The following is a 110,581-nucleotide window of genomic DNA, read 5'->3' as shown; positions in this document are numbered from 1 at the left end:
TTTGGTGGAGGAGGAATAATTATCTGGGGCTGTTTTTTATGGTTCGGGCCCCTTAGTTCCAGTGAAGGGAAATCTTAACGCTACAGCATACAATGACATTCTATATGATTCTGTGCTTCCAACTTTGTGGCATCAGTATGACAATGCCCCCATGCACAAAGCGAGGTCCATATAGAAATGGTTTTGTCGAGATTGGTGTGGAAGAACAGGGCCTGCACACAGACCTAACCTCAACCCCATCGAACACCTTTGTGATGAATTGGAAAGCCGACTGCGAGCCAGGCCTAATTGTCCAACATCCGTGCCCGACCTCACAAATGCTCGTAGTTGAATGGAAGCAAGTCCCTGCAGAAATGTTCCAATATCTAATGGAAAGCCTTCCCAGAATAGTGGAGTCTGTTATAGCAGCAAAGGGGGACCAACTCCATATTAATGCCCATGATTTTGGAATGAGCTGTTCGACCAGCAGGTATCCACATACTGTTGCTCATGTAGTGAATGTCTGTCTGGCAGGGTGGGCATGCCATGTGCACTAGTTTAGAACCATTCTATAACCTCCCAGGCACGAGCGTACCTGCGAACGTGGGCTTTGGACGGTCAGTAACAAGCTGTATCTTTGTTTGTTTGTTTTGTGGCTGGGGTCGGCATGGCGGATAGTTCAGATGGTAGCGTTAGGGCAACTGATATTGTTAATGATGATATAACCAATGATGATCAGCTATTTACACCTGTTGTAAATAGAAGGAACAGGAGTAAGATAAATTGCAATGAGGGTGATGGAGGGATGAATACTGCTGAGAGTGTTGAGAGTAGATCTGTAAAGCGCAGGATCACTAGACAAAGAGGTTGGAGTAGAAAGTTAGAAAGTTATGGTTCCCAGAACCAGCAAGTAAGTACTTCCATCCTTTGCATTTGACAAAAATAATTTGGGAATTTGGGTTATTAAGGATGCCCAACCGCTGGGTTCGGGGAACGTCCTGATCACTGCAAACAGTACAATTCAGTAGGAGAAAGTTTTGAAATTGAACACACTAAATGGGGGTCGGGTGGAATGTCACATTCCCAGTACTATGTCTAAAATGAGAGGAGTAATTGCTGGAATGCCAATGGAAATGGAAGAAGTTAAGGCTTCCCTGAAAGGAGGAAAAGTTATTGACGCGAAAAGGATGAAAAGCAAAAGAAGTGGCAGTCGAGTGGACACTACAACTGTACTGTTACAATTTGAAGGGAACCTGCAGAATAGGGTGCAGCTAGGATCCCTCAGTTATCCGGTTAGAGAGTATGTGCCGCCTCCACTTCTGTGCTTCAAGTGCCAACGGATGGAGCATGTTGCTAATGTGTGCAAAGGTAAAATGAGATGTGCAAAGTGTGGTAGGCATCACGTGTATGGAAAATGTGGGCCTGATGCTAAAGTTAAATGTTATAACTGTGAGGGAGGATGTGAAGTACAACAGAAAGCCATGGAAGCGCAGAGGTAAACAATTACAAACAATGTATCCTATGCTGAGACTATTGGAAAGTGAATAACAAACCTAGTGTTCAAAATACTCCAGATACAACATATTGGCAGATAGTGGCTGCTCAGAGGACGCCACTGGAACCTCAGCCCGATTGTTAATGTGATATGCGAGCATAAATGCTTGATTACAGAGAAAGATTATGGTAGTAGATTGTGTAGACTTCTTGGCCTTCATGTGTAGGGCAATCAATATGACTGCTCCAGGTAAGAACAGGACTGCACAAATAAAATAATTAGTGAAGGCAGCCAAAGATATTCTGGTTATGTAGTTATGTAGAACTGATACATTGGATGCTGAACGATCAGCATAATACATAGTATTATGGTGTTCCTTGTTGTTCAATGGAACGCTAGGAGTTTGATTGCCAATGGACAAGAATTTAAGAAGTGTGTACATGATTTAGATGTTTTACAGGATGTGGTGTGTATAAAATAAATATGGTTTAAACCTCAATTGGATTATATTATACCTGGGTTTATCTCTGTGAGAAGTGATAGAAATAGAGTTTTCAGTGGTGCATTTATCAAAGAAGATGTAGCACTTAGAGAGATTCATGGTTTCAAATAACATGAATGTGTGGCACTGGAGATTTGTAGAGAAGGGGGTAATATCACATTTGTTAATTACTATAATCCTTGTAAACCCGTCTCTGCATCTGAATCTAGTTGCAAAATCCAGTAAAGGTGATAAGGAGATACAGTATGGTGTGGAGATTTCAGTGTGCATAACAGCTTGTGGGGCAGCAATACCACAGATGCCAATGGTTTAGTGGCTGAAGACTTTATGGAGTGAAGGGGACAAGTTGGTATAAATGATGTTCGGGGGACATGGATAAATGTGACTAGAGGTACATTGTCATGCTTAGATCTTACATTGGGTCCTCCTCCATTGCTGGTACACAGTATGTGAGTGGGGTGTGAAGATAGAATCCACAATAGGTAGTGATCATTTTCCAGTCACATGCAACATAGATCTTGAAGTACAGTGCCAGTCAAAAGTTTGGACACACCTACTCGTTCAAGGGTTTTTCTTTATTTTTGCTATTTTCTACATTGTAGAATAATAGTGAAGACATCAAAACTATGAAATAACACATGGAATTATGTAGTAACCAAACATGTGTTAAACAAATCCAAATATGTTTTATATTTGAGATTCTTCAAAGTAGCCACCCTTTGCCTTGATGACAGCTTTGCACACTCTTGGCATTCTCTCAACCAGCTTCATGGGGTAGTCACCGGGAATGCATTTAAATTAAAACGTGTGCTTTGTTAAGTTAATTTGTGGAATTTCTTTCCTTCTTAATGCGTTTGAGCCAATCAGTTGTGTTGTGACAAGGTAGGGGTGGTATACAGAAGATAGCCCTATTTGGTAAAAGACCAAGTCCATAGTATGGCAAGAACAGCTCAAATAAGCAAAGGGAAACGACAATCTATCATTACTTTAAGACATGGAGGTCAGTCAATCCGGAAAACTTCAAGAACTTTGAAAGTTTCTTCACGTGCAGTCGCAAAAACCATCAAGCGCTATGATGAAATTGGCTCTCAGAAAGACCGCCACAGGAAAGGAAGACCCAGTTACTTCTGCTGTAGAGGATAAGTTCATGAGAGTTAACGGAACCTCAGATTGCAGCCCAAATAAATGCTTCAGAGTTCAAGTAAAAGACACATCTCAACATCAACTGTTCAGAGGAGACTACGTGAATCAGGCCTTCATGGTCGAATTGCTGCAAAGAAACCACTACTAAAGGACACCAATAAGAAGAAGAGACTTGTTTGGGCCAAGAAACCCGAGCAATGGACATTAGACCGGTGGAAATCTGTCCTTTGGTCTGATGAATCCAAATGGGAGATTTATGGTTCCAACCGGCATGTCTTTGTGAGACGCAGAGTAGGTGAACGGATGATCTCCGCATGTGTGGTTCCCACCGTGAAGCATGGAGGAGGAGGTGTTATGGTGTGAGGGTGCTTTGCTGGTGACACTGTCTGTGATGTATTTAGAATTCAAGGCACACTTAACCAGCATGGCTACCACAGCATTCTGCAGTGATACGCCAACCCATCTGGTTTGCGGTTAGTCAAATCAAACTTTATTTGTCACATGCGCCGAATACAACAAGTGTAGACTTTACAGTGAAATGGTTACTTACAAGCCCTTAACCAACAGTGCAGTTCAAGAAGAAGAAAATATTTAACAAGTAGACTAAAATAAAAAGTAATAATAAAAGTAACGCAATAAGAATAACAATAACGAGGCTACAGTATATACAGGGGGGCACCGATACCGAGTCAGTGTGCGGGGGTACAGGCTAGTTGAGGTAATCTGTACATGTAGGTGGGAGTGAAGTGACTATGTATAAGTAACAAACAACAAGCAAGTAGCAGCAGTGTAAATTGTCCGGTGGCGATTTTATGAATGTTTGGGGGTAGAAGCTTGGGGGGTGGAAGCTGTCGAAGAGCCTTTTGGTCCTAGACTTGGCGCTCCGGTACCGCTTGCTGTGCGGTAGTAGAGAAAAGAGTCTATAACTAGGGTGACTGGAGTCTCTGACAAAGGACTATCATTTGTTTATCTCTGACAAAGGACTATCGTTTGTTATCAATAGGACAATGACCCAAAACACACCTCCAGGCTTTGTAAAGGCTATTTGACCAAGGAGAGTGATGGAGTGATGCATCAGATGATCTGGCCTCCACAATCACCCGGCCTCAACCCAATTGAAATGGTGTGGGATGAGTTGGACCGCAGAGTGAAAGAAAAGCAGCCAACAAGTGCTCAGCACATGTGGGAACTCTTTCAAGACTGTTGGAAAAGCATTCCTTATGAAGCTGGTTGAGAGAATTCCAAAAGTGTGCAAAGCTGTCACCAATGCAAAGGGTAACTACTCTGAATAATCTAAAATATATTTTGATTTGTTTAACACTTTTTCTGGTTACTACATGATACCCAATGTGTTATTTCATAGTTTTGATGTCTTCACTATTATTCTGCAATGTAGAAAATAGTACAAATAAAGAAAAACCCTTGAATGAGTAGGTGTGTCCAAACCTAAATAAATAAATTGTATTGATTGATTGATTGATTGATATTGCACTTGCATCAAATCTCTGTAAATGAATGGAAAAGTTGATTGTAGGAAGATGATGTATTATCTGGAACATAGGCGTCTATTAAGTCCACACCAGAGTGGATTCAGAAAATGAAGAACTAGCCTTGATGCATTAGTTAAAGTTAGTCATGGAGGTGACCAAGGCTTTGGCAATGAAGGAAGTGATGTCAATAGTATATATATATATTTTTTATTATTATTTATCCCTTTTTCTCTCCAATTTCATGGTATCCAATTGGTAGTTACAGTCTTGTCTCATCGCTGCAACTCCCGTATGGACTCGGGAGAGGCAAAGGTCGCGAGCCATGCGTCCTCCGAAACACAACCCAACCAAGCTGCACTGCTTCTTGACAAAATGCCCACTTAACCCGGAAGCCAGCTACACCAATGCGTCTGAGGAAACACCTGGTGACCCTGTCAGCGTGCACTGCGCCCGGCCCGCCACAGGAGTCACTAGTGCACGATGGGACAAGGACATCCCTGCCGGCCAAACCCTCCCCTAACCCGGACGACGCTGGGCCAATGAGTCTCCCGGTCGCTGCCAGCTGCAACAGAGCCTGGACTCGAACACAGAATCTCTCGTGGCACAGTGCGATGCAGTGCCTTAGACCACTGCGCCATTCGGGAGGCCGTCAATAGTATATTTTGATATTGAAAAAGCATATGATACAAGGTGGCGGGAAGGTTTACTGATTAAATTGAATGGAATAGGCATTAGTGGGAGAATGATGTTTGATGATATCTTTGGGGTATTGGACAGGGTATAGGGGCGGCGTTATATGCAGATGATGGTGCCATTTGGAAAAGGGGAAGGAATATTCCTTATGTAAAAGGTGCTGTTGTAGCAGTAAAGGAATGGTCCTTATCATGGGGTTGTTGCCATGTTGCCGTATGTTGTTCACTAACAAAAAGATTTAAGGAAGATGTCAGTGTTCAATTATATGCAATACGAATGGAAAGGGTAACAGAATTTAAGTATTTGGGGCAATGGTTTTGATGAAAAGCTTACATGGAGACATCATATTACATATATTGAGACTAAATATAAGAAAGTCTTAAATATTGTGAGGACAATAGTTGGGCATGATTGGGGGGGCAGATAGGCAATACTTACTGAATATTTAGCGTACTTTGATGAGATCGTCCGAAGATTGAGTACTTTGTATATGGTTCTGCGGCTTTTACATCGCTGTTGCACCTTGATAGGATGCAAGCGAGGGCATTCAGGATGTGCGATGGTGCAATTAAAACTACACCGGTTGAGGCTTCACAAGTAGATACTGGGGAAATGCCACTATCCCTTAGAAGAGTTATGCCAGCCCTGGCATACTGGATTGAAGGGTAGTACGGTAGACCATCATATACTGAGAGTACTGGAAGAGTGCAGGGAATATGAATGATATCAAAAGAGGAGATTTGGCCCAGAGATTGGAAAAAGGGTTGATGAATATGGACTCAGAAATGTTGTTATAGGGCCATCTGTGGCAATAGGACATGTTCCACCATGTTGATCTGAGCCTGACAGAAGTAAATAAACAGTGGTGGGAAGAAGATAATGTAGGAACAATAGTGGGTATAATATAATAGTAATACGTTTTATTCTTGTCTTGCAGTGTATACAGATGGTTCAAAGGATCCCATGAATGGGAAGACAGGAGCAGGTGTATTTATTCCTGATTTCAATATTAATCTATGCAAGAGACTAACTAATGATTTATCTGTATATTCAACAGAAATGGTTGCGATAATTGTTGGATTCCAATGGATAGAGGAGGCACAACCAAGAAGACTAGTAATATGTTGGGACTCTGCATCAGTATAGTGTATCTTAAGATCTGGAACGTCAGAATGTGATGATTTATGGGTAGAAATAATGATGCTGTTGGGCTTACAAAGAAATGGTATTGAAATTCAGTTCTGTTGAATTCCGGCTCATACAGGAGTTAATGGAAATGATACAGTAGATATAATAGCAGAAAGAGCAGTGAGAAAGAATATTGTGGATATAAGGGTGTAGTTGGGTAGAGGGGAAAATAAAACATTCATTCTGGAAAATGGGTTAGATTGCTGGCAGAGACAATGGGATGAAAGTAGTAAGGGCAGACATTGTTATAATACAATGAAATCTGCACGGGAGATAGTGTCATATAATGGGAACAGAAGGGAGGAGGTTATGTTGTGTAGGATGAGATTAGGGTTTGCGGGATTGAATTAATCTTTGAAATTGATAGGGAAACATGGTCCTGGAATGTGTAATGGCTGTATGGTAGAGGAAATGGTTGATCATGTATTATTATTTTGTGAAATGTATGATGTAGAAAGGGAGAGGTTGTTTGATAGGGTCAGAGAGGTTGGACGGGAATGGGGAGTGGGTGGTATTTTGGGTGGGGGTAATGGGAGTAGTGAGGTTTGTTGGGACTTATTTTAATCTATTAGAAATTCTGGGTTAGTTAATTAAGAAAATATAGTGGTATAAATACAGTTGAAGTCGGAAGTTTACATACACCTTAGCCAGATACATTTAAACTCAGTTTTTCACAATTCCTGACATTTAATCCTAGTAAAAATTCCCTGTTTTAGGTCAGTTAGAATCACCACTTTATTTTAAGAACGTGAAATGTCAGAATAATAGTAGAGAGAATGATTTATTTCAGATTTTATTTCTTTCATCACATTCCCAGTGGGTCAGAAGTTCACATAAACTTAATTAGTATTGGGTAGCATTGCCTTTAAATTGTTTAACTTGGGTCAAACGTTTTGGGTAGCCTTCCACAAGCTTCCCACAATAAGTTGGGTGAATTTTGGCCCATTCCTCCTGACAGAGCTGGTGTAACTGAGTCAGGTTTGTAGGCCTCCTTGCTCGCACACGCTTTTTCAGTTCTGCCCACAAATTTTCCATAGGGTTGAGGTCAGAGCTTTCTGATGGCCACTCCAATAACTTGACTTTGTTGTCCTTAAGCCATTTGCCACAACTTTGGAAGAATGCTTGGGATCATTGTCCATTTGGAAGATCCATTTCCCACCAAGTTTTAACTTCTTGACTGATGTCTTAAGATGTTGCTTCAATATATCCACATCATTTTCCATCCTCATGATGCCATTTATTTGGGGAAGTGCACCAGTCCCTCCTGCAGTAAAGCACCCCCACAACATGATGCTGCCACCCCCATGCTTCACGGTTGGGACGGTGTTATTCGGCTTGCAAGCCTCCCCCTTTTCCCCCCCAACATAACGATGGTCATTATGGCCAAACAGTTCTATTTTTGTTTCATCAGACAAGAGGACATTTCTCCAAAAAGTACCATCTTTGTCCCCATGTGCAGTTGCAAACCGTAGTCTGGCTTTTTTATGGTGGTTTTGGAGCAGTGGCTTATTCCTTGCTGAGCGGCCTTTTAGGTTATGTTGATATAGGACTCGTTTTACTGTGGATGTAGATACTTTTGTACCTGTTTCCTCCAGCATCTTCACAAGGTCATTTGCTGTTGTTCTGGGATTGATTTGCACTTTTCGCACCAAGGTACGTTCATCTCTAGGAGACAGAACGCATCTCCTTCCTGAGCGGTATGACGGCTACGTGGTCCCATGGTGTTTATACTTGGGTACTATTGTTTGTACAGATGAACGTGGTACCTTCAGGCGTTTGGAAACTGCTCCCAAGGATGAACCAGACTTGTGGAGGTCTACACTTAGTTTTCTGAGGTCTTGGCGATTTCTTTTGATTTTCCCATGATGTCAAGCAAAGAGGCACTAGGTTTGAAGGTCGGCCTTGAAATACATCCACAGGTATCAAATGATGTCAATTGGCCGATTAGAAGCTTCTAAAGCCATGACATCCTTTTCTGGAATTGTCCAAGTTGTTTAAAAGCACAGTCACTTTAGTGTATGTAAACTTCTGACCCACTGGAATTGTGATACAGTGAATTATAAGTGAAATAATCTGTCTGTAAACAATTGTTGGAAAAAGGACTTGTGTCATGCACAAAGTAGATATCCTAACCGACTATAGTCCTATAAGTATAGTTTGTTAACAAGAAATTTGTGGAGTGGTTGAAAAACGAGTTTTAATGACTCCAACCTAAGTGTATGTAAACTACCGACTTCAACTGTAGGTCGTGACCGGCCTTACACTCCTGTACAATAGGTGGCAGTGTATGCACCTGTCAGTTGGTTGTGATTTGCCAATAAAACTTAAAGAAGAAGCTCCTGCACGGAGCCAGGGACAGCAAGTGTTCCCACTGCTGGTTGACGTGATGCTGTGTCGAAAGAACACGTGACTCACTAGGAGAAAAGGAATGAAAAGCTAAAAAGAAAAAGGCGAAAAATAGCTTTAACAACACTGCAAGAAGGTATGAGAAAACTACTTGTGGAAATGGGACAATTGTGTGTATATATATATATATTTAAATGACAGACATAGTATTAAGTATCCTGTTTTAAGGCGATTAAACTGTATTTGCTGACGTTGGATAATTTTCTCTGTCTGGACCAAAAACATTTAGCTAGGGGCATCATGCTAGGTGTGTGTTTGCTAGCTAACGTTAGCTTTCTTTCAGTAGTTGGATTGGCTAGCTAGCACTGTTTTCAAGGGGATTTATTGGTAACGTTGCATCCTTGTGCTGATGACGTGTCAAATCTAAGCCATTGAAAGTATAGCTAGCTAACGTTATCCATGAAACATTCATGTGTTGGTATTTATAAGCCGTTTTTTTTTCCTGTGGTGAGAGACTGACCTTTTTTTATTTTCGAAATTACAGTGTAAGATTTGCGGTGATTTTTTTTTTTTCTTCCAGCTCCAGCGGAGAGAAAGGGGATGGTGAATTCTGACCTGCAATGCTGTTGTGAGGTCAAACAGGCCTGCGGTAAAGGGTTCAGCAACTGGATATGAGAGCGATCTGTGAGTGTACCCCTAGTCTACATCCAGTCTTCGGTACTATTGACTGAAAATGCTGTTAAATGTAAAACCCATTTTTTTTTTTTTTTTTGCACCACTATGTGATACTTAAAAAATATATCACTGATTAGACATATCTGGAAAGGTAAAATCTATGTGGCAGAGCACTCACTTTCACCTGTTCAATCATATAACATCAGTGGCAATACGCCAGCGTTTCCCAAACTCGGCCCGACCCCGTTTATTTATTTTTTATTTTTTTGCTCTAGCACTACACAGTTGATTAAAATAATCAAGTTGATGAGCTCCCCAGACTGCTGGGCTGGGCAAAAACCAAAACATGCACCCCTTGGGGTCCCCAGGACAGTGTTTGAGAAACGATGCATTAAGCTAAGTCGCTCTAGCTAGCAGAGATCGTTACAGTGACCTCTTGCATGACCCCCGTCTTTGTTTGCACACTACAGTACTTGTAAACTACAAATGGGCAGGTATAGGACTTGTGAGCTGTTTAATTTGTTTACAGTAGTCTAATCCTAGATGCCTCTGACCTGTGTATACCTAAACAATTAGTTAATAAATCATATTGATGAGCTGGACTAGTACCCAGATGCTATATTGTGATGATGATTATATATATTTTTTTTAAGAACACCCCTGTGGAGAAGGCGTGATGAAGCTGAATGAACGTAGTGTGGCTCACTATGCCACCTGCGACTCGCCGCCAGACAAGACAGGCTTCCTCTTCAAGAAGGGGGAGCGAAACACAGCCTACCACCGGCGTTGGTTGATCCTGAAGGGCAACATGCTGTTCTACTTTGAGGAGCGTGAGAGGCGGGAACCCATCGGCGTCATCGTGTTGGAGGGCTGCACCGTAGAGCTCTGCGAGTCAGCTGAGGAGTTCGCCTTTGCCATCAAATTTGACTGCGCCAAGGCGCGTGTCTACAAGATGGCGGCGGAGAACCAGGCGGCCATGGAGTCGTGGGTTAAGGCTCTGTCGCGAGCCAGCTTCGACTACATGCGGCTAGTGGTGCGGGAGTTGGAGAGGCAGCTGGAGGAAATCCAGGAGGGGGCTGGTGGGCTGCAGGGCAGGCCCAAGTCCTCCAAGAAGGCTGGGGGGGTGGCACGCTCCAAATCAGGAGCATCATTCAGCGCTTCCCACGTGCCCTCTACCCAGGTTACAGGTGCAGCGCTCACACAGGGTTCGGCTCATGCCTGCAGCCGTCAGGAGGAGGTGCAGCTCCTGTCAGGCGCTTCTAAAGAGAACGGGGTGGCCTGGAGCAAGCCTTCTGCTCTGGTCAATGGGTTCGGTGAGGGCCCCCACTCTGGTGTGCCGTGGGAGGGAAATGGTAATGGAGGGGGCGATGGGGTCAGGCCTCCGCCCGTGCCTCCGCGCAGGAGGGGTGCATCTCTTGAGAGTCCTGTCTCCCCCGGGACAGGGTGCTTCTCCAAACTTCACGACTGGTACGGAAAAGAGGTGGCTGAACTGAGGGTGGAGTGGCTTCAGAGCCACTGAGGCGCCCCACCCTCACCTCACAGCCCAGCTGTTAGCCATTATTAGAAAGGGCACTTGTCACTTCGCAGGATTGTTTCACCCCAGAATACCTTGATTTTAATGCCAGAGAGCATGTCCTTAAAATTTCAAACCCTTGGGGCAGTCTGGGGAGCTGGTTGATTTTCTAAAAGCAGCACTTTCCTGGTATTTTTAGGTCTTGTGGGCCAGTGGGAATATGATGTGTTGTCCTATGACTGTCTGTCACTACATTTCTATGAGTCTATGGTACATTTTGGATTTTGTTTTTTAAAGGAAAAGCTTTTGTATTTACTGTCTTTTTGTTGTAGTTTTTTTTCCAATCAGAAACTACGATCACTTATCACTTTCTCTATCATTGTTGTGTTCTACCATTGTTCTATTCACAAAAGAAAGGATGACCCCTGATTGTTACTGAATTGAGTATATCTGACATAATAGATATCAGTACATATACATAGTTGTAAAAAAGCATTTCATTCCATTTCACCGGAGGTTTTGAAAGGGGGACCATTGAACAATGAACACCGGTGCATTCATTCTTTATACCACATTAATTTTGATCAAGCAATGGTTTACGTATTTAGAAAATGTTTCTCTCTTTTTAACCTGTGCCTTATGATTTTCCTCCCAAACCTGTCATTGACAGTCATCTAATAATAAGAGTAGGCCTACCCGATGCCTTTATCTGCCTTTCGTTTTTGCCAAACCACACCTTAGTGCAATTTCTGTTTGTTTGCGACAATGGCTCAATCCATTTGGCCAGATCTAACGCACAGTATTTTCATTAGTCACTTTTTTATATACATTTGATTACCAATAATGGAATAACCCAGAATTTCTTTTTAGGGGGGCCTTTTCTGTTTCCTGGTCATACCATACTAGACTGGTATCTTTAGACAAGTCTGTTACTTGTGCCAAAATAGGACAAGGAACGGGAAATCATGTTGTGGAAAGCCAATAAAGATCCTGAACAGGCTACAGGTGGTTGGTATAGATGTGATTGTGACTGGGTGAATGATGATCAGTTGTATGTTATTAATTACTATGTTTTTATGAAATCTATTTCTGACACTAGGAGGACATTTTGTACTGAGTTACAGTCCCCTTTTTTATTTTTATGACATTTGGAGTATGTCAAATTATTGGATGAGACATTGCACAGCATGACACCTCTATATCCAGTGTGCTAAAAATGGAACGATGACAACCCAATGCTTCCTTATACTTTTGTAATCTGTTTGTGGTCAACTTCATGGAAAGAATACCAAAATATTTTATTACACTACTGCCAGAAGAATGTCCTGTTTCCAAGTGGCTAGATGGGATTGTGTCTAGAGACAGTAATGCAATTACCTTCAGCTGCTCACCCCTGAATGAATGAATGAATGACTGAACTTATAATACTATAAGCATTACCTATAAGTAATTTAAACAAAACAATAAACAGCTGAAAGATTCTCTTGTTTTGTCCAAGTGTGTATCCTTGATTTCAATGTTCGAATGAATACATTCGTTCATGTTGGGCTGTTTTCCTCTCTTGAACTGAAACTTTTTTGATGCTAAACTAATGCCAGTTTCTGTGTTGGCATTGGCATATATGTGAATTTAATGTGAGCGAGGAAACTGAAATGGACGGCATTAAATCAACATCAGGCGACCAGTCCAGATGGGACAGTAGGGTTGTGTTTTCTCTCTAAATGAAAGCAAAATGTTTCACTTACCAGATGTCGCTCCAAACTAATTTCTACTGTGCTATATTGTAAAAATTCATAAAAACAAAAATGTGCTTTTTGGTCTTAATTTAAGGTTAGAGTTGGGCAAAAGTTTAGCAGATTGGTTCATTTTAGGGGTAGGTTTAAAGTCACATTTTAAGAAGGTAAATTGTAGAAATAGGGGGGTTTATGACTTTGTGGCTGTGGTAACTACTGAAGACCGATGTGTATGGAATGGGTAGTCTAGCCTAATTTCTAGTCCTTTTAATTTATCAATACATGTTTTATATTATAGAGATGATTAAAACACTATGACCAAATCTACATCGACAATTTATTATATGTTTGTATTTATTAGTGTTACAAGGACTTATTGTATGTTTTTGTTTCCAATCCTCCATTATTGTTCCACTCTCGAAAAAACAAAAGGTGTCCTACCTGAACGACTTCAAACCTGTCGCACTCACCTCGGTCATCATGAAAACCTTTGAGAGCCTGGTACTGTCCCCTCTCTAAACCATCACTGACGCCTCCCTTGACCCACTGCAGATCAGCTAACAGGTCTGTGGACGACGCTGTCAACATGGGCCTACACTACCTCAAACACCTCGATAACCCAAAGACATATGCAAGGATATTGTTATTGGACCCCAGCTCTGCGTTCAATACCATCATCCCAGAACTGCTACAAAACAAAACTCCCAGCTGAATGTGTCCAGCGCTATCTGTCAGTGGATCACTGACTTCCTGACAAACAGGACACAACACGTGAAGATGGGAAAACACCTTTCTGACTCTATCCTTCAGCACCGGAGAGCCGCAAGGATGCATGCTCTCACCTCTACTGCAATGACTGCACCTCCAACAACGCATCTGGCAAACTACTCAAGTTTGCAGATGACACCACTGTTCGGTCTCATCACCGACGGCGATAAGTCCATGTACCGTGGAGAGGTCAACTGGCTGGTGGCCTGGTGCAATAGCTTCATACGATATCATCCTGATCTCGCAAACTCGCATTCTCTTTCACTACACAGATGTATCAGGATGACCCGTGTAGCGAAATGGAATGTGAGTGTGCGAGATCAGGATGACCCGTGTAGCGAAATGGAATGTGAGTGTGTGAGATCAGGATGACCCGTGTAGCGAAATGGAATGTGAACGTGTGAGATCAGGATGACCCGTGTAGCGAAATGGAATGTGAGTGTGCGAGATCAGGATGACCCGTGTAGCGAAATGGAATGTGAACGTGAGAGATCAGGATGACCCGTGTAGCGAAATGGAATGTGAACGTGTGAGATCAGGATGACCCGTGTAGCGAAATGGAATGTGACTGTGCGAGATCAGGATGACCCGTGTAGCGAAATGGAATGTGAACGTGTGAGATCAGGATGACCCGTGTAGCGAAATGGAATGTGAGTGTGCGAGATCAGGATGACCCGTGTAGCGAAATGGAATGTGAACGTGTGAGATCAGGATGACCCGTGTAGCGAAACAATGTGAGTGTGTGAGATCAGGATGACTCGAGACTACTGGTGCAGTCGCAATAACTTGGAACTCAACAGACAAAACCGTGGAGATGGTAGACTTCAGAAAACGCCCCCACCGTCTCTCCCCCCTGAGGAAGGCCCCAAAAATGTTCTCCCAAGTCATAGACTGTTCTCTCTGCTACCGCACGGCTAGCGGTACCGGAGCGCCAAGTCTAGGTCCAAAAGGTTCCTTAACAGCTTCTACCCCCAAGCCATAAGACTGCTGAACAATTCATCAAATCGTCACCTGGACTATTTGCATTGACCCCCACCCCCTCTAGTCTCTTTACCCCTACTTACATGTACAAATTACCTTGACTAACCTGTACCTCCGCACATTGACTCGGTACCGGTACCCCCTGTATGAAGCTTCATTATTGTTATTTTATAGTGTTACATTTTTTTTATTTTTTTTTACATTAGATTATTTAGTGAATATTTTCTTAAAACTGCATTGTTGGTTAAGGGCTTGTAAGTAAGCATTTCACGTTAAGTCTATACCTGTTGTATTCGGCAAATAAAATTTGATTTGAAGATTGATGGCACGGCTGAATCATAAAAACTCCGGGGGACCATAATCTCCCACAACCTCAAGTGGGAGGACAACCAAGAAGGCAACATCACAGCGGTCACCAAGAAGGCAACATCACAGCGGTCACCAAGAAGGCAACATCACAGCGGTCACCAAGAAGGCACACACCAGCAGATCAAATCAAATCAAATGTATTTATATAGCCATTCTTACATCAGCTGATATCTCAAAGTGCTGTACAGAAACCCAGCCTAAAACCCCAAACAGCAAGTAATGCAAGTGTAGAAGCACGGTGGCTAGGAAAAACTCCCTAGAAAGGCCAAAACCTAGGAAGAAACCTAGAGGGGAACCAGGCTATGAGGGATGGCCAGTCCTCTTCTGGCTGTGCCGGGTGGAGATTATAACAGAACATGGCCAAGATGTTCAAATGTTCATAAATGACCAGCATGGTCAAATAATAATAATCACAGTAGTTGTCGAGGGTGCAACAAGTCAGCACCTCAAGAGTAAATGTCAGTTGGCTTTTCATAGCCAATCATTGAGAGTATCGCTACCGCTCCTGCTGTCTCTAGAGAGTTGAAAACAGCAGGTCTGGGACAGGTAGCACGTCCGGTGAACAGGTCAGGGTTCCATAGCCACAGGCAGAACAGTTTAAACTAGAGCAGCAGCACGGCCAGGTGGACTGGGGACAGCAAGGAGTCATCATGCCAGGTAGTCCTGAGGCATGGTCCTAGGGCTCAGGTCCTCCGAGAGAGAGAAAGAAAGAGAGAATTAGAGAGAGCATACTTAAATTCACACAGGACACCGGATAAGACAGGAGAAATACTCCAGATATAACAGACTGACCCTAGCCCCCCGACACATAAACTACTGCAGCATAAATACTGGAGGCTGAGACCGGAGGGGTCAGGAGACACTGTGGTCCCATCTGATGATACCCCCGGACAGGGCCAAACAGGCAGGATATAACCCCACCCACTTTGCCAAAGCACAGCCCCCACACCACTAGAGGGATATCAGATACATGTATTACCTACTTGTGACAGCTTAAAAAACTCAATGTCTCCCAGTCATTCCTGATCCGGTTTTACGTATCAATCGTTGAGTCCATCCTCACCTCCTCCATCACAGTCTGGTTTGGGTCTGGGTCTGCCCACTGCAAGGGCAAACTGCAATGCATTGTTCTGTCCGCAGAAGGTCATGCACCTAGCTCCAGAGCAAGAAAGTGTGCAGGAAAGAAGAAAAAAATGTACCTCTGGCAGGCGGTTCATGACCAAAACCACGCCACCTGAAAAGATCCTTTGGACTATGCACTCTATGCTGCACACTGCATCAAGCCTTCTCTGAACGGTAGCCTACACAAAAATTGCTGCGCTATACTGCATTTGCACTTTTGTTGATCGCTCTGCATTAAGATGAATTCATATTGATACTGCACATTTGTACATCCACTGTATATCAACTGTGTATACCCACAGTATATTTGTATATCTACTAATTCTCTTATAGCTCTATGCTCACTCTACCTAGTTGTATATAATAAAAAATTAAGTGAGAATAGGCATTGGTCTGAAGCCGAAAAAAGAAGGAAATTCACGAGCACCACAATATCTATTCCACCCATGCTCTACCAAGGTTTTCCAGCACACATCTTTGACCTACTACAGTAGCTATGTTGGTATTGTACTTCAAACTATGTGTAGGCAGGTTGATTAGGATTCAAACCTTCTCAAACAGCCTAGTTCATACTCTTAGAGGAGGTGCTTCCACAATGTGATTTGTACCGCATGCAAGGTAAAGTATTAGATTCTTCACATACCACAGTAAGACATTATCCCATTAAGCTACCTTTTAAAGCTTTTTTTTTTATTAAATGAAAGCGAGCTTTGCTTTTATACTTACTGTCACATCTGCTCCTGCTACGCCCTCTGGTGTTCATCCGGTGTCTTCTTAATCTGCAGTTACTCCCCCAGTACACCCTCTCCCTCTCTGTGTGACTGTGTGGCTGGAGACAGGTGTGCTGGAGTCAGAGCAAATTCCTTCCAGCTGCAACTCGTTCCATAATCAAGACCTCTAAAAACACTCAGTCCTGCCACTTCCACTCTGCCAGATCATAATCTCTGCTCAGTCAGTTATTAGGGGAACGGCACCTCCGTACCTTCAGGCTCTGATCAGGCCCTACACCCAAACAAGGGCACTGCGTTCATCCACCTCTGGCCTGCTCGCCTCCCTACCTCTGAGGAAGCACAGTTCCCGCTCAGCCCAGTCAAAACTGTTCGATGCTCTGGCACCACCATTGGTGGAACAAGCTCCCTCACGATGCCAGGACAGCGGAGTCAATCACCACCTTCCGGAGACACCTGAAACCCCACCTCTTTAAGGAATACCTGGGATAGGATAAAGTAATCCTTCTAACCCCCCCCCCTTTAAAAGGTTTAGATGCACTATTGTAAAGTGGTTGTTCTACTGGATATTATAGGTGAATGCACCAATTTGTAAGTCGCTCTGGATAAGAGCGTCTGCTAAATGACTTAAATGTAAATGTAAATTAGTCTAGACATTTATGATTACGCAAGCTCCTGTTACGCTGCCTCACACCGTTTATCCTCTCATTGCAGTTACCGCTCTGTCTCTGGCTCCTGTCTCCTGTTCCACATCTCACCCCCCAACTACCTTGCTCTGGATTTTACAGACAGATATGTCTGCTAGCTGTTAGCTTACCTGTGTAATATTGACAAAAGCTCAGAACCACTTGTGTTTCAAACATAGTCCTGTTTTATCAATTGCTGTACTGTTCATTACCTCTGTCAATAATGTGTAGCTTCAAGTTATATTTGTACTATTTTTTTCTTCTTCAATAAAGACAACGCAACAATACACATTTACAATAGGCCTATATCTAAAAATACATACAGCCAAATGTGGAATGCCTTGACACAGCCCCTAACCATGGTATATTGGCCATATACTACAAACCCCTGAGGTGCCTTATTGCTATTATAAACTGGTTACATAATTAGAAGAATAAAAATAAATGTTTTGTCATACCTGTGGTATACGGTCTGACATACCAGAGCTTTCAGCCAATCAGCATGCAGGGCTCGAACCACCCAGTTTATAATACAGCATAACACATGCTCTCCTTGTGAACTCTCACAATGTTGTGTGTTTTATTTATTGATAAAATCCCAGCTCATAATCCTACTGATCATTGCTCAAAGCAAATTGCCAAGAGAAAGTAAACAAAGACTGAAGCAATTATTTACTATATGATTACACAATGTAGCTGGCTAGATGACTACAGGAGCAAGAAATATGGATGAGCTGTTCTCAAACTCGCCAAGGCGAGGTATGACTGTGAATATACTGTATCATAGTCATCCACCTCAGTGGATCACTTGGGATACAGAAAGGGGGCAGCCCTGTAACCATATCAAACGTAACATATAATCATTTCAGTGTCCCGGATTTACATTTACTATGTTATGTCTAGTCTATGAGACCAGGCTGGCACTCAGCAAGTCACTTAAGCAAGCAATGATTTGGATGTTGGTTGTTTTAACCTGGTGCAGCGTGTGGAGCCCCGAATACGTTTTACTTGTGGATGACAATTTCAGATTTTCTGTGAGCACACTGAAAGTAATTTGACACTGTGTTGATCAGTCAGCACACATTTGGATTATAAATGTCAAGACAGCAGGAGTTTATGACAAGTGTTTGAAACAGCAATGCTGTCAGTCTGGTAAGCATGGGAAAGGGGATACCTACTCAGTTGCACAACTGAATGCATTCAACTGAAACGTGTCTTGAAAATTTTGAAAATGTGGATTTTCCAGACGTTAAAATAAGGTTAATTTTTGGTTCTGAATAAAAGTTGAAAATGCGTTATTTATAGACGTCTATGTTTGAGAAAATTGTACTTGTTTTCAGGCAGAATTAAGTGACGTTTTATGTATTGTTGAAAGCGCGTCTTGGGCAGAAAATGCCGCCCTCGTCAATCTTCTGCATAGGCGGCCTTTCTAATGAGCGGGCCGACCCTGTACCTCGTCTTAATGTTACTGTAGCTTGCTCTGTGCAATGCAAATGAACGTGATTAGCGTGTCACTTTCCCAAAGTTTGGTGGTTTTAAACTTAACGTTAACTAGTTAAATGTTGTGTAAGAAAGTATGAAATATTGTGGTGCATGAACTGGCCATACATGTTGGCTAACGTTACAGACTTACGTTGGCTGAGGTTACTTAGCTCGCTAAAGTTAGTTAGCTATCATAGCAGCCAAGGACGTTCGCTAGTTTATTTGTGCATATTTGTTTTTATGCACCGATTACACGTTAACACATGATGACTTCAGCCTTATGTGAAAACCTTACCCAGGTAGCACAAACATCTGGCCCACACCTGGCCTGATTCCGGCCCACACCTGGCCTGATTCCGGCAGATCTAAAACTGCTGGCCCAGGTCTGGCAGCCGGATCCGACCTGAGTCCGAAATTAATGAGTGTAACCGATAGAACTAACAACCAGGTTTAGCGGTATGATGAAATAGTATGAATTTACTTCTAAATGAAAACATGTCATTTTGACCAGTAAATGTGCTTGTTTTCTTTGGCAACCGTGGTATAAGCGGGATAAAGTCCTCCGCTCCGTACATTATCTGGAACGAATAAACTCGGGCAGTACCATTAGACCCAGATAATGTACAAAGGTCAGTGTATATCCCTGACATGTATGTGCGTATGTGTGTATGTAGATGTATCTATGTCTCGCTGGGTCTATCTGCCCTTTCCTTGCTGTGTTTGGTCCTCTCCTTTCTGCCTCAGTCTGTCTGGTGCATGCTGCAGCCACCTTATGACGAACTTCTCCGTCTCTCCATCTGTGCCCTTGGATGCAAAATTGTTTCTCCTGACAGCACCTTTGAATAACAGAAAAAAAAACTAAAGTAATAGTTACAACAATTAGTTACAAATATTTTGACACCACACAAAAATCCTGAGAATCACAATCCAGACCTCAAATGGTACGCACATCAACACAAAGCTATAACCAAAGAGGTTTTCAATTTCAACACGGAGTCAAACAGATCGAGATACATGTGTGTCTGTTGTAGCGCCACTGTGTGGTCAATCCAAATGTGCTTGCATATGTCCAATCTTGACAGGGTTTGGAACTTAAGTACCAAGTTTGGTTACAATACAAATATCCTTGTCTGATTTATATGCATTTATGTACCAGACTACGCCCACATTAATGTTTATTGGTCAGTTGTTTGACATACTAGTCTGGAAAATATTGTTGAAAGACATTGGTCCATAGAAGCCATTATCAAGTGTCATCCAGATCGGCCCTGTGGTTCTGGAGATGTCATTTAAGTGTTTTCAAAAATTCAAAATGGCGGAAAATCCATCATGGAAAACCTTGTGGGTCCTTGAGGCAAATTTGTTCCCTGTGACAAGAGGGAACTATGCACAGAATTTCAGGACTCTAGGCTAGGGATGGGCAACTGGCAGCCCCCAAAGGCCTCAGATCAATTTCCATTGGAAAATAACTATTTTCTGTGATCTACTGTCAGGCTATGTCCTAATAGTATTCTAATTCCTAATTCTATGGTCAGGCCACTGTCTGTCTCTCACACCAGTCTCTCTTATCTTGTGTTCTGTGCCCAGTATTCAAAAGCTGCCTTTCCAGAGCACAAGCTGATGCCGTAACTAGTAAGTTGGTTGTCTCCTCTTTCTTCAGTCTCGTGCTGCGCTGCATTCTGTTGTTATGTGAACGATTGGCTGAGCCTTGGATACAGCAGCCAGTATTGCTCCAAATGCGCATCACTCGTTCGCTTACAGCCAGTAGTGATCCAACGCCCCCCTCCCTCCCAAACTTTTCTAATCGGATCTACACGAATCACGTAGGTTACCTATTTTGGATTCAAAACGGCGAATTTTGCCAAAAGGTGAATAGTTTGCATCCCGAAATCATACACTTCAACAGTGTTTACCAATCCTGGTCCTGGGACCTCAATGGTTACAAATTGTAACTATGCAATAGACTAGAATCATGATTTAACTAGTTAAAAGTTGATTTGTAATTCATATATATACAGATTTTTTTTCCTTTTAACAGTACACTACACTTCATGTAAATACTCTAAAACCAGTTCATCTCAATATCTAATTTCCTTAATCTGCATAATGTGTAGAATTTCATCAAATTAGAGACTTAATTTCAACCAGTAGAGAATGTGAAACGCCTTTCTGAACGACGTTCATTTTCTAAGTGTAATCAATAGATAATACATGCATTATTAATATTATATTATAAATACAAGTTAAATATGTACTGCAATGCACATCTGGTGTGCATTATAAAAACAGAGGAAGAAAGCGGATGTGGCGAGAGAGGTGTAAAAGACAGAAAGGGAAAAAGGTAAGAACAGAGGAGCATGGAAGACAGCATATGATTAATGAATCACAGTGCTAGAATTAATATACTCTCAGTTCATCACAATTACATAAGTGTCCCTAGTGGCGTCTCCTAACCAGCCTTGGGCTCCCAGTCTGCCCGAAGGTTATCTTATGAGCCGGTGAGGTGGCGATGACGGGACTGGGAGTTGGCATCCTCTATCACATCAAAACATGCCTGCAGATGAGAGACAGATGGAGAGAGAGAGCATGCTTAAGCCTTGTTTTTAAAAAATATTTTATTCTAACACTGTCAGTCATCATAATCATCAGGAGGAGAAATGCAAAACTGACCTTGGATCATTAACTCTGGGACTACTACATCTCTATCTAAAGCATCTCTTTAATAATATTTCCTGTTGACCCGACCAAGTGACCTCTGCTCATGCTGTGCCCTCTATGTAGCCAGTTCAGATGCAGGAGGGGTTCACCGACACAGCTGATATAACCTAGAGGATTTAGGGGGAAGAGGGATGAAGTGAAGGAGAGAGACTAATATTGAGAATATAAGGTAGTTTAAGAGACAGTGTTCAACAGGAATCTGTGTGTGTAGTCTCACCTGGTGTCCACACTAAGTGGCTGAATAGTACTTTATACTGAAAACATGCACAGACACACAAGGACAAACAATACAGCGTAGTAATAGAAATAATGAAGTCTCTTACTATTCTCCATGGTTGGTCCTCTGCCTATTTGAAGGTGGAAGGAGCCACAGTTATACACCTGAGCCTGCTTACTGCACAACACATTAATCAGATTGATACATGAGTGTATAATAGGGTGTCTAATTGTAAAAAAAAAAATTCAGTATGGGTGACTTAAAATAGCCTGTTTTGTTTTTGTACAGACATCACCCTGACCTAAACAGCACACTCACCTGAAAAGTAGAAATCAAAGGGAGAGAAACTGGGAATTGAATAACTGCAGTTGACACAGCTAAGTAAATGGAACAACACTCTTAAGGATCCACCCCTTTTTTTAAATTTTCGCCTAAAATGACATACACAAATCTAACTGCCTGTAGCTCAGGCCCTGAAGCAAGGATATGCATATCTGAAAGTAAACATTTTGAAGTTTGTGGAAATTTGAAAGGAATGTAGGCTAATATAACACATTAGATCTGGTAAAAGATAATACAAAGAAAAAAACAACCGTTTTTGTGTATTTCTTTGTACCAGCGTCTTTGAAATGCAAGAGAAAGGGCATAACGAATTGTTCGAGCCCAGGCGCAATTTAGACGTTGGCCACTAGATGGCAGCACTGTATGTGCAAAGTTTTAGAGTGATCCAGTGAAATCCTGCATGTCTGTTTAAAATGTTGTATCAAGACTGCCCAAATATGCCTAATTGGTTAATTCATGCATTTTCAAGTTCATAATTGTGCACTCTCCTCAAACAATAGCATGGTATTATTTCACTGTAATAGCTTCTGTAAATTGGACAGTGCAGTTAAATTAACAAGAATGTAAGCTTTCTGCCCAAATCAGATATGTCTATGTCCTGGGATTTTTTTTTGTTTCTTACAACCTCATGCTAATCACATTAGCCTACGTTAGCTCAACCGCCACGCGGACGGGACACCGATCCTGAACAAGTTTTTTTAAAAGAGCCTGTAGTTGTGCATAGTGTTGTCTATGGTGTTGCCTGGGAACAGCACCCTCTTCGAAGAAGTACGAGGTGAAGATCTCCCACACACAGATTGCCTCTCTTGCTGCGTTGTTGGACTAGCAAACAATCTGCAACACACACGATACAATACAATTTTAATAGCCTAAACCCGGTTGCTAAACTGAAAATGGTCGTTGGCGCCTTTGGAACATTAGACTAACCCCACAGTTACTCACGGTTTCATAGAAACCCCCTTGAAACCAATAGTTCCAAGGACGTTGCCCTGCATGTATCCGAAAACCAAACCATCCTCCCCAGCTCCCGATCCGTCAAACCCAAACTATCTCCTAAAGCAACTGGAACCTTCGTCAACCCACCCAAGCAGAAAGCAAATTGAGACGACTCGATTGCTAAGTTAACTATACATTTTCTTTATTTAAGGTAAAGTAGGGCGCAGTTAAAACCAATTCAGGAAAAAACTATTTTTAGTACACAAAATGTTTTCCCAGTTCACAAGAGTATCTCTCCCCTTTTTTTCTCTCCTAAGCAACAACAGAAAAAACCTGTGAAGCCCTCTGCACACCACCCATAGTCCAATTTGACTGGCCCAAACAGGCACACACCCTTCAAGTGAACACAAACACCAACATATTTAAAGTAACAGTACATAATCATTTAACAAACATAGGCCCAACAATGCTGTAGTAAAATGTAGACCTTATGAAAATAAAACAAATCTGATTCAAATGTATACAAGGTATACAAAATATCCATATTATTATTACTTAAACCATAGTTCTAAATACATGTTTTAACAAGGTATTACACACTCCCCCACCAAAAAAATAGGCATGTCCTCATGACAAGTAAACCAGAGTAAAGAACATAGTATGTACAAACACAGGAAACGTGTTAACCCTTCTGTTCTGTTTCTTAGAATAACTCAAAGGGCATAAGGGTTAGGCCTGCACATAATACTATCCAATCCACTTGTATATAGAGGTGATATATCTCACTATAGGAACAGACACCACACTAGGAATTCCAGGTGTATCACAGGTCAGTAGCGTAGGAGCTTTCTTAGGTCTTAGAGATCATCTTATCTCTGCTTCTGCTTTCTTCATTTCTTCTGAGTTGTCTTCAACTGAATTGGATTTCTTAACCTCATTTGTTTCATCCTCATTTGTTCTATATGTTTCCTCAGTTTCAGTTGTTTCTGTTGCTTCTTAAGCTTTATTTGTTTCTTCAGTGGACTCCCGTTTCTTTTTCTTCTCCTGATCTCGCCTCAGGTTCTCCAGTCATCATATTCCATGTAATGTCCAAGTCCAAACTGTAAGTTTCATTCATTTTTTTATCTTCTTTTCTTGACAGTTTGTGTCAAGTCGATCATACCACACTCCAATGTCTTCATTCTCTGATTCGACATCTTCAAGATCTTCAGATTTCTCCGGATTATTCACTTCTCCACTTGAAGTGCTGCTTTCAGGATTGTTCGAATTCACGTCGGTCTGCCTCTTTTTTACGTCTTTCTTCTAAAGGTACTTCAACTCAGTGTTGGCTCAACATCAGCCACTGGTTCTAAGCATACTTGCTATCCTAGGGGTAACAGGTGATTCTGATGAAGGATTTTGATGGGTCCATCTCCGTTCTCTGGTTTCAACCGGAACACAGGAAAATTTTGCATTTGACTTTCAACAACATAAGCCCAGCGATCCGCTAGCTTGTGCTTTCCTTTCAGTCCTAGATTCCGTACCAGGACTCTGTCTCCAGGCATAAGATGGTAATAGTGAATATTCTGATCATATCTTTGTTTGTTCCCTTTGTTCTGTTTGTCAGATGTGGTCTCTGCGAGTTTGTATGCAGCTTGCAACTCTTTCGTCATGTCTGACACGTAGTTCAGGTAAGTCTTCTCTGATGCTCCATCACTTGAGACTCTGAAGAACAAGTCTATAGGTAATCTTCCTTCGCGGCCAAACATGAGAAAGTACAGAAGGTATCCAGTTGATTCATTCAGAGTACAATTGTACGAATGTACAAGATGTCCAATATGCTGACTCAATTTGCTCTCACTTTGGATCCAGTGTTCCAAGCATGTTCAACAACATTCTGTCAAATCTCTCAGGTTGTGGATCTCCCTGAGTATCGTACGGCCTTTGGAGATTATAACAGTACATAGCCAAGATGTTCAAATGTTCATAGATGACCAGCAGGGTCAAATAATAATAATCACAGTGGTTGTAGAGGGTGCAACAGGTCAGCACCTCAGAAGTAAATGTCAGTTGGCTTTTCATAGCCGATCATTCAGAGTTAAAGACAGCAGGTGCGGTAGAGAGAGAGAGTCGAAAACAGCAGGTCCGGGACAAGGTAGCACGTCCGGTGAATAGGCCAGGGTTTCAAAGCCGCAGGCAGAACAGTTGAAACTGGAGCAGCAGCACGACCAGGTGGACTGCGGACAGCAAGGAGTCATCAGGCCAGGTAGTCCTGAGGCATGGTCCTAGGGCTCAGGTCCTCTGAGAGAAGAGAGAAAGAATTAGAGGGAGCATACTTAAATTCACACAGGACACCGGATAAGACAGGAGAAATACTCCAGATATAACAGACTGACCCTAGCCTCCCCGACACAAACTATTGCAGCATAAATACTGGAGGCTGAGACAGGAGGGGTCGGGAGACACTGTGGCCCCGTCCGACGTTACCCCCGGGCAGGGCCAACCAGGCAGGGTACAACCCCACCTACTTTGCCAAAGCGTAGCCCCCACACCACTAGAGGGATATCTTCAACCATCAACTTACTACCCTGAGACAAGGCCGAGTATAGCCCACGAAGATCTCCCCCACGGCCCAAACCCGAGGGGGGCGCCAACCCGGACAGGAAGATCACGTCAGCGACTCAACCCACTCAAGTGATGTACTCCTCCAAGGGACGGCATGGAAGAGCACCAGAAAGCCAGTGACTCAGCCTCCGTCATAGGGTTAGAGGCAGAGAATCCCAGCGGAGAGAGGGGAACCGGCCAAGCAGAGACCACATGCTTAGTGAGACTATCATTTGTTTTTCAACACCTTGTCACGATCGCCATATAAATAATTGGACCAAGGCGCAGCGTGAGTATAGTTCCACATTTTAATAATAGTGAAACTTCTCAAAACAACAAAGATATAACGATGTGAAATATGTAGCGCACCTAAGCACACATACAAAACAAAACAATATCCCCCAAAGCAGGTGGGAAAAAGAACACACGAAGTATGATCCCCAATTAGAGGCAACGATTATCAGCTGCCTCCAATTGGGAACCATACACATACACCAACATAGAAATATACTATCTAGAAACCCCCCTAGTCACGCTCTGACCTATTACACCAGGGCGTGACAGTACCCCCCCCCCCCAAAGGTGCGGACTCCGACTGCGAAACCTGAAACTAGATGGGGAGGGTTAGGGTGGGCAACTAGCGTCGGTGGCAGCTCCGGTGTGGGACGTAGCACCCGCTCAGTCCGCGGATCTGGCCATGGAGCCGGGCTGAACGCCGTGCCAGGACTGGGCACCGGCGCAGAGGAAGGCTCCGGCCATGGAGCGGGACTGGACGCCATGCCTGGACTGGGCACCGGCGCAGAGGAAGGCTCCGGCCATGGAGCGGGACTGGACGCCATGCCTGGACTGAGCACCGGCGCAGAGGAAGGCTCCGGCCATGGAGCGGGACTGAATGCCGTGCCTGGACTGAGCACCGGCGCAGAGGAGCGCTCCGGCCATGGAGCGGGACTGGACGCCGTGCCTGGACTGAGCACCGGCGCAGAGGAAGGCTCCGGCCATGGAGCGGGACTGGACACCGTGCCTGGACTGGGCATCGGCGCAGTGGAAGGCTGCAGCCATGGCACCGGCGCAGGAAGCTCCGGGCCATGGACCGTCACTGAAAGCTCCAGGCCGTGGACCATCACTGGAGACTCCAGACCGTGGACCGTCACTGGAGGCTCTGGACCTTGGACCGTCACTGGAGGCTGTGAACTGTGAACCGTCGCTGGAAGCTCTGGACTGTGAACCATCGCTGGAGGTTCCGGACTGTACACACGCACTGGTGGACGAGTGCGGGGAGCCGGCACAGGACGTACCGGGCTGGGAAGATGCACTGAAAGCCTGGTGCGTGGAGCCGGCACAGGTTGCACCGGACTGATGACACGCTCCTCAGGGCGAGTGCGGGGAGCCGGCACAGGACGTACCGGGCTGGGAAGGCGCACTAGAGGCCTGGTGCGTGGAGCCGGCACAGGTTTCACCGGACTGATGACACGCTCCTCAGGCCGAGTGCGGGGAGCCGGCACATGACGTACCGGGCTGGGAAGGCGCACTAGAGGCCTGGTGCGTGGTGCCGGCACAGGTTGAACCAGACATAACACGCTCTTAAGGGCGCCTGTCTTTAGATTGAGGCACAGCACCACAACTGCAGCTATGGCAGTGGCAAATGACGTCATTAATGTACTTGATAAAAAGCAACATTGTGCTGCTCTGTTTGTGGATTTATCAAAGGTCTTTGATTCAGTTGACCATGAATTGTTGCTAGCTAGACTCAGAAACATTGAGCTCAGTGAAAGGGCAGTAAATTGGTTTAGGAACTATCTTTCTGACAGAACACAATGTGTATGGGCCGGTTTTATGACACCTCACGCCAATCGTAAATCTTATGCAGCAGAGAAACCCTCTCCTGCTCTTCATCAACCGTATCAAAAAGGAATTAAAAGGAATGCCTTTGTCTAGAGAGACTGTTGCCCGCCCAAAAACTGTAACGTCCAAAATGTGACGATTAGAACAATATATATTTTATAATAGTATTTTTTTATATATTTTTTTAAATTAGTTTTTTATTATTATTATTTTTATCCCCAATTTCATGGTATCCATTTGGTAGTTAAAGTCTTGTCTCATCACTGCAACTCCCGTACAGACTCGGGAGAGGCGAAGGTAGAGCCGTGCGTCCTCTGAAACACAACCCAACCAAGCCGCACTGCTTCTTGACACAATGCCCATTTAACCCTGAAGCCAGCCGCACCAATGTGTCGGAGGAAACACCGTACACCTGGCGATCGTGTCAGCGTGCACTGCACCCAGCCCGCCACAGGAGTCTCTAGTGCACAATGGGACAAGGACATCCCTTCCGGCCAAACCCTCCCCTAACCTGGACAACGCTGGGCCAATTGTGCGCCACCCCATGGGTCTCCCGGTCACGGCCTGGTGCGTGGTGCCGGCACAGCAGAGCCTGGACTCGAACCCAGAATCTCTACTGGCACAGCTAGTACTGCAATGCAGTGCCTAAGACCACTGTGCCACTCGAGAGGGAACAATATTTCTGTCACGACTTCCGCCGAAGTCGGTCCCTCTCCTTGTTTGGGCGGCGTTCGGCGGTCGAAGTCACCGGCCTTCTAGCCATCGCCGATCCACTTTTCATTTTCCATTTGTTTTGTCTTTGTCTTACACACCTGGTTTCAATTCCCCAATTACTTGTTCATTATTTAACCCTCTGTTCCCCCATGTTTGTTTGTGAGTAATTGTTTGTATGTAATACGGTCCGTTATGTGGGCTCGCTTTATTGTATTGTATTTGTCTATTTTGAGTAAATTACGTTTATTTATTCATATCTGCTGTTCTGCACCTGACTCCTCTACACAAGCTACACACAGACCACATTACAATTTCTTAGATAGGAATGTTAGGAATGTTCAGTGGGGATCTAAAGAGTAATCATGTTATATTGTTTTTCATTTTGTGAAGTCATTAAAAACTGTATAACGAAAATACTGTAACTTGAAGAGCTTTCACACTGTGTATGTCAGGTTGACATCCTTTACGTTGTGTAGGAAATATGAAGAACGATGAAACTAGTTTTGTTAAGATAGGAATGTGATTTCAGTTTTCGAACGAGATCATAGTTTTCATGGCCTTTGCACATTAACTAAGCCACGTCCCGAATGAGGTCAGAAGAGTGTGTCAGTGTGACTGAGCCTCAATTTTTGAGCAGAGTGCTTAAAAGGACTCGCTAAGACTCAACATACCAGACCAGCAGACGTGAAGTGTAAGTTAAACGTTACAAATAGTTGAAACTCCCAGACAAAAAGACGTTTGACCGTGGTCCACATGTTGAAATGGTTAGAAACTCTGAAACTCTCAACACGAGGTGAAGAAGATAAAGACTAGACCTTAACATTACCAGTCTGCAGCTGGGCATGTGTAAAGTGAGTTTGGAATTTTGACTATCTACCCGAGGAATCCAATCTCAGACAAACATCTGAGTATCTGCTCTGAAAACGCTCCACTACAAGACCAAGACTACTAAGAAGAAGGACATTGTGACCTCTGGTGGACAACCAGAGCCTTACACCAATCGAGCCCTTCCCATAGAAGGACTGATTGGTTTCAACAGAGAGACGATGAACAAAGACATATACACATAAATACATTACATTTCTTACCCAAACGGGTGGTGGTTCATGAGCAAAGTATTATTATTACTTTGAGGGTAGTTTACAAATGTACGATAAGTTTAACTCTCTTTGTCTCTCCCTCTCCCTCTATCTATCTACCCCTCCCTCACCATATGTGTAATAAGCCGTCATATCTTGTCAGTCCACTAGGGACTTTTGTCTCATGTAAGTGTGTATGTGTACTCTGTTATTATTTAGTTAGTTAGAAAAAAAACATTTTTAATCAATTTGTGTAGTACTGAATAATCCGAAAAGGCTTGGGCTCTTTTACGGATTCAAGAAGTCTGTGACGTTCAGAATGAGACTGATATTAGGTAATGATTAATAAGTGGCTGTTATCGATATACAACATACATATATATATATATATATATATATATATATATATATATACTACTGTTCAAAAGTTTGGGGTCACTTAGAAATGTCCTTGTTTTTGAAAGAAAACATTTTTTGGTCTATTAAAATAACATCAAATTGATCAGAAATACAGTGTACACATTGTTAATGTTGTAAATGACTATTGTAGCTGGAAACGGCAGATTTTTTATGGAATATCTACATAGGCGTACAGAGGCCCATTATCAGCAACCATAACTCCTGTGTTCCAATGGCACGTTGTGTTAGCTAATCCTAGTTTATCATTTTAAAAGACTAATTGATCATTAAATAACCCTTTTCTATTTATTTTATCACATCTGAAAACTGTTGTTCTGATTAAAGATACAATAAAACTGGCCTTCTTTAGAATAGTTGAGTATCTGGAGCATCAGCATTTGTGGGTTCGATTACAGGCTCAAAATGGCCAGAAACAAAGCACTTTCTTCTGAAACTCGTCAGTCTATTCTTGTTCTGAGAAATGAAGGATATTCAATGCGAGAAATTGCCAAGAAACTGAAGATCTCGTACAACGCTGCGTACTACCTTCACAGAACAGCGCGAACTGTCTCAAACCAGAATAGAAAAACGAGTGGAAGGCCCCGGGGCACAACTGAGCAAGAGGACAAGTACATTAGATTGTCTAGTTTGAGAAACAGACGCCTCACAAGTCCTCAACTGGCAGCTTCATTAAATAGTACCCACAAAACACCAGTCTCAACGTCAACAGTGAAGAGGCGACTCCGGGATGTGGGCCTTCTAGGCCAAACTTTTGAACGGTAATGTATATCTTCTAGAGTTGAATTCGGGAGATGGTAACTCTATAAACAACTTCTTCCGTGGTGACCCACATTCGTAATGAATTAATTGTTACATGATTAATTTAATCTGGTAACAATTAAACATAGTTTGATGATTCGATAAATAACAATCATCACATTAAGGAAAGTCACGTCACGACAACCTTATATAGCTATTTCTTTTCTTATGGCACTTCATGAACTTACGTATCTAAGTATACCATAATTCATCTTGCACTTGGCAAATTATGATGTTAATAAAAACACTATGAAATTCAACTTTGTTGACATTTTCTTTGATACTTAACATTTTGAAATGAAGGATGAGGAGGCATGTCTAAGGGTTTCAAATGTGTTTTCAGTTTGATTCTGGGTTTGGTTTTCAAGGGCACAAATGAAGAAAACGGTGTCGCACTTCATAAACAGTTTTCTTCCCTCTTGGTCTGTTAGAGACATTTTGCTGTTGAAGAAAATGTATTTTAAATAGATTGAAGAAGGCATAACAACACGTCACCCCGCTCCTCCGCTCTCTCCACTGGCTTCCAGTTGAAGCTCGCATCCGCTACAAGTCCATGGTGCTTGCCTACGGAGCTGTGAGGGGAACGGCACCTCCGTACCTTCAGGCTCTGATCAGGCCCTACACCCAAACAAGGGCACTGCGTTCATCCACCTCTGGCCTGCTCGCCTCCCTACCTGAGGAAGCACAGTTCCCGCTCAGCCCAGTCAAAACTGTTCGCTGCTCTAGCACCCCAATGGTGGAACAAGCTCCCTCACGACGCCAGGACAGCGGAGTCAATCATCACCTTCCGGAGACACCTGAAACCCCACCTCTTTAAGGAATACCTGGGATAGGAAAAAGTAATCCTTCTACCCCCCCCTTAAAAGATTTAGATGCACTATTGTAAAGTGGTTGTTCCACTGGATATCATAAGGTGAATGCACCAATTTGTAAGTCGCTCTGGATAAGAGCGTCTGCTAAATGACTTAAATGTAAATGTAACACCTATTGTATGCCTGTAATTATCAGGAACAGGCAAAGTTACAGTACATTTCTAATGAAGGAACATTAAAATGACTCAGATTAAATAGGAAACTATATATACACACAGTACCTCATGTGGATGAAATTATAGTGTATAAAGTTACATTTCATATGTATGAACATTCTCACTGGTCACTTGGCATCCTCATGGATGATCTCACCCTGCATGTTACAAGTGCTGCACTGATTCTAAGGACAGTCCATTTTTGGCATCAGGTTGACGGGAACAGTCTGGGAGAGGATTTTGAACACCTTGAGTCGTCTGATAACTCTCTCATCATTAGCTATCCTTCCCGTGCTTGTGACATCCTCATCAGACAGCTGGTCTCCTTTTGAGTGAAGGCTGGTATGGCAAGGTTTACCTTCCTCTCATACAGGAGATCCCAGATGGTCTGCCATAACTTATTCGCCAGGCCTAAGGTATTCCAGGAAGCCAGAGATTTGGGTGATGAACTTGTCACTGCATCTGCCTCCATATGCAGGAGAAATGAACATAACGAGTCCACATGGAGCAATGACAACCAAATACTTGAGAGTATTGCTGGAATAAAAGTGTCTGTATGACTCCCCTCTGGAATCGAGATTATGTGCTTTCTGAAGAGTGGTTTCAGAGCAGTTGATGTTGCAAGTGGTGTTGGGGAACTTCACTTTGAAGCACTGAGGCATTGTGTTCTGGATTGTCAACCTCAGCAGGCATGGAATGTAGATCTTCATGTGGTCCTCCATTGTCTCAATCCAGAAGGAAATTTTCTGCTCACTACTCCCTGGGACACAGCAAATCGTTCAGCAAGATCACCCTGGAGTAGATTCGGCTTCAGCTTCATCAAGGTTATCAGTATTTCATCAGTGATATGCATTTTGAAGAGAGCCGTGTAGAACTTCTGCAGAAAAGCTACATGGTCAAAGAAAACACTAAGAGGAAGGCCAGTATACAACATTGAGCTAGTGTCATTCTTCAGGATGATGTGGGTCAATGGCTCTGCACCACCACATTGGGTTTGTTTGTGGCAGATGGGCTTGTTGACTGGTTCTCTTGACACATAGCTGTCATCAGTCAGTGCTGGAATCTCCCATTGAGTATCAGCATCTTTATGCTGCGGTGGTATTAGCACACTCAGATCAGACCCTGGCCGGGGACTTTAATGCAGGCAAACTTAAATCCGTTTTACCTCATTTCTACCAACATGTTACATGTGCACCCAAAGTAAAAAAAACTCAAGACCATCTTTACTCCACACACAGAGATGCATACAAAACTCTCCCCCGCCCTCCATTTGGCAAATCTGACCATAATTCTATCCACCTGATTCCTGCTTACAGGCAAAAATGAAAGCAGGAAGTACCAGTGACTCGCTCAATATGGAAGTGGTCAGATGACGCGGATGCTACGCTACAGGACTGTTTTGCTAGCACAGACTGGAATATGTTCCGGGATTCATCCAATGGCATTGAGGAGTATATCACCTCAGTCATCGGCTTCATCAATAAGTGCATCGACGATGTCATCCCCACAGTGACCGTACGTACATATCCCAACCAGAAGCCATGGATTACAGGCAACATCCGCATCGAGCTAAAGGCTAGAGCTTCCGCTTTCAAGGAGCGGGACACTAATACGGACGCTTATAAGAAATCCCGCTATGCCCTCAGACAAAACATCAAACAAGCAAAGCGTCAATACAGAATTAAGATTGAATCCTACTACACCGGCTTTGACGCTCGTCAGATGTGGCAGGGCTTGAAAACTATTACGGACTGCAAAGGGAAACACAGACGCGAGCTGCCCAGTGACGCGAGCCTACCAGACGAGCTAAATGCCTTTTATATTCGCTTCGAGGCAAGCAACACTGAAGCATGCATGAGAGCACCAGCTGTTCTGGATGACTGTGTGATAACGCTCTCGGTAGTCGATGTGAGCAAGACCTTTAAACAGGTCAACATTCACAAAGCCGCGGGGCTTGAGGGATTACCAGGGTGTGTACTCAAAACATTAGTTTATTAGTTTTTTTAATGTACATATTCTTATTCATTCCTTACACTTGTGTGTATAAGGTAATTGTTGTGAAATTGTTAGGTTAGATTACTCGTTGGATATTACGGCATTGTCGGAACTAGAAGCACAAGCATTTCGCTACACTCGCATTAACATCTGCTAACCATGTGTATGTGACAAATAAAATTTGATTTGATGTGTCTTCACTGACATTTTCAACCTCTCCCTGTCCAAATCTATAATACCTACATGTTTCAAGCAGACCACCATGTGTCCAAGGAAGCGAATGTAACCTGCCTAAATGATTACCTCCCCGTAGCACTCACGTCGGTAGCCATGAAGTGCTTTGAAAAGCTGGTCATGACTCACATCAACAGCATCCTCCCAGATACCCTAGACCCACTCCAATTTGCATACCGCCCCCAACAGATCTACAGATGACGCAATCTCAAACGCACTCCACACTGCCCTTTCCCACCTGGACAAAAGGAACACCTATGTGAGAATGCTGTTCATTGACTACTGCTCAGCGTTCAACACCCTAGTGACCCTGAAGCTCATCACTAAGCTAAGGACCCTGCGACTAAACACCTCCTTCTGCAACTGGATCCTGGACTTCCTGATGGGCCGCCCCTAGATGTTAAGGGTTGGCAACAACACGTCCGCCACGCTGATCCTCAACACTGGGGTCCCTCAGGGTTGTGTACTTAGTCCCCTCCTGTACTCCCTGTTCACCCACGACTGTGTGGCCAAGCACGACTCCAACTCCATCATTAAGTTTGCTGATGACACAACAGCCTAAAGGGAGGAGGTCAGAGACCTGGCAGTGTGGTGCCAGGACAACATCCTCTCCCTCAATGTGAGCAAGACAAAGGAGCTGATCGTGGACTAAGGAAAAGGCGGGCCGAACAGGCCCCCATTAACATTGACGGGGCTGTAATGGAGAGGGTCGAGAGTTTCAAGTTCCTTGGTGTCCACATCACCAACGAACTATCATGGTCCAAGCACACCAAGACAGTCGTTAAGAGGGCACGACAACACCTTTTCCCCTTCAGAAGACTAAAAAGATTTGGCATGGTCCCCAGACCCACAAAAAGTTCTACAGCGGTACCGGTACCCCCTGTATATAGACTCGTTATTTTTATTTTATTGTGTTACTTTCATTATTTTATACTTTAGTTGAACTGCACTGTTGGTTAAGGGCTTGTAAGTAAGCATTTCATGGTAAGGTCTACACTTGTTGTACAAATAAAGTTTGATTTGATTTTGAGCAGCATAGCCCAACCACTTCTCAGGAAAAGGATGCTCTTCAGTCAGCCTCTTGTCCACGAAGTGTTGTGGCATCCCCTTACCGAACATAAAATGGCCGTTTTGCATGAATCCATCTTTGAAAATTTGTAAGAAGCGATAATGACTCAGTAGTAAAATCGAATTCATTTATAGCATAGATTCTCTACGTACCTCTCCATCGAATAGCCTAATGGGCCAAATTTTAGCTTGCAAATGATCTAGCAAATTCGAGATGAAATTAGGACATTAATTCCGAATAAAAACTTAATACGGCCCTACCTCTGAAAAAGTTAATTGGTACAGATATGCTGAAGTGGACTCGGCCCGAGTACCATTAGCCGGAACCCAGAGTAATATGATTCTGCCGGACTCGGGAAGAGCTTAGCCCGTATGAAGCCCCCAGAGTCCGAGTCGATGCCAAGTCCCCCGAGTCTCAAACGGAATAGGCCCGAACCCACCGTGTTGACTGGGTACTTGGCAAAATATAGCTAGCAAGCTTTCATCGCTTGTTGGTTAGCTACCTAGCCAATGTTAGCTCTCATCTGACTGGTATAATGTTACGTTAGCTAGCTAGCTAATCAAAACAAAACCACATTCATTGGCTAGCTACAGTACCTTGCCTGTTTGTTAGCTAGCTAGCTTTCAGCTGACTGGTGTTAGCTAGCTACAGAGGCTAGCTGCTGAACTATGTACAAGCATGCTAACGTTAGCTAGGTAACATTAGCTACCTAGCTAATCAAAATATCAGTTTGCATTTATTGATTAACCTCAGCTTGAATACCACCAAATAGCTAGCTATATACAATAGTCTAGGTTTGTTCGCATTGACTTCTTACAACTGGCAGCATGGTGCAGCTGTGCTGTTGCCAAGCAACCAACCCTGTGTTAGAACTATTGAGTTTCAGCGAAAAAAGATGTAAACATTGTCAGAATTGTTACAAAAGGTAGCACGTGAGAGCGATAAATTATATATTTAATAAAAACTGTTGCACCTGTAAATTTAGTCAATCTGGCATTTTTTAAAAATCCAATGATCACTTTATGGACGCTATAGTCTCGTTTTAATCTGAAGTCTAGAATTTGAGCTAGGTAGGTGCAAGAAATCCTAAAACTCAATTGCTAATGACACTGTTAAGAATTCCGGTATGTGAATCTTAGTAACGGACTAACGAGGAGAGGTGGGGAGTGTGTTGACTACCTCCCATCAAGTTGCTTGCGATTTATTTTTATCCAGATTGGTGTGATATTGGTTTAGATATGATGATAGGGAGATTTTAATTGAACACTGAGCTTCAACCAATATCTATGTACACTTTGTTTAAATTCTGCTGTCTGTATTCTGTCTTTAAATGTTGTCTATCACTAGCAGCACCGTATCACCAAGTAACTGGTTGACGAATAAAGGTGATTCTGATTTTTTTAACACTAGTCTTAATTAACACTGTAGTCTAAATACGAATTCAAATAACTGCGTATCATACAGCAATGAATAATTTTTGTAACTTTATTCATGTACATCTCACTTGTTTTGTTTCTCCAATATATCAATACGAAATAAACTCAGCGTTTTATCAGCTCCTTTAATAATAAAAGTTATATTAAATGCATAGGCTATCGTTTATTTGATGTGCAACATCAACATGCAACTCGACCGCGGCAATTTTGACAGCGGAAATGATGAGGACAAAACTTTTTCCGCGTAGTTTCATCTGTGTGAAGCCAGCAAAGCCAACCAACAGCAGCTGGCAACAAACATGCTGCGATTTCTGCAAGATCCTTTCAAAATATAAGTCCCGCGAATAAAAGGCATACAATAAAACAAAGGCCTTAGTATTGGAGTATTTTCTGTTAGATTCTCATTTAACATTATATATACACAAACATTATTTTTAAACTTTCATTCAATACCAACAATTGGTAATCGTTTTGGAGGATGTGCAGGTTTAGCTTGTTCTGCAGGATTTAATAAAACATTTTTTGACTTCTGTAGGAATAAATTCTAAATCAAATCAAAGTTTATTGGTCACATACCCAGATTTGCAGTTGTTATCACAGGTGCAGTGAAATGCTTGTGTTTCTAGCTCCAACAGTGCAGTAATACCTAGCAATACAAAACAATACTACACAAATAATGCAAAAGTAAAAATAAAGAAATTAAGAAATATCAGAACGAGCAATGTCAGAGTCCGGAATATATATATAATGGTGTGTATAGACAGTATGGATACTATATGAATAGAAAAGTAGTTATATAGGATGAGCCATGAATATTATTGAACTCAGATGTCTGTGCCATAAGTCGATGATAGAGGTTTTGTTTAGAAGTTATATGATACCCTACTGTCAAACCTATGCCATGCTATGAGTTTTCTGCAGGACCGCGTGCCCATGGTCCCCAACCTCCAGGGGGCCCCCAATGATTTTGTCCTAACGTTTGAGTCACTCAGAAAGTATATGAACATGGCCTTGGCAAAATGTCTAGAATTTCAGAAAATTTGCTTTAAAACTGCAAATTCTTTCACAGATTATCCGGCCCTGAATTGTTCCATGGGCTTGACACAGACATCATTTTGATTCTCTTTGAGGTTAGATATTGATTATGCAATAGTAAAATAAGTATTTTACTTAGGCTACATAACATTGTCAGTCATCATTTCCTGCAATAAAATAAAATTGTATTGGTCACATACACATATTTTGCTGATGTTATTACGGGTGTTGCGGAATGATTGTGTTCCTAGCTCCAACAGTGCAGTAGTACCTAACAATTCATAATACTTTCCGAAATGTGTCGTTAAGTCATCGTTAAGACCTCTGACTCCATCATTAATTTGATTTCACTGCCGTCATGTTCGTGCTTTTTTCTTTCCTTTAGTTACGTACTTTTATTGTGAAGGTTTTTCTAAAACGTCACCCGGAACTGACGACCTCGATCTCGCCAATGTTGCTGGCTTCACACCAGTCAGTTTCGTTCCTGAAAACACATTCAACATGCGAGAGAAAGCAACGGGCTTTGGGGCTTGCAGGTACATTCTAAGTATATATGTATTATTATTATGTACCGAATTTTGTTTTAGTTATTATAAATGTTTCACAACGCATATGGGTTATGCTACGTCCACGTTTTTGGTATTTCGTCGTGCTATGGGTGTCCATCCAAGATAACATAGAACGTGAGTATAGCCTATTGTCAAGAGCCTTGTGTCAAATTTGGTCTTGTTTCCGAAGTGCTCAAAACAGAGCGCCAATCGTTGGAATAAGTGTCGTTAAAAATCAGCTAGCTTGCTTGTAGTTAATTGTCCACACATAGTAGCTAATTTCGGTAAAGTTTTATCATGAACTCCAACTGTGTTTAGCAAGCCACTGTAGAAATGTGTACATTTCTGGATTAAATTTAAAGGGCCGTCCACTCCATCCCCGACGTGACTAAATTACTGGTTTGCCACTTCTTTGGTTAGTTTCTTGCAAAACATTTGATAACTAGCAAAGTTCTTCTCAGAAAGACAACCACGTCAGACCACAAACGGGATTTAGTTAAAATTGCCAAACTTTCTGAATGGGGATGTATTACTGTTTTTACTGTCACACACCTGTGACCTGTTCAGAAAGTTAACGTTGTGTAACGTTAATATAGTGTTATGTAGAACTAACATGCCTCTCTGACATGTTGAAATAAGAAATAATGTATATCTGAAACGTGTGCCTACTGAATGACCTTGGGCTGCGTTCAGAAACATAGTCAATCTTTCAGTATATGGAATTGGTGTTGTTTTGAACACCTGGTTGGCATTAGTGAGTGAACATTGCAGATAGACATTGAGTTATAAAGCCGGTATGATTATTTCTTGTCAGACATGCATGTGTTCTAGTACATGTCTGTATGCTGTACAAAATGTTGCCTTCCTGAATGTGGGTCCCTTCTAGCTTTTTGCAACATTATGCAACTCTACTGAAGATAACCGAGCAGTAGTCAGCACAAAGTAGCCTATACTTGTCCTTTGGTTTCTCAGAGGGTGGTGGTTTCACAATTTCTTAAAATATGTCACTTGCTGCTTGGGGGGCACACACAAAGATCAGAGACTTGGAATCCATACTGAATATCCCTTGGACCGGCTTGGACTGGCTATCAGCGTCCTTCCAAGAATTATTGGCGAGCTTCTGCTGGATTTGCCCTTCACTGGAAGTAGCCTACTCCGTAGTCTCTGCAAACCGCTTTGTGACTGCACTGCATTTATTTATGCAAGTGTCAGTGATGTTTACTAAGGTGAATGCTTGGTGCGGTGTAAACCCAGCCTTAGCCTGAACCCCAAAATGTTACGCTTTGGATTAGGGCAATTCCATGGTAACTGAGTGATGCTGAGATTTGTCACTTTAAAATGTCAAACAAAAATCTATAATTGCAAAGTTTAACAAACCATACATCTCTATGCACAAGGTCTACGTTTTAACAATTTCCAGTGAAATTGTTTACAGAAACACATTTACTTGAAGAACAGTGAAGATATAAAGTTTGGTAACAGAATGATGGCACAAACAGCACAAAAAATATTTGGTCTTAAGATTGGTTGAAGGAAGTCCAATGCCTGACAAATTCATTCAAATTAGTTTTGCATAAGACAAATGTTTCTGACGATTCCGACAACAAATGTGTGAAACTCAGAGCGATGTTCTGTTTGAATTCCAGGCTATACCAAATAGGAGCAAATAAGCCTAGAAAGTTGAAGAGCGGTGTGCACGGTTTTAGGAGAACGTGACATCAATACGTAGGCCTACCTTTTGCAAAATGTTTAATTATGTCACCATCATTTACAGTATGTCCATATTGGTGGAGTTTGGTACCAGCTCACAAAAACTTGTTTGGGAATATTTTTGTTCTTACCTATGCTGGTTCCCAAAACTACTTGGCTTATAGGCTAATAGTTCTCTGCTATAGCCTATGTTTGAAATGTGTACACAAGCTCAATCGGCAGAATAAATGGCGTTCTGATGAGCTCTGTTGTGTGTGTGACTCGCATGGAAACATCAGTCGTACACATGATTACAGGATGCAGAAGAGAGGAACAATTGGGGAAGCTGGTGCTGTTGCACAATCCCTTTGTTATAGACTTAAATCAAAACAATAATTATCTCAGCGAAGCTATAGGCCTAAGAGGTGTGTCAGAGCGTGCTCGTCTGCCTGAACCCAGCTTTTATACACAAAACAAATCCTACGTTTTTCTCTTCAAAGTAGAGTGATGAAAGGACTTCTTTAAAGTCTCTTGAAGGGCAAAATGAACTGCATCACTATGCTCACTTCTCTGTTCTAAACCTGCCACGTGTGCAGGTTTGTATGTGTTCTAGTTGCATGTTGTTAGGCTTTGATGTTTCTTGCATGCCTACATGTATGCTTGTCTATTCCTGGTGCTTTTCACATCTCAAGCCCTTTGCCGACTCTGAAACTATAAAACCATTAGCACACATGGATCAGCTTCTGCCATGCATGAATACATGTCCTTTTAAAGAGATGTTATCACCAACTATGCTTTCCGGTCCGTTAAGCGTTAACAAGAATTCCATAGATTTCAGTGGTGCACGAGCTCTGACCCTCATCGGCCCTACAGTAATGTAAGTGTAGATCAGTGTTTCTCAGCCTAGAGGCATTGCTGCCTAGGATGTTGCTGACCACGGTGACCGGCCCCTCTTATTATGGCCTAAGCTAGTTTTAATGTAAGGCTGTCCTACCTCAATGGAATGCTTATGTTGCGCCCTGGTACTTGAAGGTCATGAAACAAATAGAGAGAGAGAGAGAGAGGCTGAACCCCACACCCTCACAGTAAGTTTGGACCCCTCCCACAGGGGAACAGTGTGTTATGATCTGAGTTGGTGATATGCAAGCCCTCTCTCCAGCCCTGTGTGTTTGAGATGAGTGCTGCTCACTGACAGATGGCTAGGGAGGGTTACTATGTGGTGTCTTTAGGCCTCACTGGCAGACAGCTAGGGAGGGTTGCTATGTGGTGTCTTTAGGCCTCACTGGCAGACGGCTAGGGAGGGTTGCTATGTGGTGTCTTTAGGCCTCACTGGCAGACAGCTAGGGAGGGTTGCTATGTGGTGTCTTTAGGCCTCACTGGCAGACGGCTAGGGAGGGTTGCTTTGTGGTGTCTTTAGGCCTCACTGGCAGACAGCTAGGGAGGGTTGCTATGTGGTGTCTTTAGGCCTTACTAACAGACGGCTAGACAGCAGTAAAATGACAATAGCCAGACAGGGGGTACCGGTACAGAGTTAATGTGCATGGGGGACCCGGTTAGTTGAGGTAATATGTACATGTAGGTAGAGTTATTAAAGGGTCTATGCATGGATGATAACAACAGAGAGTAGCAGCGGTGTAAGGGGTGGGACAATGCAAATAGTCTGGGTAGCCATTTGATTAGATGTTCAGGAGTCTTATGGTTTGGGGGTAGAAGCTGTTTAGAAGCCTCTTGGACCGAGACATGGCGCTCCAGTACTGCTTGCCATGCGGTTGTAGAGAGAACCGTCTATGACTTGGGTGGCTGAAGTCTTTGACAATTTTTTTGTGCATTCCTCTGACACCGCCTGCTATAGAGGTCCTGGATGGCAGGAAGCTTGGCCCCAGTGATTTACTGGGCCATTCGCACTACCTTCTGTACTGCCTTGTGTTCGGAGGCCGAGCAGTTGCCATACCAGGCAGTGATGCAACCAGTCAGGATGATCTCCATGGTGCAGCTGTAGAACCTTTTGAGGATCTGAGGACCCATGCCAAATCCTTTTAGTCTCCTGAGGGGGAACATGTTTTGTGTTGCCCTCTTCACAACTGTCTTGGTGTGTTTGGACCATGTTAGTTTGTTGGTGACGTGGACACCAAGGAACTTGAAGCTCTCGACCTTCTCCACTGCAGCCCCGTCGATGAGAGTGGGGGCGTGCTCAGTCCTCCTTTTCCTGTAGTCCACAATCATCCTCTTTGTCTTGATCATGTTGAGGTGGAGATTGTTGTCCTGGCACCACACCGCCAGGTCTCTGACCTCCTCCCTATAGGCTGTCTCGTTGTTGTCGGTGATCAGGCCTACCACTGTTGTCATCAGCAAACCTAATGATGGTGTTGGAGTCGTGCCTGGCCGTGCAGTCATGAGTGAACGGAGTACAGGAGGGGACTGAGCACGCACCCCTGAGGGGCCACTGTGTTGAGGATCAGCGTGGCGGATGTATTGTTACCTACCCTTACCACCTGGGGGTGCCCTGTCAGGAAGTCCAGGATCCAGTTGCAGACGGAGGTGTTTAGTCCCAGGGTCCTTAGCTAATTGATGAGCTTTGAGGGCACTGTGGTGTTGAACCCTGTGCTATTCATTGACGACAGCTTTCTCACATAGGTGTTCCTTTTGTCCAGGTGGGAAAGGGCAGTGTGGAGTGCAATAAAGATTTCATCTTCTGTGGATCTGTTGAGGCGGTATGCAAATTGGAGTGGGTCTAGTGTTTCTGGGATAATGGTGTTGACGTGAGCCATGACCAGCCTTTCAAAGCACTTCATGGCTACAGACGTGAGTGCTACGGGTCGGTAGTCATTTAGGCAGGTTACCTTAGTGTGCTTGGGCACGGGCACTATGGTGATCTGCTTAAAACATGTTGGTATTACAGACTCGGACAGGGAGAGGTTGAAAATGTCAGTGAAGACACTTGCCAGTTGGTCAGCGCGTGCTCGGAGTACACGTCCTGATAATCCGTCTGGCCCTGCGGCCTTGTGAATGTTGACCTATTTAAAGGTCTTACTCGCATCTGCTGCGTAGAGCGTGATCACACAGTCTTCCGGAACAGCTGGTGCTCTCATGCATGTTTCAGTGTTTTCCTCGAAGCGAGCATAGAAATAGTTTAGCTCATCTGGTAGGCTTGTGTCACTGGGCAGCTCTCGGCTGTGCTTCCCTTTGTAGTCTGTAATGGTTTGCAAGCCCTGCCACATCCGCAAAGCATCATAGCGTGTAGTACGATTCGATCTTAGTCCTGTATTGACGCTTTGCATGTTTGATGGTTCGTCGGAGGGAATAGCGCGATTTCTGTCCGGGTTAGAATCCCGCTCCTTGAAAGCGGCAGCTCTAGCCTTTAGCTCAGTGCTGATGTTGCCTGTAATCCATGGCTTCTGGTTGGGGTATGTACGTACGATCACTGTGGGGATGACGTCATCGATGCACTTATTGATGAAGCCAATGACTGATGTGGTGTCCTCCTCAATGCCATCGGAAGAGTCCCGGAACATATTCCAGCCTGTGCTAGCAAAACAGTCCTGTAGCTTAGCTTCTGATTCATCTGACCACCTTTTTATTGATATAGTCACTGGTGCTTCCTGCTTTAATTTTTGCTTGTAAGCAGGAATCGGGAGCATAGAATTATGGTCAGAATTGCCAAATGGAGGGAGAGCTTTGTATGCATCTCTGTGTGTGGAGTGAAGGTGGTCCAGAGCTTTTTCCCCTCTGGTTGCACATTTAACATGCTGATAGAAATTTGGTCAAATGGATTTAAGTTTCCCTGCATTAAAGTCCCTGCCCACAAGGAGCGCCACCTCTGGGTGAGCGTTTTCTTGTTGGCTTATGGGGGAATACAGCTCATTTAATGCTGGCTTAGTGCCAACTTCTGACTGTGGTGTGGTATGTAAACAGCTACGAAAAATGCAGATGAAAACTCTCTCGGTAGATAGTGTGGTCTACAGCTTATCATGAGATACTCTACCTCAGGCGAGCAATAGCTCGAGACTTCCTTAGATATCGTGCACCAGCTGTTATTTACAAAAAGAAACAGTACGCCGCCCCTTTTCTTACCAGACGCCGCTGTTCTATCCTGACGGTGCAGCGTATAACCAGCTAGCTGTATGTTGATAGTGTTGTCGTTCAGCCACGACTCCGTGAAGCATAAGATATTACTGTTTTGAATGTCCCATTGGTAGTTAAATCTTCCGCGTAGGTCATCTATTTTATGTACTACTGTACACATGCATGGCAGGAGAGAAGACTATGATTTGTGTGTGCGTGTGTACTATGTAGGAACCCATGTGTTGAGGTGGGGGGGGTCTTTGTGTCTCTATGGAAACAGTAATGAGAGACTTGTTAGTTTTTGCAAGTGGATATTGATTGTAGGCCTATAAGTAGGTAGTGTAGCCTACATGCAGTGCTGTCGTGGTTCACTTGAGTGTTGGGGCTCTCTACTCATTGTGAATGATCTTGGAGGTTCATGCTTTGAAAATATGAGAAACTTCAATTGATAAAAGACACAATCCTTGAAAGATTTTCTGTATGTGTGGTGGGGGGGTATCAAGACAAGTCAGCAGCCTACAGTAGGACAGGAAGAGGAGTGGAGAAGCGGAAGTAGGAACCCTCAAACATAGCTCAGACAGTGAGGAGGAGTGAGAGCAGGCATGTGCACAGACAGGGCTCTACCTGCCCCGTTACCCTTCCAGTCTCCAACAGACAGGGCTCTACCTGCCCCGTTACCCTTCCAGTCTCCAACAGACAGGGCTCTACCTGCCCCGTTACCCTTCCAGTCTCCAACAGACAGGGCTCTACCTGCCCCGTTACCCTTCCAGTCTCCAACAGACAGGGCTCTACCTGCCCCGTTACCCTTCCAGTCTCCAACAGACAGGGCTCTACCTGCCCCGTTACCCTTCCAGTCTCCAACAGACAGGGCTCTACCTGCCCCGTTACCCTTCCAGTCTCCAACAGACAGGGCTCTACCTGCCCCGTTACCCTTCCAGTCTCCAACAGACAGGGCTCTACCTGCCCCGTTACCCTTCCAGTCTCCAACAGACAGGGCTCTACCTGCCCCGTTACCCTTCCAGTCTCCAACAGACAGGGCTCTACCTGCCCCGTTACCCTTCCAGTCTCCAACAGACAGGGCTCTACCTGCCCCGTTACCCTTCCAGTCTCCAACAGACAGGGCTCTACCTGCCCCGTTACCCTTCCAGTCTCCAACAGACAGGGCTCTACCTGCCCCGTTACCCTTCCAGTCTCCAACAGACAGGGCTCTACCTGCCCCGTTACCCTTCCAGTCTCCAACAGACAGGGCTCTACCTGCCCCGTTACCCTTCCAGTCTCCAACAGACAGGGCTCTACCTGCCCCGTTACCCTTCCAGTCTCCAACAGACAGGGCTCTACCTGCCCCGTTACCCTTCCAGTCTCCAACAGACAGGGCTCTACCTGCCCCGTTACCCTTCCAGTCTCCAACAGACAGGGCTCTACCTGCCCCGTTACCCTTCCAGTCTCCAACAGACAGGGCTCTACCTGCCCCGTTACCCTTCCAGTCTCCAACAGACAGGGCTCTACCTGCCCCGTTACCCTTTCAGTCTCTAAAGTGCCCTTTTCAGTGGCGGTATAATTTCCCCGAAAATGATATTTTTAAAATACATTCTTCACATTGTTGTTCAACTCACTGCCCTCAAATCGTCCTCAAATTATCATCTGTGCTTCAGAACCAAACAGTTGTGCGTCTTGATTGTTGACCAATGACCAGTCCTCAGCATTGGTGCACAAAGGCGGGCGCGCATATCCAGATTAATGACCAGAAATAACTTGTTTCATTTCCTCCCGTTTTGCCTGCCAAAAACAGAGTTGGTCTACGTTTATCACCCATTTAAAATACAGTTTAGCAGTCTACTACTGACTCATCTTAGCCAGAACAGCCTACTACTGACTCATCTTAGCCAGAACAGTCTACTACTGACTCATCTTAGCCAGAACAGTCTACTACTGACTCATCTTAGCCAGAACAATAGGCTACCTGGCGATTTGATTGATAATTTTTACATTTCAGATAGGCCTAGCTTGGGTTGCTACTGGTTATAAATAAGCAGCCGGAACATCGCACCGCCTTCAATATTATGGGATGATATTTGTGAGGAAGAACTACCCGGCTGGCAATGAGCACTTTGCAGGCAGGCTGCCTTCCAAAGACATGTCCTCTACAAGTTGGCCGTATGATTTTTCTTGCTCTGGACTCCAGATAAATGATATGATATACAGTGCCTTCAGAAAGTATTCACACCCCTTGACTTTTTCCACATTTGCTTATGTTACAGCCTAAATTTAAAATGGATTAAATTAAGATGTTTTATTTTTTTTTAATCACTGGCTTACACACACTACCCCATAATGTCAAAGTGGAATTATGTTTTTAGACATTTTTACAAATTAATAAAAAAATGAAAAACTGAAATGTCTTCAGTAAGTATTCAACCCATTTGTTATGGCAAGCCTTAATAAGTTCAGGAGTACACATTTGGTTAAACAAGTCCCATAAGTTGCATGGAATCACTATGTTCAATAATAATGTTTACCATGATTTTATAGATGGGTGAGGTTATTTTTTTTAAATACATTTTTAATTCAGGCTGTAACGCAACAAAAAGTGAAATAAGTCAAAGGGGTATGAATACTTTCTGAAGGCACTGTATCCCAAGTTGATATTGGCTGCTAACATGAATGACTTTCAGCTCTAAATGCAGGTGTAAAACACAGTTTATTTCTGTAGCCTAGATTGCATTTTGTAAATGCATTACTGTTTATGGTGGTAATAACAGGCTACATTTGCACAGGGATTGTGCGCGCGTGTTATCAAGCTTTGTATTATTCCTTTTTGGGGGTCGTGGGTCAATAAGTTTGAAAACCACTGGGATACATGATGGTGACAACAAATGGAGTTGGGTATGGTCATGGTAGGCTACAGTATTTCTGACCATCTTCTATTTTGACTGGAATTGGGTTGGTCATTGGTAATAAGTGCAGAATTTATTCCAGTTCAAAATAGTTTAGCAAAATACTTTACTTATCAGATTACTGCTTCCCCCTCTTCTTGTAAGAATTGCTCAGCTAGTGGTTCCTTGGACCAGTAGCCTAACAGATGGATGCGGAACCCCTGGTTTGACGTATGCTGACTACTCTGTTTGAGTTCTGATAAGAGTTGGCTCTTGGCCTGTTTCTTGGCATATGACCGTGTAGCTTACTTGGTGAGTGACTGATTTAATTTGCGTGAGGAGTGGAGTAACTTGTTTGTCAGGCAGGACTGAGTCCACTCCAATGACCTCCATCCCTGCATGCCCCAGGGCTGAGTCCACTCCAATGGCCTCCAACCATCCATGCCCCAGGGCTGAGTCCACTCCAATGGCCTCCAACCATCCATGCCCCAGGGCTGAGTCCACTCCAATGGCCTCCAACCATCCATGCCCCAGGGCTGAGTCCACTCCAATGGCCTCCAACCATCCATGCCCCAGGGCTGAGTCCACTCCAATGGCCTCCAACCATCCATGCCCCAGGGCTGAGTCCACTCCAATGGCCTCCAACCATCCATGCCCCAGGGCGTGTCTTTGATGAGGTGTGGGAGGTGTCCTCTTTCATTCTCCACTCGGCTTGATTATTAAAAGATAATCACTGGTTTTGCTTAAAAAAATATATATCATTGAATGCATTATGAAATAATTACATTCAAATTATTTTGATAGATTTTATGGCAATTTCAAAGGCCAAAATAGTGAACATTCAATTGCCAAAACAATATTCCATTGTCTCTGTCAGGTCCACATTGGGTAGACATCACTAGGACATTTCTATGAATAGTACAATATTTCAGTTGTGTATATTACTTTTTATTTGATGACTTTGTCTTTCATTCCTTCAAAGTCATCATCTCATCTCTGCTCAGGCGGTAGTAGTCAGCCAGACAACGTTATCTCTGTTCTCCCCATACTGTACTGTCTTTAGTCATCCTATTTAGCTAGCCTGCCTAAGTATGCTGCAGAGCTGTCTGACAATCATTTGACCTGTTTTTTTCAAAGTAGATAAGGTATACTTTCATGAACTGTCTCTATCCCCCTCTCTCGTGGTTGTGTACTTCTCTCATGCGGTTCGCGGGCTGCGTGCATTCTATGTGCATCTACATAGCAGGTGTGAAAGTGCATCCATCTCTGTCCGAGCCGGAAAGAACAGGCGCAATAGATTATGGTCGTTGTAGTTATCACGTTTCCGCGCTGAACTAGGTTGAACAACTCCCTTCAGCCCAGCGTCCCACATACTTCTTGGCTTGATTTTTCTCATGAATGATTTGATTTCTCTCTAGAGAAATGGCGCGTTAGGTTTTCATGATGAATAAAGGGGTGCTTGAGGTGAAGAATTTAACCGGAAAGTACCTGCTTAGGCCAGATGGTTCAGTAGTAGGGAGGGGCTAAATCTACTGTCTTCACTAGTTCAGATTTTGCCACTTCCTCCAACCAAAGTAAACAAAGCAGCTAGCTAGCGCACAAGATTTTCTTCTGCATTCCCGGATTAAAACTTTAACGGTATTTGTTAGCATAGCATTAGGCTACTAGATATGCTTGTCCTAGCTGAAGCATGCCAAATTTGCTTTTGGACTGCAGAACAGCTTATTTCCTTTCTTTTTATTGCATATTTTTTTATTAGTGTGCTTGCTGAAAGCAAAAACACTTGTTATTCGCCACACCTTTTGTTATTGGCCTATCGCTTTCGCCTTAAACGCCATAACAGTAAAAGCTACCAACACCAAAACAACTTTTACAACCATAAATACTTCAGGACAAGCAAGCGCACACACTTTCTTTAGGAAATGTTATTGTTTCTGTACTGTAAACTATTAATTCCTGTCAGTTCCCGTCTCTCACCCCTCACTGTCTGACACAGGGAAAATCCTTACTTGTTCCCTGCATTTGGCTTGGCCTTCGCTACTTCATTCTCTATTTTGTAAATCTGGGAAATTGTGGAGTTGTTTCAGTGCGTCATAAGAATAGCTACATTGTGTTGTGTGGAGCTTGCATTGTTGTGAGTAAGCATGTTGAAGGACTGGGGACAAAGGTTAGGAATTATGGCCCTCTTCTGCCAAAGTGGAATCCACTACTTTGGTAAAGTACCCATAAGCTACTAGAGAGGTAGAGAAAAGGTCCAGTTGCCGTTGAGATATAGGTTCATCCCACTAGAAGCCTATACTTTACAACCACTTTTTCATAATATATTTATTATTGCTTTACGCACATGGACAAAGAGTTGACACAGAAAACAGAACACAGCCTACACATCCCGGCCTACACCGATATGCTCTCGTTGCTGTGTAACGGCCAGCTGACAGACCCGTCTCGTTGCTGTGTAACGGCCAGCTGACAGACCCGTCTCGTTGCTGTGTAACGGCCAGCTGACAGACCCGTCTCGTTGCTGTGTAACGGCCAGCTGACAGACCCGTCTCGTTGCTGTGTAACGGCCAGCTGACAGACCCGTCTCGTTGCTGTGTAACGGCCAGCTGACAGACCCGTCTCGTTGCTGTGTAACGGCCAGCTGACAGACCCGTCTCGTTGCTGTGTAACGGCCAGCTGACAGACCCGTCTCGTTGCTGTGTAACGGCCAGCTGACAGACCCGTCTCGTTGCTGTGTAACGGCCAGCTGACAGACCCGTCTCGTTGCTGTGTAACGGCCAGCTGACAGACCCGTCTCGTTGCTGTGTAACGGCCAGCTGACAGACCCGTCTCGTTGCTGTGTAACGGCCAGCTGACAGACCCGTCTCGTTGCTGTGTAACGGCCAGCTGACAGACCCGTCTCGTTGCTGTGTAACGGCCAGCTGACAGACCCGTCTCGTTGCTGTGTAACGGCCAGCTGACAGACCCGTCTCGTTGCCGTGTAACGGCCAGCTGACAGACCCGTCTCGTTGCCGTGTAACGGCCAGCTGACAGACCCGTCTCGTTGCCGTGTAACGGCCAGCTGACAGACCCGTCTCGTTGCCGTGTAACGGCCAGCTGACAGACCCGTCTCGTTGCCGTGTAACGGCCAGCTGACAGACCCGTCTCGTTACTGTGTAACGGCCAGCTGACAGACCCACTTTGTGTTTCAGCTTCCTCTCTGGCTCAGGGTAGTGAACTGAATGAGAGCTGGCTCCCACAGTTTCCAGGCCAGGGTACTGTAGGGTACGGTTTGTGTTGGAGACGGTTGCCAGGGCAGGGCAGGGTTTCCTGTTCCTGAGATTGCTGCCTTAGTGCCACTGGTCACTAGAGCTTTCTTTTGTCTCAGTGAGTCTGCCACCTGGGTTCTCTCCCTTCCTCCGAGAGCCAGGCCAAAGCACATGAGGCTTTTACATGTCCACTTCTCTTGGTTCCCTGCTTGTCAGTGTTTTGTACTTCCTTAGAAACACCTTGCATTCAAACACCAACCCTGTGCAATACGGAGAATCAACAACACCATTTGGGATTGGATCAAAGTTATTGTGTGGTAATAGGGGATGGCTACTCTGACAGTTGTTCATGTAGGCTAATAGTACAGGGGTTGTGGTAGATGTCTTTCTCTTGCGTAAAACAGCCTTAATAAAACAGTCAGGATTCTCTCTGTGTCATGCTAAGTTCAAGGTGAGTGTTTGTCATCTGACCGGGATGAGCTCTTCACTGGGTCTACTGCAGCAGGCTTGAGGAGGGAGGGATCTTCTGTCTACTCCATGGCCTAAAGTAACCACCGTTCCCAACGGGGGTCTCAAGGAACACTGTTTAGTGTGTGAGCACAGATACCAACCTATGAGATATAATTATGTCCACCCTGTTTAGAGGGCTTCCACTAGGACGGGGTGAGGGTTGTGTTGCTGCTCTGCCTCCAGTAGGCCAGGACAGTGTCACTGGAGGGTTAGGACAGTGTCACTGGAGGGTTAGGACAGTGTCACTCGGCAGACGGCTGAGCCCAAAGGGAATGCAGGGGGACAGACAGCCTTGGGCGAGGCAGGCACACAGTGAAGGAGAGGAAGTGTGTCTTGCAGTGCTGGAGGCTGCTGAGTCATGGCTGGGCTGGCTACACTGATAGAAACAGCCATCTGGGGGCCAGCAGCAGGGGTGGGAGTACCAGCAGGAGCATGCGTACAGGGGCTTTGGGGGCGGAGAAGAATGCTAGTGGGACATTGATGGTTGGTGATGCAATATTTCTGGATGCTGTCAACGGCTCTGACACACATTGTGACGTCTCTTTCAACCGTGTGAAAAACACATCACGTATGGTGGAGGTTTTGAGTTTCATCAGCCTTGGTCTTCTATCTCGAGGGAGGGAGAGGCCATAGAGAACAGCCTAGTGTGTTTATTGACACCATTAGGCCTTATCATGAGACCCTCCTCTTGAAGAAGGAGAAGTCCCCAGTTGTAGCATCCATTTGAGAAATGCTGAAGCCAACTTCCTCAATCTGCCCTTCATTCACTCTCACATTACTATATTGGCTCCATTCATGTGGCCTTTTCCCTGTGTAAAGTGTATAAAACTGATCTGGGTTTAATCTAATCAGGTTTTCTTGCTCTCCTCTACCCCCACCATGCTGCTCCCTGCCTCAGCGCTCACTAACAGAGGGGGAGCATCAGAGATGTGGCGTCCCAGTAACAAGGATTACTGTTTCTAACCCTCAGCAGGCAGTGGAACAGGGAACAAGGCAGATCTCAGATTTGGTTCTGTAATACTACACATTATTCAAAAACCAACAAAACTCAGTGCTGGAATTATGTATTTTCATGGTGTATTAAACAATAATTTCCACATTGCTGCAAAGTTGGATAAATTGTATGTAGAGTAGGGTTTACTGTTAAGGAAGTATTTCACTGTTCGTCTACACCTGTTTTACAAAGCATGTGACAAATAAATTTGATTATTCATAAGACAAATAAAATTTATCAGAGTTGGGCCTATTTGCGTCATCAAATCACATGTTATTTGTCACATGCTTCGTAAACAATAGATTAAGACTAACAGTGAAATGCTTACTTATGGGCCTTTGCCAACAATGCAGAGAGACAATATATAGAACTAATAGAAAATAGAAACATAATAAATACATAATGAGTAACGATAACGGGGCTGTATACACTGGGTAGCTGTATGGAGTCGATGTGCAGGGGTACGAGGTAGTTGAGGTAGATGTGTACATATAGCTAGGAGTAAAGTGTCAAGGCTACTGTATCATCCAGGGCTGAGCCTTTTTTAGTCATTTGTGTAGTTGAGGCATGACGTTCTTGTCAATGTAGGCTACCTTTCCCTTATTAGTGTGCTAGCTCAAACAAGAAAACTCAATCTTACATGTACTCTTATTATTATTTGCTTTCTTCCATAAGCTCCAGTGCTTCAACCGATTTGTAAAACCATTATTTCTTTAAATAAATATGTTAACTTAAAAAGTGAAACTGCCACGTCTGTTTGGGATATTACACCAACAAAGGAGTTACTGCAAACAACCACCACTGTTTCCCCCTCAGACATCAATACACGTGCGATAGAACAGTAGAATAGGTACAGAATATTTCTTTAACAAGCTGCTCCACTCCATTTAGTCAACAAAACAAAAACACTAAGGCGCTGGGGCGAACAGTTTCTATTATAGCCATATTTGCATTAAATCCAATGCATTTCGATGGCCATAGTGATAAATAGACTTACTTTGCTACAACCATAAATACTTCAAGACAAGCAAGTAAACACATTTTCTTCAGGAAATATACTTTTATAGTTTGACTGAGGCTACTATAATCATTTGTTTTCTCCAGTAACTTTTTCTCTTTGGTTGATATTCAGATTGCTCTGAATCTTCTTCATGAAGGCCAAACACACACTACAGCCTATCTCCCAATAAATCATATGACATCATTATTAAGTGCAGCAGTTAGTTAACCTGTAATCAAATTAGATTTATGGTAGATAAATCTCCTTCTCCGCGTGTCGTGCATGGTACTTTTCCCCTACTTGGTCTTTGGTGTCTGTTAAAGTAGAAGGTTTTAAATTGAATTAAATAGACCTTTGGTCTGTATGAATTGTTATATCTCAAATGTAAGTGAATGTATTAAAATGGCCCCTTTTAATATATATATCTCTCTCTCTCTCCCCCACCAACACATCTCATCTGTAGTGATTCTCAGCTGTTCTGGTTACTGCAATGAATGGTAACACTATCCATCAGGCGACGACCACAGCTTCGGTTGCAGCACCTCGTGGCTGGAGGGAGTTCTGCGAGTTGCATGCCATTGCCACGGCCCGAGAACTAGCCAACCACTACCGGAACTTTTCAAGGGAGTGGCCAGTGCACGATGTCGTCCCACCGGACAACTTCTCCAAGCAGTTCAGTGAGCTGTTCCAGCAGCACTTCCACTGTGAGGTGGCCGAAGAACTCCCTGCATCGACCCCTCCCCCCATGATGGGCCGGCTCCGCATCACCACCTCCTCCGGGGCACTGGACTACAGGGAGGCGGGCCGGCCTGGCGTGCTGGCCCCAAAGGCGGAGCCCGTGCCGGTGAGCCGGGAGCAGGGGAACCCCGTCTGGTGCTCGGCTGCCAACCCGGTGCTACGAGCTCGAGCTCCCATTCGGAGCCGCAGCCAGGAGGAGGTGTCTGTGTCGGAGGGGCGGCCTGTGTCTGAACGGTACACCCCCACCTCGCCTTCCTTCTCCACTGCTGCTGAAGTTACACACTTCTCCGTCAGCCAGATCAGGAAAAGCGTGTGCCGTCTCTTTAAGAAGCGCCCGCCGCCCCTTCAGGTCCTGCAGCCCAGCAGGCCGGTGGACAGGGGAATGGGTGGGGCGCTGGAGGAAGTGACGGCCTTATCGTCGTCAGCGCTGACTGGGAACCCCTCCCACGAGACCACGCCCTCTGCCTCCCCCACGTCGACGGCGGCCCACTTCCTAGAGCGGCTGAATAGCAGGTTTGGCCGTAGGCAGAGTGGGAAGCGCAGGCCGCAGGTTGCAAGCAGCTGCAAGGAGGGCCAGCTGAAGTACCTGGTGGTTGACGACACTATCTCGGACACACAGCATCGCTGGCAGCGCTGCCGCCTGCTTGTGAGGAAGATCAGAGAGGGCCTGGCAGGAGAGAGGTTCCAGCTGGAGCTCTATGACCCCCCTAAGGTAAACTAAAGCCACCTGATTCCAGCTGCTGGACTGGGCTCTCCCCTACCACTAAATTCATCTGATTCTTTCTGTTGGGCTTTTATCTTATCAAACTGGGCTTCACCTACTGTAGGCAATTGCTGCTTTAGGAGTGCTGATCATTTAGCAGTGACGTTTCTGACCAGGGTTTGGTTGTCCCTGGTAGGTCCCCTACCCATGTCCTGTATGTACCAATTTCAAAGGACTTCTATTATTCCTATCAGACGATTGTCTTGTTTGGTGACGATTGTCTTGTTTTGTGAGAGGTGCGTGAGAAATGAACATAGTTTAGGCTGCTCCACCTACACTGGCTGTCAAATGCAAATGATCTAAAGCTTGACATGAAAGTTTCAGTTCAGCTGACCTCCCACACTGTTTCCTGTCTCTGCTGCAGTTTACTTCTCTGGGCAGTAACCATGTTGGGCTGTTGTTTTGAGTGTTAACATTAGTAACTTCACAAGGTTTGTAGAGAAGCCTGATAGGCTCTTAATGTAGCCTATATCAAGCCTCTGTACTGTCAGAAATATAATCTGCATGCTACGGAGCAGAAGTGTTACTGCGTCTGTTTTGAGCTGTACTCGACTGAACGGAAGGAGAGAACCATAGCTGGCCGGGCCAACACACAACCCCAGAGAGAGCCGTGAGTGGGCAGGGTGCTGGATTCACACACCCAGTTTTACGTAGCCTGGGGGTAGTAGCCAGCTGCACATAGTAGGCTGCCCGTGTCAGATTGTCAAAGCTGGAAAACCAAGCAACCTTTTTAGAGAACATTAAAACCAGACATTTGTGAACCAGTTGTGGATGTAGGCCCAACAGTTTTTGGTTAAGCACAAGGCTTTGAAAAGGCTGTACTAATAATGTATATTTAGAAGGCAGCTCTGCCAGCATCTGGTGTTTTCGCACAACCAAGTGCACATTTGTTGCTAAAGACTGTTTGATTGAGAGATGTAATGCTGCAGCTCCATTAAGTCTTCCACTCGTGTGTGTGTGTGTGTGTGTGTGTGTGTGTGTGTGTGTATAGAGGCCTTGCACTATTTCTGTGGAATCTTGGCAATGCTCAAAGCCAGAGAATATCTGTAGACCACAGCACACAAACATTGACATTCCCTCATACTGTAGAGGCCCCCACCTCATATATATATATATATATATATATATATATATATATATATATATATATATATATATATATATATATATATATATATATATATATATATATATATATATATATATATTTATTTATATTTATTTATATTTATTTATTTATTTTAAAGGATCACTTTACAACAACAAAACACGTTTAGTATTTTATATATATATGCACATTAAAGGATCACTTTACAACAACAAAACACGTTTAGTATTTTGTCCATTAGTCAACTGTTGATATGGTCCCAAAAATTGGCCATGTCAGCAGTGAAGTTTTCAAGATATCAAATTATATAAGACGCATCATCACACCACTCACCATACGTTCTTACCTGGTCATTCATATGTATTTCTCTCTCTTGTGCTCCCTCTCTCGAATAGATAATAAACAGAATTTCTGATTTGTTATTTAACTTAATAGTAAACATAGCACTCACAAAGTTTAAAAATAATACAGACATTTCAAATGTTATATTAATGCTATGTACAGTGTTGTAACAATGTGCAAATAGTTGAAGTACAAAATGGAAATTGGACAGATGCATATATACTGAACAAAAATATAAACACAACATGTGAAGTGTTGGTCCCATGTATCATAAGCTGAAATAAATGGTCCCAGAAATGTTTAATATGCACAAAAAGCTTCTTTCTCTCAAATGTTGTGCACAAATTTGTTTACATCCCTGTTAGTGAGCATTTATCCTTTTCCAAGATAATTCACCCATCCGCAAATCACAGCATGATCATTACACAGGTGCGATTTGTGGTGGGGGGCCTGAGGAATATTTATGTCTGTAATAAAGCCTTTGACTGATTTCATTCTATGAACTGTAACTCAGAAAAAGATTAGAAATTGTTACATGTTGCTTTTATATTTTTTGTTCAGTATAGTTTATATTTTCAATGGTGTTTGTGCTTCACTGGTTGCCGTTTTCAGTGTAATCTGAGGGAAATAGGTGTCTTTAATATGGTCATACATTTGGCAGGAGGTTAGGAAGTGCAGCTCAGTTTCCACCTCATTTTGTGGGCACATAGCCAGTCTTCTCTTGAGAGCCAGGTCTGCCTACGGAGGCTATGCTCACTGAGTCTGTACATTTTCAAACATTTCCTTAATTTTGAATCAGGGAAGGACATTCTACAAGCACTTACACAAATGACAGAAATTGATGATAAAAAGATTGTGTGGGCTGTTTTGTTAGTCTTTCACTGCGGCTTTTTCTGCTGCATATGTGTCATGGCTTTACACCCCCTGCTATATTGTGGGTGAAGAGTTACCTGTTTAACAGAACACTGAGGGTGTTCTTTAATAGAAGCATCTCCATCATAATCCAGGTAGAATCAGGAATTCCTCGGGGCAGCTGTCTAGTCCTTACTTTTTTCAATCTTTACTAAGGACATGCCACTGGCTTTGAGTAAATGACTCAACACTATACACGTCAAAACTTAACAAAGAGCTGCAGTTAGTTTCAGAGTGGGTGGCAAGGAATCATTTAGTCCTAAATATTTCAAAAACGAAGAGCATTGTATTTGGGACAAATAATTTACTAAACCCTAAACCTCAACTAAATATTGTAATAAATAATGTTGGAATTGAGCAAGTTGAGGTGACTAAACTGCTTGGAGTAACCCTGGATTATAAACTGTCATGGTCAAAATATATTGATACAACAGTAGCTAAGATGGGGAGAAGTCTGTCCATAATAAAGCGTTGCTTTACCTTAACACTATCAACAAGGCAGGTCCTACAGGCCCTAGTTTTGTCGCACCTAGACTACTGTTCAGTAGTGTGGTTAGGTGCTGCAAAAAGGGACTTTGGAAAATTGCAATTGGCTCAGAACAAGGCAGCACGGCTGGCCCTCGGATGTACAGAGAGTTAACATTAATAATATGTCAATCTCCTGGCTCAAAGTGGAGGAGAGATTGAGTTAGTCACTACTTGTATTTGTGAGAGGTATTGACATGTTGAAGGCACCGAGCTGTCTGTTTGAACTACTGGCACACAGCTCGGGCACCCATGCATACCCTACAAGACATGCCACCAGAGGTCTCTTCACAATCCCCAAGTCCAGAACAGACTATGTGAGACGCACAGTACTACATAGAGCCATGACTACATGGCACTTTATTCCACATCAAGTAACTGATGCAAGCAGTAGAATCAGATTTTTAAAAACGATATAAATACACTTTACACAGACACATGCATACACATGATTACATACGCACTAGACACACACACACACACACACACACACACACACACAGATTTGGTATTGTAGATATGTGGTAGTGGTGGAGTAGGGGCCTGAGGGCACACAGTGTGTTGTGAAATCTCTGAATGTTTTGTAATGGTTTTAAAATTGTATAACTGCCTTAATTTTGCTGGACCATAGGAAGAGGCGGCAACTAATGGGGATCCATAATAAATACAAATACGGTGTTCAGGCATTCTCCCACTGTGTACTCTCTGTTTAGGGCCAAATATCATTTCAGTTTGCTCTGTTTTTTGGTTAGTTCTTTCCAATGTGTCAAGTAATTATCTTTTTGTTTTCTTATGATTTGGTTCCGTCTAATTGTGTTGATGTCCTGGGGCTCTGTGGGGTCTTATTGTGTTTGTGAACAGAGCCACAGCACCAGTTCCATCTCTCTGTAGGTGAGGGCTTTTGTTATGGAAGGTTTGGAAATCGCTTCCTTTTAGGTGGTTGTAGAATTTAACGGCTGTTTTCTGGATTTTGATCATTAGCGGGTATCGTCCTAATTCTGCTTTACATGCAGTATTATAATTTTTTGTACGTTGTACACAAAGGATATTTTTGTAGAATTCTGCATACAGTCTCTCAATTTGTTTGTCCCATTTTTTTTGTGAATTATTGGTTGGTTAATGGACCCCAGACCTCACAACTGTAGAGGGCAATGGGTTCTGCAGGGCCGGTGCCAGAATGAATCAGATGAATGGGTGTTTGATTTCTGTAGGCAGGCCTGTTTTTTTTCACTGGACCTCCTGTGTGCGCACGCTTGCGCATTCACAAATTTTGTTAATGGGTGTTCGTAACGAAGACCATAGGCAGCTCGTGAGTTTCAAGTTTGGGGAAACTTACAATTTATCCTAACATTTCAACCGATCTGGATGCCAGTTATGATTATTTCCAAATGTGGATTTTCATGGAACGATTTCATTTAAATAATAACACTTTCCTGTGGTTAGTCATAAAAATCGGAATTAAAGTGGTAAAAATCTAAGTTAAAATTCCACTAATGCAATAGCACCAGCCTTTTCCATATGGACGCAGTGATACACCATGATCCGTTGTCGGCTAAAGAAATCAGCGCATGGAAGTCAGAAATAGCTTAAAGGCCAGTGCAGTAGTAGACCTATAACTTCCATCGTCAACTAGGCCTAAAGTCGACATAAAAACAGTAGAAAATATCCTGATGAAAGATCCAGAATTTTCAATCGCATTAATCTCTGCCTGCTTTTCTATCTGTGTTGACTTGAGCTATCGTTAGTGAAGTGCAACATTGTATCAACTCAGCAGGTTGGCATCTCAGGCGTGTCAAGTAATTATCTTTTGGTTTTCTTATGATTTGGTGTCATCTAATTGTGTTGCTGTCCCCCTCCCTCAACGTTATCATGGCAGAGAAACCACACACATACTCATTGCTCACATGGAGCATTCCAAACAAAAGACAATGGAAAAAATGGATAACTCCTTAATGATGGTTATGAAATAAATCAAAATTGATTCTCACAATTGTAGCAGGTTGTGAACTCTGCAAAGAACATTTCCACTATGAGAACGATAAAGGATGGGGATTAACAATACATCTACTAGGCCTACTGGTTACGTATGTAATTGGGAATTGATCAAATAAACAATCAAAGGGCAAAGAATTCACACAATCAAACAATTTAATGTACAAGAATTGGCGGGAGACAGTGGGGCACATCCCGGAGAGCTGATGGCATACATTCTGGAGAGAGATGCCGTTATCTTCGCCACACATCTCTTTCCTTGTCTCAACATTTTAAAATTAGACTCAAGACACATCTTCACACATTTTGATATGCTTTTCATTGACAACCGCTACTCAATCAGCTATGCCTATTGCCACGTGTGCTGCCCAAATTGCCTACTTCCTAAATAGGTGTAGGCCTATGCACTAGTTAAGCTCTCTGGTAAAGTATTTGTATTTTATTTAGACAGGAGTAATTATATAATATTGGCAAAACTTCTATTTACTTTAGGGGAAGCCAGCATCCAAACAGTGCACTGTGCAACCTCCAACTTTCCTTTCTAATTCGCAACTGGCTGAAACCAAAGATCTGTATCTAACGATGAGATGCTCATGTCTCTGCCCTAACAATGTGAGTCATTGTCCCAAAGGCTAAAATGCAGGCGACAAGCTTAGGTCTGCATATTATGCCCATAAAAACACATTGTCTTATTTTGGACAGATTTTGGCGAGAGTGAGCTCTCTTGCTTCGCCTCTTCTGCTGAAACTAGCAAGTGAAACCGCGCTGCTCTGTCGTAGACCATGTATCTGATGCTGTCTGTCCAGAAAAAGTATGAAATGCCATAAAATACATGGTCTACACATATGGAGACAGATGGGTGCTGTTACTCTCACTCTTGGTCAAATAAATTATCAATATTTCTATATTTTATTTGGATATTAGCCAAATCCTAAATGGGATGTCGAATTGTATGTTCTTTTTGATGGCGTAGAAGGCCATTGTTGTCTCTCAGATCGTTCACAGCTTTGTGGAAGTTACCTGTGGCGCTGATGTTTAGGCTGAGGTTTAGTTTTTTTGTGTGCTCTAGGGCAACAGTGTCTAGATTTGATTTTGTGGTCTTGGCAACTGGACCTTTTTTGGAACACCATTATTTTTGTCTTACTGAGAGTTACTGTCAGGGCTCAGGTCTGACAGAATCTGTACAGAAGATCTAGGTGCTGCTGTAGATCCTCCTTGGTTGGTATTTGGTATTTTATTAGGATCCCCATTAGCTGTTCCAAAAAACAGTAGCTACTCTTCCTGGGGTCCACACAAAACATGAAACATGTCTATTAATGTTCTGTATTATGTCAAGAACTGCTTAAGGACAGAAATACATGAAAAAAGGCACACAGCCTACATATCAAAACAGAAGCACCAGATAGACATTTGACTTCAGATTCTTGTAGGGTGTGGCCGGGTGCTGCAGACTGTTCTAGTGCCCGTGCCAATTCATTAATGTTTATGTTGAAGAGGGTGGGCCTCAAGCTACATCCCTGTCTCACCCCACGGCTCCGAGGAAAGAAATCTGTTTTTTTCGAGTTTCTGTACACAGATTTTAGAATGTTTTCCCCTGAACACTGCTTTCCATCAATTTATATAGCAGACCCTCATGCATGAGAAGACTTGGCTTTGTTTTTGTTTCAATTAGGCTGTGCAGGGTGAATATCTGTTCTGTCAAAAGGTAATTTGGTAAAAAGCCCATTTGAAATTTGCTCATGACATCGTTTTTACTGAGGAAGTGTAGGATTCTGCTGTTAATGGTAATGCCAAAGGTTGCTGTTGACGCATGTCCCACAGTAGTTATTGGGGTCAAATTTGTCTATACTTTTGTGGATTGGGGGGTCAGTCCTTTGTTCCAAATATTGGGGAAGATGCCAGAGCAGTTAAAGAGTTGTTAAGAATGGGCAATTGTAATTTGTGGTCCGTATATTTTCAAATTTAATTTAGGATACTATCAACACCACAGGCCTTTTTGCGATTCGAGGGTGTGTATTTTGTCCTGTATTTCATTCAATGTAATTGGAGAATCCAGTGGGTTCTGGTAGTCTTTAATAGTTGATGCTAAGATTTGTTTTTGCTGTTGATTCTTTGTTATAGAGCCAAAAAGATTGCAGAAGTGGTTTATCCATACATCTCCATTTTGGATAGATAACTCTGTTTAGTGTGTTATAATTTCCCAGAAGTGGTTCGATTCTATGGATTCTTCAATTACACTGAGCTGGTTTCTGACGTGCTGTTCCTTATTTTTCCTTCGTGTATTTTGGTACTGTTTTAGTGTTTCACCATAGTGAAGGTACAGACTCAGGTTTTCTTTGTCTCTGTGTTCTTGGTTGATTAGATTTCTCAATTTCTTTCTTAGGTTTTTGCATTCATCAAACCATTTATCATTGTACATTTTTTTAGGTTGTCTGCTTGACTTTTTATTTTTTTTGATAGGGAAGCTGAAAGGTCATATTTAGGCTTTCTACTGCCAGGTTTTCATTATTGCAGTGAAACATTTTATCTAGGTCTTAAAGGGATTCAATTTGTTGTTGCCCAATAGTTTTTTTTGGTAGGTTTCTACTAGGCTAGGGCGGTACACCGTATACCTGGGTATTTGGAAAAAGCCACGGGATGGTTTTTCAATAATGTCAATACCGTTGAAACTTTTTAAGTTTTTTAAAAATACATTTTAATGTTTCTAGCTACTTTTTTATTAAATACCTTCAGTCAACTTGAGCAATACGTTAGGAGATAAAGTACATTGCGTTCTTCATTTTACATGTCACATTATTATGAAGCTTACGGTAGTCCCTAGTCACGTGTTTGTTTACAAGCACACAACGACGAGAGACCGGAGCCTTGAGTCACTATGATTTAATTACAGTATGGAATTCACAACCAAATGTTTGCCAGCTAAATATCTTATGACTATGAAGTTAACTGTCTAAAATGTGCTAAATGCTCTGCAGTTGCGTATTTGTTTTGCTAATTTAGTAGCTAGTTAGCTATTTAGCTATTGTAAGTGGTTAGCTTCTTCCAAAATGAAGCATTCGCTTGGTAACAGCAGAGAATCCCCTCCTGGATCAAGAGCCTTGCAGGCTAATATTTGTTTTGTGCGTGCAGCAAACTGGCAGTACCGTTTTTGAGTAACTTGTGTAGTTTAGGGGGGGTGGGATTGTTCTAAGGTCGTCATACCAAGGCTAATTTTGCTAATTGATTTTGAATTTTAATACTCATTGAAGTATCAAAATTATAATATTTGATAAATACATTTTTGGCCTTACTGCTGTTAGCCCATACAAACGCATTGAATAACAGATTCACTACACAGAACAACAGATTGTCCCACAAAAAAAACTAAGGAAGTTTGTTCTGAGGTGTATATCTGAGCGATATAAGAAAGACCATGAAACATATATATTTTTTGACATATATTTAACCCCTTATTTTTGGCATTAAAGTCTCCATATACAGTACATTCGGAAATGTTTGTTACATTACAACATTATTCTAAAATGTATAACATTTTCCTCATCAATCTACGCACAATACCCCATAATGACAAAGCAAAAACTGATTTTTAGAGAATTTATAAAACAATAAATTGAAATATCACATTTGCGTAAGTATTCAGACTCTTTATTCAGTACTTTGTTGAAGCACCTTTGGCAGTGATTACAGCCTCGAGTCTTCTTGGGTATGACACTACAAGCTTGGCACACCTGTATTTGGGGAGTTTCTCCCATTCTTCTCTGCAGATCCTCTCAAGATCTGTCAGGTTGGATGGGGAGCGTTGCTGCACAGCTATTTTCTGTTCTCCAGAGATGTTCAAGTCTGGGCTCTGGCTGGGCCACTCTAGGACATTCAGAGACTTGTCCCGAAGCCAATTCTGCGTTGTCTTGGCTGTGTGCTTAGGGTCGTTGTCCTGTTGAAAGGTGAACCTTCGCCCCAGTCTGAGGTCCTGAGTGCTCTGTAGCAGGTTTTCATCAAGGATCTCTCTGTACTTTGCTCCGTTCATTTTTCCCTCGATCCTGACTAGTCTCCCAGTCCCTGCCGCTGAAAAACATCCTCACAGCATGATGCTGCCATCACCGTAGGGATGGTGCCAGGTTTCCTCCAGACGTGACGCTTGGCATTCAGGCCAAAGAGGTCGATCTTGGTTTCATCAGACCAGAGAATCTTGTTTCTCATGGTCTGAGAGTCTTTAGGTGCCTGCAAACTTCAAGCGGGCTGTTGTGCCTTTTACTGAGGAGTGGCTTCCGTCTGGCCACTCTACCATAAAGGCCTGATTGGTGGAGTGCTGCCGAGATGGTTGTCCTTCTGGAAGGTTCTCCCATCTCCACAGAGGAGCTCTGTAAGCGTGACCATCGGGTTCTTGGTCACTTCCCTGACCAAGGCCCTTCTCCCACGCCCTTCTCCCACTGCTCAGTTTGCCCTGGTGTCCAGCTCTAGAAAGAGTCTTGGTGGTTCCAAACTTCTTCTATTGAAGAATGATGGCGGCCACTGTGTTCTTGGGGACCTTCAATCCTGTAGAAACTTTTTGCACCCTTCCCCAGATCTGTGCCTTGACACAATCCTGTCTCTGAGCTCTACGGACATTTCCTTCTACATCGTGGCTTGGGTTTTTACTCTGGCAACTGTGGGACCTTTTTTATATAGACAGGTGTGTCCTTTCAAAACATGTCCAATCAATTGAATTTACCACAGGTAGACTCCAAGTTTAGAAACATCTCAAGGATGATCAGTGGAAACAGAATGCACCTGAGCTCAATTTCAAGTCTCATAGCAAAGGGTTTGAATACTTATGTAAATAAGGTATTTTTTAATTTGATTATTTTTACATTTGCAAACATTTCTAAAAACCTATTTTTTTGCTTTTCATTATGGGGTATTGTGTGTAGATTGATGAGGGGGGGGGAAAAAACTTTAATCAATTTTAAACTAAGGCTGTAATGTAACAAAATGTGCAAAAAGTAAATGGGTCTGAATACTTTCTGTCTACAACATATTTAATAGATGTGTTACAGCACCATATTTAATAGATGCACTACAGCACCATATTTAATAGATGTATTACAGCACCATATTTAATAGATGTGTTACAGCACCGTATTTAATAGATGTGTTACAGCACCGTATTTAATAGATGTGTTACAGCACCGTATTTAATAGATGTGTTACAGCACCGTATTTAATAGATGTGTTACAGCACCGTATTTAATAGATGTGTTACAGCACCATATTTAATAGATGTGTTACAGCACCATATTTAATAGATGTAGTACAGCACCATATTTAATAGATGTACTACAGCACCATATTTAATAGATGCACTACAGCACCATATTTAATAGATGCACTACAGCACCATATTTAATAGATGTACTACAGCACCATATTTAATAGATGTACTACAGCACCATATTTAATAGATGTACTACAGCACCATATTTAATAGATGTAGTACAGCACCATATTTAATAGATGTAGTACAGCACCATATTTTATAGATGTACTGCAGCACCATGTATTGGTCTGAATTCATGTTTTGGAAAAGATATGAAAGATAAACTGAAGGCTATAGTTGGATTTTGCTGAGGTCACTGTGGTTGTGTGTCTGTGATGCCCATGCACTGCCTGCGTACAGCATAGCAGCACCCCTGCAAATATAGTAACATTTAATTGAGGGCTATGTGTATCTGAACTACAATGGCAACGCCAGTCGGGTCATTTTGCAGAAAGAGGAAGCTGCGTGTTAGCTGATTAATTTCTTTGCATGAGAAGCTCCATATCAGGGGAGTCCTAACTTTCTTTAAAGATGACGTTTGTGTAGCCGATAAACTGGTCAGATAATCTGCTGTCAGATAATCTGCTGTCAGATTTCACAGAAATACATGTATTCATTTTTTTTTAATGTAGGGTTAGCCTAGTTAAAGAGACGTACTGTTTGGCTCTTTCTAAAAGTAGAAACACGAAGCAACTTTTTTAAAGAACAGAGCAGAATATGGATCATTTTAACACAAGGCTCTGGTGGTGTTCTTTTTAGGAGATAGACCCCTTTTTTTGGATACAGCTGAGGTTCTGCCTAGGTTGCCAATGGATTAGAACACAAGGCTCTCATCCAGGACTAGATGTTTCCTGTTACCTTGCCCATGCTTTGTATTGCATTCTTGAGTAAACGGGCCCTTGTTTTTTTTTGTTGCACGGCCTCAAAGTCTGCTGTTTGATGTGTGATGGTGCCAGTGTTTGTGACTTTACAACTTAATCTTCACCACATGGTTTCACTGTGTGTGTGCATGACTGTTCACTGATGGCAATGTTCCTGTTTGGATCTATGCACGTGTTTGTGCGTGTATCGCATCAAGAGATGAGTAACCAAAAGTGAGAGATAGTTGCTTTCACTTTAATTGCTTATCTTGATTTATATATCTTTTTTAAATAAAGTTGCAATATGTTACTTTTTGGGCGACCTGACCAAATTCACATTGAAATGTGAGCTATAGATCTGTCATTCTCATTGAAAGCAAGTCTAAGAAGTGGTATATGTTCTATGTGCTCTATTTCTATGCTTCCCTGTCTGTTACATTCGGTTTTGTGCACCAGCTTCAAACAGCTGAAAATACAATATTTTTGGTTTTGGAAAATACATATCTCAGTGGTTTAGATGGTACAATCATTCTCTACACTATAGTTGCTTGTTTTGTCACACAAATAGAAATTAGGCAAACTATTAGAATTTTAGCATCAAGGAAATGGCGAAGTGATTTCTGCATTGTGCATCTTTAAATATATTTTCCAGGAAACACTGGGGATGTTTTTTCAGTATGCTTTATCCAGATCAAAAGGATCTGTTCCCCATTCTGTTTAAAAAATAATCTGAAAGGCAATATTGCCTAATTTTGCTCCACAGTATTGCAGTGATAAAGATAAATTCAGGTTTAGCCTTAGTTTACTTATTGTTTGTATTTAAATCTATTATCTCTCTCTTGTTAACCCATGACAGAATGGAATTAAAATGGAATGGAAAATACTTTTTACTGTACCAAACCTCATGGCTCATCTGTGTGTTGTCACGGAGTATATTTCAAACTTACAAAGCAACATGCAGTGTTCATTTCAGTCACCCTGTGCACCACAAGTAAGCATCTGAACATGTGGCCTGAACCAGCAAAACCAGTAACTCAATTAGCACTCTCCAGTTACAGGAAACCTGATGAGTGATGAAAAAACTTGCTTTAGTACTCCCTTGTTCTTGTTAATCAACGTTAAAGCTACTCAACGTTGTACTGTCTTCGCTTTGGTTGGGCTATTGCTATGCAACCAGTGTACCTGTTGTTTAGGCCTCGTCACAACACTGGCATGGAACTAGGAATGTGTATGACCTCAAAAAAAAGTTGCCTGAAATTGTGGGATTCGTTCCACTATTAGGCTACCTATTTAAAAAAAAAAATATTGAATTCTGCTTTTTAATAGATAATTAGATAGGAACAGCCCAATACTATCATATTTCTAAGGCCTTATTTTCCTTATGCTTTTATAAGATAAGCTATTCTCATTTTAAAGGCCTAGACTACTTGGTGAAAGAATACCATTCGTGAAGAGAACGCATTTTTTTACTGGAACATAGAAATCAGAACACCTGCCTCTACCGCAACACAGATGAATGGAAACCAATTTCTGGAGGCAAACTGGCATCTGTTTGGTACAGTTTTCACACTACATAATCATCCACCTCAGATTACTAGACATTAGTTTCAGTTTTCGTCACCCTTGTCTCAATATCAAGCTGTGTTTCTGCTACCAGGTTGTGTTTCTCATAAACCCCAAGCAATGTCAAACCTTGAAATGGTGGAATTATGTAAACTACACTAATGTAAACTTAAATGTAGCTGCTATTTCCCAATGGCAGAAACTCATATAATAGTAACTAAATCAGCTCTAACGTCAGAAACAATCTCACAACCCCCCGTGGCCAGCGGCACACAGTGAGGAAATAAAAATCCATGCTCACCCCTTCATATACTCATAAAAAAATGTACTTGTGGGTTAGTAGTGTAGAGTTAGCTGGCAATTGCATTTTTATTAATCATGGCGGCCAAGCTTTGTGTTATAGCAGGGTGTGGAAACACTTGCTCTGCACATGTGAGTATGCCTCTATGGCCACGCAAATGAAACACTTCGCAAGAAATGGGATACATTTGTGAAAAGGAGGTGGGTGAATTGGGCATCTACTCATCAATCTGTGGGGCCCATTTCATACTTGAGAGCTTCCATGGTATCAACAATGGAAGGAGGGCTTCAGCAAAACTTTGCTTTTCAAAGTGGATGCTGTCCATACCAACAACGTGGCTTATGAAGTACACTGTCAGCCAATTGTTGCTGACAGGTGTATAAAATGGAGCACACAGCCATGCAATCTCCATAGACAAACATTGGGAGTAGAATGGCCTTGCTGAAGAGCTCAGCAACTTTCAACGTGGCACCGTCATAGGATGCCACCTTTCCAATAAATCAGTTCGTCAAATTTCTGCCATGCTAGAGCTGCCCCGGTCAACTGTAAGTGCTGTTATTGTGAAGTGGAAACATCTAGGAGCAACAACGGGAGCTGTGAAGTGGTAGGCCACACAAGTTCACACAACGGGACCGCTGACTCCTCGGTTGCAACACTCACTACCGAGTTCCAAACTGCCTCTGGAAGCAACGTCAGCACAAGAACTGTTAGTCGGGAGCTTCATGAAATGGGTTTCCATAGCCGAGCAGCCTCACACGAGCCTAAAATCACCATGCGCAATGCCAAGCGTCGGCTAGAGTGGTGTAAAGCTTGCCGCCATTGGATTCTGGAGCAGTGGAAACGCGGTCTCTTGAGTGATGCATCACGCTTTGACATCTGGCAGTCCGACGGACAAATCTGGGTTTGGCAGATGCCAGGAGAACGCTACCTACCCGAATGCATAGTGCCAACTGTAAAGTTTGGTGGAGGAGGAATAATGGTCTGGGGCTGTTTATCATGGTTCGGGCTAGGCCCCTTTGTTCCAGTGAAGGGGAATCTTAACGTTACAGCATACAATTACATTCCTAACGATTCTGTGCTTCCAACTTTGTGGAAACAGTTTGGGGAAGGCCCTTTCCTGTGTCAGCATGAGGATTCCCCCGTGCATGAAGCGAAGTCCATACAGAAATGGTTTGTTGATCTGTGTGGAAGAACTTGACTGGCCTGCACAGAGCCCTGACCTCAACCCCATCAAGCACCTTTGGAATGAATTGGAATGCCGACTGAGAGCCAGGCCTTATTGCCCAACATCAGTGCCCGACCTCACTAATGCTTTTGTGGCTGAATGGAAGCAAGTCCCCACAGCAATGTTCCAACATCTAGTGGAAAGCCTTCCCAGAAGAGGCTGTTATAGCAGCAAAGGGGGGACGAACTACATGATTTTGGAATGAGATGTTTGACGAGTAGGTGTCCGCAGACAGGCAGGCATATGAGTGTATTATCTCCTGAGGAACACATGTCCTAAATGTAGCCTAATTAATTGTCAAAGCATTGTTTTGGAGTTGACTCTGCTGTGTGTTTGTGTAGGCTGGTGTGTCAGCAAGCCAGAGAGCAACAGTTAACACACTGGCAGTGACTGTGTGCAAAGGGGCAATGTGTGGTTAACTTCATCGGGGTAGGAGGCAGTATTTTGACGTCCGGATGAAAAGCGTGCCCGTAGTAAACTGCCTGCTACTCAGGCCCAGAAGGTAGGATATGCATATTATTAGTAGATTTGGATAGAAAACACTCTGAAGTTTCTAAAACTGTTTGAATGATGTCTGTGAGTATAACAGAACTCATATGGCAGGCAAAAACCTGAGAAAAAAATCCAACCAGGAAGTGGGAAATCTGAGGTTTGAAGTTTTTCAAGTGATTGCCTATCCAGTATACAGTGTCTGTGGGGTCATTTTGCACTTCCTAAGGCTTCCACTAGATGTCAACAGTCTTTAGAACGTTGTTTCATGCTTCTACTGTGAATGGGGAGAGAATAAGAGCCATTAGAATCAGATGACTGAGAAAATGACATGAGCTCAGACAGGCGTGCGCCCGTGAGAGTTAGGTGTGTTCCTTTTCATTTCTGAAGACAATGGAATTGTCCGGTTGGAATATTATCGAAGATTTATGATAAAAACATCCTAAAGATTGCTATACATCGTTTAGAATGTTTCTACGAACTGTAATATAACTTTTTTGACTTTTTGTCTGAACTTACTGTGCGAGCACAGTACATTTGGGATGCTGGACTGAACGCGCAAACAAAAAGGAGGTATTTCGACATAAATGTGGACTTTATCGAAACAAAACAAACATTTATTGTGGAACTGGTATTCCTGGGAGTGCATTACGATGAAGATCATCAAAGGTAAGTGAATATTTATAATGTTATTTGTGACATCCGTTCACTCCAAAATGGTGGGTATCTGTATGGCTTCTTTTGGTGTCTGAGCGCTGTACTCAGATTATTTCAAAGTTTGCTTTCGCCGTAAAACTTTTTTGAAATCTGACACAGCGGTTGCATTAAGGAGAAGTGTATCTATAATTCTTTGAATAACAGTTGTATATTTTATCAACGTTTATGATGAGTATTTCTGTAAATTGATGTGCTCATTCACCGGAAGTTTTGGGAGGCAAAACATTTCTGAACATTACACACCAATGTAAAATGGGGTTTTTAGATATAAATATGAACCTTATCGAGAAAAACATGCATGTATTGTGTAACATGAAGTCCTATGAGTGCCATCTGATGAAGATCATCAAAGGTTAGTGATTAATTTTAGCTGTATTTCTGTTTTTTGTGACGTCTCTCCTTGCTTGGAAAATGGCTGTGTGGTTTTTCTTGTCTAGGCGCTGTCCTAACATAATCTAATGTTATGCTTTCGCCGTAAAGCCTTTTTGAAATCGGACACTGTGGTTGGATTAACCAGAAGTGTATCTTTAAAATGGGATATAATAGTTGTATGTTTGAGAAATTTGAATTGAGATTTTTGTTGTTTGAATTTGCCGCCCTGCTATTTCACTGGCTGTTAGCGAGTGTGTCTCGATGCTAGCGTCCCACATACCCCAGAGAGGTTAATGTTGCTTCTTGATGTGCTAAATGAGATGGATTCCTTTCTGCCATTTTTAAAACATTTGTAATGGAGCTTCTTAGTTTAGGATGTGTCCGAAATGCTATGGGCCCTGGTCAATAGTAGTGCTCTATATAGGGAATAGGTGCATTTGGGATGCAGACTTTGTAGATGGGCAAGTATTATCCAATAGAAGTAGGTCTTAATGTAACCTGCAATGCTTCTGTCAGAATTCTATCACAGTAAAATGACCATGATCACACATCCAGTCCCTTCAAATTGGCCAAACCTATTTGGGACACTACCTTTGAAAATGCATGTTTTGAGTCATGAGAACTTGTTGACTTTTTAGGTGAACACGTGTGCCATCTGGTGCATGACGTAGCCGATTTGTTTTTGTTTAGTTTGCAGAATGAGGAATTAGCATGCTTGACTCAGTTGTTAATAATACAAAGTATTTTAGGTGCAGGGTTCAAAAGGCATACTGAAAAAGGAAAACCCACACTCACTGTAGCCTAATAATATTTGCTGCTGCTAAAAGACATTAAAATGCAGAGGTCAATCCAGCAGTCAATGCTTACAAAGGCTGTTTCCACAACACGTCCATTTGATAAAAAAATATACATTAAAATGTAAAGACTGTTACAGTAAGTGCAACTTTTCCTTTTGTTTAGTTTGTCTCAGGCTAAACCATTTCCTAACACGGCCAAATTAGTCCATTCTCCTAACACTGACCTCGGGACCAAGAACCCAGAATCAAGTAGGAAACATCCAGATGCTGAGAGGAGCTCCCAGTTTTCAGTTCAGAACTTAGCCCAAAATAGTTTTTTTGTTGTTGTTGTTTAGACTACCTTTTTATTTTATTTTTGTTCTGTACCCCATCCCGTCTCTTACAGTACGTACACTTAAAATGGTTGAATAGAAGAAAGGGGAGAAAAAAAAGTGTTCGTCAAGGTGACACAGAAAATCTAGAAGAGTTGATAGGAAGTCAAGTGGTTACCGTAGTCATGCAGAGTAGTGCTTGTTTGTTTTAAACCTTTCACTGGCTTTGATGCCCTGTGTGTGTGTGTGTGTGTGTGTGTGTGCGTGCGTGCGTGCGTGCGTGCGCCTCTGTTGCGGGCAACAATGCTTATCTCTCTGTGATGGACCTGTAACCACAGTGTTAGTGCACCTGACCTTGCTCAGTTGCCTGTGGAAAGCCCCTGAGGGGAGCTACGTCTGTCATCTAGCTTACCTCTCTCTCTCTGGAACATCTCTTTCCTCTTCACTCTCTCTGGTAATTTTCTCTTTTTGTCACCTTTCCCCTCTCTCATTTCTCCCTTTGCCTGTCTATTCTTCCCCCTCCCCTGCTCCTCTCTCTTTCTCTAATTGTCCCTTTTGCTCTGGCCCCCCTAACACCGTCTTCAGTGGACCCGTGTGAATGTCTGTTCTGCCTGAATGGCTTTTCACAGAGCCAAGGCCAGTGTACACGGACAGAGTGAGAGACGGGCGGGCAGGCAGAGTGGCATGCAGGCAGACGGAGGGGCGGGCGAGCAGGCAGACGGAGTAACGGGCGGGTTGGCGGAGAGACGGGTGGGCAGGCAGTGGCAGACAGGCAGACGGAGCGGCGCCTCTGAATACTTTCCGAATGCACTGTATGCATGTAAGTAAGTACATGCAAGTACACAAGCAAATCATTGGAGCTAAGGAGGTCTGGTGAAAGTGGGAGACTGAGTGAGTGAGCCATTTGCTCTTCCCTGTCTTTGTCCACTGCTGAGTGAGCAGGCAGACGCGGGCAGGCAGACGCGGGCTGGCTGACAGGCAGGCGTGGGCTGGCAGGCACATGCAGGCAGGCAGACACTCGTTCTGTGCTGCATCTCCCAGCCTGTTGGGTCAGAGGACAAAGCTGCAGAGCTGGCTCTTTTCTGGGGCCAGCAGTGGACGAAGACAGGGGAGAGCAAATGTCTCCCACTTTCACCAGACCTCCTTAGCTCCAATGGTTTACTTCTGTAGTTGCATGTGCATGCCATACAGTGCGTTCGGAAAATATTCTGACTCCTTGAAAACAGAAATCACATTTACATACAGTATCTCACAAAAGTGAGTACACCCCTCACATTTTTGTAAATATTTGAGTATATCTTTTCATGTGACAACACTGAAGAAATGACACTTTGCTACAATGTAAAGTAGTGAGTGTACAGCTTGTATAACAGTGTAAATTTGCTGTCCCCTCAAAATAACACAACACACAGCCATTAATGTCTAAACCGCTGGCAACAAAAGTGAGTACACCCCTAAGTGAAAATGTCCAAATTGGGCCCAATTAGCCATTTTCCCTCCCCGGTGTCATGTGACTCGTTAGTGTTACAAGGTCTCAGGTGTGAATGGGGAGCAGGTGTGTTAAATTTGGTGTCATCGCTCTCACACTCCCTCATACTGACTGGTCACTGGAAGTTCAACATGGCACCTCATGGCAAAGAACTCTCTGAGGATCTGAAAAAAATAATTGTTGCTCTACATAAAGATGGCCTGGGCTATAAGAAGATTGCCAAGAACCTGAAACTGAGCTGCAGCACGGTGGCCAAGACCATACAGCGGTTTAACAGGACAGGTTCCACTCAGAACAGGCCTCGCCATGGTCGACCAAAGAAGTTGAGTGCACGTGCTCAACGTCATATCCAGAGGTTGTCTTTGGGAAATAGACGTATGAGTGCTGCCAGCATTGCTGCAGAGGTTGAAGGGGTGGGGGGTCAGCCTGTCAGTGCTCAGACCATACTCCGCACACTGCATCAAATTGGTCTGCATGGCTGTCGTCCCAGAAGGAAGCCTCTTCTAAAGATGATGCACAAGAAAGGCCGCAAACAGTTTGCTGAAGACAAGCAGACTAAGGACATGGATTCCTGGAACCATGTCCTGTGGTCTGATGAGACCAAGATAAACTTATTTGGTTCAGATGGTGTCATGCGTGTGTGGCGGCAACCAGGTGAGGAGTACAAAGACAAGTGTTTCTTGCCTACAGTCAAGCATGGTGGTGGGAGTGTCATGGTCTGGGGCTGCATGAGTGCTGCTGGCACTGGGGAGCTACAGTTCATTGAGGGAACCATGAATGCCAACATGTACTGTGACATACTGAAGCAGAGCATGATCCCCTCCCTTCGGAGACTGGGCCGCAGGGCAGTATTCCAACATGATAACGACCCCAAACACACCTCCAAGACGACCACTGCCTTGCTAAAGAAGCTGAGGGTAAAGGTGATGGACTGGCCAAGCATGTCTCCAGACCTAAACCCTATTGAGCATCTGTGGGGCATCCTCAAACGGAAGGTGGAGGAAGGAGTGCAAGGTCTCTAACATCCACCAGCTCCGTGATGTCGTCATGGAGGAGTGGAAGAGGACTCCAGTGGCAACCTGTGAAGCTCTGGTGAACTCCATGCCCAAGAGGGTTAAGGCAGTGCTGGAAAATGATGATGGCCACACAAAATATTGACACTTTGGGCCCAATTTGGATATTTTCACTTAGGGGTGTACTCACTTTTGTTGCCAGCGGTTTAGACATTAATGGCTGTGTGTTGTGTTATTTTGAGGGGACAGCAAATTTACACTGTTATACAAGCTGTACACTCACTACTTTACATTGTAGCAAAGTGTCATTTCTTCAGTGTTGTCACATGAAAAGATATACTCAAATATTTACAAAAATGTGAGGGGTGTACTCACTTTTGTGAGATACTGTAAGTATTCAGACCCTTTACTCAGTACTTTGTTGAAGCACCTTTGGCAGCGATTACAGCCTTGAGTTGTCTTGGGTATGATGCTACAAGCTTGGCACACCTGTATTTGGGGACTTTATCCCATTCTTCTCTGCAGATCCTCTCAAGCTCTGTCAGGTTGGATGGGGAGTGTTTTTCAGGTATCTCCAGAGATGTTCAATTGGGTTCAATTCCGGGCTCTGGCTGGGCCACTCAAGGACATTCAGAGACTTGTCCCGATGCCACTCCTGTGTTGTCTTGGCTGTGTGCTTAGAGTCGTTGTCCTGTTTGAAGGGGAACCTTCACCCCAGGCTGAGGTCCTGAGCGCTCTGGAGCAGGTTTTCATCAAGGATCTTCCCCAGTCCCTGCCACTGGAAAAACATCCCCACAGCATGATGCTGCCACCACCATGCTTCACCGTAGTGATGGTGCCAGGTTTCCTCCAGACGTGAAGCTTGACATTCAGGCCAAAGAGTTTTGGTTTCAGCAGACCAGACCGGAGAATCTTGTTTCTCATGGTCTGAGAGACCTTTAGGTGCCTTTTGGCAAACTCTAAGCGGGCTGTGCCTTTTCCTGAGGATCGGCTTCCATCTAGCCACTCTACCATAAAGGCCTGATTTGGTGGAGTGCTGCAGAGATGGTTGCCCATCTCCACAGAGGAACTGGAGCTCTGTCAGAGTGACCACCGGGTTCTTGGTCACCTCTCTAACCAAGGCTCTTCTCCCCCAATTGCTCAGTTTGGCCTGGTGGCCAGCTCTAGGAAAGAGTCTTGGTGGTTCCAAACTTATTCCATTTAAGAATGGAGGTTCTTGGGGACCTTCAATGCTGCAGACATGTTTTGGTAACCTTCCCCCGATCTGTGCCTCAACATAATCCTGTCTCAGAGCTCAACGGATTAGTCCTTTAACCTCATGGCTTGCTTTTTGCTCTGAAATGCACTGTCAACTGTGGAACCTTATATAGACAGGTGTGTGCCTTTCCAAATCATGTCCAATCAATTGAATTTACCACAGGTGGACTCCCATCAAGTTGTAGAAACATCTCAAGGATGATCAATGGAAACAGGATGCACCTGAGCTCAATTTCGAGTCTCATAGCAAAGGGTCTGATTATTTATGTAATTGAGGTATTTCTGTTTTTGGCTAACATTTCTAAAAACGGTTTTATTGTGTAGATTGATGAGAACAAATTGTATTTAATACATTTTAGAATAAGGCTGTAACGTAACAAAATGTGGAAAAAGTGAAGGGGTCTGAATACTTTCCGAATGCACTGTATGGGACACACACACACACACAGACAGATTTTATGGGGAGGGGGTTTGGGTGAAGCTCCATGTCTGGCCTAAAACAAGCTCTCACCCTAGCACCAGTCTCTAAGGAGGACCACAAGACCCAAGGCTCAATGTTAGACAGTAACAGGAAACACTATTCTGTTTCTCTTTCTCACCTCTATACATTTCTCAGTAGCAGGGGCTCTCGAGTGTTTCGGTGAAACTGCGGTTGTATTTCCAAGAGCAGGGCCAAAGGTCAGACTGACTGACGTTGTCATTTTCCTGATGTTACACCTTCAGTGGAATGACTTACAGACCTGTCATATTTTTAGCTGCATAGGCTATCTATTATTACCATTTTTAAATTGCAAGATAATTGACACAAGTCCGAATAGAAAAATGGTCTTGTTTGTATTGCCTATGCAGCCTGTTAGTATCTCTTTCCTATTGGCTGCTCTGTTTCCTAGAAACTTGTCATTTCTCAGTTTAATCATAGTGCTGCTGTCCCCACATCCTTGATGATTTCATATCTAGCTAGATCTGGTTCATATGGCGTTATCACCGTACTAGCCGCTGCTCTCCTCAGAGACTGCTCACAACCGAGAACAGCACGCTCTCTTTCCTGTGACACTTCTGAGGATTTCAGTTCCACTGCAGGGTTGTTTGATAAACCTGCTTCACCATAAAGATGCCGAGTCGGGCTGGGTGTAAAGTCAAAAGGCAACCACCAAGGCTGATTAGCGTGTAGTCTAGGCCAGGGATCATCAACTAGATTCAGAAGTGGCTTTTTTTCTTGAGCGGATGGTCAGGGGGCCGGAACATAATTACAAATCATTTGTAGGTTGCAAATTGAATGCAAGAACCACAAACAGATATATTTGACTCAAGCATAATAATTTCAAAATGTTTATACAACCACGTGTCTCTGTTATGCGTGGGAATACTTGAACAGGTTTCCAAAATTGAAATCACTTGCTGCTGATTTCCTGGTGATTTTACAGTCTTATGTTCAACAATGAAAATTCAACCCACATTTTTTCTCTTTTTTTTTCTCAGAAAAGTTGGGTGGGGGGGATAAAACCAGCTGTTGGCCACCAGTTGGGGAACCCTGGCCTAGGCCTATCCTCCTATAGTACAGAATGTCATGTGTGGATGTGGAACAGGGACTATTATAAACTATCATTCTGAATCGCCTTATGAGTTTGTCAACCAAATTAAATCTCATCCCAATAGCTGTAGCGTATGAAAATCCTCCTGTATTGAGTACTGTGTAATGTTTGTGTATTTGTACTGATGGGGAGGTGGAGGGTAACATTTGGGAAGTCTCTGGAGAGGGTCCTGATGATGATGATGACCCCAGGGTCATCGTAATGTTGGTGCAAAGCATGCTGGGGGTCCTGCCCAGGGTGGACAGTGTCAGCTGTGAGTATTTGCTTTGCCACACATCTGTGGGTTATATTGTCAATTTTCTCCAACCATATTATCAAATGTTGTGTGTGTGACTGAAGCTGAAACACGATTGTGAATGACTAAGATTGAAAGTGACCAGTGAGAAGTGAAATGGAATCGGAGGGCTTCACAAGCAGACCTCTGTAAATTCCCCCTGTAGTGCACTCAGCGTCATATTGAGCTTTAAAGGGGCCATCTGCAAACAACAGCAAAGCGGTAACCCAGCCACTGTTCTGGTAAACAGCTGATCTCTGACGTGAGATGAGATGTTGCTGAATGAGTAGCATGAGACTTTTTGCTTCACGTCAAACTGTTGTGTTGCATCTTTCTATTTGCTTTTCCCTTGTGGCTCAGGGCACACCTTATTAAGTACACTAAAATGCTCTAAACAAGCTCGAAAAGGGACAAACAATTTGGATGCGTTGTGTATACAGTCAAGGAGATGGCGTCAGGCGTTTCGAAGCAGGCGGCTAACCAAATATGGCATTTGTCCAACATTTAGTTTTCACAGACTTCCAGTGGCGTCACCCTACCAAAGCGTTCCTGCCACTAACTCTCAAGCTACATCTGACTGATGTATTATCTAATGCTGTGTCCTGTTTCTTTTAAAGGTTGAAGAGCTCTGGAGTTTCTTTATGCTAGACCCTCGCTACCTTTATTTGCCAATCTGTTCCACTTGTTTGACAGTGTCAGTTTTAGTTGACATAGCCTAGCTATGGAGTGTCCACTGAACCGCCGGTACATTTGTTTGTCAGTACACAGGCTCGGATCTGGGGTGTATCATATTTGTGTAAGCCTAATTTATGATAGCTGTGGTGTGTGTGTGTGTGTGTGACTGCGTGCGTACTCGCCCGCCCGCCCAGTGGAGTGCTGTCTCTGTGTAGTGAGTTAGTGCAGTGCCAGTGGGTGGTGCAGCAAACTGGAAAGAGACCTGGTATTAATCTAAACAGAGGGAGCGGGAGATTCCTTCCTTCCATAACCACGTTTCTATCCACAGGCTTTATGTGAGTAAAGTCATGCAGTCGACAGGTCATTCTTTATGTGAGTAAAGTCATGCAGTCGACAGGTCATTCTTTATGTGAGTAAAGTCATGCAGTCGACAGGTCATTCTTTATGTGAGTAAAGTCATGCAGTCTACAGGTCATTCTTTATGTGAGTAAAGTCATGCAGTCTACAGGTCATTCTTTATGTGAGTAAAGTCATGCAGTCGACAGGTCATTCTTTATGTGAGTAAAGTCATGCAGTCGACAGGTCATTCTTTATGTGAGTAAAGTCATGCAGTCTACAGGTCATTCTTTATGTGAGTAAAGTCATGCAGTCGACAGGTCATTCTTTATGTGAGTAAAGTCATGCAGTAGACAGGTCATTCTTTATGTGAGTAAAGTCATGCAGTCTACAGGTCATTCTTTATGTGAGTAAAGTCATGCAGTAGACAGGTCATTCTTTATGTGAGTAAAGTCATGCAGTCGACAGGTCATTCTTTATGTGAGTAAAGTCATGCAGTAGACAGGTCATTCTTTATGTGAGTAAAGTCATGCAGTAGACAGGTCATTCTTTATGTGAGTAAAGTCATGCAGTAGACAGGTCATTCTTTATGTGAGTAAAGTCATGCAGTAGACAGGTCATTCTTTATGTGAGTAAAGTCATGCAGTCTACAGGTCATTCTTTATGTGAGTAAAGTCATGCAGTCGACAGGTCATTCTTTATGCGAGTAAAGTCATGCAGTCGACAGGTCATTCTTTATGTGAGTAAAGTCATGCAGTCTACAGGTCATTCTTTATGTGAGTAAAGTCATGCAGTAGACAGGTCATTCTTTATGTGAGTAAAGTCATGCAGTCGACAGGTCATTCTTTATGTGAGTAAAGTCATGCAGTCTACAGGTCATTCTTTATGTGAGTAAAGTCATGCAGTCGACAGGTCATTCTTTATGTGAGTAAAGTCATGCAGTCGACAGGTCATTCTTTATGTGAGTAAAGTCATGCAGTCGACAGGTCATTCTTTATGTGAGTAAAGTCATGCAGTAGACAGGTCATTCTTTATGTGAGTAAAGTCATGCAGTAGACAGGTCATTCTTTATGTGAGTAAAGTCATGCAGTAGACAGGTCATTCTTTATGTGAGTAAAGTCATGCAGTCGACAGGTCATTCTTTATGTGAGTAAAGTCATGCAGTCGACAGGTCATTCTTTATGTGAGTAAAGTCATGCAGTCTACAGGTCATTCTTTATGTGAGTAAAGTCATGCAGTCTACAGGTCATTCTTTATGTGAGTAAAGTCATGCAGTCGACAGGTCATTCTTTATGTGAGTAAAGTCATGCAGTCTACAGGTCATTCTTTATGTGAGTAAAGTCATGCAGTCGACAGGTCATTCTTTATGTGAGTAAAGTCATGCAGTCTACAGGTCATTCTTTATGCGAGTAAAGTCATGCAGTCTACAGGTCATTCTTTATGTGAGTAAAGTCATGCAGTCGACAGGTCATTCTTTATGTGAGTAAAGTCATGCAGTCTACAGGTCATTCTTTATGTGAGTAAAGTCATGCAGTCGACAGGTCATTCTTTATGTGAGTAAAGTCATGCAGTCGACAGGTCATTCTTTATGTGAGTAAAGTCATGCAGTCGACAGGTCATTCTTTATGTGAGTAAAGTCATGCAGTCTACAGGTCATTCTTTATGTGAGTAAAGTCATGCAGTCGACAGGTCATTCTTTATGTGAGTAAAGTCATGCAGTCTACAGGTCATTCTTTATGTGAGTAAAGTCATGCAGTCTACAGGTCATTCTTTATGTGAGTAAAGTCATGCAGTCTACAGGTCATTCTTTATGTGAGTAAAGTCATGCAGTCGACAGGTCATTCTTTATGTGAGTAAAGTCATGCAGTCGACAGGTCATTCTTTATGTGAGTAAAGTCATGCAGTCGACAGGTCATTCTTTATGTGAGTAAAGTCATGCAGTAGACAGGTCATTCTTTATGTGAGTAAAGTCATGCAGTAGACAGGTCATTCTTTATGTGAGTAAAGTCATGCAGTAGACAGGTCATTCTTTATGTGAGTAAAGTCATGCAGTCGACAGGTCATTCTTTATGTGAGTAAAGTCATGCAGTCGACAGGTCATTCTTTATGTGAGTAAAGTCATGCAGTAGACAGGTCATTCTTTATGTGAGTAAAGTCATGCAGTCTACAGGTCATTCTTTATGTGAGTAAAGTCATGCAGTCGACAGGTCATTCTTTATGTGAGTAAAGTCATGCAGTAGACAGGTCATTCTTTATGTGAGTAAAGTCATGCAGTAGACAGGTCATTCTTTATGTGAGTAAAGTCATGCAGTCTACAGGTCATTCGGAAAGTATTCACACCCCTTGACTTTTCCCACATTTTGTTACGTTACAGCCTTATTCTAAATTGATTAAATCATTTTTTCCCTCATCAATCTACACACAATACCCCATAATGACAAAGCAAAAACAGTTTTTTTATTTAAAAAAAAAATGTAAATCACATTTACATAATTATTCAGACTCTTTACTCAGTACTTTGTTGAAGCACCTTTGGCAGTGATTACAGCCTCGAGTCTTCTTGGGTATGACGCTACAAGCTTGGCACACCTGTATTTGGGGAGTTTCTCCCATTCTTCTCTGCAGATCCTCTCAAGCTCTGTCAGGTTGGATGGGGAGCGTCGCTGCACAACTATTTTCAGGTCTCTCCAGAGATGTTTGATCAGGTTCAGGTCCGGGCTCTGGCTGGGTGGTGAAGTGCACGATATGAGCTTGATGCTCCTTTCCAATAAATATCCAGGGTCTTATTCTGGTGACATGTTTATCAATGATTGACTGCAGTTACAAGTAAAAATATTCTCGCTGTTATCCATATTAATCTCAAGCCTACCCACAGTGTATCTGCCAACTGTTGGCTGGAACGCATGTGCCAAGACCAGAGGAGGCACATTTGCTTTGCTTTTTAATGCAGCAGTTAGTTTTGTCACAATCGGTAGAGTCAGAAATGCGATGGAAACACGTTTTTATTCGCTACATGAAAACGAAAACGCACTGATTTTTTTTATTTTTTATCTGCAACAAGTCAGTTTGGTGAAAACACCACTGGTGGGAAAATGCACATTTTCTTTATGAAGATTTTAGGATATTTGCATGAAAATCTGTCACCAATTGGATGGAAATCTAGCTACTGAGTCAAATACTCATCTCTCCCTAAAGTTGTTGGGATGAACAATGGCTCCATGTGATTCATTCATACTAAGACGCATGAGGACAGGAAACGAGGGGGAAAGGAATCTCCTTTTGATGTGCCCAACCTGTCTGGGAGAAGCATGGGTTGTGTTCCTAATGGCACACTATTCCCTAAGTAGTGCACTCCTTTTCAGCAGGGCCCATAGGCCTCTGGTCTAAAGTAGTGCACTAAATAGGTAATTGGGTGTAATTTAGGACGCACCCATGGGCATTTCATCCGCTCACACACTGTGTCACAGGGTCACACTCATCCGCCTCAGCCCTCTGGAATCCACCCGTTTTTTCTCTCCCCCGCTCTCTTTTGTCCCCCGCTGTCCTTTCTCCCCCATCTTATACTGTCTCGCTCATTTCCTTTCCGTCAGCCAGCATGTGGAACAGCTCACACATGACACACAACAGCAGAGCTATCATCAGCATACGACAAGCACTTTCCTTCTGCCCATTTTCTCCTGAAAGAACAGTGAGGAGATTAATTTTCAAAGGTGACCTTTGCCCTGTCATCCCATGGGGCTGTTGATGACTGGCCTCCCCTCCTCCCTCTGAGCTGGGCTGGAGACTGTGAGTGTGTTCCCTGAGGAGCAGTCTTCCTCTCTTGGTCTCTCCATTCTGAACTGGGCCTGGAGGGAAGGAGCCTTGGCGCTCAGCCCAGAGAGTTCCACTGAGGGATACTCCAGGGGAAGAGCCAAGTTGGATTTTCAACAGCAAAGACTCGTACACACAGGAACACGTACTTAAGACACTCTGACACTGAGAAAGACCCACACACACACACACACAGCCTGCATGTCCCAGTGGTTGTGCATTTCCCACTCGTTCCTCCACCATCTGGATCCCCTCTCCATCTAGTTGTGGAGTTCTTGTCGGAGAGCGCTGTAGAGCGAAAGGAAAACAACATCAAAACTGCAATAGATCAAATGAATGCAACCTGATATGTCTACTCCCCCAAAAAAACAACACAAACTAACCCTCCTCACCACAAACACTCAGTCAAATGTTCAAGTAAAGCAGAAGCAAACTCTATCTTGAAATGTCTCTTAATGTGCCACAAACACACTAGTATGACGTGGTTTTTTGAAGGGAGTTGCGTCGAAGTGGATGTGGTGAGTTACCGGAACAGTGGTGTTTGAGGTGGTGTGTTACTGGAATGAGGTGGTGTGTTACTGGAACAGAGTGGTGTTTGAGGGGTCTAGGACACGACATGCTGTAACAATGTCTGCTTGATCTCTGACCCTGTCTCTCTCTGTGTGTGTCCTCCAGGGCTCCAGTCCTAAACTCACAGCACGTTGCTCAGACATCCTGGAGATCCGCCGCTGCAACTGTCTGGAGATGCCTGACAACACAAACACGTTTGTTCTAAAGGTGAGGAAGAGGAGAGACTCTCACCTGTTGTTGGAGATCTAGCTTCATGCCTCATTTCTTGTCCTTTTCTCAACATCGCCTATTCTCTCTCACACACACACACACACACACACACACACACACACACACACACACACACACACACACACACACACACACACACACACACACACACACAGCCGAGCCAGTCTGTTCTCTGTCCAAAAGCACTCCTGTGGATTTATAGTGAGCATTGAGCTTCCACATGAATTGCGCACACACACACACACACACACACGTAGTAATATGGCGCCGACAGATATGGCAGCTCTGCTTCTAGCTCCTAAGCAACTTTGCAGTATTTTTCTAACATTATTAGGCCTGAATTTTTTTTGGTGTGTTATTACATACAGCCGGAAATAAGAGCGGCGGTAACTCACCAGCGTTACGACCAGGAATACGATTTTACCAAATTGGATCCTTTGTTCATACCCCCAGGGCAATTTAACTTATTCCAGAGGCTGCTCCAAAACACCACCGACGGAGAAGAGGTATTCAGAGTGGACTTCTAGTTCGACTCAGGAGGCATGCACACCATCCACCGCTTTAGAGTATATTACTCGCTAATGTTCAGTCTCTGGATAATAAAGTAGACAAGCTCAGGGCAAGGATCTCCTTCCAGAGAGACATCAGGGATTGTAACATACTCTGTTTCACGGAAACAAGTCCCTCTAGAGATGATATACTGTCCCCGTCCATACAGCCAGCTGGGTTCTCAGTACATCGCGCAGACAGGAATTATGAACTCTCCGAAGAGAGAAAGGCGGGGGTGTAGGTTTCATGATGTTTCTATGTTATGATAATCACAAGTCCTTTTGTTCACCTGACCTAGAATACCTCACAATCAAATGCCGACCGTATTACCTCACAAGAGAATTCTCTTCAGTTATCGTCACAGCCGTGTATATTCCCCCTAAAGCCGATACCACGACAGCCCTCAGAATTACACTGAACTTTATACAAACTGGTAACCACATATTCTGAGGCCGCATTTATTGTAGCTGTGGATTTGAACAAAGCAAATATGAGGAAACCGCTACCAAAGTTCGACCAACCCATTGACTGTAGCACTCGCTCTGGAAAAACATTGGACCACTGCTACTCAACTTTTCGAAAATGCCTACAAGGCCCTCCCCCGCCCTCCCTTCGGCAAATCTGAGCACAATTCTATTTTGTTCCTCCCTTCCCATAGGCAGAAACTCTAACAGGAAGTACCCGTGCTAAGGTCTATTCAATGCTGGTCTGACCAATCGGAATCCATGCTTCAAGATTGTTTTGATCATGCGGCCTGGGATATGTTTCGGGTAGCCTCTGAGAATAAAATAAATACACGGATATGGTGACTGAGTTCATCAGGAACTCTATAGGCGATGTTGTACTCACTGTCTATTAAAACCTACCCAAATCAGAAACTGTGGATAGATGGCAGAGTTCGCGCAAAACTGAAAGTGTGAACCACCGCATTTAACCGTGGCAAGGTGACTGAGAATCTGGCCGAATTCAAACAGTGTAGTTATTCCCTCCATAAGGCAATCAAACAAGCAAAACATCAGTACAGAGACATGGTGGAGTTGCAATTCAACGGCTCAGACACGAGACGTATAGTGAGGGGAAAAAAGTATTTGATCCCCTGCTGATTTTGTTCGTTTGCCCACTGACAAAGAAATGATCAGTCTATAATTTTAATGGTAGGTTTATTTGAACAGTGAGAGACAGAATAACAACAGAAACGCATGTCAAAAATTTTATAAATTGATTTGCATTTTAATGAGGGAAGTAAGTATTTGACCCCCTCTCAATCAGAAAGATTTCTGGCTCCCAGGTGTCTTTTATACAGGTAATGAGCTGAGATTAGGAGCACACTCTTAATGGCAGTGCTCCTAATCTCAGTTTGTTACCTGTATAAAAGACACATGTCCACAGAAGCAATCAATCAATCAGATTCCAAACTCTCCACCATTGCCAAGACCAAAGAGCTCTCTAAGGATGTCAGGGACAAGATTGTAGACCTACACAAGGCTGGAATGGGCTACAAGACCATCGCCAAGCAGCTTGGTGAGAAGGTGACAACAGTTGGTGCGATTATTCGCAAATGGAAGAAACACAAAAGAACTGTCAATCTCCCTCGGCCTGGGGCTCCATGCCACCTCGTGGAGTTGGAATGATCATGAGAACGGTGAGGAATCAGCCCAGAACTACACGGGAGGATCTTGTCAATGATCTCAAGGCAGCTGGGACCATAGTCACCAAGAAAACAATTGGTAACACACTACGCCGTGAAGGACTGAAATCCTGCAGCGCCCGCAAGGTCCCCCTGCTCAAGAAAGCACATATACATGCCCGTCTGAAGTTTGCCCATGAACATCTGAATGATTCAGAGGACAACTGAGTGAAAGTGTTGTGGTCAGATGGGACCAAAATGGAGCTCTTTGGCATCAACTCAACTCGCCGTGTTTGGAGGAGGAGGAATGCTGCCTATGACCCCAAGAACACCATCCCCACTGTCAAACATGGAGGTGGAAACATTATGCTTTGGGGGTGTTTTTTTGCTAAGGGGACAGGACAACTTCACCGCATCAAAGGGACGATGGACGGGACCATGTACCGTCAAATCTTGGGTGAGAACCTCCTACCCACAGCCAGGGCATTGAAAATGGGTCGTGGATGGGTATTCCAGCATGACAATGACCCAAAACACACGGCCAAGGCAACAAAGGAGTGGCTCAAGAAGAAGCACATTAAGGTCCTGGAGTGGCCTAGCCAGTCTCCAGACCTTAATCCCATAGAAAATCTGTGGAGGGAGCTGAAGGTTCGAGTTGCCAAACGTCAGCCTCAAAACCTTAATGACTTGGAGAAGATCTGCAAAGAGGAGTGGGACAAAATCCCTCCTGAGATGTGTGCAAACCTGGTGGCCAACTACAAGAAACGTCTGACCTCTGTGATTGCCAAAAAGGGTTTTGCCACCAAGTACTAAGTCATGTTTTGCAGAGGGGTCAAATACTTATTTCCTTCATTAAAATGCAAATCAATTTATAACATTTTTGACATGCGGTTTTCTGGATTTTTTTGTTGTTATTCTGTCTCTCACTGTTCAAATAAACCTACCATTAAAATTATAGACTGATCATTTCTTTGTCAGTGGGCAAATGTACAAAATCAGCAGGGGATCAAATACTCTTTTCCTTCACTGTATATGGCAGGGTCTACAGACACGGACTACAAAGGGAAAAGCAGCCACGTCGCGGACACCGACGTCTTGCTTCCGGACAAGCTAAACACCTTCTCCCGCTTTGAGGATAACACAGTGCCACCGAAGCTGTCTGCTACCAAGGACTGTGGGCTCTCGTTCTCCATGGCCGTGAGTAAGACATTTTAAGCGTGTTAACCCTCGCAAGGCTGCCGGCCCAGGCGGCAATTCCTTGCCGCGCCCTCAGACCAGCTGGCTGGAGTGCTTACGGACATATTCAATCTCTCCCTATCCCAGTCTGCTGTCCCAACTTGCTTCAAGATGTCCACCATTGTTCCTGTACTCAAGAAAGCAAAGGTAACTGAACTAAATGACTATCGCCTCGTAGCACTCACTATTGTCATCATGAAGTTCTTTGAGAGGCTAGTTAAGGATCATATCACCTCTACCTTACCTGATCCTAGACCCACTCAAATTTGCTTACGGCCGCAATAGATCCACAGACGATGCTGTTGCACTGCACACTGCCCACTGCCCTATCCCATCTGGACAAGAGGAATACCTATGTAAGAATGCTGTTCATTGACTATAGCTCAGCATTCAACACCATAGTACCCTCCAAGCTCATCATTAACCTCGGGGCCCTGGGTCTGAACCCCGCCCTGTGCAACTGGGTCCTGGACTTCCTGACGGGCCGCCCCCAGGTGGTGAAGGTAGGAAACACCTTGACTTCGCTGATCCTCAACACAGGGGCCCCACAAGAGTGCGTGCTCAGCCCCCTCCTGTACTCCCTCGCCTCCAACTCAATTGTCAAGTTTGTAGACGACACAACAGTAGTAGGCCTGATAACCAACAATGACAAGACAACCTACAGGGAGGAGGTGAAGGCCCTTGGAGAGTGGTGCCAGGAAAATAACCTCTCACTCAAAATCAACAAAACAAAGGAGCTGATCGTGGACTTCAGGAAACAGCAGAGGGAGCACGCCCCTATCCACATCGACGGGACTGCAGAGTAGAAGGTGAAACGCTTCAAGTTCCTCGGCGTACACATCACTGATGATCTGAAATGGTCCACCCACACACAGTGTGGTGAAGAAGGCGCAACAGCGCCTCTTCAACCTCAGGAGGCTGAAGAAATTTGGCTTGGCCCCTAAAACCCTCACAAACTTTTACAGATGCACAATTGAGAGCATCCTGTCAGGCTGTATCACCACCTGGTACGGCAACTGTACGGCAACTGCACCGCCTGCAACCACAGGGCTTTCCAGAGGATGGTGTGGTCTGCCCAACGCATCACTGGTGGCAAACTACCTGCCCTCCAGGACACCTACAGGACATGATGCAACCCTGCACCTTAGAGGCTGCTGCCCTATATACATAGACTTGGAATCACTGGCCACTTTAATGTTTACATACTGCTTTACTCATCTCATATGTATATACTGTATTCTATTCTACTGTATTTTAGTCAATACCACTGACATTGCTTAATCTAATATTTATATATTTCTTAATTCCATTATTTTACTTTTAGACGTGTGTGTATTGTGAATTGTTAGATACTACTGCACTGTTGGAGCTAGAAACACAAGCATTTCGCTACACCCGCAATAACATTTTCTAAATATGTATATGTGACCGATAAAATTTGATTTGATTTGACACACACACACCCTCTGCCAAACTTGCCTTAGTTTCTTCCTATTCCAGTTCTTGTGTCTGTGCCGCGTCTGCGTGTGTGTGTTGTGTGTGCGTGCATGCGTCACGTCTGTGCGTGCGTCACGTCTGTGCGTGCGTCACGTCTGTGCGTGCGTGCGTCACGTCTGTGCGTGCGTGCGTCACGTCTGTGCGTGCGTGTGTCACGTCTGTGCGTGCGTCACGTGCGTGCGTCACGTCTGTGCGTGCGTCACGTGCGTGCGTCACGTCTGCGTGCGTCACGTCTGTGCGTGCGTCACGTCTGTGCGTGCGTCACGTCTGTGCGTGCGTGCGTCACGTCTGTGCGTGCGTGCGTCACGTCTGTGCGTGCGTGCGTCACGTCTGTGCGTGCGTCACGTCTGCGCGTGCGTGCGAGCGTCACGTCTGCGTGCGTCACGTCTGCGCGTGCGTGCGAGCGTCACGTCTGCGTGCGTGCGTCACGTCTGTCACGTGTGTGTGTGTCTCACGTGTGCACGCGTGTCACGTGTGCACGAGCACGCATCAAGTGTGTGCATCATGTGCGTGCGCCACGTCTTTGCGTGCGTCACGTCTGTGCGTCACGTCTGTGCGTGCGTGTGTGTGTCACGTCTGTGCGTGCGTGTGTCACGTCTGTGTGGGGGGTGTGTGTCATGTGCGTGCGTTTGTGTGACATGTCTGTGTGCGCATGTCACGTCTTTCTGTGTGTCTGTGTGTGTGCATCTCCTTAACCAGCAGTCTTGTCTCCTCCCCAGGTTAATCACTATCCAGGTAGTCTCATATTTGAGACCGACAATGACCAACAGGTCAGCTCCTGGACAACAGAAATTAAAGAATGGATAAACAACAGGTGAGAGACGTGCCACATCAAACCTAAATGTTACCACTATTTATCATGCTACTCTTCTCCCTGTCTACTGTCAGCCTTTTTCTTCATCTAGCTTTGTGTTGTGTGTGTGTGCGTGCGTGGCTGCGGAGCTGTGTCAGGTGCAGCCCTGTGAAAGAGGAAGCGTGGGGGAGGTGTGAGTCTCAGTGGGGGAATTTTCAGGACCTTTCTGCAGATGTCTGGATTCTCCATCTCACTTCCCGTTCTGAGGCCAACACGGTTTCAGCTCTGCAGCACCCATGTCCCAAGGGTTCTCTCTCGAGCACACACACACATACACACACATTTTAGTCTCATGCATTTCTCTCCTGCAGTACTGACATCTAGTAGTTAGCATACTGCTATTAGGATTCCACATTTGTCTTCAAAATGGATATCCCGTATTAAATGACTGAAGTGTGCAGGGAATGATGAGCTATTGGAGACCCATGGCTTGATTATATGATTGTGCATATTCATAAGTTTGTGCATGTGTGCAGCTATTTTTCATGTGTGTTTGAGATACAGTGCCTTCGGAAAGTATTCAGACCCCTTGACTTTTTCCAGTCTTTGATTAAATCGTTTTTTCCCCCTCATCAATCTACACACAATACCCCACAATGACAAAGTTAAAACATTTTTTTTTTTAATGTTTGATAATTAATACAAAATAAATACTTTTACGTAAGTATTCAGACCCTTTACTCATTACTTTGTTGAATCACCTTTGGCAGCGATTACAGCCTGGAGTCTTCTACAGTATGACGCTACAAGCTTGGCACACCTGTATTTGAGGAGTTTCTCCCATTCTTCTCTGCAGATCCTCTCAAGCTCTGTCAGGTTGGATGAAGAGCGTTGCTGCACAGCTATTTTCAGGTCTCTCCAGAGATGTATAAGTCTGGGCACTGGCTGGGCCACTCAAGGACATTCAGAGACTTGTCCCGAAGCCCCTCCTGCATTGTCTTGGCTGTGTGCTTAGGGTCATTGTCCTGTTGGAAGGTGAACCTTCACCCCAGTCTGAGGTCCTGAGGGCTCTGGAGCAGGTTTTCATCAAGGATCTCTCTGTACTTTGCTCTTTTCAACTTTGCCTCGATCCTGACTAGTCTCCCAGTCCCTGCCGCTGAAAAACATCCCCACACCATGATGCTGACACAACCATGCTTCACCGTAGGGATGGTGCCAGGTTTCCTCCAGACGTTCAATCTTGGTTCCATCAGACCAGAGAATCTCGTTTCTCATGGTCTGAGAGTTCTTTATGTGCCTTTTGGCAAACTCCAAGCGGGCTGTTATGTGACTTTTACTGAGGAGTGGCTTCCGTCTGGCCACTCTACCATAAAGGCCTGATTTGGTGGAGTGCTGCAGAGATGGTTGTCCTGGAAGGTTCTCCCATCTCCACAGAGGAACTCTGGAGCTCTGTCAGAGTTCTAGGTCACCTTCCTGACCATGGCCCTTCTCCCTCGATTTCTCAGCTTGGCCAGGCTGCCAGCTCTAGGAAGAGTCTTGGTGGTTCCAAACTTCTTCCATTTAAGAATGATGGAGGCCACTGTGTTCTTGGGGACTTTCAATGCTGCAGAAATGTTTTGGTACCCTTCCCCAGATCTGTGCCTTGACACAATCCTGTCTCTGAGCTCTATGGAAAATTCCTTCGACCTCATGGCTTGGTTTTTGCTCTGAAATGCAGTCAACTGTGGGACCTTGTATAGACAGGTGTTTGTGCCTTTCCAAATCATGTCCAATCAATTTAATTTACCGCAGGTGGACAATCAAGCTGTAGAAACATCTCAAGGATGATCAATGGAAACAGGATGCACCTGAGCTCAATTACGAGTCTCATAGCAAAGGGTCTGAATACTTTGTAAATATTTGTTTTTGGTTTTTAATAAATTTGCAAAGTATTAAAAAATATTATGGTGTATTGTGTGTAGATTGATGAGGAAACGGTTTTACTTTATCCATTTTAGAATAAGGCTGTAACGTAACAACATGTGGAAAACGTCAAGGGGTCTGAATACTTTCCAAATGCAATGTATAAAGAATCATAGAAAGTCTAAACCCCCTTGGATTTCTTCACATTTTGTTTCATAAGGGGATAAAAATGGATTTCATTTTTTTTTTTGGTCAACAATCTACACAAAATACTCTGTCAAAGTGGGCAAAAAATTCTAACATCTTCTAAAGATTATTGAAAAATTATACCTGAGATAAGTATTCACCCCGCTGAGTCAATGCACGTTAGAAAGTCCTTTGGCAGTGACTATAGCTGTGAATCTTCTTTGGTAATTCTCATAAGATCTTTGCACACCTGTATTGTGCAATATTTGCCTATTTTATTTTCAATATACTTCTAGCTCTGTCAAGGTGTTGGGGATCATGGCTAGATAGCGATTTTCAGGTATTGTATTAGATTCTCAAGCAGATTTAAGTCAAAACTGTAACTTGGTTGCTCAGGAACATTCACTGTCTCCTTGGTAAGCAACTTCTGTGTATATTTGTCTTTGTCTTTTAGGTTAGTCCTGCTGAAAGGTGAATTCCTCTCCGTGTCTGGTGTAAAGCAGGTTCTCCTTTAGGATTTTGCCTTTGCTGTATTTTTTTCCAGTATTGCTTTGTTGCATACAAGATGCATGTTTTTGAATAGTTTTTATTCTGTATATTTGTATTATTTTCACTCTGTCATTTAGGTCATTATTGTGGAGTCACAACAATGTTGTTGCTCCATCCTCAGTTTCCCCCCAACACAGCCATTTGAGCTGTTTTAAAATCACCAATGGCCTCATGGTAACATCCCTGAGCAGTTTCCTTCCTGTCCTGCAGCTCAGTTCAGATGGACGACTGCATCTTTGATGTGTCTGGGTGGTTTAATACATCATCCACTGCATCATTATTAAGTTGACCATGCTTAAAGACATATTCAATGTCTGATTTGTTATTGTTACCCATCTACCAATCACTGCCCTTCTTTTTGAGGCCTTCGAAAGCTCCCTGGTGTTTGTAGTTGAATCTGTGCTTGAAATTCAGTGCTTGACTAATGGGACCTTACAGATGTTATATGTATGGGGGACAGAGGAAGGTGTAAAATTCAGTAGTTGACTAATGGGACCTTACAGATGTTATATGTATGGGGGACAGAGGAAGGGGTAAAATTCAGTTCTTGACTAATGGGACCTTACAGATGTTATACGTATGGGGACAGAGGAAGGGGTAAAATTCAGTTCTTGACTAATGGGACCTTACAGATGTTATATGTATAGGCTACACTGAACAAAAATATAAATGCAACATGTCGCATGTTTCATAAGCTGAAATAAAAGATCCCAGAAAAGCTTATTTCTTTCAAATTTTGTGCACAAATTTGTTTACATCCCTGTTAGTGAGCATTTCTCCTTTTTCAAGTTAATCCATCCACCTGAAAGGTGTGCCATATCAAGAAGTTGATTAAACAGCATGATCATTACACAGGTGCACCTTGTGCTGGGGGACAATAAAGGGCCACTCTAAAATGTGCAGTTTTGTCACAACAGATGTCTCAAGTTTTGACTGCAGGAATGTGAAGCAGAGCTGTTGGCAGAGAATTTGTTTATTTCTCTACAATAAGCCTTCTCCAACGTTGTTTTAAAGAATTTGGCAGTATGTCCAACAGGCCTCGCAACCGCAGACCACGTGTAACCACACCAGCCCACGACCACCACATCCGGCTGCTTCATCTGCAGGATTGTCTGAGACCAGCCACCCGGACTGTGGGTTTGCACAACTGAAGAATTTCTGCACAAACTGTCAAAACCCATCTCAGGGATGCTCGTTGTCCTCACCAGGGTCTTGACCTGACTGCAGATAGGCGTCGTAACTGACTTAAGTGGGCAAATGCTCAACTTCGATGGCATCTGACACGCTGGAGAAATGTGCTCTTCGGACGAATCCCGGTTTCAACTGTACCGGGCAGGTGGCAGACAGCGTGTATAGCGTCATTTTGGGCAAGCGGTTTACTAATGTCAACGTTGTGAACAAAATACCCCATGGTGGGGTTATGGTATGGGAAGGCATATGCTACTGACAACGAACACAATTGAACTTTATCAATGGCAATTTGAAAACTGAGATACCGTGACAAGATCCTTTTGACAGATTTTCCTTTTTAAATTGTTGCATGTTGCGTTTTTATATTTTTGTTCGGGGTTTGTGTGTGTATATACACCAGGCAGGATGGGGTAATGGACTCATGCTGCTTATGCCAAATCCTGACTGCCATCAGCATGACGCAACAGGATCCAGGATTCATCGGACCAGGCGATGTTTTTCCACTCCTCAGTTGTCAAGTGCTGGTGATCGCGTCCCCACTGGAGCAGCGGCATCTTGATTTTTTCAGATAGGAGTGGAACCCGGTTTGGTCGTCTGTGCATTCTGAGATGCAGTTCTGCACATCGCTGTTATGTCTGTCTGTGGCCCGCCTGTTAACTAGCATGATGCTTGCCATTCTCTTTAGGCCTCTCATCAACGAGCTGTTTTCACCCACTGTACTGCTGCTGACTGGATGCTGTTTGTTTGTCGCACCGTTCTCGGTAAACCCTAGACACTGTCGTGCGTGAAAATCCCAGGAGGATGGTCGTTTCTGAGATACTAGAACCGGCGCGCCTGGCACCAACGATCATACCACGCTCAGAGTCACTGAGGTGGCTCGTTTTGTCCATTCTAACGTTGAATGGAACAGTAACTGGATGCCAGTTTACTTGCATTTTTGTGAATGGGTGGTGTACCTAATAAACTGGCCACTGAGAGGACTGAATATGTATGAGAAGTAAAAACTCCGTCTCTCTTTCTGTCTGTGTCTCTTTCTGTCTCTCACCCGCTAACTCGCACTCACAGAGAGAGGAGAAGGCTCGTCTTCCTGTTATTCAGAGTTCTCAGAACTGTAGTCAGCATTTAAGCAGGATTTGATCTGTCTTCCTTCTCAACCTGGCTACCAAAGTGTGTGTGTGTGTGTGCATGCATGCGTGTGTGGTGTTGCTTGGGGTGCGGGATTCATGTACAATAACATGTGGCGTTCTCAAGACTTAACAAGACGCTTCCTGACCGAGCCCCGATGCTTTTGTGTGCCTCCATCCTGCTGCTTCCTGTAGACTCGATGGCCCCCAGCCCTCCCTCTTCCTTTCGTTCTCTTACTTTCTCCCCTAGTGTGAACAACCCTCCAAAGCTCCCCTCTGTGGTTCACACAATTTAAATAATAATCAATTTGTGTATTATTGTAATATTATACTAGTGTGATCTAAATTATTTATTTGTTTTATTTGACTTCCTTGTGAATAATGCTGAATTGTTAAAAGAGCAGTCACACAGAGGCTGGAGTTGACAAATCAAGTCAGTCGATGGCAGTGTCATTCCCAGGAGGCTAACGTTTCAGCCCACTGTGAATTGGCTGCTGCTAACTAAAGGCATTGTTTGTCAACAGGTCTGGAAGCGGGGATTTGGAACGCCTAACCTACCCTATGGACAATGCTGCGACGGCCAACCGGAGAGGGAGCTCCGAGTCAGGGAGTCAGGGTGGGTGTCAGGGACAGGAAAGGGCGGACCTTCTTTCCCATGCGTGTCGTTTCACAACAAGGAAGTGTGTGAATATCTCAGGATTCTATTGTAACTTGATGTTTGAAATGATGCAGTAGTAGTCGTTTAGAATCAGAGCATGGTGCTTGTACCAGTTTGAGGAGTTGGGTGTGTGTGTGTGTGTGTGTGTGATTCCTGCATGGGCTGCATGTATGTCTAATGAACATAGCGGTAATGAGCTAATTGTGGATCAAAATGTTTGCTAAATGATGTTATTACATTCTATTCTTACGCCTTGCTTGTCGTGCCCCCACTAGGCTCTGCGACCTTTGCCCTCTCGGAGCAGGTGTACCATAAGACGGACCACTTCCTGTGTTTGTACCCCTGGTTCCACGGCCCCATCTCGCGGGTCAAGGCGGCCCACCTGGTCCAGAACTCGGGCCTGGAGGGCCACGGAGTCTTCCTGGTGAGGCAGAGTGAGACCCGCCGCGGAGACTATGTCCTCACCTTCAACTACCAGGGCAAGGCCAAGGTGATGCAGACACACACACACACACGATCTAGAAGAATACCTTTTTCGTTTTTGATTTGATCTCCTCTATAAAGATGTCTGAATAGAAGCACCATCATCTTGGTCCCATGTAGTGATCCTTGTAAAACTGAAAGAAGACTTATTCTCTTGCTCTCTCCCTCTGCAGCACCTGCGTCTGTCTCTAACAGAGTGTGGTCAGTGTAGGGTGCAGCATCTGCGCTTCCCCTCCGTCATGGACATGCTCAGTCACTTCCGCCTCTACCCCATACCTCTGGAGTGTGTCGCCGCCTGCGACGTCACCCTCACCAGCTTTGTGGTGGCCAATTCTACCGCACAAGGTGAGTCTAAGTTACTGACCTCCACCACACACAGACACACACACACACACACACGCACGTGTGTGTATATATATTTATGTATTTTTGACAGGAGGTGTAGGCTTTTTTGTTTGTTGCCCAATTTAGATGCACTATACAGTTGAAGTCGGAAGTTTACATACACTTAGGTTGGAGTCATTAAAACTCGTTTTTCAACCACTCCACAAATTTCTTGTGAAAAAACTATACTTATAGGATTATAGACGGTTAGGACATCTACTTTGTGCATGACAAGTCATTTTTCCAACAATTGTTTACAGACAGATTATTTCACTTATAATTCACTATCACAATTCCAGTGGGTCAGAAGTTTACATACACTAAGTTGACTGTGCTTTTAAACAGCTTGGGAAATTCCAGAAAATTATGTCATGGCTTTAGAAGCTTCTGATAGGCTAATTTACATCAATTGGAGATGTACCTGTGGATGTATTTCAAGGCCTACCTTCAAACTCAGTGCCTCTTTGCTTGACATCATGGGAAAATCAAAAGAAATCAGCCAAAAAAAATGTAGACCTCCACAAGTCTGGTTCATCCTTGGGAGCAATTTCCAAACGCCTGGAGGTACCACGTTCATCTGTACAAACAATAGTACGCAAGTGTCTTGACGTTGGCCTGTGGGTAAGGTTTATGACCCCCCCATAAATACCTTTCTCCCTTCCCCTTTCTTACTGACCCTACTGAAGGACTGCTGTCCTGTTAAATATAGAGAGTCTGGGAACATCAAACAAATGGGGAAAGGAACCATATTTTGGTAATAAAACCAGTTGGAAATATGCTTTGGAACGTAATGAGTATGGATGTCAGTTCAGTTGTCATCTGAGACATTATGACTGATGACAGGACGACATAAACTGTACCTGGGAAAGTATCCACCCTCTAGTTATCAGAGTCACATGGAATTGTTATGCAATTGAAATGTTTGATATTGAAATTGTTTGTTAGGAGATTAAATGTCATTTTAGCTTCCAAATGAGAGATTTGGGTTTGAATAAGGAAAGTGCCCTGCTTGATCAGTGGCCCACCCCTGTGAAGAGGGGTTATAAACGATGAAACACATCCTTCCCCCCTCTCCACTATATAAGCCTTTGACGAAAAGATAACCACGTTGTTCCAGTACGTGAGGTCTGCAGCCTCTACGTTAGAAGGACACACATGTCAAGTACAGAACTAAGCCAACCTCGGCGTGAGCTTTGGTGGCGAATGGTATGAACTTTGAGCTTATTCACTACAGAAGTGATACTTCCTAGCCGTTGAGTTAGCAGCGGCCGCTGTAGACGTGGGCTATGAAAGGACGGACGACGGATCCAGTCTAACAGACGGACGAAGATACCACCACGTATCCAATTTACCACCAGAGACATTCTTCCGAGGACAGGAAGATCTGTTGGCCAGCATCTACGACCAATCTACCGAAGCGCAGCTCAGAGTAAATATTTATTGCATTTTCCTTTTCCAAATGGGCGGTAATTTAGAATGCATAAGATAATGTATTTACGATAGCATAGCTGCTGTTTCTTTGTTCCTAAATCTTCCCGCTCTTTCATTCAAGCCCAACCCCCTTTCCTTTGTGTAACCAGCCATGATACAGGTTCCGTCCACCAGGACGTTTTCTGTATGACATCATATGTATTCGGTGTATTTGTAATTCTGTGTGATAAGTTTAGGTATTTAGTAAATAAATAATTAAACCCAATTTTGTATTGCTGATTCAACTTGTTAGCCAGGGTTCGTGAAGATAGCCAAGAATTTACAACTTTCATTATGAGACTGAAAATAAGAAGGGTTAATATTGACTGCTATCGATGTAAAATATTACTAAGTATTTTAAGAGTTTATTCGGAAGATAACGGCTCTATAAACGTTCTTCCGTGGTGCCCCGACTTTCTAGTTAATTACATTTACATGATTAGCTTAATCAGGTAATATTAATTACAGAGAAAGAATTTTATAGGTTAGCATGTCATATCACTTAATCCGGCATAGCCAAAGACACGACACAAGTATAAACACCATGGGACCACGCAGCTGTCATACCGCTCAGGAAGGAGATGCGTTCTGTCTCCTAGAGATGAACGTACTTTGGTGCGAAAAGTGCAAATCAATCCCAGAACAACAGCAAAGGACCTTGTGAAGATGCTGGAGAAATCCGGTACAAAAGTATCGATATCCACAGTAAAACGAGTCCTATATCGACATAACCTGAAAGGCCGCTCAGCAAGGAAGAAACCACTGCTCCAAAACCGCCATAAAAAAGCCAGACTACGGTTTGCAACTGCACATAGGGACAAAGATAGTACTTTTTGGAGAAATGTCCTCTGATGAAACAAAAATAGAACTATTTGGCCATAATGTCCATCATTATGTTTGGAGGAAAAGGGGGGAGGCTCGCAAGCCGAAGAGCACCATCCCAACCGTGCAGCACGGGGGTTGCAGCATCATGTTGTGGGGGTGCTTTGCTGCAGGAGGGACTGGTGCACTTCACAAAATAAATGGCATCATGAGGTAGGAAAATGATATGGATATATTGAAGCAACATCTCAAGACATCAATCAGTCAGGAAGTTAAAGCTTGGTCGTAAATGGGTCTTCCAAATGGACAATGACCCCAAGCATACTTCCAAAGTTGTGGCAAAATGGCTTAAGGACAACAAAGTCAATGTATTGGTGGCCATCACAAAGCCCTGACCTGAATCCTACAGAAAATGTGTGGGCAGAACTGAAAAAGTGTGTGCGAGCGAGGAGGCCAACAAACCTGACTCAGTTACACCAGCTCTGTCAGGAGGAATGGGCCAAAATTCACCCAACTTATTGTGGAAGGCTACCCGAAACGTTTGACCCAAGTTACACTCAATTAGTATTTGGTAGAATTGTTTATGTAAACTTCTGACCCACTGGGAATGTGATGAAAGAAATAAAAGCTAAAATAAATCATTCTCTCTACTATTATTCTGACATTTTACATTCTTAAAATAAAGTGGTGATCCTAACTGACCTGACAGGGAATTTTTACTAGGATTAAATGTCAGGAATTGTGAAAACTGAGTTTTATTGTATTTGCCTAAGGTGTATGTAAACTTCCGACTTCAACTGTATGTGTGTGTATATAAACTCAGCAAAAAAGAAACGTCCTCTCACTGTCAACTGCGTTTATTTTCAGCAAACTTAACGTGTGAATATTTGTATGAACATAAGATTCAACAATTGAGACATAAACTGAACAAGTTCCACAGAAATGTGACTAACAGAAATAGAATGTGTCCCTGAACAAAGGAGGGGGTCAGAATCAAAAGTAACAGTCAGTATCTGGTGTGGCCACTATTCCACAAATTCACCTGCAAGTTCTCTGACATTTCTGGGGGGAATGGCCCTAGCCCTCACCCTCCGATCCAACAGGTCCCAGATGTGTTCAATGGGGTTGAGATCCAGGCTCTTCTCTGGCCATGGCAGAACACTGACATTCCTGTCTTGCAGGAAATCACGCACAGAACGAGCAGTATGGCTGGTGGTATTGTCATGCTGGAAGGTCATATCAGGATGAGCCTGCAGGAAGTGTACCACATGAGGGAGGAGGATGTCTTCCCTGTAACGCACAGCATTGAGATTGCCTGCAATGACAACAAGCTCAGTCCGATGACGCTGTGACACACCGCCCCAGACCATGACTCCACCTCCAAATCGATCCCGCTCCAGAGTACAGGCCTCGGTGTAACGCTCATTCCTTCGACAATAAACGCGAATCCGACCATCACCCCTGGTGAGACAAAGCCGCGATTCGTCAGTGAAGAGCACTTTTTTGCCAGTCCTGTCTGGTCCAGCGACGGTGGGTTTATGCCCATAGGCGACGTTGTTGCCGGTGATGTCTGGTGAGGACCTGCCTTACAACAGGCCTACAAGCCCTCAGTCCAGCCTCTCTCAGCCTATTGCAGACAGTCTGAGCACTGATGGAGGGATTGTGCGTTCCTGGTGTAACTCGGGCAGTTGTTGCCATCGGGAAACAGTGTTTAAACCCTTTACAATGAAGATCTGTGGATTTTTACGAATTATCTTTGAAAGACAGGATCCTGAAAAAGGGACGTTTATTTTTTTGCTGTTTGTGTGTGTGTGTGTGTGTGTGTACACACACACAGTGCATTCGGAAAGTATTCAGACCCCTTGATTTTTTACACATTGTTACGTTACAGCCTTATTTTAAAATGGATTACATTTTTTCAGCAATCTACACACAATAACCCATTTTACAAATTTCTTAAAAATAAACAACTGAAATGTTAGTTGCATAAGTATTCAGACCCTTTACTCACTACTTTGTTGAAGCACCTTTGGCAGCGATTACAGCCTCGAGTCTTCTTGGGTATGACACTACAAGTTAATAAAGGTGAAGTGAAATAAAATAAAATGTAAAAAAGTTTGGCACACCTGTATTTCGGGAGTTGCTCCCATTCTTCTCTGTAGATCCTCTCAAGCTCTGTCAGTTTGGATGGGGAGCATCACTGCACAGCTATTTTCAGGTTTCTCCAGAGATTGATCAGGTTCAAGTCTGGGCTCTGGCTGGGCCACTCAAGGACATTCAGTGATTTGTTCTGAAGCCACCCCTGCATTGTCTTGGCTGTGTGCTTAGGGTCGTTGTCCTGTTGGAAAGTGAACCTTCGCCCCAGTCTGAGCGCTCTGGAGCAGGTTTTCATCAAGGATCTTCCCCAGTCCCTGCCACTGAAAAACATCCCCACACCATCATGCTCCACCGTAGGGATAGTGCCAGGTTTCCTCTGGTTGGCATTCAGACCAAAGAGTTCAATCTTGGTTTCATCAGACCAGAGAATCTTGTTTCTCATGGTCTGAGAGTCCTTTAGGTGCCTTATTAGGTGCTGTTATTTGCCTTTTTACTGAGGAGTGGCTTCCGTCTGGCCACTACCATAAAGGCCTGATTGGTGGAGTGCTGCAGACATGGTTGTCCGTCTGGTAGGTTCTTCCATCTCCACAGAGGAACTCTGGAGCTCTGTCAGAGTGACCATCGGGTTCTTGGTCACCTCCCTGACCATGGCCCTTCTCCCCTGATTGCTCAGTTTGGCCGGGCGGCCAGCTCTAGCAAGAGTCTTGGTGGTTCCAAACGTCTTCCATTTAAGAATGATGGAGGCCACTGTGTTCTTGGGGACCTTCAATGCTGCAGAATTTTTTTGGTACCCTTCCCCAGATCTGTGCCTCGACACAATCCTGTCTCGGATCTCAACGGACAAGTCCTTCGACCTCATGGCTTGCTTTTTGCTCAGAAATGCACTGTCAACTGTGGGACCTTTTCTAGACAGGTGTGTGCCTTACCAAATCATGTCCAATCAATTTAATTTACCACAGGTGGACTCCAATCAAGTTGTAGAAACATCAAGGATGATCAATGGAAACAGGATACACCTGAGATCAATTGAGTCTTATAGCAAAGGGTCTGAATACTTATGTGAATCAGGTATTCTGTTTTTTATTTTCAACAAATTTGCACCAAAAAAAACCTGTGTTCGCTTTGTCATTAGATTGATAAAAATATATATATATATTCTTATCTATTTTAGAATAAGGCTGTAATGTAACTAAATGTGGAAAAAGGGGTGTGAATAGTTTCCCGAATGCACTGTACATATAACAGAAAGGAAACCTATTTCATGAAGCTACCGACTAACAGTTCTTGGTGGAGCCCATCAGGTGGAGCCATCTTGGTGGAGCCCACATAGTCCATCTGTAAATAGCCCATCCAACTACCTCATCCCCATACTGTTGTTTTTTGTTTTTTTGCTCCTTTGCACCCCAGTACCTCTACTTGCACGTTCATCTTCTGCACATATATCACTCCAGTGTTTAATTGCTAAATTGTCATTATTTTGCCACTATGGCCTATTTATTGCCTTACCTCCCTTATCTTACCTCATTTGCACACACTGTAAATATACTTTTTTTTCTCTCTATGTTATTGACTGTATGTTTGTTTATCCCATGTGTAACTCTGTTGTTTGTTGCACTGCTTTGCTTTATCTTGGCCAGGTCGCAGTTGTAAATGAAAACTTGTTCTCAACCAGCCTACCTGGTTAAATAAAGGTGAAATAAAAATTGTGCAGACTGCTTCCAGAGGCAGTTTGGAACTCAGTAGTGAGTGTTGCAACCGAGGACAGACTATTTTTACGGGCTTCAGCACTCGGTGGTCCCATTTTGTGAGCTTGTGTGGCCTACCACTTAGTGGCTGAGCCGTTGTTGCTCCTAGACGTTTCCACTTCACAATAACAGCACTTACAGTTGACTGGGGCAGCTCTAGCAGGGCAGAAATGTGAGGAACTGACTTGTTGGGAAGGTGGCATCCTAAGTTGAAAGTTTATGGCGATTGCATGGCTGTGTGCTTGATTCTATACACCTGTCAGCAACGGTGTGGCTGAAATAGCCAAATCCACTAATTTGAAGGGGTGTCCACATACTTTCGTGTATATACAGTTGAAGTCGGAAGTTTACATACACCTTAGGCAAATACAATAAAACTCAGTTTTTCACAATTCCTCACATTTAATCCTAGTAAAAATTCCCTGTCTTAGGTCAGTTAGGATCACCACTTTATTTTAAGAATGTAAAATGTCAAAATAATAGTGGAGTGATTTATTTCAGCTTTTATTTCTTTCATCAGATTCCCAGTGGGTCAGAAGTTTACATACACTCAATTAGTATTTGGTAGCATTGCCTTTAAGTTGTTTAACTTGGGTCAAACGTTTCTGGTAGCCTTCCACAAGCTTCCTACAATAAGTTGGGTGAACTTTGGCCCATTCCTCCTGGCAGAGCTGGTGTAACTGTCAGGTTTGGAGGCCTCCTTGCTCGCACACGCTTTTTCAGTTCTGCCCACAGATTTTCTATAGGATTGAGGTCAGGGCTTTGTGATGGCCACTCCAATACCTTGACTTTGTTGTCCTTAAGCCATTTTGCCACAACTTTGGTAGTATGCTTGGGGTCATTGTCCATTTGGAAGATCCATTTGCGACCAAGCTTTAACTTCCTGACTGATGTCTTGAGATGTTGCTTCAATATATCCACATCATTTTCCTACCTCCATGATGCCATCTATTTTGTGAAGTGCACCAGTCCCTCCTGCAGCAAAGCACCCGCACAACATGATGCTGCCACCCCCGTGCTTCACGGTTGGGATGGTGTTCTTCAGCTTGCAAGCCTCCCCCTTTTTCCTCCAAACATAACGATGGTCATTATGGCCAAACAGTTCTATTTTTGTTTCATCAGACCCGAGGACATTTCTCCAAAAGTACCATCTTTGTCCCTATGTGCAGTTGCAAACCGTAGTCTAGCTTTTTTATGGCGGTTTTGGAGCAGTGGCTTCTTCCTTGCTGAGCGGCCTTTCAGGTTATGTCGATATAGAACTCGTTTTACTGTGGATATCAATACTTTTGTACCTGATTTCTCCAGCATCTTCACAAGGTCCTTTGCTGTTGTTCTGGGATTGATTTGCACTTTTCGCACCAAAGTACGTTCATCTCTAGGAGACAGAACGCATCTCCTTCCTGAGCAGTATGATGGCTGCGTGGTCCCATGGTGTTTATACTTGCGTACTATTGTTTGTACAGATGAATGTGGTACCTTCAGGCGTTTGGAAATTGCTCCCAAGATGAACCAGACTTGTGGAGGTCTACAATTTTTTTTCTGAGGTCTTGGCTGATTTCTTTTGATTTTCCCATGATGTCAAGCAGAGAGGCACTAGGTTTGAAGGTAGGCCTTGAAATACATCCACAGGTACATCTCCAATTGATGTCAATTAGCCTATCAGAAGCTTCTAAAGCCATGACATAATTTTCTGGAATTTTCCAAGCTGTTTAAAAGCACAGTCAACTTAGTGAATGTAAACTTCTGACCCACTAGAATTGTGATACAGTGAATTATAAGTGAAATAATCTGTCTGTAAACAATTGTTGGAAAAATGACTTGTGTCATGCACAAAGTAGATGTCCTAACCGACTATAGTCCTATAAGTATAGTTTGTTAACAAGAAACATGTGGAGTGGTTGAAAAACGAGTTTTAATGACTCCGACCTAAGTGTATGTAAACTTCAACTGTATAGTGCATCTAAATTGGGCAACAACCAAAAAAGCCTGCACCCTCTGTCAAAAAATTGTTCAGTTGTCATTGACTGTAGTCTACAGTATTTTCTATATTAGCGGTTTAGGGTCTGGTGCAGACCTCAGATTTTGACTTGATCACATGTAGTCAGGCGGTTGCGGACAGGTTAATAGTCATTGCGGGTGGGTAAACAAACAGTTGACCTGTGTGTGTGAGACAGTGCATGTCTGCAAAGCTGCGGAGAATCAGAGCAGGTGGTCAGACCAGTGTTCCGCAGTCTGATGGCTTGTAGATAGAAACCGGCATCAGACCTCATGCTCCAATACTGTCTGCCAGAAGATCAGGGAGAGAAAAGATCGTAGCTGGGGTGGGTCCTTGATGATGTTGCGGGCCTTTCTCAGTCACCGTTTCAAGTAATGTCTTAGAGGGGTGGGAGCACGGTCCCAATGATGTACTGGGCCGTCTTCACCCTCTGGAGGGCCTTGCAGGACACTCTCGATGGTGCAGCGGTAGTATTTGGAGAGGACCTGCGGTAGAATGCCAAATTTCTTCAGCCGCCTTAGGAAGTAGAGACGCTGTTGTGCCCTCTTGACAAGAGTGGTGTTTTTTTAGTCCATGTCAAGGCCTCGGGGCATGTTTCCTCCTCTGCTTTCTGAAGTCAACAATCAACTCATTTGTTTTGCTGACGTTGAGGGAGAAGTTGTCTTGGCACCACACTGCCATTTCACTTACCTCCTCCCTATAGACTGACTTATTGTTGTCGGTTATCAGGCCTACAACTGTGGTGTCGTCATGGAAACCTAATGATGGAGTTGGTGTCGTGTTAACACTTTACATAAAGATATTAACATTCGGCACAAACTTATTTTAAAAATATACATTTTACTTTAGATGCTATTAATACCGCTACAACTGTGGGAATATACAGTATATGGGACTCAGCACAAAAAGGATGTTCCAAGTCAGTCTTGGTTTCTGTCAGCATAAATACTGGAATGTATCTGTGATCCCTCTGTCTTCAGGTCAGAGTTCATCCGCTGTCCTGGTTCCTTTCTCCCTTCACCGCTGGAGCTCCGAACCCAGCCTAGCCCACTGCAGCCCCAGCCTGCTCCCCTCTCCAGACCCCCTGCCCCAGCCCAGGCTCCCTCTCCTACGCCCTGCGCCCTTCCCAGACCTTTCCACCTCGGGTCCCCTGCGTCGGAGCGAGTCTGTGGGCCGCAGACCTCTGCTGCGTCACCCCAACCCCCACCCACCCCTCCTCACTCAACGGGACTCCGACTACGAACTGGAGCCAGACAGAGGCCGCAAGCGGGCCATTGACAACCAGTACATGTTCCTCTAACTGGTGGACTCCCGGTCACAGTCGAACCAGGGGTGGCTCTGAGACTCCAAACGAGCGAAGGACAGACTCATGAGTGAACGTGTATGCCACAGTGGAGGTCTGTCTCGTGGGGTGGGTGTCAGAGGTCCGACCCGAGTGTCCATTGTGAATGTATTTTTAGGAAAGTGTCTAATCTTGTTATGATTGTCATTCTCTGAAGCGGCTGTCGTGGTCCTTCTAAGGGACGTTGCTACATGGGAGTGAGTGGCGCTGGTGTGGAAGGTCTTCCCTCAGTCCCTCCCTTCTATAGGGGTCTGTTCACTCCCTCCACACATACACACTCCATTTTAAAGTGTATTCTAATGTTCTTTGATACCCTGTGTATTAGTGTATCTCAAATGCACACAATGTGTACTTTTAAACACTGTGTATTTTAGTATGCAGACTATTTTTGTAGGAATATATGAAGGTGTTGAAAAATAAATAAATAATAAATAATAAAAGCTTAACTGTGATGAGCTTAGGGCTGTTACAGTGACCGTATTACTGCCACACCAGCGGTCACTTAGGGCTGTTACGGTGACCGTATTACTGCCACACCAGCGGTCACTTAGGGCTGTTACGGTGACCGTATTACTGCCACACCAGCGGTCACTTAGGGCTGTTACGGTGACCGTATTACTGCCACACCAGCGGTCACTTAGGGCTGTTACGGTGACTGTATTACTGCCACACCAGCGGTCACTTAGGGCTGTTACGGTGACCGTATTACTGCCACACCAGCGGCCACTTAGGGCTGTTACGGTGACCGTATTACTGCCACACCAGCGGTCACTTAGGGCTGTTACGGTGACCGTATTACTGCCACACCAGCTGTCACCAGTCATGACTGCAGTCAAATTCCATGTGACTAGCCTTCTTCAAAACTGAGCTCTGATGCTGCTGATGGTCATTAGTAGCCTACCAAACGTGCTAACTGCCAGTCGCTAGTGGCCTGGTACTCAGCACTCTATTGTCCCTCTAATCACTCGGACATCAATGCAAATGTCATTGAAAATCAAATCAAACACTTCATGAGAGCTTATGTTGCACAAAATTTTTATAGGCTATGCAATTGCGTGAGAAAAGAGTTTTGATGGCCTCTATTAAAGAGGCACAGCTTTCTATAGGCCTACTATATTTCTCAACTTTCCTAATATTAATCACATTGCTTCTCTTTACAACAGGAGTATAGCCTAACTGGCTGTAATGAAAATGAACCACGGGAAAAGCATCCTCCATTCGCTATTTAAGTGCATAGATTACATATGTTCCGACAGGTGCAAGATAATGGTCCATCATTAATGAAAACTAATTTCAGTATATGTAAAGACGAGATTAGTCTGATGGGTGACAATATTAGGCTATCACTCGTGAATGATGCCCAGGGTGTGCAATAAGGTAAGAAACAGAGCATGCTTTTTTTTGTGCAACTTTTTCTAATCATAGTCATGTAGCCTAGCCCCTAGGCTTTGATAAGATTTGTATCACAACTAAAGCACATTATTACGGTGTAGAGACCAACTGACATACACTACCGTTCAAAAGTTCAGGGTCACTTCGAAATGTCCTTGTTTTTGAAAGAAAAGCAAATTTTTTTGGTCCATTAAAATAACATCAAATTGATCAGAAATTCAGTGTAAACATTGTTAATGTTGTAAATGACTATTATAGCTGGAAACTGCAGATTTTTTTTATGGAATATCTACATAGGCGTACGGAGGCCCATTATCAGCAACCATCACTCCTGTGTTCCAATGGCACGTTGTGTTAGCTAATCCAAGTTTATCATTTTAAAAGGCTAATTGATTATTAGAAAACTCTTTTGCAATTATGTTAGATTAAAGCAGCAATAAAACTGGCCTTCTTTAGACTAGTTGAGTATCTGGAGAATCAGCATTTGGGGGTTCGATTACAGGCTTAAAATGGCCAGAAACAAAGCACTTTCTTCTGAAACATCAGTCTATCCTTGTTCTGAGAAATGAAGGCTATTCCGTGCGAGAAATTGCCAAGAAACTGAAGATCTCGTACACCTCTGTGTACTATTCCCTTCACAGAACAGTGCAAACTGGCTCTAACCAGAATAGAAAGGAGTGGGAGGCCCCGGTGCACAACTGAGCAAGAGGACAAGTACATTAGTGTCTAGTTTGTGAAACAGACACCTCAAGTCCTCAACTGGAAGCTTCATTAAATAGTACTCGCGAAGAGGGGACTCCGGGATGCTGGCCTTCTGGCAGAGTTCCTCTGTCCAGTGTCTGTGTTCTTTTGCCCATCTTTTCTTTTTATTTGCAACTCTGCCTAGAAGGCCAGCATCCCAGAGTTGCCTCCTCACTGTTGACGTTGAGACTGGTGTTTTGTGGGTACTATTTAATGAAGCTGCCAGTTGAGAACTTGTGAGGCATCTGTTTCTCAAACTAGACACTCTAATGTACTTGTCCTCTTGCTCAGTTGTGCACCGGGGCCTCCCACTCCTTTCTATTCTATTCTGGTTAGAGCCACTTTGCGCTGTTCTGTGAAGAGAGTAGTACACAGCATTGTACGAGATCTTCAGGATTAGCTAACACAACGTGCCATTGGAACATAGGAGTGGTGGTTGCTGATAATGGGCCTCTGTATGTAGATATTCCATAACAAAATCAGCCGTTTCCAGCTACAATAGTCATTTACAACATAAACAATGTCTACACTGTATTTCTGATCAATTTGATGTTATTTTAATAGACAAGTGTTTTTTTTAATTAAAAAATAAATTTCTAAGTGACCCCAAACTTTTGAACGGTAGTGTACATCAAAAGTAACATTGACAAAAAGTCATCTATATATATGAAAACACAAAATCCCAAACAATGTTCAGAAATGAGAGTTGTGCAGTGAGATGTTCTTGTCATTTTCACCATAAAAATGCACCTTTTTATAATAAAGCATTACATGTCAAATCACGTTTGCAAACTTATGTAAGATGGCTTACTATTTGTAATGTGATGAGTAGAGTAGATAGTCATAATATAACTGAATCACTGTTGGTGAAAGACTTCAGGCCTTGGCTATATCGGATACTTTTCTTCTTTGCATGTGAAAAATGTGGCCTTTTTATAAACACATTTCATGCAATTCTACTACACTTTATATGGCTGGAGACATTAGCATCTTTTTTAATAGGACAAAATTAAAATGAGTAGCCTACTTCGCTGACAGTGACAAAGTTCCTGACGTTGACCATATAATAGGCCTACGAGAAGGGGAGACATGTCCATCTTAACTGGAGGAAATTATTTTTCAAAAACAAACTTAAGTGGCACTGATCCAACAATGTTCACTCAATTAAGTTGAGAATGTTGATAACTATAAGACAATTAGTCCTTTCACTGTCTTCTCTTTACAGCATTAATCATTTGCTTTCCAAACTGTTTTCCCGCAATTGTATTTTGAAATATTGCTATATGCCCAAATTGTGAACTGCCTTTCTTCCAACTACAGGCAATGTGATTTAAAACAATCCACAACTTATTTTTTTTTTAAATAAGCTAAGTAGGACTATCCTCTGTGGCAGAATCCTGCTTTTTAGTAGCCTATTTTGATTGATTTTATTTATTTTTGTATAGACAGGTTTAGGCTAATTAGGCTATATAATTTTGGCAATTTGAATCAAATTTACTTTGAGAAAATCTTAGCTTCCCCTAGTCTTATGGACACGCTGCCTATGCTTGCATATTAAAAACTTAACTGCATGCAACCTCCATATGCTATTAGAGTGCAGGCTACAGATGACATTTTTTTTGTGGGCCATTCTAATAAAAAATTATTCCACAGATATATTAGTAGGCTATATGTAAAGACCATATAAAATTGATAGGCTGAAGGGTGAGATTATCAAGTGATTGAGAGACTGAAGTGTGCAGCCTGCACAAGAAACACAGCTAATGCCTTTCATGCGACTATTAAATCAAAACATATCCCTACTAACATTGCATTCAAAAAACTAAGCATATAAGAGTACCTATATGTGCGCACTCCCTCAAAGGATATTTTCTCCAAATGATTTCTATTATATTCTTAATACTATAAAATAATGCCACGCAATTCCAGTCTGCTAAATGAACTAGTGTAGCCCACAGCCATATGGGATAGCCAGATCAGGGACTAACAAGGACAACTCAGAGTATGCTATTCTGTTCTTCTGAAATAGACTACATTTTCTTCATATCATGTTTCTTTAGAACTGTGTAAAATAATGGATTTAATGTGATGGTGTAACAGTCAATTACCGTAGAGACCAGTAGATATTTGCTTGACAATCACCGGCTGACTATTTCATGATCGCCACAGCCCTCAATGAGTCTTCCACGTTCCATGTAGGTTTGGAAGAGGCTCATAGTTGGGGTGTGTTGGTGCTAAACCTCAAGAGATGTGACTGAATAAGGGAGTTGACACGAGACCCAACCTAGTCTATGGTCCTCAACTCAGGCCCTGTACACACTCAAGTTGTACAAAACATTTCACACAATGGTTGTGATACAACTGATATTTTGATGATACGACAGTTTGTCTACCAAAAAACGTTTACACAACCCTTGTCATTTTTTTTTTTAACTCACCGTTGTATCAAGCCATTGTACATCAGTTGTAAAACCTGAATGTGTACAGGTCCAAAGATTAGCGTGTTTGTTTCCTATCAGCATTAAACAGAAAGGTCCATCTCTACCAGGAAGTAAACGATAACTCATCCTGGTCCTTTTCTGAAGGCATTTTTTGCTAGTAAAATGTTTGCAGATGCTACATTTGAATGTTTGTCTATGGCTTCTTAATCATCGAGCTCTAGAAAGCGACAAACCTCAAAGAAAACTTCAGGAAGAAGACGGCACTCACTTGCTCTAAGAACCCATGTGTGTGCGGTGCCTTAACACCACATTTCATGTAAGCAACCATTCTGGTGTACATTTGTTTATTAAACACACTGTGAAAATTATTCTCTAACATACCAATACCCTTCACTTTTCTGTATGTACCTCTTTCCCCTTGCTTAACACTAACTTAGCAGTGAAACTTTAGTCAGCGACTCATCAACCTCGATGTCATGCAGTATTTATGGTAATGTTTATCATAGGGTTTCCTGTTTAAGAAATGCACAAAGGCAGGTTGATCTCCTTATACATGATCAGGAAATCAACTTGCCATGAAAGGAGATTTTATTTTCATTGCATAATTGAGCTACAAATGCATCTTCCAATAGAAACTGACATGAAGTGTTTAGGTGGGGGTGGGGATAGACAATTGCAAAGTACGGTTGGTCTCCTGCGCTTAAGTTTAAACTAAACCCACACGTCTGTTCTGCAAAAGGAAATCAACGGTATCATTGACTTATCAGTCCCTCTCTGACCTGTAGCGAGAGAGAAAGACTGCTTTGCCTGAAAGCTGCTGTTGCTTTAACCCTTTGAACCTCAGGGCGTGACATTAGAAGTTAGTGCAATAACATTTCCCATGATTTAGCTTATGGCACATTGAACAACGCTTTATATTATAGCTTAACCTGTACATTGGAGAAACACAAACAATTCATATTTGGCATCCAGCAATAAAGATCACCCCTACTTACGTCAGTGTCATGGCAAGCTTCAAGTGCATTCCATTACTGCAGACGTGGGTTGCTCACTCTTCAACTGTCTGCACATAGGTTTGTTTTATACTCCAAAGAAACGGTGCAAATGGATTGGCATCAAACACACAGAAACCATGTTTGATGCCATTACCACGTGCCCATCCTTGCCAATTAAAAGGTGCCTCCAACCTCCTGTGCTCAGGTATTAGAACATTTGCTTGCAAGCATTTTTGGCCCCTCAGCCACACCTTGGCTGACATTGTACATTTGAGTTCAACTGATGAATGCATGTCTTCTCAATACTGTTGATTCTATTTGTATTAGCACTGTAAACATTCCATAACTAAGTAAAGCACCCCAAAGCATTTTCTGTCGATCTTTGATCAATTGTTACATTTCCCTCATAAGCATTCTACATTTATTTAAACTGTATATTTGACTTTTTGGAAAATAAAGCTAACCAAAACAAATCTACCTGCAACACATTTGTTACTGAAAAAGCTCTACACCTCCCTCGTGGTTTCATGTTTATCTACAATTATCACCCGAAATGATTAAGTATACACAGAATGGTATGGCTCCACCACAAAGCCCTACAATGCTTTCACGTTTTGAGTCTGAACAGAGGGTGCTAGTGGTTAAAATACAACTGGGTCATTAAGGGACCTGTTAAACATGTCTATCTTGAGCCTTGTTGATACCTGGTGCTAATATGTACTGATCCCATCCACATTGAGACCAGTGGGCACGTTCCAAACGGATCACTTTGGTCAACTTGGTCACTGCCTTTCAAAGTATGTTGCATTATGGGGATAAAAAAAATATAATTGTCCGACTCGCGCCTACATGTACTTTACACAAACCATGTGATCAAAGGTCATGAAGTTGCTCTTCAACTTCATCGCCTCCATTTTGGAAGGTTCTATTGACAACCACTGAGGTGAATTGTTTTGACACAAACATGACCAAAGACGTGACTGAAACAGGAAACTTTGCTGCGTTTCGTGTAAGACTAGATGGATATTAACAAATTGTGATATTTGAGGGTTACCAATTGATTGTATCATGTAGCCTACACACACGATTTCAGTTCATGTGAGATATTGGAGGTTGAGACGTTTACTTGGACAAATAAAATGTAATTAACAATAGCTTATGTTGATCTGAGCTTTGCTGTTGGAACTCTAACAGTGTTTGGCTGTTGCAGATCCACCTGCCACGACTTCAGTCTGAACCGCTTAGTGACAGGTCAGGGGGTGGAGTTTATAGGTGAGTGAAATAAAAGATAAGGCTCATATGGAGGTAGTTTGGAGGGTGTTAACTTGGTCGCAACCCACGTTTGTCAGTTCAAATCCCAATGCGCCGTTTGTTTTCCAGCCTTAGCCAACATAATCGATTAGAAAATGTGATTAGTTGACTGAACAGCTTTATATCTGAAAGGAAGTGGTCCCCACCCCCTGCTAGCGCAGTTGACTAGGCATTTAGAGATCTGAAGATCACAGGTTGTCTTGCAGATAGCATTTCTAAAAAGACATGTGAAA

General features: G+C 43.4%; 2 protein-coding genes across 3 annotated transcripts; both read left to right on the top strand.

Annotated features, from left to right (window-relative positions):
• Positions 1 to 8,796: 8,796 nt before the first annotated feature.
• pheta1 (PH domain containing endocytic trafficking adaptor 1) lies at positions 8,797 to 12,506 on the top strand. The gene is made up of 3 exons (XM_029717928.1): positions 8,797 to 8,972; positions 9,417 to 9,520; positions 10,165 to 12,506. Exon 3 carries the CDS (start codon positions 10,188 to 10,190, stop codon positions 11,028 to 11,030), a length of 843 nt encoding a protein of 280 aa, XP_029573788.1. The 5' UTR covers positions 8,797 to 8,972; positions 9,417 to 9,520; positions 10,165 to 10,187; the 3' UTR covers positions 11,031 to 12,506.
• Positions 12,507 to 37,794: 25,288 nt separating this feature from the next.
• Positions 37,795 to 103,920, top strand: LOC115164959 (SH2B adapter protein 3). 2 transcript variants are annotated; one of them, XM_029717921.1, is made up of 8 exons: positions 37,795 to 37,874; positions 52,726 to 53,712; positions 81,692 to 81,793; positions 87,446 to 87,540; positions 92,996 to 93,087; positions 93,405 to 93,619; positions 93,786 to 93,957; positions 103,107 to 103,920. In XM_029717921.1, exons 2-8 carry the CDS (start codon positions 52,753 to 52,755, stop codon positions 103,424 to 103,426), a joined length of 1,956 nt encoding a protein of 651 aa, XP_029573781.1. In that variant the 5' UTR covers positions 37,795 to 37,874; positions 52,726 to 52,752; the 3' UTR covers positions 103,427 to 103,920. The 2 variants fall into 2 exon arrangements, with proteins under 2 accessions (XP_029573781.1, XP_029573782.1); XM_029717922.1 differs by having other exon boundaries at positions 37,815 to 38,021.
• The last annotated feature ends 6,661 nt before the right edge of the window (positions 103,921 to 110,581 follow it).

This window comes from Salmo trutta, chromosome 27 (assembly GCF_901001165.1).
Source record: "Salmo trutta chromosome 27, fSalTru1.1, whole genome shotgun sequence".
NCBI classification, from domain to species: Eukaryota; Metazoa; Chordata; class Actinopteri; order Salmoniformes; family Salmonidae; genus Salmo; species Salmo trutta.
Note: the sequence above shows the minus strand (reverse complement) of the source record. Positions and strands in the feature narration are given on the sequence as shown.

Coding starts and splice junctions, on each gene's coding strand:
- pheta1 (XM_029717928.1), top strand. CDS start 10,188: ATGAAGCTGAATGAACGTAGTGTGGCTCACTATGCCACCTGCGACTCG.
- LOC115164959 (XM_029717921.1), top strand. CDS start 52,753: ATGAATGGTAACACTATCCATCAGGCGACGACCACAGCTTCGGTTGCA. Junction 53,713..81,691: donor AGCTCTATGACCCCCCTAAG/GTAAACTAAAGC, acceptor TGTGTCCTCCAG/GGCTCCAGTCCTAAACTCAC. Junction 93,620..93,785: donor ACTACCAGGGCAAGGCCAAG/GTGATGCAGACA, acceptor CTCCCTCTGCAG/CACCTGCGTCTGTCTCTAAC.